Genomic DNA, 139,145 nt, shown 5'->3' with positions numbered 1-139,145 from the left:
AGACAGAAGAGGTCTGCCACGTAGAAGGAGCCGCTCCATTTGCCTGCGCACAGCAGGACGACCTGCAAGACAGGAATTTTCTGTAATGGCATGAAGAAAACACCTCCCTGCCACCAATCCACATGGCAAGCCGCTGCTGGCAAATGACACCAAAGCAGGCTAAGATGGCAAGCACAGGGAGGAACGTGGCAACTGTCCTTGGTGATTAGAGTTTTGAACCCCTCCTGTGCAAGACTGTTCTGCCTTCCCCACCCCTGACTCCTGTTTCTTACTACTTGCTTTGCCAAAAATGGATGATAATAATAATAATAAGATGGTTGACATAGATATGCATAGAAGCCTTGAAGATGAAGAGGGCTTGAAAGCAGAAAGATAAGGCAGTTTCTTAAACCCCCGAAGCCTTCATTATCATGTACAGAGAAACCTCAAGTGCGTATCACTGTGTTTGTTCTGATTTCTGCCTCGTTGACCTTGGCCTCTTCCTTCCCACAGTTGAAACTTCCAAAGATCAAGTCATCTTTTGCTGCTTGCCTTGCTTTTACAAAGCATGTCCAGCAAGGACGCTCTGCCTATCTAGGGGGAGAGGACTTCCCAGCAGTGAGATCCTAACTGACCTTGGCCCGATCGCTCTCGTGAGGGTGACAGTAGAGGGAGGAAGATAAATGATACCAGCCACCCTGAGCTCCTTGGATATTAGAGCTTCTTAGGATACTGAGCAAATAAAGAGAAACAGGGAGCGTAACCCAGGAAACAAGAAGCACACATGTCAAGAGGCTGGCCTCTGTACCTGGGAACCTGGGACTACTGTGCGTATCTAGCTCAGTGCTGGCAACACTGACTGGCAGCAGCTGTCCAGAATTTCAAGAAAGGGACATCTCCAATATAGTGGCTCTGAGAGCCCCCCTTGGTTCATTCCCGTGCCATGCACAGCTCAGTGCAAGGAGAAATAAGCCCCCCATTCCTGGCATGGGCAGCTCTCGCCAAGAGAAATCCCACGCATGAGCTCAGGCAGAGAAACTCCATCAGAACATTACAAGGCCCCCTGACGCAGACCAGTCTTCCCTCCAGACACAGCAGTCCCCATTAGGGCTGGGCGATATATCGATACATCACCCAAAACCGGTTTTGAAGTCCGTATCGTGATATCCATTTCATAACTTTTGAACTGGCAATATATCACAAAGCATGTTATGCATGTATGTGTGCTATGCAAAAAAAACACAGTGCAGGTGGAAACCGTGAAGCCAGCCAATGAGTCTCTCGATTTCTGCACCCCGTTATCTCTGCTGGCTCAACTCACAAGAATCACAAGAGCAGGCGCCGGCAAAAATCACAATGCAGGAAAAACCGTGAAGTCAGCCAATACCTCTACATCCTTATTTCAGACATCGTGAGATATCAGCATATTGTGACGTTTCGCTGGTGATACAACACGATGTTGAAAACCAGATTATCGCCCAGCTCTAGTCCCCATGGGACGCAGGTGGCGCTGTGGGTTAAAGCCTCAGCGGCTAGGACTTGCCGATCGAAAGGTCGGCGGTTCGAATCCCTGCGGCGGGGTGCGCTCCCGCTGCTCGGTCCCAGCGCCTGCCAACCTAGCAGTTCGAAAGCACCTCCGGGTGCAAGTAGATAAATAGGGACCGCTTACCAGCGGGAAGGTAAACGGCGTTTCCATGTGCGGCTCTGGCTCGCCAGAGCAGCGATGTCACGCTGGCCACATGACCCGGAAGTGTCTCCGGACAGCGCTGGCCCCTGGCCTCTTAAGTGAGATGGGCGCACAACCCCAAAGTCTGTCAAGACTGGCCCGTACGGGCAGGGGTACCTTTACCTTTACCTTTTACCTAGTCCCCATCCTGAGATCGTCGGTGTCACCATCAGCGCTTGTGGCATTTGCACTCCTGTCTCCCTGTCACCTCCATTCGCAGGTTACGCACCTGCTGAATAGACCCATCCTGGGTCTGTCAAACAATATGGCTCCAGGCGGTTCAGGGAACGCAGCAGGAAACAGCTGTATAAGTGCAACCTAAAACCTGTTCCCCCACCCCACTCCCAGGACCTCTCTGGCGCTCCCTGTGCTGCTCCTCCGGGCAAGCCCCCGGCCACCCCGGCACTCACCAACGGCTCCACGTCCGGCACACCCTCATGCAGACGCACAGCTCCCGATAGCTGAGGTATTGGAAGACGGCCAACCAAACGTCCCGCTGCATGATATGGTCGGATCCGCTGTCCAAGGGTAGGGAGTCGGGCTCGGGGCTGTCGGGCGGCGGACGCACCACGTGCCGCTCCAGCTGCAGCAGAGGCTTGGGCGGCGAGGGCACCAGGGGCCAGTTGAGGAACTGAGTCCGCGCCACCATGCGCAGGCCCGTCTGCCCGGCGGGCCGGCCCGCCTTGCGCCCGCCCGCCTGCTGCTTGGCCCGCTCGCTGCCCCGGCTGGTCGGGCGGTGATTGTTCTCTTTCTCCTGAGAGTTCCCCCGAGCTTTCGGCTGCTTGCCGTTGCGCGCCGTCTCTGAGCTGCCGTTGCGCCGCCCGCCCTCCGCCGCCTCCTCCTCTTCCTCCTCGTCCTCTTCCTCGTCGTCCTCGCTGGCGCTGAAGCCCAGGGCGGCCAGGCGCTGGGAGCGGGTGGCTGGGGAGGCGGCTCGGCTCGACACCCCCCCGCTGGAGCCGTCCGAGCCCCGAGAGTCCGTGTCGGAGTCAGAGTCCGAACTGGAGCTCGAGCTGCTGCTGTTCTTCACCCGCTCCAACATCTGGCACATCTGCTTGAAGCGCTCCAACTTTTCCCGCTGGTGGGACTTGTCCGATTGCGTGGAGGGCTCCAGGGGGCCCGGAGGACCCTTCGGCTTCTGGCGGGAAAGGAAAAACCGGCAGTCAAGAGAGTTCGTGCCCTGGGTTGCTAGCTTGGTTTGCCTTTCATCCGGATGACCTCCCTGTTTGCAGGACTACAACTCCCATCATCCCTGACCATTGGTAATGCTGGCTAGGGGTGGATGTGTTTTGGGAATCCACTCTCTGGAGGGCACCACGATCCCACCCTGCCTGGACCTTTTCATCACATGTTGTCTTGAAAAAGAAGCTGGGGTAGCTCAGCTGGTATGAGACTCTTAACCTCAGGATTAGGGGTTCAAGTCCCATGCTGGGCAAAAGATTCCTACACTGCAGGGGATTGGACTAAATGACCCTCGTGGTCCCTTCCAGTTCTACGATTCGAGGATCTCCCTTCCAGAGGGTATTTACCAGGACTGGATTAAGACCTTTAGAGGCCCTAAAGCTAAGCACTTTAAAAGATTTTGGTACCCCCACATATATCTAATTCAAAATAGAAACCGTGTAATAAATTGTTATTATTTGAAATTAAATAAAACATACAGTAAGATGGAAAATGTCTAATTTTTTTGTACACTTCCACTTTATTCCATGAAACACACAATTTAATTACTATCTTACAGCTGAATTAATGTAGATAGATTTTGTCTCGGTATTTGTGAACTGAAAAGTGAAGTTGCTGGCCCATGATAAATCCAGCAATGGAAAATTTCTGTGGTGCCCCCCCCTTCCCTTAATGTCCTAAGCATGTGCTTATTTTGCTTTACGGTCAGTCCAGACCTGCCGCTTACCAATGGTAGGGTTGACATATTCATTTCAAAACAAGAGATTCTTGCCAGGAGGGAAGATCCCAGCATCCTGCTACCCTAGATATATATGAAATGCAACTCTCAACACTCAAGAGACACAGCCTGGGCTCAGGGCTCCCACATACAGTCTGCTTGGAATTCCACAACAGAAGACAAGGCGGGATGCAAGTGGATTGAATAAAGCATTCCACCATCTCCCCAACCACCTCCCAAGATCAACGGAGAGCAAGCCCTTTAGGTCTGGCCTCTATGTCATCCGGCTGCTTTCGCAACGTCCAGATTAGATGATGGGGAATGCACCCACAAAGGTGAGTGATTAGTTAAGGTCTCTAGAGAAAACTCCAGGTCCAGCTGCTCCCCCCTTCAGACAGGAGGCTGATACCACTTTCTCCGCAAATCTAACCATGGGGATGGGCAAAGAATCTACTTTGCTGCCATAGCAGCATCTCTGACCAAGCATTTAGCAGTTTTTGACTGGACGCTGCTTTTCCGCCATGCCCTGCTTTGGAATGTTTCTGTAACGAAACTGTTTCAAACAGTTGCTTGCAGGGCACTTTGGCGAACGTTGTTGTTGGAAGACAAGACAGAAACGTGGTTGTTGTTTTTTAATCAACAAAGTTGCCTGGAGACTCACCAAAGCCCAGGTCTTCTGGACAAAGCGGGCAAGTTTGGAAAAACCAATAGCCAGAGACGTTAAGGGTCAGTAATTTTTTAAAGGAGCATTTTAGTGTTTTCAATATGACGTTACCTGCCTTGTGGCTTTGAGATGGACAGACTATAAATCAAATAGTTGTAAAGGATCAAGAAACCAGGTTGTGTTTGTGAAAATTGAAAATGCCTGTATTCGCAGCTGTATCTCAGTGCCCTTCGCTTGTGCGTATTTGACATCCTGCTAGGAGGGTGCCGGTGTCAGCTTGGGGAGCTGTCCGTTCGCAGGATACCCCCCTCCCCAAATGGTCAGGTGGGATAATATTCCCTGTCATGTGATTGCAGCCCCACCTAGTGGCCAAAGGGAACACGAGTGCAGTCCTTCTGGATCAGATCAATCACACCACAGTGTTCTGTTCTCACATTGGCCAACCAAATGACTCTCTGAGCAGGGCAACTCTCTCATTCCTGATCCCCAGCGACTGGTATTCAAAGGAGTACTGCCTCTGATTCCGGAGCCTTATCCTCCACCCATTCCACTAAACCCCTTTTAAAGCCTCCCAAGTTGGCAGCCGTTGCAGCAGTCTGTGGGATTGCTGTCAACGCACATGAAAAGGATGCCCCACTTGGGGAGCCCATGAAGCCAGCTGGACCGGCAAGAATTTGGGGGGGGGGGTGGAGTGGCCACTTAGTGACAGCATCAGACTACAGCATGAAGTCACCTGGGAAGCTCAGCATGTCCTGCTCTGGCCAGTGCCTGGATGAGAGACCAATGAAGGCAATGAATAAAATGAGAATGTGCTTAGCAGAGAACCCCAGCCCACTTTTCCTGAAGGCAGATTTTTTTTTTCTTTGCGGGACTGTAGCTCAGTGAGAACGTATTTTGTATGAAAAAAAAGAGAAAAGGGTCTCTGCTCAGCCCTGAAGCTCACTGGATGACCTTGGGAATGGTGTCGTCTCTCAGCCTAATCTACGTCAAAGAGCTGCTGCGGGGATCAAAAATGGAGACGAGCCACGTATTGCTGCCGTCTGTTTCCATGGGAAAAGGTGGGATAGAATAAACAAATAAAATTCAGCCTTGAAACAGGAGAAGGCTGCTGCTGCCCAGCTACCTCCTATCTACTGCCTCAGCCAGAACCAAGGACTTGTTCTTCTCCTTTCACCATATGAAACTGCTTCTGCCAGATGCCTCTCTCGGTACCAGGCATTGCAGAAACCCACTGTCTTCACATCCATGTTTTTCGGGCCTCCCAAAAGGCCTCCCCTACGTCTGATTGGGCAAGGCTCTTCCTACGTGAAGGCTGCCAGCCACACACAGATGCCCCAGCTAAACCCCACCTCTCACCTCTAAGTCGCTGGCGGTGATCTGATTCAAGTGGATGGAGGGGTGGGAGATGGTGCCCTTCACCTCAAAGTCCCCACTGCCCATGCGGCTCCAGGTCTGCATGGATTGCAACTTGTTCCCATCGGGCTGCTGCTCAGTGGCCTGGAAAGGAAAGGTGCAGGCAGAGGAGAGGGAGAGGGAGAGGGAGAGGGGGAGGGGGAGGGGGAGGGAGAGGGAGAGGGAGAGGGAGAGGGAGAGGGAGAGGGAGAGGGAGAGGGAGAGGGAGAGAGAGAGAGAGAGAGAGAGAGAGAGAGAGAGAGAGAGAGAGATGCGTCTTAGGACATGCAAGTGACTTGAGAAAAACGTGCACTGAATTGTGTGAACCTCCATTTGGAATCTGACAACAGCAGCCCCCTGGGTTTATATGAACAGGATCAGGGCCTGGGAGATGGCTCGGCATTCTGCCCAGTCAAAATGCAGCAGGCTCGGCCTCTGCCACTCTAGAGGACGGAGAAGGAAACGTCAGGGCAGCTGATTGTAGCTAAATGTTAGGAGAAACTTCCTCAACAGCACAAGCTATTTGACAGCAGAAAGACAACTGCCCCAGGAGGTGGGGGGTGGACTCTTCTTCGCTTGGGGGTGTTTTTGAGACCAGGTAGCGGATGAGCTAAAGCTGAGCAGTCAGACATCTGCTTAGCATGCAGAAAGTCCCAACTTCTCCTAGTAAGACTGGGAGAGACTCCCTGCCTCGAATCCTAGAAAGCACCGCTGCCAGTTAGTGCAGATTAAGACTGAACTAGGCAGGCCAATGGTCTGAGTTGGCATGAGGCAGCTTCCTGGGTTGATACTGTACGGAGGAGGATGGAATGGAGGTTCTGCGACCTGATGTTGTGCAAGAGCTATGTTGGTGGACAGAACAGGCGCACGTCTTGCTCAAATGTGCTAGAGAAATACAAGGTGCACTCACATGCTGGTAAGCAGGTCACTCCCTTTCCACTTCTCTCCGCACAGCCTCCGTGTCCTGGTTCCCCCTGCTATCCCCCTGTTATCTTATCCTGGCCTTGCTCCATAAAATCAAGCTGGGCGAGAAAACTCACAAGCACTCACCTTCTTCAAATGCTTTTCCCGCGTGCCTTTTAACTGCAAGAGAGAAGAGAAGACTGTTGGAATTCTGGGCTGCAGTGTCTCTAATTCAGAATCCAATCCAATAAGGATTTTGAGGGCAAAGGAAAGCCTTTGGGAATGAGGGCAAGCTGGGAGGCTGTCCCATCAGGTGCAGCAAGTTACTGGGTGTAAAGAAACAAAGAAAAAAGGTGCGATGGGATGTTCTGGAGGAAGCAGTTGGCTCTCCCCTCTGCCCATCCCTCTTAGTGTGGTCAGCGCAGAAGACCAAAACCATAAGCCTGATCAACAACTCAGGAAGGAGGAGTAAAAATGCCCATTTGCGGGGTCCAATGTAAACCACACTTGCAAATGGACAAAGCAGGGCCGACTGTCAGCACCAATCATTGGGTCTGAGAAGCTGCCACCCGATGCCCAGTGACTGATAGGTGGGCAGCCCCATATACCTGCCCCAAGCAGGGTGCTGAGGGCAGGCCAGTTCTTGATCTGGCTCTGGAGCTGAAACACATGCTCCATTCCTGCTCCGATGTGCCAGAAGGGAACTGGAGCTCCTGGATCTCACTCTCATAAGGAAGGAATAACAGAGCTCAACCTCATGTTAAGCAATCTCAGGCCTAATTTCAAAAAGCCTCTGCAAGCCATCAGTTCAGATCACTAGGAACAGCCGTTTGTCCCTCCTCTGGCCCCCACCCCATTGGGTCAAAAGAAAGAAGGGGTGTCAGAAAGAACCTCCCCGCTCGGAGGCAGTATGGCACAGAATCTCAGCTGCTCTGAGACAAAACGGGAAAAGGGCGTTTTGCCTTTGCACATTGCTCACGGCCTTCCTGGAAGCAGCTTTCTGCCACTGCGAGGAAATGGGATGCTTGGCCAAAATGGACCATTGGTATGATCCAGCTGGAGTCTTCTAGCGGGGTGATCCTAGGAGGCCAGGGGTCCTCCATGTTTAGTGGGCTCAGAGACACATTTGGAAATCTGAGGAACCGGCTCCATGATTTAAATCACCCTTTGACACCTTGCCAATTTAAATCACCTTGATTTGAAATCAAACCATCCCCCACCAAAAGGGGGGGGGGGAGATCCTGAAAGGCATTGTAAAAAGAAAAGGGGGCAGGAAGATAGAGGGGATTGGCTGGCACTGAAGAAGGGTCTCAGGTGATGCTGTGGTGCCCAGAACCACACTGGAGACCCCAGGAGAGGACCCTGGGTCCCTGGCCAGGCACGCAACATCCACCAGACAGAGCGGCAGCCTCTGACCTTTTTCTTGGGCCCTGTGTCTGGGGGTGGCAGCTCCTTCTCCTTCTTCCGCTTGTGGGTCCCGGCCTGAACCGGGCTTTCCTCCGTGGGTGGCGGGGGCAAAGGCGGCGCCGGCGCCAACTTCTTCTTGTTCTGAGCAGGCTCGTCCGTCAGCTTCCACCGGACGCCGTCCTCGCCGTTGTCGGAACGCCGCTTCCCCGTGCCGTCGCCCGAGTCCTGCGGGCGCAAGGAGGGGAGGGGGGCAGGGGCAGTTAGCGGGCAGCACAATTCACCTGCGTGCAAGATGGAGCAAGGGAAGGGGAAGGAGGAGGGCAAGCAGCCTGCCAGCCGCTTCCTGCTACCCGAAGAGAACAGGGGGACGGTGGGATGGGCTTCGGCAAAAGCGAGAGGACTCTCAAGAGCAGCAGGACAGGGATCACCTGCACTGGGCACAGACCAGACAGCAGCAGGATGCGGCCCCTTGCAGATGGCTCAACACACGTGGGGAGTTTTATTTTAAACACGGCAAGTTGTCCTTGAGCGTGGACGAACGTAAACATGTTTTCCAGATGGCAGACAAAGAGCCAGACACTGGTTTTGCTCAGGGACTCCAAAGGAGGATAAAAAAGGAAGGCGGAAGGAATAAGGTTCTTGCATTTCTTGCAGGGTGGATAAAAATCAATGATTTTTTTATTTAAAAGTTTTTTAAAAATCAGATTTTTTAAAATTTAAATCGGATTTTAAAAATAAAATGCTTTTGGAGGAAAAATCTTTCTAAAGGTAGTTTTATATTTAAATTACATTATAGTCATTTGTTTTAAGTTTTTCGTGTGTGCTAAAACTCGGTCTAAGTTTTTTTAAAAAAATTTTAGTTGCATCAGTTAACAAACATGTATACATATGCTATAATGTTATTGCTTTAGTTAAATAAATTGTTTAAATTATTATTAAGAAAATGATTGTTTTTTCCTTCCAATAAAGTACAGCAGAAAACATTGTCCAAATATAAACAGTTAACTTATTAAACCTCAAAATAATTTCACAATTATCTGTATAAGTGTTTCTAATACTATAACCAAATCAGTAATTTTTTATATAACTGTAAAATGTACTCTGAAAATTTATTATTCCAAAAATGAAACCTGCATCTGGTTGTAAATATTAAGATTATACCAGCAAGAATGAGTCTTTCTGTAAGAAAATGATTTAAATCAAGTCTTACTGACTAATGATTTAAATCGTGATTTAAATCAAATCCACCCTGATTTCTTATAATCTTTTTTGTGCTGAGAAAAGAACTGGTGGAAGGCAGGCAGGGGAGACATCACCACTGTCACACACAGATTCTCCCCTAAAAGCATGACAGCCTTTTCAAAATGTTGCTCCTCATGGGCAGTTTCCAAAATGGGAAATGTGCCCTTTTATATTTATCATTAGCAAAACGTCAGCCAAACATTCTTTTGCCTCGTGGAGGTACAGAGTTGGCTGGGGCACGCAGGGGAGTCTCAATTTAGGGGAGAAAACTTAACTTTTGCAGATTTCTTCAGTGAGGGGTCTTAATACATTTCTGAGCGTGAGGAATTCAAATCTGCTATTTAATTTTGTGACTGGATAACATTTAGCTTGGCGAGTCTATGTTTGGTGAAGAAGCATATAAGTTGCTTTCCGAGAATCAAATAATTTCAATTTTATCTTCTGAACATGTCAGCTAATGCTAAATAAAAACAAAAATAAATAATAATAATAGTATTGATATACAATACTAATATATAAAACATTAATATATAATACATTTACAGTATATGATTTCTATGTATTTTACACACAATTTAGTTTTGCTTGGTAAGTAAAATAAATATTGCCATATTTACGCAAATCTAACGTGCCATTAAATCTAATGCGCACCTCAATTTTCAAAACCTTGGAGCCAAAAAAGTATTTGCTGGTGAGTGTAAATGCGCCATCAAATCTAATGCACACCCTATTTTTCAAGATGTAATTTGTAATTTGACCCATTACATTTGAGTAAATACAATAATTAAACCAGAACAACTTTTGAATTTTGAAGTCATGTTGCAACTTTTTAGCGCTTTTGGAATTTGGAAGCTGAAAAAATAAAACTTGCTCCGAAATGGGACACGGCCTTTGCTGTACGTAACTTCCTCCTCAGGAGATCTGAGTGGATCTCTCCACTTTAAGCTTCAGACAAGCTGTTAGGACCCCATTTTGGGAGAATGCCATTTTATAAATACATATCTAGATACAGAAGACCCTGGTTGGGGAGGAGAGATCCGGTTGCAAACAGGTGACAATTCACTGGGGAGAAATCTGAGGGCCCAGTGGTTCAGCACCCGCTTTGCCTCATGAGGTCTGGAAGCATGACTACCAAGGCAACAAGCAGCTCCGCTCTCTTTCGAGGATGGTGGGCCAGGAGGCCTCGAGGAGAGTTTATTTCCACATGACAACAGGAAATACTGAGCAGAAGCGGATTAGCCGAGGAATGGGCGTGCGGAATTTCAGGCTGCGTATTCCCTGCGTCCAGAGCCCACAACCATCCATCACTCCCCCCCAGTGCTGGCTGGGAGGGGGCCAGGGAAAAGCACAGAAGCTGGGAGCCTAACCTGGATGTTGAAGCAGCTAATTAGGGCAAGGAGCCCAAAGGGCAAAATCAAAGTGAAAGGATGCACACCCAAACCTGGCTCCATTACGCCCACCCTCCCCAGCACATACACACAGAGCCTCCCAAAGCAAGACTGGCCTGGCAGGGCACGGATGGCCCCCCAGCCCACACTGGGCTGGCCATGCAAAGGTCTTCCGTCGCCCCCACCGCACTGCCCAGCAGACCCATCGACGTACTTTCATCGATTTGCCTTCTTTCTTGCACTTGGGGCATTCCCAACAGTTTGGAATCTCGTTGTTGATGACCCCTTCGGCTTTCCCCATCTGCAAAAGAGAAAAGGGGTGACAGCATCTGTTAGGCCCAAAGAGTGGGGTTGTTGTTGTTGTTGTTTGCAAGGGCCAGTTTCTCTCTCTCTCTCTTTCTTTCTCTCTCTCGTTCACTCACTCCCTCACCTTCAAGCAGCCCGGATGCACAATCTCGTTGCAAATGGTGCACTCCATGAGCGACAGGTTGAACTTCTCCTCTTCGCCCTCCACTGTGTCCTCTTTCCCGGCCTCCCCACACACCAGGCACACGGCCGTGTGAGGTAGAACTGGCTGCAACGAGAGAGGGGTGGGAAGTGAGGGGCAGGGGTGGAGGGTCGGGGGCAGGGATGGGGGTTCACTCGTGTGAGGCTCCTTCCCACCCCGCAGAAACAGGTTACAATGAGGAACTGCGGGAAAAGTCAACGAATCGACAGTACATTAGATGCGTGCAACGGCTCTCCTGTGCAGCTAACTGAGATCCCTGAAGAAGCTTATCTTCGGCAATTTCCCCATCCATTGCGCCATTGCTCGTGGGAACGCACTGCATTTTTTCGCCACTGAATGCAATGCCCGGTTCTAAACTTTGCATCAGAAGTATTGGTTAAAACGCGTTCTATGCGAACTGGGGTAGCTCAGTTCATAGAGCATGAGGCTCTTAATCTCAGGGTTGCAGATTCAAGCCCCACGTTGGGTAAAAGGCTGTTGCTTTGCCTCGAAGGCTCCCTCGTAGTCCCTTCCAACTCGACAATTCTATGATTCTGTAATTCTTTCACAAGGAACACACCCCCCACACACATACACAGAGCGCTCGGTTCCTGAGCTTTCATAAGGGGGCAATCACTGACATAACACTTTGAAAGACAAGACAAGCCACTCTACAGATATTTCAGGGAAACAATAGGACTCAGCAATTGCTATGGGACCTTCTATGAGACTGGGGAGAAATGATCGGATATGAGGCTCCTAGAATAACTGCGGCTTGCAGCATCTAAACAGATCAAAGATTACTTTTGCTTCGAATCAAACAAGTCTCCTGCAGCCGATAGAAAGCAGATCCAAAACATGTGAAACAAGAAAAGGAACCCAAATCATGCGATAAACTCAGTTCCCGGGCTGCACAATTCCAGGACTGGGAGACGGAGGCATCTTCGAATGCTCACATATACAAACAAACATATTCCATCCCTGCAAGCAAAAGCCGGCTTGCAAGAAGAACCTGCAGCTCTTCTGCCTGACATGGCAGCTGTTTAGATGCAGAGAGCTCCTCTGCAAAGTTCCTCACTCGCTCACATGATGTGATCTGGTTTTACATGCAACGCTCAGCTGGTTCCAACATGCAGTAAAATAGCTCGAGGGACAGTGCTGACACATCAGAGAGCACGTGAGGCAAACTGAATATGTGAAAGCCCTCTCATGTAGAAATAATAATAATAATCCTGCATGTAGAAAGTAATTAAGCCAGCATGTCAAGCAGGACACTTTCACTTTTCAAAAGTCTCCCTTCCTAACATACTAGCTTTCTATATGTAGGGAGCAGTGTGGTCTTGCACAGATGCAGATATATTTGTAAACATGGAGAATTCCTCCATGCCAAGCCCCCCACCTGCATCCTGAATTATTAAACCCCGGTTAGAACTGTACCCCACACTTTTTTTCTACACATCTGACATATCTGAGAGTCACACGCAAAGCCAGAAGAGACAGGAACATGCGGCAAGAATGAGGACTTTGAAAAGAGATGCGGCTGGCATTTTTAATGACCTGCCTCAACCCTTGAGAGAACCAGGAACGCATGAGAGTTTATGAAGACTCCCTCAATGCAGGCTTGACGGCATTTACCTTCACAATCCTAAGGACCAGAAACTTATGCCGCATTTAAAATCACGTTCAAATTTTCTTTGCTAATTTAAAATCACAGCACATCTCAAGCAATTAACCCAGAAATCACTTGTCATGTTTCTTTCATGGGCAGGCAAGTTAGAAAACGGACATAATTGGAAACACAGTTCATATTCCACGTTGGTGGTTTGCAATGAAAGGTATGGTCTTTGGCTCTTTTAGAGAAATTGACACAACAAAAGAGATGTTGTTGAGGAATCATCTAAGAGCAGTGATGGCCAAACTTGGCCCTCCAGGTGTTTTTGGGACTACAATTCCCATCATCCCTGACCACTGGTCCTGTTAGCTAGGCATGATGGGAGTTGTAGTCCCAAAACAGCTGGAGGGCCAAGTTTGGCCATCACTGATCTAAAAGGATACCTTTACTGAAGTTTAGTGTCCTCTCCTATAAGCTAACAGAGGTGTCTCTGGACTCTCATACTGCATGGCAGTCTAGTTCATTTTGGAGCAATTAGTGACACATACTTTGAATGCCCCTATTGGATATCCAGTGCCTTACCACTTTGCCGTTGGGCTTATTAGTTTTTCCGTGAAAACTTTAATAAAATCAATGGGGGTTTTTTTTACGCCTCCCTTACCAATCTGTGCCAACCTGCCCCTCTATTTGCCGCGCTGGAGTCAGGGGACCAGCAACCCCAAACCCTGGACAGAAACCCACCCTGCAAACCACCCTCCCTGCCGCTTCCCCACTCACCGCCGTGCACTGCCGCTGGAGGCAGGACTGCTTCATGCGCCCAGGCCCCCCAAACTTCTTCATGTCCTTGCAGAAGTGGCACTCCCCACACTCCGACCGCAGGCAAGCTTTGCACTTCCGGCACCGCGTCCGCCGCCGGCGAGCTCCAGCCCCCGCCCCTTTGCTGGACGACATTGGCTACGTCCCGCTTCAGCTACTCTCTGGGCTGCAAGGAGAGAGAGAGAGAGAGAGAGGCGCGCAACCGATGAGCGAGCCACCGCTTTCCAAGGCGGGCAGGCAGGGGGGCAAGGAAAGTGGCAGCCGCCAAGATGAAGAGGAGAGAGGCAAACCGAAACGCAAAAACAAGTGAACCGAGATCCTGGAATAATCGTCAAGGGGAGGAAACTGTTAAATAGGCAATGCGCTGGAAGAAGAAACTGGAGCGGTGGAAACCCTTTGCTCACAGGCCTGGCTAAGACTGCCAAGATTTCCAATGCGGCCTGCAAGGTCATGATGGACGCACCAAGGCCACCTGCCCTACATCTGATGTCATGTAAGGGCCAAGCAAAGATGTGGCTCAGATGAAAAGGAGGGTGCAGACACAGCTGATCAGCCCTGCGCAACAGGGCAGATGCAGAGAGCAGACGTCCCCATCATCAAGGTGTCATGGAATGAACAGTTCAGGTCAAGAAATATTGCACCCATTCAAAGTGAAATTGGGGCAACCCACTACACCAGGATGCCTTGCTGCCACTCCCAGTTTTGGGAAGGGTGAAGGGACAAGGGGTCCAGCGTCAATATGCACCTGCAGTTTGGCAGATTCAGGGAACTTGGGGTCTGCAGTGGGCCCACAACTCTGAGCCTGTGAAGAACCTTAGTGCCCCACAGAGGCTGGAACCACAAAGCAGTGCATCCCATCGCCGTCTAGGCTAGGACAGGTCACGCAACAAACCCGGACATCTTGCAGAACTTTCCAGTCAGGCCTGGTTCTTTGGTGCAAGGAATCAAGAGACTCATTTTGCAGCTCTCGTTTTGCCACAGACTGCATTGCTCAACTTCACCTACAGCAGCCCGTTCCTTGCTATCGCTCTGTTTGTGTGTGTGTGTGTGTGTGTGCGCATGCACGTGACACACACACACACACACACACACACACAGGATTTTCATTCTTCTCCAAGATCAGGGAAACGGTCCGGACACGCGACAGAGAGCTCTTGACATGCTTCTTATTATAAACAGGAAGCCTGTGTATATGGCCATGGCTTTAGATTTTGTCCGAAACAGAACTGGAAGGGGGGGAACACTTCACACCCCTTAGGAGCAAACCACTTTACTGGAGCAGGGAGGGAAAGGTATATGTGTCTGCAGGCCCCAACTGCCACAAAAACTAAGTTTTTAAAAATGCTCTGCTGTTGAACAAACTGCACATACACACAGACACAACACCCTACAGCTCTCTCAGAAACATCGCACAGCAGAGTAAGGAACCAAGCAAGATTACAATATCAGCACCAAAAAGGCAGAGCAAATCAGCCTTTGCTGAATATAACTGCACGGCAAAGTTCAGAAACAGAAGTTTTAAAAAGAGAAAATAAACTCATTGACGATTTTAGAACCTCTGCTTCCCAGCATTTGAAAAGTCTTAAATCTTCTACCATCCTGACCAAGCTTAATAAAACCCAATATTGATAGTTGCAAAACTACAACTCGGATCCAAAAACAAACAAAGCCAACAAGCCCGATCCTTTTCACACAAATAATTCTACGTGCTTAAAAGGGCTTTGGGACACCTGCATTTCTGGACAAAGCTCCCAATCCCACAGAAGAGCCACTTTTGAATCCTCTTTATCTTTCATTCAAAAGCAGCTGGTGCTATGGGAGAAGTCTGCTGTTTCTGTCTGTTTGCACCCTGATCTATATGAATAAATACAGAAAGAAAGCTAGGGCTCTAGTTTATTTATTTCCTTCCCTGGGTTACTTATTCCAAGACATGATCTTCAGGTACATGAAGCAGCAACCTTGCTAACGCCAAGCAGGCTGTGCAGCAACACCTTTTTATAAGCTGTCTTAAGGTCCATCATGGGAGAAAGGCAGGATATATGGGCAGTAAATTTAAGTGATAAAAGAGGTCCCCATCCAACAGAGAGTCTTCTGGTTTGCCTCAGCCTCCGGAGAGTTCTCAAGGCAGACAAACTTCCCTCCCCTGTAACAGTTATCACACAAAAATGGGTTGGGAGTCAAAATATCAGAAACCCACAACAATGTTTGGAAGGGGAAAATATTCAGCAGGGAGGGCAAAAATTGCAAGAAGCAACCTTGAGCATATTTGTGCTCCAAAACAAAAAGGTCCAGCACCAAAGTTTCCATTTTCATCCCCAATAAAAACTGAAGTGCATGACAACAGAGTAAATGACGCAAAGTTGAGCAGTTCCCCCCTCTCCACATGATTTCTTCTGTTTATGCTCATGACAGGCAGCAAATATTTCCCTAAGATTCTCTCTCTACCCCTCCACCCCATCACTGAAAATTCAGCACAGCTCCCTCATCCCCACTGAGCCGCAACCTTTCAAACCTAGAAACGCGGTCCTGATGCTGACTGCACTGTCTAAACATCAACTTTTGCACATGCCCAATACAATCACAGAAGAATATGCATGGCTCTGGATGCAATTATACAGCAATAGCCATTAAAGAAGAACAAATCTAAGAACCTTTGCAGTGGGTTTCTTTTTGTTATTGAAAGAAAAGCGCCCAATTAATTATTTTTTTACAGCGGTTGGAGGGTGCGTTTTTTAAAAAGGGTAACTCTTCTGAAATGCTTGAAAAAATGTAGTTGTCCCCAGCTGATAAAATCTACTTAGTTTATTCTGTCAGCAGAGGAGTAAGGGGCATCCAAGGAAATGCCTTGCTGATCGAGCTACTGCAATGGCAAGAAAGATGGACTCAGATCCTACCTCTGTCAGAGATTCATCATATATCCTTTGACGCATCACTTCGGCTCAACCACGGGCCTGTCTCTCTCTAAAATAAGAGCAACACTGAACCACCTCACAAAAACTCTGTGCAGGTTACAAGCCCAATATTAATGACAAAGCTGCAGCGGAGTAAAAAGAAGCTAGATTCTAATAATGTGGCTCAATGGGGACCTTTTAGGTTAAATCAAGGGATGGACTTCACTACTCTCACTCTTCTGCCTGCTTACACCAAAGTCAAAAAAGACACTGTGATTTATAGCTGCTTTAATTACAGGCGCCCATGGTGCTGGGATGCAGGTTCTCCCCCAACTACTGTTTTATAGAAAGGGCTGAAAGAAAACAGGTGAGTTTCCCCTCCTAAAGAGACAGGGAGATCAGCAAATGAGAAGCACAGCAGAAGCACCCTAGCTATGGGCAGCACCTTTAAAAAAAAGAAAAAGAAAGAGCGATTCTCTGTGTTGCTTGTTAACATGTGGCTGCCAAGGTTGCACTGCTTTAATGCAGTTTACAACAAGGAAGGGGGACCTGTGGCCCTCCAGATGCTGCTGGACTACAACTGCCATCATCCCTGGCCATTGGCCAAGTTGGAATCCAACAACATCTGGAAGGCCACAGGTTGCCCACCTCTGGTTTAGAATGAGGCATTTGCAGGTTTCATGTCGCTAACCTGAAAGGTGAGCCTTCACGAGGAAATACTGCAGGCAGGGCATGAAAAATATTTCATGCTTCTAGAAGCCAGTATCTGGTTTAGAAAAAAAGAGAAAAGAAGGAAACGCCAACAGGTCACTGATTGCGGGTAGGGGAACAAGTCAAATTCTTGGGAAGCAACATGGTATCTCAAAAGAAATTTCCCAGTTCTGTCTGGAGGCCTGCTTGCCAAGCTGGCGGCTCAGATGTGGAATTGATACAAGGGCTTAGGATAATTGAGTTCTACCTTTATAAAACAAAGGGAAGAACTACTGTAATGTACAAGGAGCTGCTTATCAATATGGATTGGAAGTTTTGTTTTTATTGGGGCTAGGATACAGAGAAGGAGAGAAATCGCACAGTAATAAACAGAAAATGAAAGCAAGGCTGTAGAAAGCTTTTCTATGGGTAGAACTTCCCAAAACATTATTAGTCCCATTGAAATAAAACTACATGCTTAATTTAAGAGCAACCATTTCCACAGGGCCTTTCTTGAAGCAGGGAAAGATGGAACAGGAGAAAGAAGGCAAAGGGGGAGGATGTTGGCTAGAGGAGGTTGGAAACTCAGAGAACAGATTTCATATCAGGAGCAGAAAGGGAAAGCCAAAAAGGAAAGGGCTACATTTGCATCATTAGCAACTGTTGCAGATGACAATTGTTAATATAACACCATCAACAGGTACATGGCACAGTAATGCAACCAAAAAAACAGCAGGTCCTTGACCTGAGGTGCTTGCAACTGAAGGACCAAACTCAGAGGCCCCATTGTCTCCTCCACCATCACTACTTAGATCCCAAGGCCTCTGAGAAAAGTTTTAAAAATCACAAAACCACAGCTGGTTCAGATATACTTCTCTGCTCTTTCTACATGATGTCCAGTTGAACTTCCCTTGCGCCATGACGTCACCACATCCCTCCATTGGCAGTGAATGATGTGACAGAGCCACTGAGTTGTTAGAGCGGAGGCAAGTTCTTCCAGGCATTACATAGAGGAGGGGGAAGGGAAGCAGAAGCAGAACTGGTGTTTTCTGAGCAAGCGCTGTTTTGCGAGTAACATCCAATTTTGCCCTAAATTCTCATGGCGGGGAAAAGCAAAGGAAACAGGGGACAAATACAATCAAGGGGAGTTAACACATATTTCAGAGAAAGGATCTGTCCCAGTTGGGGAGCAAGGCCTAAAGCATCAAACCAAAAGATCCAAGGAGGAATTAGAGAAGAGAAAGTGGTGGCACCACACTGAATGGCCTCTGCCTGCAATGAACTTAGGTATAGACAGCAGAACACTTCAGTTCCCCAAACTGGAGGGGGAAGGACAGACCTGGGCCTGTCCATAACCTTTTGATGTTCTTTGCTGCAAAACACCATCACTTCATCTTTTGATAGATATATATTTTGTAAATTAGGGAGGGGGTGCTATTAGGGATGAGCTGGTAAAGGGGGAGGAACAGGTTAGGTGGCAGAAGGCCTCGGTGAACCTGAATAAGCCACTTGATCTTGCTGCGCTCTTCTCTCCCCCCCCCCACACACATACCACAGTGCCCCCGCTTGCAAATGGTCACCAAACACATCCCACAAGCAGCACCCCCGACCTCCTAAGGCCGCCCGCCCGCCAGCCGCCCCCTCGCATGTGGGATCAGGTGGGAGGGAGGCAGGCAGGCAGGCAGTCGAGAGGGCCGTGGTGTCTATGGGAACTTGGCTGCGATACCTCATCACGCCCCAGCATGGCCTCAGAGCTGACAGGCCCGGTCCTGGCAAGGGATCCCGAACACCTCAGCCCGGCCCTGCACGGTGCCGGCTGCTGGCTCCCCTCGGCTCCTCTCCGCCATCTGCAACCTGCTTGACACATCTCCGCTCTCGCCGCCCCTTTAAAAGCCTCTAAGTCCAGGCAGCTCTCGGGGGCGAGCCTCCTCCGGCAGATCCCTCCGGATCCCGCAGCTCCTCGAGGCGGGAGAGCGGAGCCATCCCGGATCCAGGGCCCCCTGAAATCGGCAGACACGGCCCATCCCCTCCTCTCCTCCGCTTCCCTTCCCCTCCCCTCCCTCCCCCAGGGCTTAAAACATGAGAAACACAGAGAGAGAGAGAGGGAGGCAGGAGCGCTTTACGGCCGGCAATTCCTTCCCCTGGAAATCGGAGAGGAGAAACTTTGGTTCCACGCTTGCCCCCGCGCACACACATCCACACACACAGGCGCAGGACATGCGCGCGCGCCCCGGAGCCACTCCGCTCCTCTCCTCCGCTTCCCCCTGGTGCCCGTCAGATGCTGCTGCCCACCCAGGAGAGGACCCCCTCTTCCCAGTTAAAAAAAAAAGCAAGCCGGCCAAAAAAAGAGATGCACCCCAGTATCCGCTCGCTCGCTCGCACGCCTGCTTTCCTTTTGGGTACAAAATAAATAAATAAATAAATAGCGACGCCCCCCGCCCCCACTCAAAACAATCCAGCCCAAGGTGACAGCACGTAAGGGTGGGAAAGAGGGAGAATGCCCAAGAAAACAAAAACAACAAAGGAGATCCCGAAAGGAATGGGGAAACTGAGGAAAGCACAATAGTGTACCTTGCATTTGAGGGGGGGCGGGGGGGGGAGGCTTAGAAGCTCCAGATCCCACCTCCAACAGATACATTCATGCAACCCGCCTGGTAGCTTAACAGCACTCCCCCCTCCCCAATCCTCCTTCCCTGCATATGAGTTGTTGTGATGTTTTCACATGCTGTGTGCGTTCACACGACCTGCCCTGCATATACAGCTAATTTGGGGGGAAAGGGGTTATTTTGCAAAGCGACTGAGGGTCCTCCTCAAAAGCATCACGTTGGAGGTCGGAGAGGGAGAGCGAATAAATTTTGAATGGGGAGGGGGGAGGGAGAAAGTGTTGGCTTCTGGAAAAAAGGGACAAGGGTCTCTATTCCTTGAAAAGCATTCTTTCGCAAAGCCAAGAGAGATGGGGGGCGGCGGAGGGACTTACCTTTGGGAAGCGCATCCAGGCACCAAAGATTCTTCCTCATCCATCAGCAGCCTCCGAAAGAGAAAAGATGCTGTACGTCTTACAATCGCTACACACACCACACACACACATATCTACACAAACACTCACATATCACAGACAGGCACCAGCCAAATGTGCCTTAGGATGGGAGGAGATTGGAGATGGGGAGCAGACCCCCCCCCTTTAAAATCCATGAAGGGTTTGGGAGCGGGGAGCGAAGGAGAGATGGGCTACTCACCTGCTGTGTGGCCATGGGGCGGATGGCGATTCTAATGCTGGGTTTGTTGTCATGGTGGGCAGTGGAGGGGGGGGGGAGAGAGAAGAGATCCAGCCAGTTGTTGAAGGATTTGTGTGTGCGTGCGTCTCTCCCTCAGTCCCCCCCACAAAAATAGGGGGGTGGAGAAGAGTCGGAGGGGCGGGTCGATCTCCCCAAAGAGGCGATTACAGATTCATAGCAGCAGTTTCCCCCAGTCCTCTCACCCCCTCTCTCCTATTCTACCCTCCACGGTTTCCTTCCTTGCCCTTGGGAGAAAACAAGGGGATGATGTGCGAGGAGGCTTCCCTTCCCCCGAACATCTAAAAAATAACAAGGAAAGCTCCCGCTGTAGCACACATCTACTCAGGGACCCCCTGCACCCCTAATTTTGGATGGAGCCTTGGGCATTGCCTATGCGCGGTGCAACCTCCAGTAACCCCCCCTCCAACCCTCCTTGCTTCCTACTGACTCCTCCTCCTCTTCTGCCCACCACTGAGATTTTCCTTAGTTGCCAGAACACCCACCCTCCCCTTTTCAAATGTAGGCAGACCACTCCCCTCTCTAAGCCCACTCCCCACTCCTTGGGCTTACTGGAGGTGGGAGAAGAGGAGGAGAAGGGGGACTTGCCCCTTGGCTTGTTACTCCAACAACATCTCCATGCACTTTGGACAGCAGTGGGGAGGGGGGAATCAAAAGGGGGTGGGGGCTAGGTGAAAACAGTCCCCAAATGATATTGATGATGATGATGATCAGCCTTTCCCTTTAAATCAGGGACATAGCTCTGGCCTCACTCTCACACACAGAGCCCAGATGGAAAAGGCCCAGTGCCTGCCTTGGCGATCTCTCAGCCTTCTGCCCCCCTCCTAAGCAATGAAGGGGGGGGGTTGTTAACCTTGCAAAACCCTTGCTCCTGCAACGGGGTGGGGCCCTCTAGGCGCTCCCCACTGCCAGCCCCCCCGCCCTGCAATCCAAGGGGGAAGTGGGAACCTGGTGCCCCCCACCCCACCCTTTTCCTCAAGGGGGCTCTGCGCTGCCCAGCTGTCCCTCCCCCCACATAAGGAAGGGCCTTTAAACCCACCCACCCCCCTCCAAAGGGGCAGGTCGGGGAGTGGGGTTCACTCGCCCCCACAGCTCCTCGGAAGGGACAGAGCTAGGCCCCACGGTGCTGGTGGAGCCTCCTCCTCCCCCTCCCCCAGCCTCTCTCATCCTCTCCTCTTCCTCCTTCCCTTTCACATTCACTCACTCACACATACTGATACACACACCTCACTCAACGCATAACACACACAAAACCGTCATGGCGGTCTCGGGAAGGCCAAAAGGGAACACTCGGCGCGCGGGGGCTCATGGGAGAAGTAGTTTTCTCTGCCACCTCAGACGCATCCGCCTCTATGGGCACCTGGGGGAAGTTTGGACTACAATGGGGATGGCGGCCAATGCCTCCGCGCAATGCCGAGTGGGGATTGTAGTTTTATTCCCCGCCTCGACTCCTTGGCTCCGTTGGTCGCTATAGCCCCCGAAGAGGTGTTTGGACTACAGCTAAGATGGCAGCTTGCGGCGGCTTCGTCCCCAATGCCTCATGGGAAGAGTAGTTTTGCTCACTCATCGGATCAGGCCTGTGTAAGCCAAGTTCTCCGAAAGGTGTTTGGACTCCATTTAAGATGGCCGCTGAGGCGAAAGGCATCATGGGAATGTAGTTCTATCCTCCAGGCCCGTGTCTGGGTATTTCTCAGTGCCTTTATCGTTTGCTTCTAGGTCCTCAAGGAGAATGCCTGGACTACAACTAATATGGCGGAGTAGGAGGGGAGGGGGGAGAGGCATACTGCCGAACGGAATTGCGGGAGATGGTATTATATAGCTCAAAGCTAATTGAGTTCTGTTTTTCTTAAGCGAGTAATTCCCATTTGCAAACATTGCACGTTAGTGGTCTAGAAGGCGAACCAAAATGCATATTTTTTTCGTCTGCATAGGATTGCCACCATTTGAGTACTTTACCTCTGAGCATGTACAGAGTTCCTCTTCTCTCAAGGGTATTAATGTGTGGTTTGTTTTTTTACCGTCCTTAAAATGAAATAAACAAATAAAACAAATGTAGAAAACTTATGGGAGAACTCCTGCAATTAAAATGGCCTTGTTACCAAAGGTAAATATTTTATTCCAGTTTTCAGCTATAGAACTGCAAGCACAACAGATCGTGAAATGACATGATTTCACTTATGTTTCTTTGGAATAACAAAAGACCAAAAATAGAAGCTGTTGCAGTTCAGTTATGAAAGAAAAGAGGAAGAATATCAGTGGTATGGCTAGTTATATCAATCAAGTAGCTAACTGGTTAAAAGAAACAAATTCATAAATATTGCAATTTAAAGAAACTTTAATAAAAGCACCAGTCCATACCACATTTGACATTTGGTTTCAAAGTACTCAAAACAAGACTTTATAATCAGCAATTTGTTATGAATGTGGGACAAGTATGGAATCTGCCTAAGCCCACAGATCTTGCCACATAAAATTGATATTATATGACTCACAAGGTGATTCAGGTTTAAAATTTCAAATGTAGGTAGAACATGATTTTCCTCACTATGGAATTATTCTAGTTGGTAGCAGGAAGCCAACATATAGGGGAGGTCAAAAGCAAATTTAGTGATTTTAATCTGTTTGGGACTTGAATAATTTCAGATCAGTTCATATGAGAACGATAATCAGTGAAGTGGAGAAAGAACCTTCGATAAATTTATCTCACATAGCAAGAGGCATCTCTCCAAAAAGTGTAGCTTCTTAGATATGACATGATATCTGCATGATACCTCTGGGTCCCTTCCAAACCTCTGATCTTGTGTATGTGGTGTTAGAATCTATCAGGTGAAAGCAGCCAGATCTGTTCCTTTGATAAGGTAATGGCCTTGGCTGTCCAGTTAAGTACAGCACTGTCATTTACATGTCCCAAGAGGCTGCCATGGAGACAAAAAGGTGAGCTTGTTCCCACCTCCCCTTGCTAGACGAAGTTCTCCATCGAGAGAGATTTCTTGGCTGATACTGAAAACCCAAGGACATGTCTTGCTCTGTGCTGAACCTAAGGTTGGGCTTTGGAGCTTCCATGAAAACCTAATGGAGAAGCAAGATCTGTTTGAGTATTAATGCTGTGAGCGCTTTCATCCTTTGCTCAGGTTGTATATATGTGAAAATAAAACCATATATCCTAAAGACACCACAGTCTCCATGGACTTTCACTCAAAGGAAAGCAAACCCTGTGTAAGTGCAGGAACCCCTGAAGTCCCTCACTGCTCAGAGATAAGGGTGCAGGCAACAATATTTATATGTAGGGAAGTTAAAGTATTGCCCAATATTTGTATTGATTTATAAAAACATTTTTATTCTGCCTTTCTGCCCTGAACAAGGCCCCCTAAGGCGGATTACAACCATAATATCTCAATACATTTAAAAACAGAGCGTTGGGAGTCAGAATAACACAGCTAAAATTGTTGTCACATTTAATGACAAACCGCCTTTATCGTAAATCTTCAGGCGTTTTTCACACATGCAATACAAACAGCTAAAAAATGCTTTGAAAACAATGAAAACAGCAACTAACCATGTTTTCCGCCTTGCGCATCTTGGAGGAAAGGAGAGAAGAAAATGTAAGAAGAGAGTCAGGCAGAAAGAAAGAAAGAATTAAAGATGGGTTTTTAAAACAATACAAACAAATACCCGAGGCAGGGACCTAAAAATGTTCCTTTATTTATTTTTGAAAGCCACAGCTAGAGAGCGAGATTAAAATATGCCCCCTTTGCACCTTCACCTTCACTTGCACATTCATGATTTGGTAGGCAGGTGCCTCCTCTTAATTTTGGAGAGCCTCCTCATTTTGACATTTCTCAGTGATTTTTGAAGTATCAGATACTAATGACAGAAAGGCGCACTACAGTCGAGTGTTCCCGGGTGACGCATGCCATTAAATGACAAGGATGGGCCCACATGCTGCCATGCTGAGACCCTGAGCAGAGCTTGCCAAGAGAGGCCCTGCTTCTCGGCTACTGTCATCAGTACCCCACTCCCTGCCCCAAGGTGACCATCAAGCCCGGGGTCAGAATGCAGAGTCATCATTCTGCGGTAGAGCAGCTGAAGTCCCCAGTTAAATCCCTGGGATCCCCAGGTAGGGCTGGGAGAGAACTCTGCCAGACACCCCAGAGAGCTGCTGCCAGTCAGTGTAGGGAACAGTGAACAAGATGGACCCATGCTCTGGTCACTTCCTGTGGTCCTCTGCAATTTGGGGCTGTGTGCAGAAAGACCTATCACACCCAGCAGTGCATTTCTGAAATGGCGGCGGCTGAAGATCTTCCTTCTACCGGCCATGAGGGCTAGGCAACCTGTAGTCCTCCAGGTTTGACCGCAGTGCTCATCATTCCTCCTGACCACTGGCCATGCTGGCAGGAGTTGGGGTCCCATGTTCCTCAGGCTGTGGCCCCACTGCTGATGCCTGTCCAGAAATCTCAGATCATCCCCAGAGGACTGGTCTCGCTGACGTCCCACAATGTCTCTGACGTAGCTATTAAGTTGTGGGTGGACATAGCAGACGACACAGAGATTTCTCCAAGTAGTTCTTTATAAGTAAGCTGCAACTGAACTGAACAGCAAACAGCTCAGCCGGCCTGCTTTTATAGGCAGCCAGCTGTCAACATTGTAAAACAACAACCCAGGGTTTCCCGCCTAAAATAACTGACGTGGACCTGAGTGAAAACTATATACACGATACTCCTAGTGGCTAGGGTGAGAACTTCAATACATTACACCCCTCCCCACCAACATAAGGCATTAGTTACAACCATAGTGGTTCCATTACATACAGCAATACCCTTACTGGTTTCAGTAAGGCACATAAGCATATTAATTGACCCTATTCACCATACAGCTTTACACATGCAGTTTGTCCAGTGAACATAGTCTTTTAGATAAGCTGGGTGCTTGGAAACCCTGCCGGACCGCCGAGGGTCAGTACCAGAGTGGTCTGAAGCATTGTGGGAAATTTAAATGGTGGCTTGCCCCGTCACTCATTAGAACATCATTGCTGCTACCAAGACTTTCTGTCTCAAAAGGCCACAGATGGAGAATGCCAGAGGGCTGTCAGCCTTCTTATGGGCTCCCTTCTCCATCTGCGAGCCCTTGGGATGACAGACCCTCCAAGTGTCCCTATCTTCCAGGGACAGTCCTGGATTTACAGAAGCTGTGCGGATTTCTGATTTGATGCCAGAATGTCTCTCTTTACCTTTTCATCAGGGAAGTGTTGGGAGATATGGAGTTGACTCAGGGGTCAGCAAACTTTTTCAGCAGGGGGCCGGTCCACCCACTTGTGGGGGGCCAGACTATATTTTGAGGGGGGGGAAATGAGTGAATTCCTATGCCCCACAAATAACCCAGATATGCATTTTCAATAAAAGCACACATTCTACTCATGCAAAAACACACTGATACTCAGACCATTCGCGGGCCATGGAGTTATGTAACTCCCAAGCCAAGGAGATAACTATACAACATTTAGAAGACATCTGAAGGCAGCCCTGTATAGGGAAGTTTTTTAAAAATAATAATGTTTTATTAATTTTTTATACTGGTTGGAAGCCACTCAGAGTGGCTGGGACAACTCAGTCAGATGGGCAGGATATGAATAATAATAATAAAGTTATCACTATCATTATTATTATAAGGGACACGGGTGGCGCTGTGGGTAAAACCTCAGCGCCTAGGGCTTGCCGATCACATGGTCGGCAGTTCGAATCCCCGCAGCGGGGTGAGCTCCCGTCTTTCGGTCCCAGCTCCTGCCCACCTAGCAGTTCGAAAGCACCCCTAAGTGCAAGTAGATAAATAGGTACTGCTTTATAGCGGGAAGGTAAACGGCATTTCCGTGTGCTGGTGCCGGCTCACCAGAGCAGCTTCGTCACGCTGGCCACGTGACCCAGAAGTGTCTCCGGACAGCGCTGGCCCCCGGCCTCTTAAGTGAGATGGGCGCACAACCCTAGAGTCGGACACGACTGGCCCGTACGGGCAGGACTACCTTTACCTTTTTATCATTATTATGGGCTGGGACGTCCCTATTTTCATCAGAGAAGTGTTGGAGGGTATGGGATAAGTGCCATAAGATCAGAGGCAATATCCCAAACAGATACCCCTCTGGACTCATGCAGCCCCTACCTGAATGAGGATATCATAATGGATGGGCGAAACCTTTAAAATGCTAGCAGCATAATAATCCTGTAAATAAAGAACATTAGAATTTAGGGACGTAAGACGAGCCTGCTGGGTCAGGTCAGGTCAACAGGCCACCTAGTCCACCACCCTGTTCCTACAGTGGCCACCCAGATGCTTGTGAGAAACCAAAAAGGCAGGACCCAGGCTGGACAGCAGCTTTCTCCCTCCTGTGATTTCCAGGAACTGGTATTCAGAAGCCTCCTTGTCTCCAACTGTGGAGACAGAGCAGAGCAACCATGGCTAGGTTGATTAATCAAATTGTTATGTACTGAGTTGAATAGGATCCAAACTGCAGCAGTCTGATTGGTCCTAGAACAATAGGATCCAAAAGGCAGCAGTCTGATTGGTCTTAGAACAATGCAGCAGTATGATTGGTTGGCAGGAACCACCGAATCATGCTCCAGATAGAAGTGAATCCACAACCTGATTGGCTTACAGTAGAATTCCAGAATTAGCCAATCATGTGCAGCCCATTGTGTAAATAATGTATATAAAGCAGATACTTTGAGGGGACATTCATTCATTCCTCCTCACCACCATGAGCTGAATAAAGAGCATGAAATCACTTTGTGACTCTGAGTATATTTCACAAATTTAAAAACCAGAGGGACCCGGGTTCAAATCACCACCAGTAAGCCACTCAGCAGCTCCCTTGGTGCGATGAGCTTTGCCTCGTCACTCTCTCTCAGCCTGACCTTCCTCACAGAGCTCTCCTGAGGCTGAAAGGCCTTGATGATCTGATCTCCATGGAAAAAAATCTGGGGTGCGGAGGCAGGGAGATTAAACTGCTTAGTAGTAATCCTTGCAGCCTTTCCCCCCATTGGTGGATTCCTATTAAATGGCCTTGAGAGGCAGCAACACACTTCCAACAACCTTGTGGTGGGAGCAGGTGGGGAGGAAGCATATTTCTGAGAAACATTTGGCGAAAAACAAGGTTATAACTTAAAACATTTAGAAGAAATGCTTATCCGTTAAAATTTTTACCTTTATACATTTTGTTTGCTTGTTTAAAGATAGGAGGGATATGCCGCTTTATAGATTTATAAGAAATCTGGACTGTTATAGTTTTTTATTTTATTGAAGTCCGGTGAAACTTGCAATCACATATCCACGCTCTCAACCATCCCCACTTTGTTCTCAAACACGGAGGGGCTGTAAATATCCAGCAGGTGGCACCACTGAGCCAAATGACCAAAGGCAGAATGTTGTTAAAAAATTAAGCTGGGATGGATTTTTGCAACTGTTGCTGGTTCTTCATTGCCTGTTCATTTCTTCTTGCTGTCTCCTCTTCCTCTGGTGTTGCCCCCAAGCTGAACTGCAAGCCTCTCGGGGCAGAGAGCTGCCCTCCTGCACACTCTATAAGGCGCCAAGCACAGCGAGGGCGCCATGTCAATAACAGTCAAATGACCATCTTTGGACTGAGACTGTACAGCTTTTGCAGACATCAAGCCAAGTGCATTTAAGATTCTGTCAAGGTCAGATGTGGTAAAACTTCAGGGTTGAAGGATATCTTTTTTGTTGGAGTACCAAGGTCTCATCAGCCAGTGAGGTGCCGGACAGTGCCTGATTGTGTTTTGTTTTGGCAGAGTCAGCCGCAAATTGGTGATAGCTTATGGGGCTGAGTCCATTCTCTACTAGAGCCTGGGAACCTATATGCTGGAATTACCTGTCTACATAAATATAAATATGAATTTGCATTCGAGTTATGACAAACAAGTGGTCCTAACAGCCTAATTTGAGGTGGGGAGCAGGAACCTTTTGTGGAGAGGGGAGGGGAAGATAAAAAACACAAAATATGTACTTAAAAACAAGACTAATAACCCAGGTCCTGGTCTGACTCTAAGCCATGTGTAGGCAAACTAAGGCCTGGGGGCCAGCGGTCCAGGAATCAGCATGTTTTACATGAGTAGAATGTGTCCTTTTATTTAAAATGCATCTCAGGGTTATTTGTGGGGCATAGGAATTCGTTCTCCCCCCCCCTTCCAAAATATAGTCCTGCCCCTCACAAGGTCTGAGGGACGGTGGACCGGCCCCCTGCTGAAAAAGGTTGACTACCCCTGCTAAGCGCTGCACCACAATGGGTCTCATTGCTTATCTTTGCTGATCTACTGGGGAAATCTGCTGAACCACAACTCCCATCAGTCATGCTAGCAGGGGCTGATGGGACTTGAAGTCCACTGGCATCCAGAGAGATACAGGTTCTCCGCCTTTGATTTAAAGTACAGTGGTACCTCGGGTTAAGTACTTAATTCATTCCATAAGTCTGTTCTTAACCTGAAACTGTTCTTAACCTGAAGCACCACTTTAGCTAATGGGGCCTCCTGCTGCCGCTGCGCCACCGGAACATGATTTCTGTTCTCATCCTGAAGCAAAGTTCTTAACCCGAGGTACTATTTCTGGGCTAGCGGAGTCTGTAACCTGAAGCGTCTGTAACCTGAAGCGTATGTAACCCGAGGTACCACACTATGGATCTCTGGGCCCAATGATGCCTTCTTCACCCTTGAAATAGTGTGTGGAGGAACAGGTCTTTATATGTGCATGCATGCACTCTCATTAAACTTGTTGCGTAATTATGTATTAAATAATATATCTAGCAATATCCCTTTCAGTTGTTGTTGTTGTTGTTGTTGTTGTTTTAAATGCTCACAGTGTGAAATAGCTGTCCACAAAACAATAAAATTCAATGGAGAGCATAGGAAAGTAGATACGCTGAGACTAAAATGTCCAGAAATGTAAAAAAATATTAATAATCAAGCAGATTGGCCGATTAGACACTTGCTTAGAAAGGAATTTGGTCCTGCAGCAACGGAAGAGCATTCAAGAAGGATAAGGGAGCTGCCCTTAGGATGACAGTTCTACAGCTTAGGTGCAGCCACCGAGGAGACCCTCTTCCAAATCCCAAACAAATGTAATTTAGATGCTGGTGGGATGTGAAGGAAACAGTCTCCAGAAGTCCTTAATAACTTGGAAGAAGGTGTTCCTGCAGGTATGCCAATCCCAAGCTATTCAGGGCGTTGAACTGGGCCTAGTAATTACCGGTAGCTAGGAACCAACGAACATTTGTAATAAGGGATTTAGGTCTTTCCCCTGATTGGCTCTGGTCAACAGCCTAGCTGCAACATTTTGGACCAGCTGAAGTTCTAAATATCTTTCAGAGGCAGCCCAGCATAGCATGCATTGCAATAATCAGCCGTGATGTCCATTTCTCCATCTCAGATGAGACTTAGATGTTGGAGAACCATTGCGATGCTGGAGCTCATACACCCATATATCCATGGGCTTTGAATGCAGAAACCTTGGGTTGGAGCCAGACTTTAGTTGGGTGTAGCTTCAGTTAAAATCCAGGGGACGTGTTAGTCATGAGGACTTAAACGCCAACGCTTCCAATGGGAACGAGGTGCCATCAACTCAGCTTGCAATGCAGTTAGTTGGCCCACAAAGCCACACAGCACTCTGGTGGTGCTATGTTAGAACCGCAGAATCATAGAATTGTAGGGCTGGAAGGGACCCTGAGGGTCATCTAGTCCAACCCCCTGCAATGCAGGAATCTCAACTGAAGCATCTATGACAGATGGCCACCCAACCTCTGCTTAAAAACCTCCCAGGAAGGAAAGTCCACAACCTTCTTGGTAGTTACACCCTCTCTTCAGGTGTCAAGAACTACGCAACTTTTAGAAACAAAATAAAATAAATAAAATAAATAAAAATTTCATTCCCGTAGCACCTTAGAAACCAACTAAGTTTGTTATTGGTATGAGCTTTCATGTGCATGAACACTTCTTCAGATTTATTTGTTTTGTTTTGTTTCGACTGCAGCAGACCAACACGGCTACCTACCTGTAAATGTAACTTATAGAAGACATCTGAAGGCTGGATATGTTATAATGTTTTATATACTGTATGCTGTAAGCCATGCAGAGTGGCTGGGAAAACCCAGCCAGATGAGCGGGGTACAGTATTATTATTATTATTAACCTCCAGGGGCAGGCCGTTCCACTCTCGAACAGCTTATTAATATGAAAAATAAATATTTTTCATTTTTTACTTTACAAGGTTTTATTGTACTTCACCAGATCTTAATATTAACATTATGTTGAAGAATGGATTCCACATATCATTGAATTTGTCCATTGCAAGTTGTATGCACGTTGTTCATATGTTGCGAGTTTATAGAAGTCTTCAATCCAATCGTAGAAGGGAGACGAATAAACCTTAATAAAGTTAATACGAAGAATAAATCGGCAGGGTTCTCATGCAAAACGAAGCCGTAGGGAACACCCATCCCATGCAAGACTTTGGAAAGAAAGCTGAAGACTCGCAATGCTCGGCATCAGAGACAGAAGAGTTTGGGGCGGGGAAGCCGCCTGCGCGAGGAGTTAAAGGCACCGAGCTGCGATTTCCTCCGCATCCTAGAGAGAAGCGGGAGCGCAGCAAACCTGGAGAGCTGGAGGGACGGTACATGGCGGCGGCAACTTCCTGCAGGCAACCCAGACGCACACGCGCGCCGGGCTGCCACCGGCTTAGGGGGTGGAGAAAGGGGCTGGGCCCCCGAGGTCGCGCCCCCCTTCCACTCCCCGCCCCCCAGCGCACAGCCCCATCCTCCCGGGAGAAAGCGCGCAGCGGATCGGCGCCCGCCGTGCGCCCCGGAGGAGGAGCGCGCTGGGTGAGTGCGCTTCCCTGGGCGCGGAGAGGTGCGGGTGGCCAGCAGACGGGAGCAGGAAGGAGCAGGATCCTGGCCACGGGAGGGAAGAGGCGGCTGGGGAATAAACTCCACCCGGGTTTGGGGGGAGGTGAGGGGTGTGGAGAAGATCCTCAGCCGCTTATGCCCGCGTAGTCCGGCAGAGCGCAGCCTGGCACGACCACCCCGCACCGTCCCCAAGAGGGGCATCAGGGCTGGCGCAACCTGCTGTCGCGGAGACAATGGCCATCGGAGGTTGGTGCCAGTGGGGAAGGAAGGGAGCTCCTTCTCCGGCTGGTTCCCCCTCACCGCCTTTCCATATATATCTAGGTATCCCTTCAGTCTCACCCAATCCTGTCCACCTCCTGATTTCTGAAAGTCTCTGCCAGTTATCCATGGCGAATATTTCCATGAGATTGGCACGCAGACGTTGGGGTGGGTGAAACGTCGGTGTCCCCCCCCTCCACGCACACAAACTAGGCTTTCTTTGGCAGGACTCAGTTTGGCACACCCCTGGGAGCCTCGATGGTGCAGCTCTGGAGGCTCCCCCCCCGCCTCGGCATAAAACCCCCAAACTGGCTAGGCTCTCCACCCTTCCCATAGCTACGGCCCTGTCCCAAACACCCTGTTCTTAGTGGGGTTATTTTTTCACTATTCCTTTGCAGTTTTGTCTTGCCTTTCCCTCAAGACGCTCAGGGTGGCACGAGGAGCCCGTTCCCCTGCATGAACAAGCACATGCATGCACACACACATTATCATCAGAACAACAACCCTGTGAGGTAGGTTAGGCTGAAAGATTGTGGCTGGCCCCAGGCCATACGCAGTGAGCTTTCTAGCCAAGCAGGAATTTGATCCCAGATCTCCTAAGCTTCAAGTCTTATCTTTTTTCTCTTTCTCCTTCCCTGCTTTTCTGTCCGTTCCCCTCTTTCTCTTCCCATTCTGCTTTTTCTGTCTTTGACCCTTCTATCATCGATGCTTTAGCGGTGATTCCCACGTTGCAGCGGGGTTAGTCTAGATGACTCTCAGGGTCCCTCCCAACTCTTCAATTCTATGTTTCTATGAAGTGAACATTTCTATTTACATACTGTATTTATTATATTTGGGTCGTGTTTGCATACAATTTAGAACAGTGGGGATTTTGCCCTTAATTGAAACGGGGACTTGTCTTTCAAGAGAACCGCTTGTTATAAACGACTTTGCAAGTTTTATTTTGGAAGCACATTTTTAATAACATGTGTTATCATCTTGAACCACATGGGTGAAGGAGGGAAGTGTTTGATTCACTGAGCATCAATGGGCAGCAAGAAAGTATGTGAATATACGGAGCTGTCTTCTATCAAGGCAAATCACTGGTTGATCTAGCGAACTATTGTCTCTGCTGATTGGAGGTTGTACTCCAGGGTTTCAGGCAGAGAGAAGTCTTCCCCATCACCAGCTAAGACACCTGTACTAGGTGATTCTTTTCCAGCTGAAGATGCCCAGAACTGAACCTGGGATCTCTACATGCAATGCAACTCCCTCACTCCCCCCCCCACGCTTTTCTTTGTCTTTTAATAAATAGTGTTATTTGTGTTTCATAGACCAGGAATCTGTATCTGTATACCTCAGTTCTGAATGTGCGACTTTTCTTTTTGGGCATTCAGAGAAAGTAGAATAAAGAGTGTGGGGGTTTGGGAGGAGCTTAATCTCAGGGTTGTGGGTTCGAGATTAAGCTCCTAGTTGGGCAAAATGATTCCTGAATTGCACGGGGTTGAGCTAGATGACCCTTGTGGGCTTTTCCAGCTCTTAAAATTCCATGATTCTACGAGAATGAGATGGCGGAATGAATTCATTGGACCACTTCCTGGTGCAAGCAGGGGAATTGTATTTTGTGACCTGCATTTTTCCTCGCAACAACCCTATGATATAGGTTAGAGAGAGGGGGACGAGGAATGCCCCAAAAGTTACCTAATGTGCTTTATGGCCGAGTGGAGATTTCAACCTGGATTTTCCCGGGAATGAGTACTTTGTAACATTCTGTTTCATATCAAAATATACAGTGGTACCTCGTGTTATGTACTTAATCCGTTCCGGAGGTCCGTTTGTAACCGGAAACTGCTCGTAACATGAGGCGTGCTTTCACTAATGGCACCTTCCACTGCTGCTGTGCCACCGGAGTGTGACTTCCGCTAGCATCCCGGGACAAAGTTTGCAACAGGGGACATCTACTTCCGGGTTAGTGGAGCGCGTAACCCAAAGCATTCGTAAGGGGGATGGTACGTAACACGAGGTACCACTGTACAGTGGTACCTCGGGTTACATACGCTTCAGGTAACATACGCTTCAGGTTACAGACTCCGCTAACCCAGAAATAGTACCTCAGGTTAAGAACTTTGCTTCAGGATGAGAACAGAAATCGTGCGGTGGCGGCGCAGCAGCAGCAGGAGGCCCCATTAGCTAAAGTGGTGCTTCAGATTAAGAACAGTTTCAGGTTAAGAACGGACCTCCGGAATGAATTAAGTACTTAACCTGAGGTACCACTGTATGTTAAAAAGAAGAGTGGAATAACTTTCTTCTTCTTCTTCTTCTTTTTACAGACTCCAAGACCATAGGAATCATAGAATTGTAGAGTTGGAACGGACCCTACTTTTTGCCCAAAGTAGAAAGCAAACCAAAGAAAGCAAACTGTGCTCTCCTTCCATATGCCCCTTGCATCCCCACAAATTGGCTTGGTGTTTTTTTGGTGGAGGGAGAGCGTTCCCTGCCCCCCAAACACCAGGTGTGGGGAGGAGAGGGGAAATGGTTCTGTCTGACAAGCTGAAATGCTTGCCATAGTGCTTCACTGAATTCCTTTCTAAAAATCACTTTTAGGTTTTCCCTCTTAGGATGGGATAACTATCTGCCCCAAAGATTTCCAGACCTACAGTGGCCCACAGGCATCATCCAGTTGGTCCGCAGTGTGTGTGGAGAACCCTGCGGGAGCAGCGGCTATGAAATGGTGGGGCCGGCCCATGAAATATTCATACTGCTTTTTAATTGTATTTTTATTGCTGCTTTCATTTCTCTATATTGCATTTTATTATTTATTCTTGCCGTTCGCCTTGCATTCTGCGCAATCCAAATTGAAATACAGTCAGATGCAATATATGAGAAATGAAAGAGGCAATAAAAACACAATTAAAACTTTCGCAGCCTCCAGTGCAATGCATTACAATTGCTGTGAAGGGCAGGAAAATCATTAAGACCCTCAGCAATTTCCAAGCGGACCATGGGGAAAATGTTTTTGGGAGGACCATTGATCTATCCATGCTCTGCCTTCTGTTTCAATTTGAGATGCTTGGAAGAGACCCGACGGGACTGCAGTGTTCAGATTTGACAGTCTGCTGCTGTTGTTTTCTCCCACCCTGTCGTGGGCAGGATTCCCCATTGTAAAACCCAACATGATCTCCTGGATGGAGCAAAGGGACGAGCCGCGAGTCCTGAACCAGGACCTGGAGCGACGGCCAGAGGAAAGGGAAAGCGCAAGGGATGCCCACACAGGTGAGAGAAGTGGCAAAACTGTCATAGAACGAGGGAGCAAGACTAGAAGGGGCCAGAAGCCTCTGGGAAGGTTCTGCGGGGATCATGGTGTTGTGGCATCACTTGGATGTACCATATTTTCCGCTCTATAAGACACACCTGACCATAAGATGCACCTAGTTTTTACAGGCGAAAAGGGGGAAAGCCCCCTTTTTTGAGGATCAGCTCAAAGTTGTTGAGCTTACTTTGCAAAGGGGGAAATCCTGTTTTTATGGGGTTCAACTCACAGTTCTGCAGCTTCTTTAGGAAAGGAAAGGGAGCCATTTCTACAGTTTCCAGACAGAGAATCGAATCAGCCAGTCACATGTCGCTGGGGAAACAAACAACCTCCATCTGCAGAACATTCAACAATGGAGGCCTGGGCAAGGGGGCGGGGCCAGAAAGGGAGCCAGCGATCGACCACACATTCGCTCCATAAGACGCAGACATTTCCCCTTACATTTTAGGAGGAAAAAAGTGTGTCATATGGAGCGAAAAATACAGTAAGTGGTTCAGATTTGGGAAGAGCAGCAGAGTGCTCGGCTTTTGCCTTAGCATCCCGAAGCCTTGTGAGTTCAGATGCCCAGGCAGGTGAGGAAGCAGGGTAGCAGCTCAGTGGTTGAAGCACCTACTCTGCGTGCACAAAGTCCCAGGTTCATTTGCTAGGTAGGGCAGAGACAGATACCCTGCTTGAATTCCTGGAGAGCTGCTGCCAATCATTGTACTGAGCTAGGTAGACCCAATGGTCAGACAAAGGGCAAGGCAGCTCCCTATGTTCCTGGACTGGCACATATCTTCCAACGCAGTGAGGCCCAAATCCACACCTATCAGCCAATCACCCATTCCCACCACCCTTCTAAGTAATACCCCTCCCCACCCTCTCACTATATATAAGGGTTTGGTGACTTCTGTTTCAGTGTATCTGAAGAAGAGTGCATGCACATGAAAGCTCATACCAATAACTAACTTAGTTGGTCTCTAAGGTGCTACTGGAAGGAATTTTTTATTTTATTTTGTTTCAACCACGGCAGACCAACACAGCTACCTACCTGTAGCCCAAATCCAGGACATTGTCTTCCGGGTCTGCACTCCCCCGTGTGTCAAATGACCCATGTGAGATCGTGTCCCCACAAAACTACTTTTTTCAGACACACCGCCCCAAAAAATGTGCTTTCGGGGCATCGTGCTTGAAAAAAAGCTCGAAATTGCATGAAAACGCGGTGGCCATTGGATGGCAGAATGAGGAAATCCCGACAAAAGAACAGTGGCAAGAGAAACTGACAAATTATGCAGAACTGGCTAAATTGACACACAAATTGCGAGACAAGGACAACTGTGACTTCAAGGAGGAATGGAAACTTTATACAAATTACTTAAAAACACAACAAAATGAATTGGACTCCTTGGCAGGTTTTGAACAAACATACATCAATTTATTGATTGATAACATGGTAGATAGATAATGTAAGGATTTGTATAATTTTATAACATGCAGAGAATAATATGTGTTGAGAAATCAGAGAGAGACGCTGAGGGAAATCTGTGGGGGAGGGGAGGGAGGGTTTGGGAGGTGGGGAAAAAGGGAGGGAGATAATGAATATGATATGTTTTGATAAGTTGTTATGTTGAAGTTGCTAATAAAAATATTTTTAAAAAAGAAAAGAAAATGTGGCGGCCATTTTGGCCGCTGTCCTCTTGCAAGAAAAAGCAGGAAAGCCCTGTTTTTTTTCCAGGGCAGTTGATGGGTGGGGGGCTAGCAAGGTGGGGGGCCATTTTCAATTATGGTGCTGCAGTTGTTGTGGAAGACGCTCCTCACACACCCCTGGTCTTTGCCTAGCATCATCTCTTTCTGTTTCTATTGCCTGTGGCAATATAAAATGGATTTTAAAAATAAGTAAATAAATGCAGAAACCACAAATAAAAAGTTTTAAAATCACAACTCTTTTGTTCTCTTTTCTCAACTCTCTCTCTCTCTCTCTCTCTCTCTCTCGCCAGATGAGGGAACAACCAGTGAGAATGAGGACTGGGAAGAGGAAGAAACCCCGGTTGCGCCGGAGGACCCCGACTCCGAGGACCCCCCTGTGGTTTCCGCCCCAGTCCTGGGCTGGGAGGAGGCCTGCGAAGTCCTGCAGGGGGGCGGCAGCAGCGGCGGCGGGGAGGGGGGCGGCAGCACCAAGGCGAGAGGGGCCAAATCCGGCCGAGGGAGGCGGCCCTGGGGTAGCCGCCCCTGTCGCCGAAGCTACCGCCGCGTGGCGGCCCCTCCCACCCACTTCTTTGACTGCACAGACTGCGGGAAGAGCTTCACCCTGAGCTCTCACCTGATCCGCCACCAGCGGGTGCACACAGGGGAGAGGCCCTTCGGGTGCCGGTCGTGCGCCAAGAGCTTCTCTCAGCGTTCGGACTTGGTGCGCCACGAGCGCACGCACACGGGCGTCAAGCTCTACCGCTGCACGCAGTGCGACAAGTCCTTCTCTGAGAGCTCCCACCTCATCCGCCACCAGATCATCCACTCGGGCGAGAAGCCCTTCAAGTGCAACGTCTGCGGCAAGCGCTATGGCGACAGCTCCTACCTCACCGTCCACCAGAGGGCGCACACAGGGGCCCGCCCCTACCGCTGCGCCCGCTGTGGCAAGAGCTTTGGCCGCTCCTCCACGCTCATCCGCCACCAGCGCGTGCACGGCGACCCGGCGCCTGCCCCAGGAGACAAACCGCGACCCCGTGGAATCTGGACGGCCTTCGCTCGCCTGCCCAGCCCCAGCCCGAGCGACGGGGACTCGGAACAAACCCTGTCTCCTCAGAGGTCGCCAACGTTACCCGGGCCTTCCCTCACGCCCTCCATGCTGCCCCTGCCGCCTTCCCCTCGGATCGACCCGCGCTCCATGAGGATTATGGGGTGGCAGTGGGGCGTTGAATAAAGGCTGGGCGTCTGGTCCGTACGAGACACAACGATACTGGTGGCAACCGGTTTCTGGAAAGCGAGATGATTAATGCATGCGGCCACAGGATTTGATCGCCAAGAGGACATCGGTCCTTGGGAGGAAAGAACGGGTGATGGGGGGCTGGTTGCTCGGTCGCCATGGTGACCGAAGAACTGGTGATTTTACCACAGAGCGTTTATTGACCACCAGGCAAAGAGGTCGGCTGTGGGCTCTTTGCTGAGGGCAATTTGTTGTTGGGGGAGAAATGGGTTAGGGGAGGGGGGGTTCCCAACACTAATACTTTGCTTACCAGAGCCGATCCCATTCCTGGAAGGGTATTCTAGGGTGATGCATCTGTTACCAGGGCAACGGAGCTGGGTAGTTTGGTTACCATGGGCGATCAGTTGCTACGGAAAGGTGAATTGGATGGTGATTCAGGAAGTTACAATTCAGGTTCTCAAAGAAGCAGAAGGGAAGCAAAATTAGTTCTCAATGAAGTTGATTATTTTGTTCACTTATTCTGATAAAGAAAGGCTGAGAGCATGAGGAATCCTGGGTTGTTATCCAGATAATTTAAGACAGCGGAGATCTTAGTAAATCACTCGTTGTCAGAAGGGAATGGTAAAGATTGGTCAAGCCCTTGTTATAAGCGGCCAGTTTCCATGATAGCCAAAGAATGATGGATAAGTGGAATCGGAGGCCGAGAGATTTGACTAAGGAAGGGCAGCCCACAAACATGGCAGCTGGCGGAGGGAGAAGGCCCAACAGCTTCAGGGTTGGGTTAGCGAAAACACCAGCGTTTCTTTATCGGGTAAGCTGTGTGAGATAAGGAACTTCTCAAGGGAAGGGAAGTCCAATTTGAAAGAGGTACAGATGAGTTTTGCGGGGTCACATTGATCGCAGTTGGTTGCTAGGAAGTGAGGAAACGGACAGCTTGATTTCAGAAGTTTGGTTGCTAAGGAGTCAGGGACCAGCCACTCAGTTGCTAGGGCTTGTGGCTTGAAAGGGAGGAGATTGGCAGATTGGTTGCTAGGAGATGGGAGGTATCACAGGTGTGAGGAGATGGGTGGTTTGGTTGCCATCTTAGTCGTGTCCTCTGTGGTTGTCCCCCCCCCCCCCCCGATTTAGGCATCCCAAAAACCAAAACTCATTAAGGTGTCCTCAAGCCTTTTTTCATTCAGTCTGACATTTATTTTCTGGTCAGCAGGTGGACTGGCCAGACCTTCAAGCCTTGGCTCTCTGTTCCACCTCCAACTTCCTGCTGGGGCTCTTGGGAAAGGGGGAGGTTTGGAAGGCAAGGAGATTTTTGGATGGCAAAACAGACACTCCGGCCAGGAGACAAGGCGGCCATCTTGTGGGAGGAGATAGTTGAAATGTATACATTGGGGCTGGAACCCAGGCTGGCGTTAAGTCAACTTTTCTTCACTGGTAAATGTTCTTCCTGTTCCAGAGAAAGGTGTGTGTGTTTTTTTTAGGAATTTCTCAGTACTGTAAGATGACAAATGTATTTATTGGTCTTTGCCCTCCCTGCTCCCCCGTACTTGTGTCCTAGAATTGTCTAATTTAGACTCTAAGCCTGTTACAAGCAAGGGCCTTTTATTAAACAAATGATTATAATACAATGGTGATGTCTGCAAAAAGCTCATGAGGGGACTCTGTGGTGCAGTGGGAAGTATTTCTTATCAAATAATAATAATTACAATAACAATAATAATGGTGATACTTTAAGAACACCGTTGTGAGGGGACAAACCTGTGGCTCTGCAGATACTGTTGGACTCCAACTGCCATCAGCCCCAGCCAGCATGGCTAGTGGAGGGCCATAGGTACCCTACCTGTGGTCTAGATGTTGGGCTTCAGCTGCCGTCATCCTTGACCATCTAGCAAACTTAGCTGTTGTCTCCCAAGTTTCATGCCACAAATAAAATAGTTGAAGCAGCATGATCCCTTTTCAATTATTTGTCCACACATTCTGAGCCACTGTTGAGCCAGGTTCCCATTTTGCAGCTTGCTTAACCTGAGGGTTAGTATCCAGCCCTCATGACAATCTTTAAGATTGGGGGGACAACAATGACTTGTGGTCATCCAGACATCACTGGACTCCCAACTCCCATCATTTCTGACCATTAGCTGGGACCACATGTTCTCCATCCCTCATGCAAGAGGTTTGGCAGAAAGCAAAACAGATGAGGTACAAGAGCAGAATAAGAGAGAACAAATAAAATGGCATTGACTTGCACTCTGTCATTAATTGTAGGCCGTGGCCTAATTTAACATGGGAGTGGCAGAAGTGTGGGAGAAAGGGGAGCTCTTAGTTGTCCGTGGGAATGAGCATTTCAGAACAGACTTTGTCTGAATGCGAGCTAGGAATGTGTCCCTTGATATCGCCAAGTGAGGGGCAACCAAACCGGCATGTCGCAGCATGGACACAAGGTGGCAACACTGAGCCATGAAGAATGTATAAGGAGGGTTTGTTGCCAAAAACACAATCTGTGAAAGTTCCACCTCTTCTGAAAACTGTAAATACAGTGGTACCTCTGGTTAAGAACTGAACTCGTTCCGGAGGTCCGTTCTGAACCTGAAACTGTTCTTAACCTGAGGTACCACTTTAGCTAATGGGGCCTCCTGCTGACGCGCGATTTATGTTCTCATCCTGAAGCAAAGTTCTTAACCTGAGGTACTATTTCTGGGTTAGCGGAGTCTGTAACCTGAAGCGTCTGTAACCCAAGGTACCACTGTAGTATGGTTAAAGAGGAAACTTTAATTTCATCTACTTAAAGATGAAACTTCAGTGGATATTATATAGTCTGCCAACCCAATCTCCACAGCGGTGCTGAGATTCTGAGGGTTCCTGTCCCTTACACCAGTGTTTCCTTTGGAAATGAGGCACAGTGGTTTATTTCTGATATATGGCAGGGGTCAGAAACCTAAAGCCCATGGGCCATAAGCGACCCCAAACTGAGCTGCCTGCTCAGCAAGTCTCTGCACGCTGTGCTATACTGGCACAGTGCAGCGTGGGGACTTGCTTCCACGGCATCGGAAATCGCGTCTGCGCAGACACAGATGCCGGAAATCAGTGGGAGTGAACCTTACCGGTGAGGTAAACCTTGCTGACCCCTGATATATGGCTTATTTACACACACACACACACACACTTCTTCTTTGGCGATCACTTGTAGCCAAGTAAGATTGTCTTCCATAAACACTGTTTTAACAATGAGTCCATAAGTGACTGTGGAGGCCAATTCTGGATCCACACGTCCTTCCACAGTGGGGACATTGGTTTCTGGGCAGGAGTTGATGATGGTCTGGATTTGCCAAGCGTGCCTTCGTCTTAGTACGTTTCTCTCTTACATCCTGAGTTCGAGCATCTTCAAAGCCTATGACACCTTTGGTGAAGGCTGTTCTCCAACTGGAGCGCTCACAGGCCAGTGTTTCCCAGTTGTCAGTGTTTATACTACTTATTTGAGATTTGCCTTGAGACAGTCTTAAAACCTCTTGTTGACCACCAGTATTACACTTTTAAGTTCGGAATAGAGTAGTCGCTTTGGAAGACGATCATCAGGCATCCATGCAACACATAGCTGTCAACTTTCAGACTTGAAAATAAGGGATCAGCAGCCTCGAAAATAAGGGATCAGCAGCCTCACCTGTCCCGGGGACAGTCTATGGGATATCTAACAATCCGGGATAGCAGCGGGAAACGGTGCTGGGAAAAGGGAATTTCCCGCAAAAAAAGGGAAGGTTGACAGCTATGGCACAACATGACCAGTCCAACAAAGTTGATGTTGAAGAATCATTGCTTCAACACTGGAGATCTTTGCTTGTTCCAGTACACTGATACTAGTTCACCTGTCTTCCCAAGTGATGTGTAAAATTTTTCGGAGACACCGTTGATGGAATCTTTCGCCTGCAATGGAGCGAGTCAGAGCATTGCCATCCCAAAAGGGCCTTGCTTTTCCCATAGCCACAGCCGAAACATGCTTTGAAAGGTGGCTCTGGCCCTCCCTCCAGCTTGCTGATTTTTATGGACTGCAACATCATTGCAAAAGCTCTATCCTAAAACTCTCCCTTTGTCTTTCTAACTAACTGACCATGGGGGGGGGGGCACCACCTGTTCGCCCTGTGGCACAGAGCTTTGTCCCAGCTAATGGCTCCTATTTAGTAGGCCATCACCAGGCTGGCTCCTGACTTGTATTTTAACATGCTAAATTAAGTGTCTGGCACCCAAGAATTAGAAGGGGAGTCCAGGCACCCCACAAACTTCAGCTGGTGTAGAATTCAGTGGCCAAGTTGCTCACCAGGGCAAGACGGTCTGAGCATATTACACTGATCTTAGTCCAACTGCACTGGCTGCCAATCAGTTTCCAGGCCCAGTTCAAAGGACTTACAAAGCCGTAAATGGCTCAAGACTACAATACCTCAAGAACCACCTCTCCCCATATAAATTGTCTAGGATTCCACATACATCCTTTGAGGCCCTTCCTCGTCTCTCCTTCACGTGAGGTCCAGAGGGTGGCAACAGGAGAACAGGGCCTTCTCTGTAGTGGCTCCCCAGAGAGATTCATCTGGCACTTCATTATACAACTGTAAGCGCCATGCAAAATAATATTCCTCTTTAACCAGGCCTTGGGCTGATTAATATTCTACGGTCCTTTAAATGTTGGGGGGGGGGGTTGTTTTGTTTTGTTTTTCTATTTATTTGTGCTTTTGTATTTTTTTAATCTTGTGAACTGCCCTGAGATCTTTGGGTGAAAGGCAGTATATAAATTTAATAAATAATAATAATAATTGTGATCATAGCAATACAGAGCTATTGGTGCAGCTACCCTAGGAACGGTGTGTGTACCGTTCTGACCACTGAACCTCGAAAAGGATATTGTAGAGAACCTCAAAAAGGTAACTTCCTGCTGAAATCCCGTAACTTATTACACTTCAAATGTTCCTTGGTTTTTGTTTGTGTGTGTGTTTACCACTTTGGATGTGCTAAAGCAGAGCGAACGAGTGCAACAATTTAATAGCATTGGGGAGCCATCACAGAACAACTCATAAAGTGAAATAGTGTGTACATGAGCCAGTAAAAATCTCCCACTAATGCACTCTTATTGCATCAATGATAAGTTACAGAGTAGACGAGGCGGGGAACCCACCAGACTGCAGGAGTCCAAAGAGTATGTTGCCTTAGGCAAACAGAGGAAACCTGGCTCAGCATACATGCTTTCAACCGCTACATGAGTTCCGGCTCAAATGAAGCCCTGGGAAGAGAGCAGCTTTGCTTATGAATACAATTAATTCAATTTATTTATCACTTCCGACAATCAAGGAAGACTTGAAGTGACTTTATTTTTTTAAAAAGGAATATGCAAAACATACCACACATAGCAAACATTATCCATTGAAGTGATACTTTACACTCAGGCTGCTTCCGGACAAGCTATTCATTTAGTATTCATCCTGATTTGTTTGCAGGTAGATTAGACACGAGCATCCACTATCGTTTGTATGCAGGAAGGTGTGATCTTGCGTCAAAGGAAGTGTCCCACACTTTCCAGTGGGTTTCCCCACCATTTTCTTGCAAAGAGTCCAGTCTTCTAAAGAAGCAGATTCGTTGCACAAGACCTCTCAAGCCCCCCCCCTTTTTAAATATTTATTTATACAACAAGAAAAAAACACACACACAAAAACACAAATACCAAATTACACACAAATTACAAAAATAACAATAGATACATAATTTTCTTGGCAAACAATAAAATATCTATTGGTCTTAACACTAAAGACCCAACTTCCCGTCTATTCCATATTTCAAATTCATATTACGTATTGCCAATACACATTTTTTTCATAATTAAACTTATTCTCAATAAATCTAATTTCTTCTATCTACCTAGCAACTATCACTGAAGTTCCTCGAATGCTGCAACAGAATTTAAACTACTATATTTATTTTTCAGATATTCTTTGAAAACCTCCCATTTAGAAACAAATTCCTGTTTTGATTTATTCTTTATTTTTTCTGATAAACCATCTAATTCGGCATATTCTGTCAGCTTTTGGATCCAATCTTGTATAGAGGGGATTTCATTACTCTTCCATTTTGCTGCGATCAAAACCCTTGCTGCTGCCGTCGCGTATAAAAAGATACCCTTCCTCTTTTGTGGAATATCCAAATCTGTTATTCCCAGGAGGTAGGTCTCTGGTTTTTTATTGAAAGAGATCTTTAGCATTTTTTTGCAGTTCTGCATGTATACTCTCCCAGAATACCTGTATTTTCCTACATATCCACCACATATGGTAGAATGTTCCTGAGTCTCCGCATCTCCAACAATTACTTGACACATTTTTATACATTTTTGAAAGTTTCCATGGTGTTAGAAACCATCGATGTTGCATTTTTTGAAAGTTTTCTCTAATTGTGTAACAGTTTGTGAATTTCCAATTGATCTTCCATAAATTTTCCCATTGGGCCATGGTTATTGAATGGCCAAAATCCTGGGACCACCTACCTCACCATTGCCACTGTTACCTCCTCCTCCTTGACTGTCCAGTCAAGGAGGAGTCGGTAAGTTTTGGAAAGAGTTTTTCTTTTAGAGTTTACAAGATCAGATTCGAATCGGGAAATTTCTGCTGAGAACCCCTTTTGTTTGTCAGATTTAAATTTTTCAAATAACTGATGGTATCAAGCCCCCTTTTTTAAGTGCGCCGCCTGAATATGATGGTATGTGACTGAATCCCGTCCAGAAATAGTGATGGCCTAAAAAGTAAAGGTAAAGGTACCCCTGCCCATACGGGCCAGTCGTGTCCGACTCTAGGGTTGTGCGCCCATCTCACTTAAGAGGCCGGGGGCCAGCGCTGTCCGAAGACACTTCTGGGTCACGTGGCCAGCGTGACAAGCTGCATCTGGCGAGCCAGCGCAGCACACGGAAACACCATTTACCTTCCCGCTGGTAAGCGGTCCCTATTTATCTACTTGCACCCGGGGATGCTTTCGAACTGCTAGGTTGGCAGGCGCTGGGACTGAACGACTGGAGCGCACCCTGCCACGGGGATTCGAACCGCCGACCATGCGATCGGCAAGTCCTAGGCGCTGAGGTTTTACCCACAGCCCCACCCGTGTCCCTAGTGATGGCCTAGAGGTGCCTTAAAAAGTATTTTGCATTTTATACAATATATACAATATTGTATTTTATACAATAATCAGGATTGTAACTCCTAGATCGGAACAAAATTATTGCCCAAATACTTGGGAGAATTTTAAAGAACAGTTTTTGCCTGGCACTGAAAAGTTGTCAGTGCTAGCGCCAGGCAAACATCCCTAGGGGGAGAGCTTTCCAATACAGTATTGCATAAAAGGTTTTGATGTGGCTTTTACACTGAAATGAGAGAAATTCAACAAAACCCCAAAACAAAAACCAGACTGTGAAACAACAAAAACGTTCTATTGCATTTAATTGGACTCCTTTTCAAATAAACTCGACCGACCCCTCATTTCACGATGCCGTAAGTGAATCTGAAGAATTGAGTTGTAGTAATGGCAAACTTAGGAAGCATCTTAAAAAGCAGAGACATCACCTTGCCAACAAAGGTCCGTATAGTTAAAGCCATGGTTTTCGCAGTAGTGATGTAAGGAAGTGAGAGCTGAACCATAAAGAAGGCTGATCGCCAAAGAATTGATGCTTTTGAGTTATGGTCCTGGAGGAGATTCTTGAGAGTCCCATGGACTGCAAGAAGATCAAACCTCTCCATTCTTAAGGAAATCAGCCCTGAGTGCGCACTGGAAGGACAGATTGTGAAGCTGAGGCTCCAATACTTTGGCCACCTCATGAGAAGAGAAGACTCCCTGAAAAGATCCTGATGCTGGGAAAGATTGAGGGCACAACTCTGATTCAGACCAGGGCCCCATCTACACTGCACACCTTCCCCCTGAAAGAACCCTGGGAATTATAGTTTGATAACACTGCTGAGAGGTGTTAGGGGACACCTATTCCCCTCATAGGGACGCAGGTGGCGCTGTGGGTTAAAGCCTCAGCGCCTAGGACTTGCCGATCAAAAGGTTGGCGGTTCGAATCCCTGCGGCGGCGTGCGCTCCCGCTGCTCGGTCCCAGCGCCTGCCAACCTAGCAGTTCGAAAGCACCTCTGGGTGCAAGTAGATAAATAGGGACCGCTTACCAGCGGGAAGGTAAACGGCGTTTCCGTGTGCGACTCTGGCTCGCCAGAGCAGCGATATCACGCAGGCCACGTGACCCGGAAGTGTCTCCGTACAGCGCTGGCCCCCGGCCTCTTGAGTGAGATGGGCACACAACCCCAGAGTCTGTCAAGACTGGCCCGTACGGGCAGGGGTACCTTTACCTTTACTTTATTCCCCTCATAGATCTACAATTCCCAGAGCAGTTGAATCGTCAGTCTCTCTTCTCTTGGAACTGTAAGACTGTGAGGGGAGATATCTCAGTTTAAGCTGCCTTTCTGATGAGCTGTATTTATGTTTCCTTATACAAGGCCATTTCCCCCCCTCCAAAATATGTAATGATTCATTCTGGTAAAAGGAAGGACCTATTTTTAGTAGACATGCAACATTCCAGCTAAGGAGCAAGGACATTTTAGTGGCTTGTTTATCTATAAAATAGTTGAGATTATTTCCTCCTTTGAAACAATACAGAATTACTTGGAAAGCCTGCGGCTCCTGGTTATGTTATTAATCAAAACTGTTTTAATATGAGAGATGTGTGTTTTAGGAAGTGGGTTTGGGGGTTTTGCCATCTTGATTTTCTGCTCGGCACACAGTCATGATCCTGCACTCAGCTGGGCCCCGCCACCCCCACCAGCAAACACTGTTACCAGAAAAATTGCTATAATCGCCTGTACCACCATAACTGCCACCAGCTTTCCATGGAGGTGTTAAAAATCCTGGGTCTGGGCTGTACCGCTTGAGACTGTAAATGGGGTGTTTGAAATGCTTCATCTTACAAAAAAAAATCTTTGCATGCCTTCCCCCCTGAAATCTAATTTTCTGTGTGTAGGGTGTTTTCCCCTTCAAAATGGAAGAGTGTTCCAACGCCTGTAACCCCCACCTGCCGCCGTAAGGGGTACAGCCAAGCCACAAGGAATTGCTACCTCAGTGAGAACTAGGCCCTTGGCAACACCAAACTGACCATCTCCATCAATGCCCTGATCCCAAGCCTTTTTGGACCCTGGGGAACTCTTGGAAATCTAAGGCAGTGGCGTAGCGTGGGGGGTACAGGGGGGGGCTGGCCGCACCGGGCGCAACATCTGGGGGTTAGGGTTAGGGGGTGCAAATCCACGGGTTAGGGGGCGCAAAATTACTTGCCTTGCCCTGGTGCTGACAACCCACGCTACGCCACTGATCTAAGGAACTATCATGAGCCCCACAAAATACCCATTTTACAGGGGAAAAGCTGGCAGAGGAAGACAGAAACCAAATCCACATGTTAAAAAATTGTTCCAGGAAAAGATTCTTAAAAAAATAATAAAAATATTTTAACAGTTTGTATTTCATGCTGCAAAATGTAAGTTCTCCTTAATACAGTAATCATTTCTCTGCCAGTCACTTGATGGCATCTGTCATGTTCCTTTTGACTTAATAATAACAATAATAATTTATTTATACTCCGCCCATCTGGCTGGGTTTCCTCAGCCACTCTGGGCAGCTCCCAAACGAATATTAAAAACACTATACAGCATTAAACATTAAAAACATTAAAAGCTTCCCTAAACAGGGCTGCCTTCAGATGTCTTTTAAAAGTAATATAGTTGCTTATTGCCTTGACATCTGATGGGAGGGCGTTCCACAGGGCGGGTGCCACTACTGAGAAGGCCCTCTGTCTGATTTGAGGCTGGGATGGTGAAGGCCAGCTGTGGCTTTTCTGCAACAACAATTAAAACCAAAACTCCAAATAAAGTTTCCCCCCTCTCGCTATCCCAGCTAACTGCTAGTTTGAATCTTGCATGGCTGCCCGCATCCAAGGATCCCCGAGTTCGACCAGTTATTTGTTGAGGCGCTTAACCAGAGTTTGTGTTTCCTTTGGAACGAGGCACAGCGGAGACTGTGGCATCTTTATAAGATATGGTTTATGTCATGTATTGAAGTTCTCACCCTGGCCACCAGGGGTATTGTGTATATAGTTTTCACTCAGGTCCACGTCAGTTAATTTAGGCGGGAAACCCTGGGGTGTTGTTACAATGCTGACAGCCGGCTGCCTATAAAAGCAGGCTGGATGAGCTGTTTGCTGTTCAGTTCAGTTGCAGCTTACAACTTGCTACTTGGAGAAGTCTCTGTGTCGTCTGCTATGTCCACCCAATATTTAACAGTTTATTTATACACACATACAACCTGAGCCTACGATGGAGGGGTTCAAAGCATCAACACCCCGAGAGAATCTGGCTCCCTTCATGGCTGCAGCCTTGGCTGCAAGCAGAAATGAGGCATGTCTCTGTCTCACAGGCTTCAGCCTTCTTCCTCCTCCAGCTTCTAGATTACACTTTTACACAATTATCCACTTTGGCCTTTGCCTTTCTAACTACCAGTGAGTTGAGAGAAGAGGGGGGACCACCCATTTGTCCCCTGGTGCTGAACCACTTCCTTTCTTACCTTCATGGGCCATTACCTCACCCGAAAGCTAGCCTGGGTATTCCAGGAATTTGCTTAGATGTTAACACTTGCTAGATCCAAGAATTAGAAGGGGCATCAAGTCAGCACACACACACCCCAACGAAGAACAGTATAAACAAACAAGCAAATGAGAAAAATTAATTTATTTATTTGGTTTTTCGGATTAAAATTTTACAGTCACATATCGAACATACAGCATAAAAACAAGATTCCAAAGAACTTTCCCCCTCCCCTTTGTGGGCCTTATTGTTAATCATTTCCTCCTGCATCTTTTATGATAATCCAAATCTTTTACATCTCCATTGTGTCCAAAATGATTGTAACTGTTTACAATGGTTTTTTAAGATAGGTTATAATTTTCCCTCATTCCTTATTAAAATTTTAGTCTTCCACATTTCTGTCTCTTACGGTAATATTAGCCATTTTGGCATAATCCATTGATTTGATCTGCCACTCTTCTCTGGTAGGGACTTTATCTTCTTTCCATCTCTGGACCAATAACATCCACGTGGCCGTGGTTGCATACATAGTCTTTTCTGCTCCCTTGGGATTTCTGCACCTATTGCGGTAACCAGGAAGTCTAGCAACAAACGAGAAATACGGTGGGTGAAGAATTGCCCAAGAACTGTTGCCAGGTACATCATAATCTACTCTTATTCCTCCAAGGAGCTCAGGGCAGTACGCTGGGTTCTCCCCATCCACCCTCTTCATCCTCAGAACAGTTTCTGGGGTAGGCTTAGAATTGGTTTATTCTAGGTCAGACAGTTGGTCTATCTGACTGGGTTTACCATCAACACTGACTGGCTACTAGGGCATGGGTAGGCAAACTAAGGCCTGGGGGCTGGATCCGGCCCAATCGCCTTCTCAATCCGGCCCGCGGACGGGAATCAGCATGTTTTTACATGAGTAGAATGTGTCCTTTTATTTAAAATGCATCTCTGGGTTATTTGTGGTGCATAGGAATTCATTCTCTTTCCCTCCAAAAAATATAGTCCGGCCCTCCACAAGGTTTGAGGGACAGTGGAATGGCCCCCTGCTGAAAAAGTTTGCTGACCCCTGCTCTAGGGTTTCAGATGTGAGATTCCTAGTCCTACCTGGAGATAGTGAGGGGAGATTATTGGGTTGTTTTTGATTTGATTATGTATTTTGTGTTTTTATATTATGATTTTATTCTATGAACCGCCCTGAGACCTGTGCTATAGGGTGGTATACATTTTTTAACAACAACAACCTGGGACCTTTTGCATGCCAAGCATATGTCTCATACCAGTGAGCTCCTTCCCTGGGCTTGGTTCAGCCTCAGGTTTGGTGGAGATACTCAGTGGCTGACCCACGGCCATGCCATCCCTTTACCGCGCCGCTTTCTACCAGGGAAATTTTTCTAAGGTAGTCTATTTTAAAGTTTTTATGTGTTTATATGCCTATCGCACTTTTAAACTTAAAATTCATTGTTGTATATTGTTTTAAATGTTTGTTTTGCTATTGGGATTGTAGTGCCATTTGTGTTTCTCAAACTGGTCTCTGACCGTAATAAATTTCATTTCATTCTTACCAGGGAAATCTGATCTTGGCCACTGAATCAGAGCAAACGTCAATTGGGTTTTCTCCAGACTGACATTTATTGCTAAAGAGCAGGTTTTCCCTGAGAAAGTAAGGGCAAAAACCATTCAGACCCCTGCCTAGAAACCGGACAAGTGGAAAACTTGACTGATGCTTTCTAGCATACCCTCCAACATTTCTCCGATGAGAATAAGGGCATCCCAACAATTATCTGATGAAAATAAAAGGTTATCTGATGAAAATAGGGGTGTCCTATTCTATACCCTCCAACAATTTGCTGATGATAATAGGGACCTCCTACCATGTCCTCTAACAGTTCTCCAATGAAAATAGGGACATCCTAAGGAAAAACCGGGACATTCTGAGATCAAATCAGAAACCGGGACAGCTTCTGTAAATCTGGGACTGTCCCTGGAAAATAGGGACACTAGGACAAGCAGGAGTGTGGACAAGCCCTGAGCCGGGCTTCAAACCCAAGTCCAGTTCTACGCTGCAACCGCTACACTGGAAAGCCCTGCCACGTCTCTCTGCAATGTCTCTGAGTCTTTGAGGAATGCACTTGCACTTTTATTTATTTATTCCATAAAATTTATATGCTCTTAATTGTAAAAGGAAACCTCAGTGCAGCAGGGATTTGAACCCAGGTCTCCGAGTGTTCCCTGGAATCCAGCCCTCAAACTACAACTACACCATAGTGGCCAGGCAGGGGTTTTTTAAGGTAGAAATCTGCTCCTTTTCATCAAAGTGCAGAACGAAGAAAGAGAGAAAACCCAGGAATCCTGACTCCCCCAAACCCAGCCAAAATAATTCCAGTGCCAGATTCGAATAGAAGCAGCAGCAACGAAAGTCAAAACAACCATGCTTGCTGTTCATTTATTTTAAAAAGCGTTTTGCAGGGGAGAGGCAGGCAACATGAGCTTGAGCTTCTGTAAGTGGCTTCAGACAATGTCGCCTGGGGCTAAGTCCACCTGCCTTCCTAGCCAGAATGAGTCACTTTCACTGTCCCAGATTTTGCTTCCGATTCACAGACACGCTGGGGAATCTCCAGAAGAGGGGTGAAGGCGGATTTCACCACCTGACGTCAAGGTCCAGTCCAGATGAAGGGATAGGCCCAGACTTGCAGTGGAAGAAGTTGGCATGCCCAGGCATCCGACTTCATTTCCTTAGCGACAGAGAGAGAGAGAGAGAGAGAGAAATCAGTCACTGGGAAGGAGAGTGTGTTTCACTGTCTAGGGCACCTAATAATTAACTCTTGGAAAGGTTGCTAGTGAGTGAACCAAGACGAATTTTAGGTCCACCCCATAACACACACCCGAGGCCCCACGCATCAGAAACCGGAGCCCGAAACTACTTTGCAGGAACAAAATGATTAAGCGTATTCTGCTCACCCAGTAATGCTTGCAAGAACAAGAAAAAGGAAAAAGAAAGGAAGTCTTCTCGTTTAGTGCCTCTTCAACAATATTATGGATGCAGCTGGATTTATAAGGTTGTTATGTTTTGATTTGCAGCTGGAGGGGGACTGACCACCGTTGCCTTGTCATCAACAAGAGCAGTACCAGATTTACATATAAGCTAAACAAGCTATAGATTAGGGCCCCACTCTCTTGGGGCCCCCCAAAAAAGTTAAAGGAAAAATGTACCTGGATGTACATTTCCAAAATATAAGATAAAAAATAAATAAAATTAAACCTACCTACAGCAACAGTGTTTTGTGTTGTGTAGGCTCCTATGATGTAAGTAATGGGCCCCGCCTGCTAGCCTGCTCCCTAAAATTGTATTTCAGTTCAACAATTACTTTGATAAAATGCATATTTTGTTATGTGCAAATGGCTTTAGATACCTATTAGGTCCATAAACTACCATATAGCCTATATTCAACACAAAAAAGAGTGACAATTTGTTGTTGACAAAGGACAGCTCGACATATAAAGGGCCCCATTACCTTCAGTAGCTTAAAGGTAAAGGTACCCCTGCCCGTATGGGCCAGTCGTGTCCGACTCTAGGGTTGTGCGCCCATCTCACTTAAGAGGCGGGGGGCCAGCGCTGTCCGGAGAAACATCCGGGTCACGTGGCCAGTGTGACGAAGCTGCTCTGGCGAGCCGGCACCAGCGCAGCACACAGAAACGCCGTTTACCTTCCCGCTATAAAGCGGTCCCTATTTATCTACATGCACTTAGGGGTGCTTTCAAACTGCTAGGTGGGCAGGAGCTGGGACCGAAAGACGGGAGCTCACCCTGCCACAGGGATTTGAGCCGCCGACCCCTTTTCAGTAGCTTAGGGCCTCATCAAACCTGAACCAAGAGTGTTGCTTCGACTTTCTTATACTGTATATTAAAAAAAATCTATGCCTCAGGACCAGAATATTTGCCTGAACTTTGAAAGCGGGTGGGGATGGGAGCTCAAGAAAGTGGCCGGGGGCTGATGGGAGTAGTTGTTCAAAACAGCTGGACCGGAGGGCACCATGCTGGCAAAGTCTGAGCTCCATTATCCTGGCTCTAAGCATGTTTTAGGGAAGGGGCAGCAGGAAAGCAGACTGAGTAGACCGTGCAGATCTAGGCTGGGTGGGAGGCCCAAGTGGAAGATACTGGAGCCTCCCCTCCACCCTCCATTGTCCCCCCCCCCCCCGAGCGAAGGGTTGCTCAGATGTCTTTTCCGGACTTGCTGGCAGGAGGGGCCAAAGGTGTTTGGGGAAGATGAGGCTTCTGGGCCTCTGACAAAAGGAGGAACAGGCAGAGATCCAACTGGTAATGCCTCCCCCTATTGTGTGCGATAGGGAGCCACACCTGTTGATGCTCTGCCTGTCGAGCAGCCCTTAAAGGCATGGGAGGCTTGCCAGGGTGGGTGAGAAGAAGGGCAGTCGAGCTGCCAAGTCTTTATTCACGCCACCTCTAAATCCTCTTTTTCTGACCTGCGTCATGCGGCAAGCTGCACCTGCTGGACCCCCCTCTCCTGCACACCTGCTAAAATGTAAGAAGAGCCCCCAGGGCCCATCGTCGTGTTCTCCCAGTGGCCAGTCAGGCGCCTGTGGGGAGCCCACAAACAGGGCCTGAAAGCGCAACCGCTCTTCCTACGCAACTGGCATGAATGGGTGGCATGCCTGACTAAGCAGAGATCTCCCCTACTTGGCACCTCGGTTTCCCTTCCCTCCAAACGGGATATGGAGCCTGTGATGGGCCCACCAGACTCCGAACGCACCCCACCCGTCTCTGAGCTGGAAGGGGACCCAGTAGGCCTGGCTCCTTGCCCGGCGCTTTGCCCGCTGCTCCTCTTTCTTTCTCGAGCGTCTCCGGTTTCTTCGCAAACAGTAACCCGATGCCAGGACGTGCCAGGAGGCCTGTAGCAGGCAGGTGGCACGGCCCCGAGGCCTTCACTTTGTTTGTCCAACTCGATCAGAGCTCCCCGTTCCCCACTTCTGGAGCCCCACAGATTCTCCCCGAATGAAAGCTTTACTCCCGAGTAGGAAAAAACTTCACAACCTCTTTCCTCACCCCACCCTGCATTCGCCTAGTTCGGTAATGTACATAATGTACACAAACACACACATAAGCAACCCGACTCTTCCTGCTATTTAGAGGGGGGGAATGTCTGGCTCTTGGCACCATCCATGCCCATAAAACTGTGTCAGAATGTGGAGCATAATGCCAGTGTATTCGGGGCTGGGCGGGAAGAACGGATTTAGGGTAGCATGAATGGAAGGGCCTTCCTCTCTCTCTTCTACTGCCCCCAGGGCAGAGTTCCCAGTGCCTTTACCAGTTGCTTGGCAGGCAGGAATCAAACAAGGCGAGTGTTTTGCCCCCTGCCCGGAAAAAACGCCTGGGGTGGGGGAAACTTTGCCTGTTGGATTTCTGTCTGCTAAACATGCTGCCAGGAAAGACCTCGCAACTCTGAGCAACCAGAGAAAGTTGGTCAGGCTTGATTTGTTTGGAATCACAAGGTCATGGCAAGGATCCGCTTTAGGGACAGGAATGTGTGCGGCTGAGAGAGGAATGTGCTGCGTCAAGAAAGGAAGAATCTGAGCCGGGCCCCAGACAGTGGGACGAGCAGGGCTTGGCTCTCTGCCCCTTCCACACCCTTCCGATTTGGCCGCCTCAGCCCCGGGGGATCCTCCCTTCATCTCCGACTGCGGCAGGGAGACTGATGAGCAACATGTCCCACAGCTGCCGGCAAGGCCCTGCTCTTTCCCTTATCCCTAAACTGCCCCCCAAAATTGGGCAGGCCTGTTGGCAGTCGTGGGCTAGGAAGACGAGCAAGTTGAACGATGCAACCCTCCCAGACAGGCCCAGTTCTTGGTTGGACTAGATGACCCCCTACCAAAGACAAGGGACTGTCAGAGGCAGCTGCTGTTGCCCCTCCTCAGCAGTGGGGTGGTGGTCTGGGGTCGCCCATCCCACGCCACCTGGGCCTAGGCAGCTGACCAAATCGTCCAGCCCCATCTGCCAGAGCAGAGCCCCACTGGTTGAACCAGCAACCTACAGCCCTGTGCAATTCAGAAAGGAAAATGCCCTCCTGGCTTTTCTTTCATTTCTCCCTCCTTCTCTTCCCAAGTGTGCAGGAAATTGGAGAGATTTCACAATCTGCCCCTCCCCTCCCCTCCCTCCTCCCCCCCAGCCTAGTGTCTTAGGAGCAGGAAGCAGAAATGATGCTTCTCCCCCCCCCCTTCCTCTTTCTGTAGGAGGTGTTTGCCCACAGAGGGGAGGGGAGGAAGGCTGGGGAATTTCAGAAGATGGGGACAACACCTTGGCTGCATATAAAGAGCTGTCTCAGTGGGGCTCATCAACCAGCAGCAGCAGCAGGCTCAGGGCAGAGGAAACCCACAACTAGAGGGCATCTCCTGGTTCAGAAAAAGGCAGAGAGAGATCAGGACCAGACATTCAAGCATCCTCCACTTGGGGGCAGCAGAGGTGATTTGAGAAAGCAGCGGGATACCCACATCCTCCACTTGGGGGCGACAGCAGCCATTCATTGGAAGGAGCGATACCTTTGCCAACCTTTAGGGGGTGACATAGAGAACTTGGCATTTCCGCTGGGATTCAAAACCGTGAGGAAACCATGACTCTTTCTCTGGGTAAGTGCAACCTTCCTTTTTCCCCAAGGTGGTCTAATACATGCATGTGTGTGCTTGGATTTTTAAGGTGTTTTTTTTTTTAGAGGTGGCGAAAAAATATTGAGGATTCTACTTGTTACGTTATGGCTCCAGTAATCGTATCACTTTTTTTTTGTTAGTTGTGGATGCAAGCTAGCACTATTTTCTCTTAATTTATTTCATTTTATCCTTCTGGGTAGTTCTACCCAGCTCACCCTCAAAACAACCCTGTGAAGTAGGTTAGTCTGAGAAACGGTGACTAACTAAGTCACCAGGTGAGCTTCATGTCTGAAATGGATTTGGTCTCCCAAGTCGCAGTCCAAAGCATGTTATGTCTGCATTGAGACGTTTGTGTGTGTCTTTATTCGATTCATTAATGCCAAATCATGCTAAGACATGAAGTGGGTTTTTTAAAATTTTATTTATTTATTATACATTTCCATAATTTTACAGCCATTTTAACATTTCAAAACCTGACTTCCTCCCCCCTCTTTCTGTGGTTCCTAAAATTTAGTTTTAATATTTTCTGCATATCCAAATTGACTTAATTAATTCGTTTATTCATCTACTTTAAATATATACTCTTATGAAACTGCAGGTTGTTACAATAATCCTGCCAATGTTCTTATCTGTTTACAATTTGTCTGTATATATTCAACAAACCATTTCCATTCTTTTATTTAAAAAAAGTTTGTTATCTTGATTTTTTATTTTTCCGGTAAGTTTTAGCATTCCCACGTATTCCATAAATTTTTGTATCCATTCTTCTTTGGCTAGGACGTCTTCCTCTTCTTTCCATCTTTCGGCATGGACATGAAGTTGATTCTTTAATTGGCCCTTCCCTTCCCCATGGCAACACAAATTAAATATTAAATGAAATATAATTGCTACCCTTTGCTTCCATTCTTACTTATCACAGGATATTTCCATCTCACCCTTTCCTTCAAGGAGCTTAAGGTGGCATATAAATGGTTTGCGCCCCTGTCTCTTTCACATTGTATCATCACAACAATCTCGTGAGGTAGGTCAGGCTGAGAGTGATTTGAACCCTGGTCTCCCAGGTCGTAGTTCAACACTCTAACTCTGCAGCGCTCTGTCTGCCAGGGCTGGCCCACCCAAGAGGCAGGCTGAGGAAGCTGCCTCAAGTGGCAGGATCAACAGCGGCGGCATCCTCCAAGGAGAGTGCTGCCCGTCGTTGTGGTAGCCAAGGCTGCTTGCGGTGCGCTCCTTGGAGGCTGCATCTACTGCCTCCCACCACTGGCTCAATGTGCAGGCGCACCAGCACTATGGCTGCCAACCCAGAGCATCACCAATGGCAGAACACCTGCGCCATGACGAGAGTGATGGGAAAACCGGGAGTGTAAGCAAGGCGTTTCCTACAACTCTCCTCGCTGTGGTGCAGGCATATTGCCATTGGTGACACTCCAAGCCGGTTGCTGTAGTGCCAGTGTGCCTGTGAAATTGTGGTCAAGGAGGTGGCGGCAGCAGATTTCTGTAGTGGTGGCGGCAAACCGGGAGGACCGGCACTTTTAGTTTGGCCTCAGGTGACAAAACGTCCGGGGCCGGCCCTGCTGTCGGGTCCTTGGAACACAGGCCACACCCCTCTCCCTAGACACCCTCATTGGCCCTGCCTGCTTCATGTAGCGCATGCTTTTGCCTGGCTGGGATGTGTCCCTGAACCCTGCCAATGCCTCTTCTTTGTCTGACTGGAGTCTAGAGAGGGATGTGTGTCGAAATGAGCCTACTTTACATGTGTTGCTCTGCCTACATTGACCTCTGGCCCCAGGTGGCCCTTGGGAGGTGGTCCAGAAGGAAATGTGGCCCTTGGGCCCACCCCTGCTCTAATAACCCTTACAACCACCGCTGGCTCTATCCTTTATGAGTGCCCTAAAACCCTTGCATCACTTCCTAATGGCAGGACTGTGTTCCTGCTTCGGATGACTGCGCAGCGTAAACAGCGGTTGCCTTGTGTGTCCTTAAAAGCCTCAAACTGGTCGTCTTGACTCCCGAGGTTAAGAAAACGTCAACCTGATGGACATCTTCAGGCAGATGGGAATGGGCGTCTCAAGGATGCTGCCACATTTTGGGAGGGAGGCTGAACTTTGAGCGAGCTTATCTCAGGACTGAGGCAACGGGAGAGACAGGAAGCCAAAGGGAAATGGCAGTGATGGTGGTGAGGAGCCACATTCAGAGAGGTGGGCCCAATTTTAAAAAACCCCAACCCTGCGCCAATCCTGCACTGAATATTCATTTGGTTCCTTTTCAGCCAGAAGTCTCCTCGTCATTTGTGCACATTTGTGCCTGGTCCACATCGTCTCCCCTGACCGGGATTCATCTCTCAGCACCATCATTGGCCAGACCTTCAACCTGGCCCGCCTCATGAAAGCCAACAGCACCGTCCTTCTGAACACCTATGTAAGAGCTTTGCCTTTTTTTCTGGAAGAGCAGCTTCTGCCTATGCTTCGCAAAGGTTGTTTCCCTTTCCAGCTATTTCCCAATAATCCCTCTAGTTCCTCAGAAGCCTATTACCTTGTGGGCATTCCTCAGGAGGCAGCTTTCTCATGATTCCCCACTTTCCTCTGAAATCCAGTGTGTTGGGTGGGTGGGGGGTTGAGAATTTCCCGAGGGTTTTTTGTTTGTTTGTTTAACGTTACACCTTCAGTTGAAGTGCTTTGCATGAGCAGAGCATGCCACCCAGAATGTAACCCAGAATCCTCTGGATCACCCATAGCAAGGGGGTCCTTAATAGGCAAGCAGCAAGCAGCAAGTTGAAAGTCTAAACATATATATGTGTGTGTGTGTGTGTGTGTGTGTATGTTTTTAGAATAACTGCTCTGTTCCAGACCTATATTTTGCAAAAGAAAAGAAGAAATAAAGTGAGGGCAGGATTATGCAAAGTAGGCAAATGAAGCAAATACATATGCATTTCCTTATTTCTGCCAGTCCTGGCATGACAGAGAGGAAACTATGCAGGGCAGTGGCGCTGCTGACATCTGAGAATCCTGCTCAGAGCCACCATCTCTTGCAATGCTTTTAAGATTTTGCCTGCATCTTTTCCAACCTTTCCTTGCAACGTTAAGGACTAGAAGCGTCCTTTCTCATAAAAATGAAAGATTGGGATTCTGTGCCCAGGACCAGTTCCTGAATTTGGTTGCAGAACTACACAACACATTGGATATATGATCAGCGTTCTTTGGTATGTAGGACACAAGGCCCCCTTTTGAAAGTCAGGGGATATGTTTGTAGTGAAGTTATAGGAGGCTCTTTGGGTAAAAATTTCTGATGTATCCTTGGGACATTTTCATAGGTGAGGCTTAAATCTCCATTTTTGTCACCAAAGCTAAAGACTTAAGAAATGACCAGGCCAAGGTTTATCCAGTCCAGCCTTCTCCTTCCAACAGCACCCGGCCATATACCTATGGAAAATTCACAAGCAGCTCCTAAAGGTCACAGGCCCCATCTGACTTCATTGCTTGTATATGCAGTATCTATGTATTAAGATGGCCGCTTACACATAACCAACACAGAGGATATGCATAACCCAAAAAACAGAGGGTGCAGATTTGCACAAAAATTGATATGCCAATTTATAAGTGTGCATGAACCTTCAGAAAGAATTGCTATAATTTAAATTGAAGCATGACACTTCTCACTGTCACATTACAAGCTGGACTGAAGCAAAGCTTAGTTGGTTAGAGCGTGGCGCTGATAATGCCAAGGCTGCAGGTTTGATTCCCGTATGGGACAGTTGCATATTCCTGCATTGCAAGGGGTTGGATTAGATGATCCTCAGGGTCCCTTCCAACTCTACAGTTCTATAATTCTGTGAAAGGGTTTTAAACCTCACATGTGTAATCACTGAGGGTTAGGGCTTGTGGACCAAACTTGGCCCATGAAACCGTTTTCCCCAAGCCACACCCACTTGCTCCGCACCCGGTGTCAGGAGCTGTACAGGTAGAAAAATGGCTGCTGGTGCACAACCAAGAGCCTTGAAGTGCTAGTGACTTTGGGGCTTCAAAGCGCCCAATCACCTGTTATCATTAAGATAACAGGTGCCTTCCACTTGCTGAATTTGACCCGTGAGGCTGGGATGTCCTAAGGATCTGGCTCCCCACCTCTGGTGTAAATGCTCTGTGCTGGAAAGAGGGCAGGTGGTCTACTCCTTTCCCTCAAGGCAAGGCTACCAAGCTCCATGCCTTTCACCAGATCAAGCTTAGGCCCTGCAGGACTCAGAAATGCTGCAGACCGGGCTCCAGTCCTGGCAAGGTAACCAAACAAGCTGTGCCCGCCTCAGGCTACGGGCTAAAGGCACCCGCAGCCAAAGCAACACCGAGCCCTTTCCCTTCTGGCGGATCCAGAGCAAACCTGTATCGCCAGCAGGAAACAGCACGGAAAGGTTGCCCGCGGCTGCTCCATTGTTCTCGCAACACTTGTTCCTTGACTTTGCAACATGATCGAGGGAGAGAGGAGTCACTGGTCGCCCCCCCCCCCCCCCGGCCAAATCTGCAATCGAGAGCGCAAATCTCCCGCTCTCCGGTGGCTGCTCCTTCGCCTTTATTCTGATCCCTGCAGGCAGTGGCAGAGTGCCCAAAGATTTGCTGTGCCCTGCTTCCCGCAACCTGCCTGGGCACAAGATGCCAGATGTAGGGAGGTCATTGCAGCCTGGGCTCTGGCGTGCAGCCAAGCTGCCAACGGCATCCTCGTAAAAAGGGGGGGTGGAGAACTCAGGTGGAACTACGGCCGGCTGATCTGGGGAACAACGAAAGGCCTGTTTTTGTTGGCCTTCCCTGCAAGGAATTCCAAAGGGATGAAGGAACCTGGTACCGGTGGGTGCCACCCCCAGGATTTCTGAGAAGTGACGAGGGCACATTTCGCAGCAGGCACCCTCGAGCCCACATGCACGTCTGTGGCTCATAATACAGTGGTACCTCGGGTTAAGTACTTAATTTGTTCTGGAGGTCTGTTCTTAACCTGAAACTGTTCTTAACCTGAAGCCCCACTTTAGCTAATGGGGCCTCCTGCTGCTGCTGCTGCGCCGCCGCCGCTGCACGATTTATGTTCTCATCCTGAAGCAAAGTTCTTAACCCAAGGTACTATTTCTGGGTTAGCAGAGTCTGTAACCTGAAGTGTGTGTAACCTGAATCTTATGTAACCCGAGGTACCACTGTATTTAACCCCTTTGAAAATTGTCTACCCTTTTAGGTAGTGCAAGCAAAGGAAGTTGGCTTAAAATGAGCCAGGTCATAGGTCCATCTAGCTCAGAAGCGCTTCAGAATCTGAAGCAGGGGATTTTCTCAGTCTTAGACTTTCCTGGAGATGTTGGGGATTGAGCCCAGAATTGTTCGCATGCAAAACACATGTACCGCCACTGAGCTGTAGGCCTTTCCCTGAACTGCTGGTAGTTTCCCTGGAATACATTTCCCACGTCTGTTTTCCTGTCCCATGCCTTTGGCAGAGTCTCGACAGGTTTTCCTGGCATGTAAGTGCCAGGGGCCAGCAGCCCCATAAAAACGGAGCGTGTCGGGAGACAACACAACCTCTATTGACAGTTATTTCTCCAGCGCATTCCTGCGCCAGCTTTCTTCTGCTTGGAGGTTACGGGTGATTGAGTGGCGTACAAATCCTGTTAAATTGAAAAACACAACCTCTCTCTTTCTCTCTGTTCCCAGCTGAGTCACCAAGGCAGCCCATTTAGCGACTCCGGCTTCGACGCCCGGAGGCTGCGCTACGAAGGGGTGCCAACGGCCGCCATCCCGTTCCTGGAATGGCGGACTCTCAGCCACGTCAAGCGTGTGGAGAAGAATTACGAGGCCTACACCGCCTTCGCGGAGTTCCTGCAGCTGGTGCGGGACGACCAGTTTGAGCTCAACCCCACCAAAGTGGAACTTCTGGATATGCTGAAGGTGACTCGCTTGCGCATCCAAGGCCTCCTCAGCAACTTGACGGCCATCATGTCTGCCTTGGGAGCGCCGCCCGCTGCCGTCACTGACCCCCTCATGCTGGAGTCTGTGGAAGCCGACACGTTCGAAAAGAAAGTCCGGGGCTACGTGGTGTGCCACACGTACAAAGAGTGGATTGACAGGACGGTGAAAGACTTCTCTCTCCTCGCGGAGAAATTCCCAGCCTAAGGATCGCTCAAGGAGTAACTCCCAGGTTAAAGGGTTCATCTGTTCTCCTTGCCGCAGATTTCTTAGGGAAGCAGGCGTAGGGAGAAGACAGACGCAACACCCACAGACTGGTGGAGAAAGTCTGGAAGTGCCCTTGTTGCGTCCAGTCCAAACTTTATCTATTTATCTCCAGAGCTGAGCTCTGGAAAAAGCAGCAACTCACTCGTCAGGTTTTCAGTAGAAGCCTGTGGTTGTGCGTGGTGCTGATTGGGTGCCTCCCCTGGCTGTGCATGGTGTTCATTGGCTGCTGCTCTCCTGTGATGTCACCAAGGGCCTCTCCAGATCATGTACTAAAAAAAAAACACCTTTCCCATTTTAAATAATAATAATAAGGCAACAAATGATAAATGCATAAGAATGTTTATGCAACATTTTAAAAGGTGTATTTAAAAAGACAGACAACCTACCTGCAAGTGTCAGTGAGGAGGAAGGACAAGGCTGTTGGTTGGACATGATTGGCTGGCAGACTTGCCTGTCACTTCAGTTCTAAGGCCTTGGTCACCCCAAGTTCTTTAAGTCTGTCTTCACCCTATGAGGTCAACTTGTGCTCAGCAAGATCTCTTGCATTTATGCTTCCTGGTTTTGCACTTTGTCCTCCTGCTGGGGGTGGTCTATAATTTTCAGTGGCAAATAGGCAGGCATACACGTAAACTGAGATTAATATGATTTCAACTCTACTGTTACAATGCGGGGGGGGGGGGTGAGAGAGAGAACTAGATCTGTCTACTGATCTGTCCATCCATCCCAGCCTTTTCCAATTTACTGCTGTTCAGGTGTTTTGGACTGCAATTCCCATCAGCTCTAGACAGCTTGGCAGTCCTTGCAGGGGTTGATGGGAGTTGTAGTCCAAAACATTTGGAGTAGGCCACATTGGCAATTCTGATCTATATACAAGCACATGTGCGCGTGCACACACATGCATATTTATGAAATGATTGTTATTTATGTCCCAGCGAAGTTTGCATGGGTTATTTATGTACTATTTAAGGAGGGGCAATGGGATCTAATTTATTCTATTTTGAGAGGGAGAGAGAGAAATTCCACAGAGGGGGGTGGCCATTTAGAAAAGGATGGAAAATTACAAAATAGATTGTAAAACGAGGACACTAATAATGTATGTCAATACTCTGGTCCTTGCAACCCCAACACATGGCTGTCTGTGACATGTCAGTGTTTCATATCCATACTTGACACTTTCTAGTGTATGTAATTTACATATTCATCAGTACTTCCTCAAGGAGGCGGGGGCATCACACATAGACATTTGTCACCTGACAGGACTGGCCCAAAACATTTCATTGCCTGAAGCGACGACCGTTGGATCTTATGTCAACAGTGTCAACAGAACAGCGTTCTCCCTTGCATCTTAGGGCAGAAGGCTAGTTTGTGGGATGTGAGGCAGGCTGCAGGGCACATGCCGTTCTGTCCCCACAACCTTGTTGCTGCTCCATGCCCTCCAGCATTTACTACCTGAGGCAGTTGTCTCACACTACCTGATGGTCCCTTGAGCACTCAGTGGTTATGGATGATGGGAGATGTGGTCCAAAATATCTAGAGGACACCAGGCTGGGGGGGTGATGGCCAATTCCCTTGATGAATTTGGCGATGTGAGGAGATAACGGGAGTTCTATCTGAGGTAGCTGTTCACACGTGCACATTACTGCTTGGTTTGATGTCATCCTGGTTAACCACATCTGAAGAGCCCATCAGACCTGGTGGTAGTGAGGAAAAGAGTTATGGGACTGCTGTTATTTGTGCCTTAGATATTTGTAACAGCAGTGAGGTATAGCCATTTCTGGGATGGTTGGGTATGTAGGGAGTAAACTCCTGAGGATATGCAGCCATCTTGGGTAAAACGAAGTGGCTTTAAAATAAAGTCTTTTATATTCTTCATAATTTTTCTCACCTCTCGATATAAATTGTTTTTTTTAAAAAAATGATTTTATTTTGTATATTTTTAAATACTTAAAAAAAAGAATGTTGAAAATAGTATATTTTTGGTACCTCAATGATCATCCATTTTCCTTGAAGGATTTCTCTGGATGTATCCTTGCCTTTTGTACATACATGGGACCTTATTTTGTCTAATAAAATCCATGACATTGGAGGGTCCCAGGGTTTCTCTCTCTTTTTGTCTGTGAAGGTGTGGGTGTTTGGGCAACGGTAGTCTATTTTGGCAGAACTAGGTTGAAGAAGAGCTCAAATTAACATCCAAAATCAAGAGTAAAAATGGTAACACCCCTCCCTGATGTATTTGCCCTGTGATCCTTATACACTGCCTGATTGAGAGACTTTCCAAAGACAAAATGTGAGCTGTACTATGCTTCTTGCAAAAGACTGGTGCAGGTATGCAATCCCTAACAAAAGGAGCCTCTAGTCAATTGCTAGTTTGCTGTTGGGATTCAACCACATACCAGAAATTTAGGTTTCATTAACTAAAGTATGTCACCGTAGTGTGACAAACTTACTTTAAAAAACCACAAACTTTTTGCAGTTAGGAAAGTGATGAGGAAATGCACTGAAAAGTGAGGGGCATACAAATGGTTAACAAGAAAATGTCTTAGCAAATCAGCACGAAGGTTTTCACTGTTGTATAACATCCTTGCAAACAAATCAGAATGAGCGTTCAGTAACGCCTGGGGATATTCTAACTTCTGTCTAAGCTTTGTGCAAAGAAAGCAAATGGAATGGCTCAGTGAACAGGTCATTTGGAGAAGCCCCAAAATTGTGTTTGAGGAAACAGGAGACTTGCTTTCCAGACTTGCAAAATCCCTGTGCAGGTGTTATTAACACGGGAGCAAGAAGTGGCACTGGGCCACGTAACCCTGCACCTAAATATCTAGCCCTTCCGTCTGGTTCCTGTCTTGATGTCTGCAAACACAGCTTGCAGAATATCTGCACAGAGGGAGGGACAGTCGCAGTGTCTAAGTTAGGCCTTAATGTGGAGCTTAATGTGGCTTAATGTGGAGCTGGGGAATCTGCGGCCCTCAGACGTTGCCAGACTACAACTCCCATGCTGCCTGGGGCTAATTGGGTGGGAACACTTCCACCAGAAAAAGTATATACCCGTATTTTTCGCTCTATAAGACGCACCAGACCACAAGACGCACCTAGTTTTTGGAGGAGGAAAACAATAAAAAAATATTCTGAATCTCAGAAGGCAGAACAGCAAGAGGGATCACTGTGCAGTGAAAGCAGCAATCCCTCTTGCTGTTCTGGCTCCTGGGATAGCTGCGCAGCCTGCATTCACTCCATAAGACGCAGACACATTTCCCCTTACTTTTTAGGAGGGAAAAAGTGAGTCTTATAGAGCAAAAAATACGGTAGTTAAAAAGAAGTGCATCCTCAGATATGGGTCCTGCGTGCAAAAATACGGCATGAAATGTCCACAGTTAGTGGCGTAACCCTGGAGTTCCAAGCCGTCATGCTGCAAGTATCTTTTGCAGCATGGATGTGTCCGTTGTCCTGCGTCACTTCTGAGGAAACGAAAGTGACAGGACCGTGCGCTTCCTGCCTTTGAAGCTCCCTGGCACTAGAGGAGGAGGAGGAGGAGAAAGTGTGACCTTTGTTTGCTGCCTCTTGAAGGTGTGTGGGGAAGCTTGTCAGCCTCTGAGTCCAAGGTTATCTGCTCAGAGACCGGAGTGTCACTCTCCCTCAAAAAACAATTCACACCCTTTCCAACGAATTGCAGAGAAAAGAAAGCAATGGACGGGAGCCAGGAATTCTGGGTGTTGTCGCTGGGAATGTGTAGAGATTGGAACTGGCTGTTGTGTAGGCTCTCTAAGCTCACGGTGGTGTTCAGTTTCTTCCTTTGTCTCCCCTGCTTTCTTTATAATTTCTAATTCCATCCTTCCTTTACCCCCCTACCCACCAAACGCTACCCCCATCAAGACACAGCCACGGCTGCCCCCTGTTGGATGAGCGTGGGTGCATCTTATCCCTGTTTGCTTCAACCCCAAAGGAAGCAAAGAGAGGCCGAAAGAAAGACCGCACAAGCCTCCTACTATGCTTTGAATGACAGACCAAAATTCAACGGGTGCAGCTCCCCCCTGCCACTTCATGCTGGGGGATTAAAAAAAAGAAAGCCAGTTGTATTATTGGCACCTTTCATCCAGCCGCCAGAGACAAGATGGCAACCGCTGGTTTTTGTGAGAGGGAAGGGCTCTATAAGAAGGTTAAAGAAGGCTTCTGAGCATGGATGTGCACAGCCGGGTCCAGTTCCATGTTTGAAGAGTCGTGAGACAGGAAGCTCTCTAGGCATCCTTTGAATTTCTCATAATTCCTCAGAGCAGGGTGTGCCAACCTCTTTTGAGGCAGTGGGTACATGTGGAATTTTTGAGAAAGTGGTGTGGGCGCCAGTCACAAAATGGCTGCCATGGGAGTACAGTGGTACCTTGGGTTAAGAACTTAATTTGTTCTGGAGGTCCGTTCTTAACCTGAAACTGTTCTTAACCTGAGGTACCACTTTAGTTAATGGGGCCTTCTGCTGCTGCCACACGATTTCTGTTCTCATCCTGAAGCAAAGTTCTTAACCCGAGGTACTATTTCTGGGTTAGCAGAGTCTGTAACCTGAAGCGTGTGTAACCTGAAGTGTCTGTAACCCGAGGTACGGCATAATGGCCTACATTTTAAAAAAACACACACAGAAAAAGAGGCAGGCCCTCAAAATGGTGTGGAGATTCCTGCTCCCCAAGACATTTTCCAGTCACCACAAGAGGTGGTTGCAGCCATGGGCACCACGTTGGTGACCGGTGCCTCACTTGGTGCTAATCCAGCCTGACCCAGCCCACGAGGCCTACTGAATGGAGCAAAATTTATGGCATTCATGAAGCTGTTTGGCTCTTTGGAAGCTGCTTGTAAGGATTGTTGTGACAGGAGGGATAAGTCCCTGTGAGACTGGCTCCTGGAGAGATAAGGGAAACACTGTGCTTGATAAGAGGCCATGAGGAATAGTGTCAGGAAGCACAATAGCAGGAGAAACCGCAATATGTTTGCTTCTGTTTTGAGATACGATGATGAAACATGTTTATATGCCCGGTATGACTAACAGCATGCTGTGAGGATGTCATTATTTATCCTGGGAAATTCTGATCATGCACAGAGGGTGAAGAAGCCGTAGCTATCTATCTTGTGGGTGGGATTCAATTGCATACTGGCAAATTTAGGTTGCACAATTAAAGCGGATGTGGTGCACGTGTAACAAACCAACTTCCAAAACATACACACACTCCATACCTTTTGTGGCAAGTAAAGTGAGGGGGAAATACACAGGAAAGTGTGGGATCATAGCCGCTTGATGCAACATTGTATAGCCTTTCTTGCAAACAAATCAGAATGAAATAATAAATAGCAGCTGTCACCTCCCCACATAATTTGCGCAGACAATTCAGGGTGAATGCTCAAGACCCTTGTCCTCTCTCCGATCATTATAAAGAATGATACATCTAGACTTTTAGCAACTTTCCCCTATTTTGATACCCATGAGACTCAAAGGGTGTACAATCTTCATCCCTGTGTAGAAAAATAGTTGTACATGCATGAGTACTTTTCACTTGTAATGTTCGATGAGTGCAATATCTGTGTACATGATAACTGAGCTGTGCAAATAAAAAAGTCTCTACAAACATGGTGGGTGCAAAATAATAATAATAATAATAATAATAATAATAATAATAATACAAACATGGCGGGCTCTGAGGTGTAGGGAGAAGTGGGCAGGGTGTTCCAGGAAGCTGAGGAAGGCAAGGGCCAACAGGCCAGCTCTCTAGCTGGCCAGGTGAGGCTCTGGGAGGAGGTGTGTGAATCCTTGGCTGGAGTAGGCTTGGACAGGTGAGGTTCACCTGCCTCATTGAGCCCAGATGCTGCAGTCCATCAGCATGCGAAGTATTAAAGGGCAGCAGAGCCAAGATGCTGTGTCTCCTGAGCTCTCCATGTTGATGGTCCTTGACTGGAATGTTGCTGGACAACCATGGAACAGGGCTTCAGGCCTGACTCTGGACTGTTTCCTGACTGCTGGACTTTGGACTTGGCTACTTGGATTGACCCTGAACCTCATTTCCTGACCTTTGGACTTCACTTGTGTGGCTTGACCTTCAGATTTTGAACTTTGGACTTGGCCTACTAACATGCTGCCAAGTAGGCCAGGGGTTCAGGACAGGACTTAAAAGACTTTATGGCTTCTTGCAAAGACTCCTGGAAACTGCAGTTTGTCAAGGATGCTGAAAGTCGTTGGGAGTCTCCTACAGTGGTGTAGCATGGGGGGTGCAGGGGGGGCCAGCCGCACCGAGCGCAACATCTAGGGGGGCGCGCTCGCCGCCTCCGGAGTCACCCAAGAGCCTCGGGCGCAGGCTGTAGCAGAGCCCCATGTCTCGCGGAACCAACGAGCTGTGCACACGTCCGGGCTGAAGGCATCCGGCAGGCAGCAGCTCTCAGCACTCACCGCGGAGGGTGCGCCAGGCAGCCCCTCCTCACAGCCCCGCCGCCGCTGCAGCTGCTGGGCCATGTTGCATTTTCCTCGCCTCTCTGCCCTCCTCCTCCTCCTCCGGGCAAGCGGCGTCGTTTGGGCGGCAGCGCCAGCGGCAACTCGCCTCAGATCACCTGACACGGACCTGCCGCCGCCGCCGTGGCTACCTTACCGTAAATACCCCAGCCCAGGCAGCAGCAAGAAGAAGCTGGCAGCGGCGGCAGGTTAGGGGTTAGGGGCGCAAATTACTTGCCTTGCCCCGGGTGCTGACAACCCACGCTACGCCGCTGGTCTCCTATTCAACTCATGGAGCTACAATTCCCAGAGTTTCCTGTTAATTCATTGTTAAATCCCTCTAGGAACCGTAGCTTTGTGAAGGGGGGGAGGAAGGTTCATCTAGGTAGGGTTGCCATATGTCCTCTTTTTCCAGGGCACGTCCTCTTTTTCATGGGTAGCGTCGTCATAGCGATCCATAGTTAAAAGTAGAAGTTGGCAAATGTGTCCTCTTTTCTGTTCTTCAAAATAAGCTTTGGGAGTCCTTCCTATTTAAATCTCTGCTATTCTTTTATACGTCTCTCTGAATGTTTTTTGTTTTTTGCAGAGGTGATAACTCTCACTCAGATTTTTCCTCACTTGGTCATGGATTAAGAACTCATAATCCATGGTGTTTATCATAGAATAGAATTGTAGAATTGAAGGGATCCTGAGAGTCATATAGTCGAATGCAGGAATATTTTGCCCAATGTGGAATTCGAACCCATAACCCTGAGTTTAAGAGTCCCATGCTCTGCCAGCTGAGCTGTGTTGGGCTTCCTCTCCCTCTGACACCCTAGAAGGCCTTGGTCCCTTTGCCTCTATTGACCTCTGCCTGAACTGGCTGCCTTTTGGTCTCTAGTGCACATGAGCTTTCCCTCCCCATCCGCTTCTGCTCTCTGTGGTTTTCCTGTCCAGATAATGCAGATCCTCTTTTCTCCTTTCAAGTCAGTTTTTACTGAATCCAGGAATTTCTGAAGCAAGCAGAGGTTGACAAATCCTAGCTGTCTTCAGTGACCAACCAAATATCTGTGGTTACCGGAACCCTCCTTTCCCCAATGGGGCTCCACACATTTGAAATGGAAGTGCAAAGTTAGGGCAAGTTCTCTCCAGCTCTAGCTTGTACAGTAGCTGGGTAGTTCTGCTCCTTAAGGTCAGTGGTTTTTCCCCAAAAGGCAAAATGGGGAACCCTGACGTCGTTTCACAAAATGAGGTGTATGTATTGCCCTGAGCAGTCCAAACATCTTCCGAAATCCCGAGGGGCTCCCTCGGAGGCTGCCCCCCCCCCATGTGAAGAACCTTTTTGGAGATTTGTCATGGAACTAAGGACACAGAGAACTCCTTATCTGGGCTGGCATCCAACAATCGGGTTTATGCAGGAAGTGGCGGGGCTGGTGGGTGATCGGAATTCAATGCGGTGCTTTATAGCTGAAGGCATATTTCATTTACTGGTTCCACTGGGTCGTTGGACGTAGCCCAGGATCTTTGAATGACGCAAAAGGGATATTCTAAAGCAAACAAACACATTCTTTGCCAGAGCTGTGTATAAATTCCATAAGACAAAACCGGGGAGAAAAATGTTGCATCCATCCTATAAAGTTGGTGTGGTTTGCTCTGGCATAATTTATTCTTCCTGTCGTGAGGGTTGTTATTATTACTATTTTTAAGGCATGTGAAGAAGCGTTCTGTCAGGTCAGCCTGCTTGAGCTTCTAGCTTAGAATTGCCCTCTGCTATACAGACTGGCAGTAGTGGTTTTTCGGGGAGATGTGTTTTACACGGGGTTGGCACCAGATTTGGGGGGAACCCATGGCAGCATCCCAGGTCCTACTTGGACCAGAAACCTATAATATCAGAAAATTTCATATATCTGTGGGCCAGGGTCTTACATTTTGGATAACTTAAAACAACAGTCAGCCACTGTGGATGGGAGCTGAGCTACAACACCCACTGCCAAAGAGCATCCCCCAGGGGCCAGGCCAGGAGGGCACAGGTGGATCAGGCTGACTTGGGGCCCTTCCAAGATCCTGGGGCCTTGTCCTACTTGGCTGGCTGCTGGCGCTGGGCCTGCTTTTACAGCCCCTGCCATAACCTGATGCTTTAACTGAAGATGCTGCAGAAAGAATTGGGACCCGCACTCAAAAGCATATGCTCTTCAACTGAGCTATGGTCCTTCTCCAAAAGTTCCAGCCTGGCAGTGCTGGGACCTGTATCTCCTGTTCTCCTGCTTGTCTCTCTGTCCCTGTCCACTGGGATGAAGCTTGCAGGCTGCTCAAGCCACAGCAATCTGCCCTCCTGAACTTCCTCGCCTGAATTCCACCAAGTCCTGCCCAGCCACTTTCAGTCCGGCTATGCAACTTACAACCTAGTTATGTACACACCAACAGTGCCCGGTTTCTTGAAAATCATTATCCTGGGGTGTTGTGGGTTTTTTTGCCTAGGGTTAGGCGGGCAGTTTAATATGTTGTTAGTGTGAGCTACTAAACTCCTGGTCCTTTGGGATTTAGCTGCCCCTACCTCGCCACCAGTGTTTCCAGAGTGGGAAGTGGTTGCACAATCTCCCCAGTGTCCAAAAAACACTTGTGTATGTAATGCTGTATGTATGCTGCTCGTGCAGCAGATGGTGAGGCATGTTTTCCATGCTTCTGCTATATCAGAGATAAGCAACCTATCATCCCTGCCCCATCCTGGGAGTTGTAATTTACCCATTAACAGAACTATGAGTCCCAGCACCCTTAAAATGCAATTCCCAGGATTCCTTGTGTGTGTGTGGTGGTGGAGAATGTGCTTTAAATGTATGGTGTATGCAGGTGTAGTCCAGAAACTGGAGGACAACAGGATTCCCAGCCCCCTCTTGGTTTTCATATTGGTTTAGGACAGCAACCTTTAAGACAAAAAGAACCACTTGGACCCGTTTCCGAAGAAAAAAAAACTGGGAGCCGCAAAACTGGTCATTTTAAAAATAACTTTTTTGTCACTTTTTAAATTATTTCTTTGTTTGACCCCTCAGAATTACTCCTCCTCATAGAAATAAACGTTAAATTAACAAGTTACCTTTTTGTGTGTGTGTGTTCTTCACTCCCCTTCAAAACAGTGACCAGCGTACATGTCCCTTACAATGTAGCGGGCGGGCGGGTGGGAAGGTGACGTCGGGACGGTGCGTGACTAACGCACGCGCCGCCCCTATGCGACATCACAGCCAGTACAGCGCCCGCCACAGTGGGAAGTGTCGGGGCGCACAATGCACTGCCTCCCCTCACTAGTATCCGCCCCAGGTGTAAAAGAGCCACATGTGGCTCCGGAGCCGCGGGTTGCCGACCCCTGGTTTAGGACAAGCCCATTCGGCAGGCAGCATAAATCCCTCTTCATAATGCGTGCATGGCTTGGGGTCAATTATTGAACCAGAAGTTGTTTATATGCAAGTTTCTGGTTTTATCTACACACATAGAGACACTGCTGAAATGAGTTCTGTTCCCTGCCAAATACTGTATTTGCTCAGAACTGCATGTCTCCACGCACAGAGACAGCTGTTCCCTGCCAGTTTTCTACACAGGCAGCACACACTTCTGCAGTTTTGGAAACTGTTTTCACTGTATTTTGGCACTTGTTTATATAGACCCTGAAGTTGACAGTGGGCCCAAAGCTCTGTAACACAGCCACGTCGTAGTGAAATACCGCTCACTTCACTTCCACTTAAACGGCGGAGAAAGTTGTTGAAAAATGCTGAAGTGTTCTGGCTACCAGTTTGGTACACCACCGCCTAAGTCGGAATCGTTAAGTCAGTACAGTATTTAGGAAGAAGCGTCGATGCAAAAGACGCCAGACAGAGCAGCAAACTGTGTGTATTTATGAGGGGGGTCAGCTTCTAGGCCAGGGTGGTCCGTCCCGTGGGCCACATTGCCTCCTTTGGCAGCCAAGTCTACAAAAAAATACTGTGACAAAAATTGCAGACGGAAGCCTGCAAGCTGGGGGTCGCTTCTCTTCTGAGCTGCTGCTGCCGCTGTCAGGGCTGCTTCGCCTGCCTCGTGACTGTTTGCTTGCTGCCTTTTTTAGTCAGCGCCTCGCTTGCCTGCCTCAGTGGCAGCAACAGTTCCTATCACGATGGAACATGGAGGGATTTTCCACATGAAGTTAATTGTCGCACCTGCTGGATGCACTTTTCAGCAGAGATAACCGCTGTGCGTGCAGTTCTTCTCTTGCCCTTGGTCCCCTCTGTAGATGAGACTCACTTGCCAGGCTGGAGTTATCATGTTTTCTCCAAAAGGCTTCAGAGCCACAAGACTCTCTGCAAGCCCCATGCTCTGGACTTGACAGCCTCGACGCACAGGGCTATTTATTAGGCAGTGAGGGAAAGGCACCCTTGGCAGGCCCAAGAAGGCCTCTGACAGAAACAAACCTCTTTTGGGCCTAGGGGCACATTTGAAAGTCATACACCCACAGATTCTGCAACAGAGCACCTGCCCACCCACCCCCAAGCCTATCCTGTTAAATCTAATATAATGCTTCTTTCAAGCCTAATTTCAGCATCGTAAGAGGACGGTGTTGGCCACAGGGGAGGCATCTGTGCGCATGGATGCAGCCACGAGCCCTTCCTTGGCCACCCCTTCCATATACCGTTTGAATGCTTGCTTCCATAGGTTCGGGAAATAAAAGCAACCTGACAGAAGTTTATTACGTGAGCTCTATTCCCCACCGTGGCAGAGAAAAGTCACAATGACTGGGCTTCCTACTAAAAATAGTTTAATTTAACAATATTCACATAATTAGGCTGCAGCTATATAAATATATCCACATATATAATTAATATAAAAATAACACATACAGTAGAAACTAAAGGGTCAAGAGCCCTGAAGAGAACAGCTTTCTCAAAACCAGAGTTTGCACAGAAAGAGGCCTCTTCCTCCCCATAACCGGAGAAAAGGGTGGGGTCAGAAGGGCTATTAAGGGTTAACAAGATACCATGAAATAGGTAATGGTTTCTCCCTCAAGATAATTCTTTGAGAGAACTAACTCGGCACTGAGGAACCAATGGGGGAAAAAATAATCATTATTACATTTATAGCCTCCAAGGAGCTCAAGGTGGCCTATAGGGCTCTGCCCCTCCTCATTTCACCCTCACAATAACCCTGTAAGGTAGGTTACGGCCTGAGTAAGGGATTTGAACTACACACAGCCTCTTTCAATGTGTCTCACTGTCCAGTAGAAAGGTGTTCAGATTGAAAGGGAATAATGCCACAAAAGCCTTGCTCATAAGGACTCCATCTTAATCACCTTTCCCCACCTCCGCTCTGCACCTTTAACAACTGTGATGGGAATAACTGCAGTAGGTTCATGCTTCTCCCGTTAGCAATCTACAGGGCCTACAGGCTTCTTTACCTTGTTGAATTTCTAAATGCGCCACACAGAGGATAAGAAAAGGCACATAGGCTATATTGGCTTTCCACTGCCTTTGAGCATCATGTTTCTTAGTGTTCAGTGTTACAGGGAGGGGAAAAATTGGAACCAGATACCCTGGGGTGGAAGCGCCATCTCTCTTGTCTCACAATGAACAAAGGCATTAAGGCCCTGCCAAAAGGCGGAAGAGCCAATGCTGCTCCTCTGCAAACATTTTCTCCTTTCATATTCTGGATTTATTTTTTTTAAGACAAGAAGGACAAGAATGAGAATATGAAGGAGATAGGCAAGATGGAGGCAGTTCAGCGTTGCTTTGCTGGGACAGCTACATGAGAAAAGCATTCCTCACAAGGGAAGGGCGTTTCATTCCTTCAGCCTTCCCGTGGGTAGAGAGAAAAAGTTTACTACTCTCCTAACTTCCCCTCACCAACACAAAAACAGAAGCCAACCGGGATGGTACATATGACACCACATAATTTCCCCTCAGAGCGAGGGGACAGGGTATCTGTCAGCCAGGAGGGACAGGTCCTTTACACAACGGAGGACCCAATCCCGGTAGAGATGGCAAACGCGGTAGCCGGAAAATTTCATGAAAAAGGAGCTGCCAAGTCCCGGCGGCTCAGCCGGCGTCGCCGGAGCAGGTACGAGGCCCATGGAGGCCATGATGGATGCAAGGTGGTTCGAGAGACCAAGGCACTGCAGGCGCGACAACGTGAGCTGGTGGTGCAGGTCACTGGCATCGGAGTTCATCACCTCCTGTTGGCTTTTGACGGCAGACAGGAAGTCTGGCAAATTGGAGAAGGCCGTGACGTTCTGCTGCAGGCGTTCGGCGTCGCTAAGGTCCAGCCAGGCGCTGGGGGGAAGGGATGGCGACGGCAGGCCTGGGAAGGGCTCGACGGGAGGGTTGAAACCGGCGTTTGTGAAGGGTTCGTCCTGAATAGACATCTGAGAAATGAAAAGACACGCAGGACGGTCAGAGCTCTTAAGCCTTGGCGTTCGGGTTCCTGGATTCTGTACCCCACCCTTTCTCCAAGGTACTGGCTGATGAGACAATCGCATTTTGTCTTCACAAACACCCTTTTGTAACGTTGTTGTTTGGCTGAGATATTCGGAGGCTAGGCCAAGGTCACTCGCTGAGCTACAGGGAAATCGCAAACCAGGAGATGATCTAAGTAGGTGGGGATGGGGGAAGAGGAGACAATTCAAACGCAACGTGCCTCTGATCACGGGCCAAGTTACTGCAGCTAGGCTGTCCGCACCTGCGTCAGCCCCTATCCTGTGCTCAGAGTTAAGGCAAACCAGTATCATTTTACACACAAGGCTAGTCAGATCGGAGGAGAGCCAGTGCGGCCTCATGTTTAGAGCGTCAGACTAGGACCTGGGAGATCAGGTTTCAAATCCTCGCTGGGATTCAGGAAAAGGGCTGTCTGTCTTTCCATGCATAGCTGGCTTTATTGTAGCCACATTTTTGCACCAAGGGATCTCAAAGTGACTTACACAAGCTCATGGGGTGACCTGGGGCCAGCCACTGACCCTTAGCCTAACCTACCTCTCACAAGGTTGGTGAAAAACGTGAGATATAAAAGCAATCAATCAATCAATCAATCAATCAATCAATCAATCAATATTGAAGTAAAAGGACATGGCTGTCTTCGGCTCATTAATTTCAGTGCTTAGCTGAACACACACACACACCTTCCTGGCCTCCAAGAATATGTTCATTTCTCTCAGGTTCTGAGGACTCACATAGTCTGCTAGCAGCTGTTTTGCGCCATCCTGCATGTTGATGGCCAGGTTGTATGCATTTTTGATCCCGAGTGCGATTTCTTGCTGGGAGAGAGATGGTGGTGATGACGAAAGGTGGCTTGGCAAGTCCACTGTAGACAAAAAGCAAGCAGAAAGTTAAGATGGTGCGTTGGGCAAGCTCACAGCCCATAGTAAACCTCAAGGTGGGCCTCTGCAGATGCTTGTGAGGGGAGAGGGCTGGAAAAGACGAAAGAGGCAAACTGGTTTCCCCCAGAGTGTAACCCCCAACAAGCAGCCAGGGGACCTTTGGGGTTTTCTAGAAAGTAGCAATGACACCTCTCACACCTTATTTATTACCTGTACACATCCCAATTTTCCTCCAAGGATCCTTCCTCCCTTTATGCTACCTGTGAGGTAGGTTAGACCAAGAGACAGCAACTGGCCCAAAGTTACCTAGAGAGCTTCATGTCTGAGTGGGGACCTCCAGGTCTTGGAGTCCAACACTCTAAACAATGGCTCCCTATTCTATACTGGCATGCTAAATCACTTTGGGAGAGGGCAAATAGGGCAGTGTGTGTGTTCAGAGTCACAACTCCCCACCACTGGAAATCCCTGAAGTTGGCTGGGATCCAAAAAACTACAACTCCCCATATTGGAACTCCCCGCTCAGCGCTCAGGAGTCAAATGGGACTGAAAACAGTCTTAAATATAATATTTATGGGCCACCTTGGTTAGGAAGCTCTCAAGACAACTTTCAGAACCACAGAACAAAACCCAACAAAATCATAAATATATGGCTTTTGTGTTTGCCTCTAAAAGATCAGACAGAGAATGTTTTTAAAAACTCGAGTACGCCAAGCATAGTTATATGTGCAAAAAAGTGCAAAAATTCTAGAACGTTGCAATATCCCCCTTTTAAAACATTACTATGGATATGTTGTGGGCCAGATTCCCCCATGATTCCTGGATTTACAGTAAAAGAAAGAATTAATCAAGGTGCGATTAATCTTTGCCAAACACAGAAACCCCTGGATTTGGTTATGCAGAGCTAGCTGGATGGGCCATTAGCAGGAGACAAAAGCCAGTACTGTAATGACCCATCAAGGAAACCCATCAAGGAAGGCAAGACTGCAGGCAAAGGGGAGCGGGCCCCTTCTTGTTGGGTGCTTGTGGGCAGAGGCAAATGCCAGGTTTAGGGTTTCAACTTTGAATGATGGAGGTCCTTCGAGTGGGTTGGCAACAAGAAGGAGGAGAAGGAGGGGCTGGGAATGACAGGCTGGAACTAAGAGGCACAGAGGACAGACTTCTTGCTGTCCTTTGACTCCAATGCTGCCCTTAAGGGGGAGGCCAGACCCTCACAGGATGTGAATGCTCTGTAATCCCTCCATGTAGGTACAGGTTGAATATATGTGTAAATAAATCCATACATCATAAAGACATCACAGTCTCTGCCATGCCCAGTTTCTGAAAGAAACATGAGCAAGCGTCTGGAACCCTGGGAATCTCACACTGCTGGGAAATGGGGTGTGTGTATGTGTGTGGCACGTTCTTCTACTTTGGTGATCACTCCTAGCCGAGTAAGATTGTCTTCCATGAATACAGTTTTAACAGTGAGTCCTTAAGTGACTGTGGAGGCCAATTCTGGAACCACACGTAATAGGATATTGAAGAGTGAAGTAAACTGCATTTCACTTAGGCACACCAACAGTCTTCACAGCTGGTGGAATGAATGGACCTGCAGTTTTGTATTTTGGAGTCTGTACCTAAGGGCGAAACCTTTTAGCTGACCTACTTTGCAAGGGTACTTTAAGGCCAAGTGATATGCAAATGGATTTTTAAGTACTGTATACATACACACACAAATACAAATACACAAAGAAGAGACTTAAACAAAAATAGCACTCCCATATCAGATTTCTGACCCAGGTTACCAGAGGCAAAGTCCACACCACTTTCCTCTGAGTGGGAAAACCACAGCATCACCTTATCTACACACATCACAGACAGCTCAAGGGCTTACTGCCTGTCCTTATCAGGCACACTCCACCTTCTCACTGAGACAATTTGTATGCACAGATTATTAACAACACATCAGAAGCATTCTAATCCTTCTAAGAATTTCCTCAATTAAACGAGAATTTCTTCAACCAAGCAATTTGGTCTCCCCACCCTCTCATGCAGCAATCACAGACATCTTGGGTAAGGGCGGAGTAGCTCAGTGGGTAGAGCATCTGCTTTGCATACAGAAGGTCAAAGGTTCAACCTGGTATCTCCAGGTAGGGCTTGCAAAAGCTCCTGCCTGAAACCTGGGGGAAGGACAGGTGCCAGTCAGAGTAGATGAAGGAAGCAGTGCCCTGTGTTTCTATCTTGGAAGAAGCTGAGAGGTGGGGAGGACAACCCAGGAGTTATGTGTGGGGAGGAACATCAGGGAACCCCACAGAGGGGCTCCCTGGAAATAGAGGAGAGTGTGACCAATTTCTAGAAGACATTTCACAATCCACAGGAGGACGATAGCTTTTATTTCCGGACACTTTAAAATGCATTTTAATTCCTGGCATTGTGGGGCTAGTCCCAAAAGAGTGTGCAAGCTTTAGAGTTCCCCAGAGCTCTTCATCAGGCTAGGTGCTAAGCCTTGTGGGGGCAGAGAAGGAGAGAGAAGCTGACTTGGTGTCGAAGCCATAAAGTCTGAGCGTAGGAAGAGGCAGCAGACTTAATTAGTTATGAGGCTCTTTCTGGGTGCTAGTTTCAGGTTACACATAGGGATGAAGAAATGGTGGGATGGGCGATTCCCCCAGTTTTGAAAAGGGGAAAAAAATACACCGAGCAATTATTACCCAGGTCTACCTGCTGCCTTAGGCAAAGCAGCAACTTCCCAGGGTCTTGGGTTTCCAAGTTAGAAAAAGGAAACGAAGATGTCTAAAAGGCTGAAGCATAAATAGTAATAAAAAAAATAAAATACAGTAAAAGGCTGAAGCATTTTCTCTATGAGGGCAGGATGGAGAGTTTGGGGGCCTGGGGCTTGTGTGGTGTAGTGGTTAGAGCTTTGGACTACGACCTGGCAGACCAGGGTCCCAATCCCCATTCTGGGTGATCTTGGGCCAAGTCACTCGCTCTCGGCCTAAGCTACCTCACAGGGTTGTTTTGAGGATGAAACAGGCAGGATGAGAACTATGTATGTCCCTTTGAACTCCTAGGAGGATTCAAGAAACAGATGAAATGATAAAATAAAATAGCTTGGGTGAGGAGAGTTGCAGAGGCTTAAGCTTTTTAAATAAGCCTCTACTATGTCTCTCTTTTTCCCATGAACTAAATGGAACCTCTTGTGTTCAGGGATAATAATAATCAGATGCTAGGATTGTGCAAAAGAACAGGGAGGGCAAATTCTTTCCTGCTGCGCTTGGGGGCTTCCTGGGGATATTTGGTTGGCTGCTATTGCTAAATACTGTAGAATACTAGACAATATGGCATTGGGGGCTGTGCACATACCTAACATTTAAAGCACATTATTTGCACCAAAGTATCTGTAGTCCGGGACAAGGGTGGCGCTGTGGGTTAAACCACAGAGCCTAGGACTTGCTGATCAGAAGGTCGGCGGTTCGAATCCCTGCAACGGGGTGAGCTCCCGTTGCTCAGTCCCTGCTCCTGCCAACCTAGCAGTTCAAAAGCACGCCAAAGTGCAAGTAGATAAGTAGGTACCACTTCGGCAGGAAGGTAAACGGTGTTTCTGTGCGCTGCTCTGGTTTGCCAGAAGCGGCTTAGTCATGCTGGCCGCATGACCCGGAAGCTGTACGCCGGCTTCCTCGGCCAGTAAAGCGAGATGAGCGCTGCAACCCCAGAGTCAGTCACGACTGGACCTAATGGTCAGGGGTCCCTTTACCTTTTTATCTGTAGTCCACCCTCGCAGCACTACCATTCCCAGTACCCTTAACAAACTTGTCAGGTGTTTGACATGTAGCATGGCCTGTATGCAGTCTTGGAAGTCAAGAGAGATCTTTGCCATCCACAGCTGCGATCCTTCAAGGGGGGAATGCCAAGAATAGCACCCAGCCATCTTAAGTGCAAAGCACACACTGGCACTCCATGGCCAGGCATAGAAGTCCCCCAAGATGAAGAGAATTTTCCTTCTGAGTGAATGTTTAACTTTGGCCTCAGGTACTGCAGTGGGAGATATGTGCAAAGATTTATCTCCCATTCATTGCTCTCCAGGAAGGCAGGGAAGGAGAAAAGGAAATTGCTCAGGTTTTACAATTCTGGCTGGGACAGGAAAGATTAGAAAGGGAAAGTGGAGAGTGGAATCAGCTTAACCCTTTACCACCTGGTATGGAAAGAGGTGAGCAAATGGGCCGCCTGTCTCAACCACCCAGCAGCCTGCCCTCCGCAACCAACTTTTGACAGTTGACATAAGAGACACATCTGAAGTACAGTATTACTTAACCATGTTTTATGAGCTTCTTCCCCATAATGAACACCCAAGAACATGTCTGCACAGCTTGGGAAATTTGGTCAACTGAATGCAGCCACTCAGCCATCGGCCTTAACCTGGCAGAGGGGGAAACAAGCCTTTAAAATAGTGTTCGAGTTAACACCACCCTTTTTATGGTATAACTAACCGCCAGGTTGCTAGTCCACATGACCAAGTGAAATCACGTTTGGATCCAGCCTAAGTCCCCACTCTCTAGTCCCACGGCAAAACCTTCCCCCACTCCCCTTTTCAGGGCTTATGTTGGGGGGCTCAGCTGGCTGGGTCCTGCTCCACTGAGCTGAGTGGGGTTAGCATCCAGTGGGATTTCGGCTGGGGTAAACCCTGGAAAGGGGGTCTTCCAAGGGTGTGGCATGGGCAGGACCCAAAAAGAGGACTTAGGCCAGATCCTAAACCCAGCCAGCTCAATGTTTTAACTTGTGAACCTGGCATAAATTAAGCCAGCAAAAACACCATTTAAAGATTTGTGCTCCTTCTGCCGGCTAAGCCAGCAGTAGCCCCGTTCCAGAACAGAGTTTGGATTTGGCGTCCTTTACCCTGAGTTAATTTTCCACCAGCTTCTTCTGTAGAGCATTTTCCCTGCTAATGGGAAAATCTGAACCAAAGACTTGTCTTATTCATAGCATCCAGATGCTCTAGACTCATTCATGCAGATGCCAAGATGTTTGAACTTGTGTACACTGCGCAAGTTCAAACAAAAGTTGGCCCTGATGATTCTCCCCGATAAAAACTTCCTTTCTCTTACCAGCCTGGGTCAGCTGAAGCCAAGGCAGAACTACCATTCGATTATTACTTTTATTACACAAAAAGTCACAGAATTCTTAACTACATTAGATTAACTGTTTTTCAGGCAGGTTTCTTCCGCATTTAAAACCTGTGAGACAGGTAGTAGTTCATTTTCTTTCTCAAATTTCTCTCACGTTAAACAGCTGTTAAAAGGCACAGAAGACCTGGTTTTAAAAACAAGGAAAAAGCCTGCTTCACAAGAGGATAGCTGAAGTTAGGTTATAATAATAATAAAGCTCCAGACTTTTTAAAAAAATAAAAAATCAGGAGGGGGCAGTCAATTTTTCCTACCCACTCCTGCTCCTAGGAGCTCCTGCACAATTGCTTCCCTCATCCCAATTTGGGATTCCCCATTTCCTTTTTGCCAGGGCGTACAGATACCCCTAAACATTTTGCGAATCTTTGTACTTTTGCACATTTACTGCATTTATTTTTCCCAACCTGAAATATAAAATGGTGATTTCCTTGAGTCAAAATGAGAGTACCCCTAAACATTTTTTAAGAAAAAAAGAGCTCCTTTTTTTTTAACCAACTTATCCGGGCATATAGACAAACAACACCAGCCTGATCGGCAGATAAAAGCTTTAAAAAGAATATGGCAATGATCCTTGCATAACGTCTCCAAACGAAGCTGCCTTGAAGGGGGGCAGCTCTCCGCATCTCTGCCCCCATCGCCGCCTGCGAACACTGACTTCTATTTGCAGACTTTGCAAACTTCCAGAGCAAGAACTCGATCGAGCCATTCTCCTTTTTGCTGGGGGTGGGATTTACAGGACTTGCGGAAAGATTTACCTCTACACGCACCCCCCCTTTCCCAAGTTTCCTTGCAATTTCCCCCTACCTGAAAGCACCTCCATTCTTGCAGCAGCGCCTTTGGAGCCTCGGGTCACCTCCACTTGTTGCACCTTCGTCGCGGCGCGCTTCTTATAGGACTCCGGTTTCCTCCCCCCCCCCCCCCGCGCCGCCTCCCTCGTCCTATCCCGGGATCGCGGATTCCAGGAGGCTGAGATCACACATGCCTCCGTTCCCGGAACAAGGAATCTAATCTCCTCTCTCTTTTCTCCCCCCCCCCCACCTCCACGAAACTTGGCGCTGACCAGCCGCGCTCGTCCGCGGGGGTAACTGAGCGCGGGCAGATCAAGGGGCAGGCGAGAGGGCACGGCCCGCGGGCCGCATGCCTCTCTCCGCCCCCTTCTCCTTGGGGTACCGATGAATGGCCGTCCACTTGCCCCCGGGCCAAAAGTCAGCTCGTGGGACTTAAAGGGGCCGCGGTTACATTTTTTAAATTTTGGGGCTAGGGTGGGAAGATCAGAGAGAGGAAGCTGCAGACCCTATGATTTAATTCAACTCCATCCAAATATTTCTGTCTTCAAGGATTTTCCAGAGCCAATCCAAACATGAAAAGCAACCAAGTTAAAATTCCGGTGCATTAAATGATTACAAAACAGCAGGTCAGTAAAGAGAGAGAGAAAAAGACAGCAACATAGGAGAAGCTGAATTATGAAGAGTTTGGAGGAACTGGAAAGCATGGATTCAATTTATTTAGGAAAGATCCATTCAGGGGTGGAATTCAGTCCCCCCCCCCGGGATTTTTAAGTGTGGGTCGTTATTAAAATATTGGGGGTCTCAGAATTAAGTGTTATTTTTTTAAAAAAATTGTTTAAAATTAGCAGAAAACAATTTGGGAACCTATGCAATTTCTTCTGGGCCATCCCATCCCCGAGTATCCAGAGTGCTTCTTCTGACACCTGTCGAAGCTGATCCAATAATAAAAATAGATTTTTTTAAAAATAAATAAATTTGGTTTTGGAAAATATAACAGAAAAATAAACTTAAATGTGGCTGAAACCTATAGCGGTTTCAATGAATTGCCTTAAGCTGTGCAGCGTGAGCCTATTTACTTAAAAGTGAGACCCACTATGTTCCAGGGAACTGACTTCCAGGTACAGTTGAAATGGACAGCTTTTGATCACTGCATATTTTATCCTTCAGTATCTCCAAAGAGCAACTGGATATGTGACTGTAATTGCTTGATCTATGAATTAGTTAAAATATAAATGATTAGTTAAATAATTATTTATTATCAAAACTGGTTTGGGAGTATTATGCATTGGAAGGACTACAAAAAGTACTTAGACCAAACCTCGACATGCTTCACTCACCAGTTCCCGAAAGGTCAGTTTTGCCCAATTAAGAAGAATGCTGTGTAATTTAAGTAAGAAAGCTCAGACACACTGTTACAGCCCGGTTTGGCGGTAGTGGTGGAACCGGATAGCAAACTTTCAACAACAGCCTTGCTGTGTGTGCCAAAGCTTATCAGGACAGAGACTGTACAGCAGGGGATCTTTTATTTGCCAAAAAAAAAGTGGGGTGCAAGGATATCAGGATAAACAACCAGACCAAAATAGAAAAGAAAAGCAAGTTCAAAGTTTTACAATGGTACCTTGGTTCTCAAACGCCTTGGTTTTCAAGCGCTTTGGTTCTCAAACTCCAAAAGTGTTTTCGAACACTTTTTGGAAGCCGAACATCCTATGTGGCTGTCGGCTATTGTTTCTGGGGCATCTGCACCAATCAGAAGCTGTACCTTGGGTTTTGAACATTTTGGAAGTCAAATGGACTTCTTCTGGAACAGATTTAAGTTCGGCGCTTTTCTTTTTGCTATTTAATTTGTGTTTGTTTTGGAGGTATTTTCAATTAATTTGTTTTTGTGACTGTCTGGAACCCAGTTCAGCTACTGATTGATTGATTGTGTGACTGTGGAAATGGATAAAAGCACCCCATCCAAACAATGACTATCATCAGTGCAGGTAAGAAAAAAATAATACAGTAATTTTAATTTTTATCATCTACAATACTGTCTTATTTATTTTATAGTACAGTACGTTGATTATTGCTTTCATTTTGTGGATCAATGGTGTCGTTAGATAGTAAAATTCATGTTAAATTGCTGTTTTAGGGGTTTTTTTAAAAGTCTGGAACGGATTAATTCATTTTACATTAGTTTCTATGGGAAAGTGCACCTTGGTTTTGGAATGCTTTGGTTTTGGAACGGACTTCTGGAACGGATTAAATTGAGGACCAAGGTACCACTGTATTTGCTAATCAATGTTACCGCAAAGGATGTTTTCCCCCTTGTGCAGAGAAACCCTGGAAATGGGGAATAGAAGTTGGGCTGAAAAAATTATCCTATCTATGCAGACCAACCCTTGAGTCAGGACTGTCCCTGGACAATAGGGACACTTGGTGAGTCTGTAATCAAGGGGATGGGCAACTCATCTTTGACGAAATGTTAAAACATTTGGTACTTACTAGGTTAGAGGAAAGGTTGAGGTGTAAACAATTAGGCATTGTGGTGAGAAAGTCGATCGTAGCCCACTGACAGTGTTCTGTTTCCACTGTGCCAGTTGCTGGGAATGCTTTCAGGCTTGCCATGGGTTGCCTGCTGTAAGAAGAGGGTGCCATTGGCCTGGTCCAACAGGCTCTTATGCTCTTAAATGGCATGGCTGATCCACACCTTTCTATCTATTCCATATCTCATAAATTGATTTTCTTATTATGTGCTTCAGGAACCTTCTATGAACTTTGACTTTGTCATACAGTACCATAAATATGTGTGCCATCCATATCTGTTATCACATCCTTCTAAATCTAGTAAGTCTGTATTTTCCAACAATATCCAATCCCTCAGCCAGCAAAGGCAGGACGCCTCATAATATAATTTCAAGTCTGGTAGGGAGAATTCACCTCTTTCTTTTATATCTGTGAGAAGTTTATATTTAATTATTGGTTCCCCCCTGCCAGATAAATCTTGATAATGCTTTTTGCCAATCCTTAAAGTGTCCCACCCCACTGATCACTGGGTTTGTTTGAAATAAGAACAACATCTTAGGTAGCACATTCATCTTTACAGCAGATATTCTTCCCCAAAATGATAATTTCATCCTTCTCCACATGGCTGATCCACTGTGGCCCTGCCTGAGGCACCTAGGCTGACCACTGTCAGGGAGAGAATGCCAGGCCAGCAGGATTCCTTGGCGTATCACAGCATGATCATTCTTGTGTGGTTTCGTCAAAACTGTCAGTTGTTTGAGCGAGAACTCTGTGTCACCAGGAAGTTTGCCCCCACACTGACACTCACAATACACACTATGATAAAAAAAAAGTTTATAAACCTAGACACGTACATCAAAGTAGTTAATGATAATGCACACAGTCATAAAATAGTAAAAGATTATAAAATTAAAATCAATACGGAATTTACTTTTACGGAAAGTCAGGTCAAGGGCGGGGGGGAAAACCCAAAAGCCTAGATGGCTTATCGTAAAATAATACCGGAAGATTTGTTTAGAAAGGAATGTTTTCTTTTTTCCCTTTTTCTTTTTTAAAGCCGATTCTCATGGTCACCATTCTGAAAATCTCACTTTGGGGTGCTGGACACATGGGCACAGTTACCACCCATATGATGTAAGGAATGAAGTACGATGCTGACCCAGACCCTACGACCCACATCCTTTCAGGGGGCGGGATAAGGGAGCAAGAATGGATGGGTGCGGATTTTTGCAGGAACAAATGAACATAATTTGTTTAAGATGCATATGTGGTGTTGGCAAATGTAAGCTTTTGGGCTACACAGAACTCTTCGCCACAAAGATTTTTCTTTTTAAACGGAGTGTGCTATACATGCTTAAAGAGTTGACTATTCTGTCCAGGTGCAGAGTGACATTAGCCTTGTGCTTGCTAGTCTTTCTTGTTTGTCTCGCTAGAACCCCACCCACCCACCAACAAACCCTGGGATCTATAGTTTCTTAAGGGTGCTGAGAGTTGGAAGGAACCATGAGGTTCTTCTAGTCCAACCCCCTGCAATGCAGGAATCTTTTGTCCATTGTGGGGCTTGAACCCACAACCGTGAGATTAAGAATCTCATGCTGTGCCAACTGAGCTATTCAGAGCTATTTGTTAGGAGACCCTTCTTCACAGAGCTTCAATTTCCAGCAATTCCCTGAACAAACTACAGTTCCCGGGAAATTTGTTACTATTTGAAAATTGATGGGGCAATTTCCCCAGCATAATGTTATAGATCAGGGCAGGGAGAGCAACCTTTTCCACTCCGAGGGCCTCAGTCCCCTCTGGGAAAACCTCCTGAGGGCCACACCCACAGCGCTGGATGCAAATGTTCCCTTTGTATGGGCAGGGCAGTTTCTTTCTTTTTTTAATTTTTTAATTCAAAATTATAACAAGACATATTTTCCAAAAACAAATCATCCTTGTCCCCCCCCCATTTTCTCCCTCCCCCCTCCCACACATAACCCCCCCACCCCACCCCACCCCGGCTTCCCTCAGTTCCAGTCCTTGGTTTCTCTAAGAATGCTGTTCCCTGCATGTTACAAAGTAGTATAGATCCTCAAACTATTTAGCTGATTATTATCAATAAAAAGATTGTGAATGTTTATTCAAAACCTGCCAAGGAGTCCAGTTCGCTTTGTTGCGTCTTCAGATACTTTGTAAAGGGTTCCCATTCATCCTTAAAATCACAGCTATCCTCTTCCTGTAGCTTATATGTCAGTTTTGCCAGTTCTGCATAGTCCATCTATTTTTCTTGCCATGATTCTTTAGCTGGGGTTTCTTCAGTCTTCCATCCTTGTGCTACCAAAACTCTCGTGAAGATGTTTTTCAACTTTTTTGGCAGGTCTTTCCCTAAAATCCCCAACAAAAAGGGCAGGGCAGTTTCTACACACACTCCTTCTTCCCAGGTGAGCAGGAGGCATCATCATCTGAATGCAAGGACACATTCCAGCTAGGCAGAAACACACAGGATTCGAATCCAGGCCACGGAGGAGGATGTGGCCTCGGGAGAGATCTGTGGGCCAGACAGAGAAGCTTGAGGGGTTTCCTTTGTCCCTCGGGCCTCACCCCATCCATGACACAGAGGGAATTGGGGAGTAGAGAAGCCTAGCTGCAGAGCGAGGGCAACTGAGCCTTGTCTTCAGCTCTGGGAGGCCAAGAGTGATGCTGGGTTGCAACATTATGTGGTCAAGCTGCGAACGATAATCCATCTTGTTGGGCTACCCGAGGAATTTTGCTGGTTACTTTCCTTAAGGAAGCAGGCTGGCTGGCTGGGGTTTCCCCTGTCATTTTCCTAAGGAAATGACAATGTTATCTGAACTCAAGGAGACAAGGGGGTTGCAGTGGGAAAGGCGCAGAAACACGATCCACGTGTTCCCTTCCACAGTCCCTTTGCACAGAATGTGCATTTATTCTTGTTGATTGCCCTTTTCAAAACCATCTCCCTCTTCTTCCCAAGAGCTTGAGGGTAGCGTACCTTTTCACAAGCACCTCCATGATGGTAAAGAGGGGGCCTTGTTGGTAGTGGCACCCCATCTGTCCCCAAGGAGGATTTCGGGTGCTTTTTACAAAGCAAATCCTTTACATGACTGCACAGAAGGAAGCCCCATAGGACCGCAGCCCAATTCTTCCAAGGTTTTTACAGCTTTTGGGTTTTTAAAAAAAAATCCTGGATTGTGCTTTTTTTACAAAATAATTCTGTGAACTGACCAGGTTGGTGGGCGGTACAAAAGTGCAATCCATCAATCGGATTTAGAACTTTTTAGGGCTTCTAAGCCAGTCATAGTTTTTACTAGCTGTTCCTTATTTTTTATATATGTACTGTATTCAGTATGATTTATCGGTTGTTTCTTGCTGTTTCACTGGTTTTTATTGTTTGATTTATATTGGTTTTTATCCTAAGAGGATAACAAGAGGTTAAGCTGCCCTGAGAGTGCCTGTGTGCTGAAGGTTTGCAGGACACACCCTTAATATTAAGTACATCATAGAATCATAATATTGTAGAGTTGGAAGAGACCCAAGGGTCATGTAGTCCAGCCCCTGCAATGCAGGAATCTAGATCATACGTGACAGATGTTCAAAAACCTCCAAGGAAGGAGCGTCCACAACCTCCCAAGGGAGTCTGTTTGACTCTTGAACAGCTCTTACTGTCAGAAAGTTCTTCCTGATTCTGAGTCGGAATCTCCTTTCTTGTAACTTGAAGGTTCGAGTCCTACCCTCCGGAGCAGGAGAAAACAAACTTGTTCCATCTTCCATGTGATAGCTGTCTAGATATTTGAAGATGGCTATCAGATCTCCTCTATCACTTCTTTTCCAGACAAAACATACCCAGCTCCTCTCAACAGTTCTTCATAAGGCATGGTTTCTAGACCCTCGATCATCTTGGTCGCCCTCCTCTGCACACGTTCCAGCTTGTCAACATCCCTCTTCCATGGTGGTGTCCGGAATTGGACACAGTATTCCAGTTGTGGCATGGAGGCTGCCCCTCATACGTAGACTGAGTACAACAAAAGGCTTGGCTGCCCATTTCCTCCTGAGGTGAGGGGAAGTGGCATAGCCGATAAGCCTGGCAGGACAGCTTACTCTATGGCATTAACCCCTTCTTGCATTAATTAGACTCAAGAATGCTGGTTATAGGATGCTAGTTACCCTACAAATAAGATACTGCCCTAATAACCTTAGTCTGCCCAGCCGCAGAGCAAGCCAATTGGGTGCCTGGGGCAGCACGCGTGCCCTGCACCCAGAGGTGGGGCCAGCCACCCATGGGGCGGGGTGAACCGGGACAGAACGCTCCGCGGGGCTGCCAAGGAGTCTGGCTGCCTCCTCCCACTTAGCCGCCCTACAGCTGAGGGGGAGGCGGTGGGCAGACCATTTGGGGCAGCGGGGAGCCTGTGGGCGCCCAAGCCACCGCATCACTCCCAGCAGAGATGCGTGGCTCGGGTGCATTGCAGGCTCCACAGTGAGTGTCGCCCGCCATTTTGTCACCCGCCTCAGTGGTGACACCAAGGGCGGTCCTCACCCACTGCACCCCCCTTCCTCCGCTCCTGAGTCTGCCCTCAGGCAGCCCCCACTGACCTACCTATTTTGTTTTTGTTTTTTTATAAAACTTACAATCAGCCCTGTTTAGGGAAGCTTTTAATGTTTGGTGTATTACAGTATTTTAATATTTTTTTGGAAGCCGCCCAGAGTGGCTGGGGAAGGCCAGCCAGATGGGCGGGGTATAAATAAATTGTTGTTGTTGTTGTTGTTGTTGTTGTTGTCGTCAGTTGAAAGGGTGACACAGCATGTCAGCTTCCCCATCCTTAGTCTCAGTGTTTCTCTTGTACAACTCAATATGGAGGAAGAGAGGGAGGAAACTGCAATTAGTTGACTCCGCCTCTCATTGGCTCTGGCTCCACCTACCGTTGGCCTCCCGGCTTTCTGCCCCACCAGTCCCAACCACCACTGCCTGCCCTATAACCCACCCCCCAACCTAGCCTGCTGTCTTCAGATGACCCTGCCCCATTGATTCCAAAGTGAGAGCTGGCTGCCGGTGCGGTTGGCTTTTGTACACCCTGTCTGTCATCTTAGGCAGGAGAGAGTGTCTTGGGGCCAAGCTTGCCTGCAGGGCTCTTATAGAAATCTATACAGTGCTTTTTTCTGGGGGTACGCATACCCCTAAACATTCTGTGAATCTAAGTTTCACCTCATTGAGAGGCAGTATTTCAATATGAGTAGGAAAATGAGAGCACCCCTAAACTTTTTTTTTTTAGAAAAAGCACTATATACATACATACACACACACCTTTTCCAATTGCTCAAGGAACCACAGAATATGTTTAAAATGGAACCCCCGCAAATAAAATAAAAACAGCTGCCATGAAATCCAAACCCAGGGAACTCTGGGGACTGTAGCCATGGGGGGGGGGGAAATGGGGGCCTGTTCACAACTCAGAGCACCCTGGGCAAACGATGGATTTCTTTGAGCAAAGCCACGAGGGTCTAAAGTGGCATGACACTGCTTTAAATGCAGTGTAGACATGGGGGGGGGGGCTTAGTGAAAGAATGCAGGTCCTATTGAAAGAGGGGGCCTCTTTAAGAGCATTAAATCCTCCTCAGCCTAAAATTATCTAAGTGTACCACTGGGTCCCGAAGCACGTGGGCCTCCCCCCCTTGGCCTTGCAAAGGCTGGGCTGAGGAAATGGCGACCCCAAAAAACGCCTCTGACTCACCGCAAGGATCTGAGCGCCGTGTGGGAACATGGCTGAGCTTCTCAAGTCCAATCCCCAGAAAGCAGCTTTCGGAGATTAACTGGTTCTGTCTCATAGGCTTTGAAAAGCGTGGGGGGGGGGTGGTGGCATGGGAAAAGAAAATAGACAGTGGAGAAAAACACATGCTAATTGTAAAAAAATGTTTTAAAAAATAATATTGTGAAAACAGCTGCTTTTTTTGACAGAAGGTTGCCGCTTTCTTCCCTCCCTGCCCCACCCCACTGAGGAGGAAGATCTCCTGAGCATGTGCAGAGTGTTAGATTCCTCTCACGGCTGAATGACTGCTGCCAGCCCACCCTTCTGTCATAGGTTTTGGGTCGCCACACAATTTCCGGCACAGGCTCTGTAGTTCTAATAGGCATGCAACAGGTGCAGCTCCTCTTGAAGATGCAATATCTGTTCTGCATTTAGCAATCTACCTGCCTGTGTGATTTGTATGCACATTTATTCAGAAATAAGTGACAATGAATTCAATTGGGGCGTACCACTGAAAAAATGTGCCCAGGAGCGGAAGCTAGCAGTGCAGTCCTAAGTGTGCCTACTCAGAAGTAAGTCTCATTAAATTCAGTAGGACTTACTCCAAAGTAAATGTGCAGCGCTACACACACTCAACCTCATTTACTATAACAAGATGTACTTCTGAGTAACACACAGGACTGGAGAAACATTGCCAGCTTAATATGCAGCTAGGTTGTTCTTTTTCTCAATTCGGATCAAATCTGGTTTGGAAAAAACGTGCCAAAATGCAGCATTTCATAAGAAAGGACAGGATAGATACAGATTGTGGTTAAGTCGTGCGTATGCTGCTTCCCAAGGCAGTGCTAAATGGATGTAGAATAAATTGGAGTCTGTACATAGCCCTTGAAAGCTTGTCTTGTTGCATTTTAGCTGGTCCTAGTAAAAGGTGCTACCTTCCTGCCGTCCCACCTGATGTTTAAAACTTGCAGCTCTGATATAAATGATCAACCGAGCATCTCTTCTGAGCTCAAAGGAGAAGTGTACACAATTAATCGCTTGCTCTGTTTTTGCCCATCCTTAATCTGTCTTTCCACCTGCAGGCTGCTCCATCATCTGCCTCTCTGCATTTATCAAAAAGGATGCAATCCTCTGTTTCAGACTGTCAATTTCTTCGTCTTCTCCAGCTCTCCTAGTCACCAGAGGGCGCTCCCTGTGCTGCAAATCTCTACGAAAAAAGAAAAACAACCTAAAGAACTTATATTATTTTCTTCCGATGGTGAGCCGCCTTTTTTCCGTTTTCTTTTTTCTTCCCCCACCCCCCGACAAACAGAGGACAGGAAAAAGAAGACAAAGAGGAGGAAGTAGAGATTAACGTCGGACTAAGCCGAAAGGGAGAATTGTGAGTAGATGAGGGCTCAGATTAAAACCAAAAACCAAAAACCAAGAAACCGAAAGAGGAGAGAAACAGCAAAATATTGACGCAAACTGACAGAGGAGGAAGACTGACTGATGGAGAGGCAGGCTATGGCTGGATATCCGTATGGCAGAGTGATGCACAGGGAATATTTCTAGTTCCGTGCTCGGATAGTCAGCAAAAGGAGGCAGAGAGGGGCAGAGGAACAGGGAAAGAAAGGAAGGAAAAAAGAAAGAGAAAGGAAGAAAGAAATGGGATAAAGAGAGCAGAAGAACATAAGCAAAACAAAGCAATCCCAGTTGTAACGCTCTCAGTTTCTCCTCCGCATCTGCCTCCACACTCTGCTCAACTCTCCAAAGTTGCTCCCCGGTGATGTCTGGACGGGCGGTTCGAGCTGAGACACGCAGCCGGGCAAAAGATGACATCAAGAAAGTGATGGCAGCCATCGAGCATGTCCGAAGATGGTGAGGCCGATGGGCGTAGGGGCCGGAGGAACTTTTGGAGGGACCTGGCATCTCTGGCTGCATCCATTTTTAGAAGGGTTGTGAGCTGGTTGCCACGGTGCAGGTGGCGAGGGGTCAATTTGGGCTTTGGGGTGCATGCGGCACAACATCTGTCTGGTTCGGAGGGCTTGGCAGCTGTGTTTGGGGCTGCAGGGAGGGGCTGCAGCTCAGTGTTAGAGCAGAAGGCCCCAGTTTCAAACCTTGGTGTCCCTAGCTGAGGCTGGGAATGTCCCTTGTCTGAAACCTGTGTGAGCTCCTGCCAGTCCGTGTAGGCCATATTGGACTAGTTGCACCAATGATCTGACCTGCTGGAGCTGCTGTGCTCCTGTGTATTCCAGCCCAGAGTTTCACACTGGGAAGCACATGATCTGTTTCGTGCACTGTTGCGAATGTTTGCCAAATGCATTTTGGAATGGGGATTGTCAAGTTGCATTTTTTAAGGCAGTTCCCTCACTGTGAGAAGCCAACTTACAGGGAACCAGGCAGAGGGCCTTCTCGGTAGTGGCGCCTACCCTGTGGAAAGTCCTACCATCAGATGTCAAGGAAATAAACAACTATCTGACTTTTAGAAGACATCTGAAGGCAGCCCTGTTTAGGGAAGTTTTTATGTACAGTGGTACCTCGGGTTAAGTACTTAATTCGTTCTGGAGGTCCGTACTTAACCTGAAACTGTTCTTAACCTGAAGTACCACTTTAGCTAATGGGGCCTCCTGCTGCTGCCGCACCGCCGGAGCACAATTTCTGTTCTCATCCTGAAGCAAAGTTCTTAACCTGAAGCACTATTTCTGGGTTAGCGGAGTCTGTAACCTGAAGCGTATGTAACCTGAGGTACCACTGTATTTTTAAGGTATTTTTAATCTTTGTTGGAAGCCGCCCAGAGTGGCTGGGGAAACCCAGCCAGATGGGCAAGGTACAAGTATATTATTATTATTATTATTATTATTATTATTATTATTATTATTCCGTCCATTGATATTGGTGGCATGGGGTGATCCTAGATTTGCCAGCCAAGAAATTACCACATTTGCTTCCTTTCCAGGGAGGGCTTTGGAAAAGCACTGCTTCCTTTCCATTATTTCTTCCTCACAGCCCCAACGTTAGGTGGGATGAGGCAGAGTAAGCCAACCTGATGCCCTGCAGATGTTGCTGGCCTACAGTTCCCTTCATCTGTGACTATTGGCCATACTGGCTGGGGCTGATGGGAGTTGTAGTCCACAATACCTGGTACACACCGCCTTGGCTATCCTTGGCCTAAGGCTACATAGCCAAGTCATAGCAGAGGTGGAACTGGAATTGAAGGCTTCTTGATTCACAGCTCCATCCATTAGCTGATACATTACACCAGCTCAGGAATGTGTAATGATGCCTGCTCAGTGGTGGCTCCGAGGGCTGCACAGTGGTACCTCTGGTTACGAACTTACCGTAATTTGTTCTGGAGGTCCGTTCTTAAGCTGATACCGTTCTTATCCTAAGGCGCGCTTTCACTAATGGGGCCTCCTGGTATGTGCACACCTCCAGTGTGCGACTTCCATTCACATCCTGGGGCAAAGTTCGCAAGCAGGAGCAGCTACTTCCAGGGTAGCGGAGCTTGTAACCTGAAGCGTTCGTAACCAGAGGTACCACTGTACAGTATAATATTCTTCCCAAGGAAGGCTTCATCCACCTTGCTGCTTGTCTTTTGATGAGCAACTAAAATGTCTTTCTTTATTAAAACATTTGGCCCACTTTAGTTGCTGGTGGTGGTCCAGTTTCCATTAGACTCAATTTTTTCTTTTATGGCTGTTTTTAGGTTTGTTTGTTTGTTTTTTAAAAAATTCTTGTTGTTGTTATATATTTGCCATTATGAGCCACCAAAGGTTCTTTAGTGGAATAGCAGGATATTAAATGTTTCCTTATATAAATGCATGTGAAATATAATATTTAGGACCCCCTTCCTGTCAACTGGTTCTCTGTAAATGACTGCTGGAAGTTTCCTTGAGGTGAAATAGGTTGTGGGGTTCACATGGGAAGCTGCAACTTACATAATTAACAATACTAATTAATTGATTAATAACAATCACACCATTTGCTCTTCTCTGCTTCCTAGGGAAAAGCGGTGGGTGACGGTTGGGGACACATCTCTTCGGATCTACAAGTGGGTACCTATTGTGGACCCCCGAGATGAGGTATGGGGAATAGTTCCATCTCTATATTTATTTAGCTCAGTTTATATAACACTTAATTTTTAAAAAAGACGTTTACATAGGAAAGTATAAAATTTTCATTAAAAACTGTAATAAAAACAGTAAACATAATAAAAGGGGTCTAAAGATAGATAAAATCAACAGTACATAATGAAATTTTCAAGTTTATACATTTCACTGATTTTACAATCATTTTGACATTTCCAAACTTGACTTCCTCCCCCCTCTTTCTGCAGCTCCTTAAATTTATTTTTACTATCTTCTGCATATCCTAATTAACTACATTTGCTCATTTGTTCATCTTCTTTAAATATATGTTCTTATGAAACTGCAGATTATTACAATAACCCTGCCAACATTCCTATCTGTTTACAATTTATCTGTAAGTATAAACCATTTCCATTCTTTTATTAAAAAGTTTGTTATTTTGATTTCTTATTCTTCTGATTTTGCCATTTCTGCATATTCCATAAGTTTTTGTATCATTCTTCCTTTGCTGGGACTTCTTCTTCTTTCCATTTTTGGGAATGAAATTACATGTCTAGTGGGTAGGCTTTCCTAAGCAAAGAAGTGTTTAGCTGGTGTTGAAAACAGTACAACGAAGGCGCTGTTGGGGTCCGCTAATCGGGCCCAAGCTGCCTTGGTCACTGAAAAGCCAATAAATGCCATAGACAGAGGAGATTCCCATAAACACCCCTTTATTCAGCTGAGTAAAACAGAGTGGGCAAACCACACTCACCAGTGTGATAGACTCCCCCCCCCCCCCTTTTGAGGTTCCTTGCGCTGATCTGAAACAGGACACCCTGCCTGGAGACCTTGAAGGGGAGAGTTGCCTGGCAGAGGGAGGTTTTCCTGAAAATCGCCTAGCAACCTTATCTGGTCTTCACATATTTGTGGCTCACCCTCCTAAATTCTAAAGCAGGCAAACTCGGCCCTCCAGATGTTTTGGGACTACAACGCCCATGATCCCTAACAGGACCAGTAGCCAGGGATGATGGGAATTGTAGTCCCAAAACATCTGGAGGGCCTATGCCTGTTCTAAAGCAGGCAGGTTTTTTTTTTACAGAAGCAAAATGGCATCAGTTAGGCTAACCAAAAAAACAGGACAACGACAGGCCTCTGTGGCTTTTCCTGAGACCCCACAGCGCCTGACTAATATTAATAGGTAGGGAGTTCCAGAGAAGAGGCCCTGCCGTGCTAAAACATCAATTTCTCTCAAGCTCCCTTTCCTATCCTCTTCAAGGCTTCCCTTATTTCTTGGCTCCCTTTCCTTCCTCGACAGGAGAAAAGGCGGCTGGCAGGCAACAGCGAGCAGCAGCGGACCAAAGAGCGAAGAGCCCGCATGCCCAGCCCTCGGAGGAACCCAGCCCTGCTCATGCTGGACCTCAATGGTACATTGTGGAAGGTGGGGGGGGGGGCAGGAGAGGGGAAGGACAAACACTTGTCAGGCCGGGGAGACAGGATACTTCCAAGGCCACATGGCTGCTCAGGCCACTTCCACCTCACTGGTTCTCCAAAGGTTTTCCCCAAAGGTGATCTGAAATTTAACTTTGGGAAGAGATTCTGTTTGATGCTTCTGGAAATTAAGGATATGCAGGGCAATGTTTACTTCAGTGTTGTCTATGTCAGCTGTTTTGTGACTGGTGCTCTCTCAAAAATTAAAAATGTGCCCCCCTGGTCCATAAAGGTTGGCGACCCCTGCTCTTGGCTACTGTTTAGAATGAAGCATATTGAAAGAGGGAGAAATACCCAGTTTTAGAAACAAAGAGGGGCTTGTGGCAGAGGTGGAGTCTAGGATCCTACCCTCAACACCTGTGGCTTGCCTCCCCTTCTTCTGTGGCCTCTTTCCAGAGGCGCCACTCTGCCAGCCTGAGCGGTGGCATCAGAATAGGGCTCTGCAAAGCTAAAGGAAAATATTTCATATCTGCTCCTTAATTCAGGAAGATGCTTCCCTTTATTGCTTTGTGGGCCTCTCCTTACATCTCGTGTGTGACAAATTACTGATGTGAAAGAACTTCCTTCCTGTCATGCTTTTTATCATGTGTTCATTTTTTTTAAAAAAAGTATTACTTTTATTCATTAAATTTGTATACCTCCCTTCATCAGAAAATCTCAGGGCGATTCACAGCATAAAAACGCAGAATAAAACCACAAAGCACATAACAAGAACAAACCAATAACTCCTCCCCCCACATTTTAAAGGACAGAGATGGTTAACCAGGCAAAGGCTGAAGAAGAAACTTTCCCCCTGGTGCATAAAGATATACAGTGGTACCTCATGTTACAAACACCTTGGGGTTACAAACACTTCAGGTTACAGACTCCGCTAACCTGGAAGTAGTACCTCAGGTTAAGAACTTTACCTCAGGATGAGAACAGAAATTGCATGGTGGCAGTGGGAGGCCCCACTAGCTAAAGTGGTATCTCAGGTTAAGAACGGTTTCAGGTTAAGAACGGACCTCCAGAACGAATTAAGTTCGTAACCCAAGGTACCACTGTATAATGAAGGCACCAGCCGAACCTCTCTGAATTGAGCTGATGATGGCATTGGGGTGGCTATTCACAATTCCTCTCTTGATATTCTTTGCACCTGCAAAAGTTTTGGGGCAGCCATACTGCTTTGTTTGCAATCAGCGTAGGTCCTGTAACTTCCTGCTGAAATCATTTCCCTTTTTCTGCCGCAAATGTTCCAGGCTTTGTCCCGCTTTTGTTGGGCTGAAGTGCAGGAGTGCCTCTCCAGAAAGCAATAGTGTGAGAACATTGGGGAATAATAATAATAATAATAATAATAATAATAATAATAATAATAATAAATTTTTATTTATACCCCGCCCTCCCCAGCCAAGGCCGGGCTCAGAGCGGCTTACAAGCAATAATAAAAACAAGATGAATAATTACAACTTAAAAACAAAAATAAAATACAACATTAAAATAATGGAACATTAAAATATTAAAATGTAGCCTCATCGTAGGAGGAGAAGGAAAGGGAAGCAAACCAGAACCAATTACAAAGTAGAATGATGGGTAGACAGTGGTTCATCATTCCCCCCCCCCCATCATTTTTAATTTGTATACTGTCTTTCTATCTTACAATACTCCAGGCAGTTGACAAGCTGAAGAAACAAGAAATGTACATCTTATAACAATCTAACGCAATACAAAAATGTGATAATAAAACAAAACTTTAAAATAAGCAGCCTACATCAAAAAAGTAACATTCAACAATCATTAGAACAGTATAAAGTAATAATATCAACATATAAAAGTTAAACAGAAATCCTCTCAACAGTTACAGTAAGTAATTTCTAAACTATAATCAATAAAACGGCAAGCCACAGTACATAAAATACAATACAAATTGAGAAGCAGAGACTAGAGGGTAGAGCAGGGCAAGTGGACGGAGGCCTTGCCTAATGGAATCTCTCCCCTCACAGTTCTTCCTCCAGGCACAACTTCCTTATGAGGAGTCCCAGGGCCAGGGCAGGGAGGCAAGGCAGGTGGAAGGAGGCCTTGCCTGATGAAGTCTCTCCCCTCACTCTCCTTTCCCTTGTTACTAGTGACATGTTGCAGAAGACACCCCTGAAAACCACCAACCAGTCTGGAGTGGCCCTATGTGATTGGAGGGAGGAACAGCTCTGTTATTTAAGCACATAGAAATGCTGACATTATGTCTAGAATCAGTGCTATTTTTCTAGCAAAAGAGGTGCCAGAACTCACCATGAATGCCTCCCTCATTCTCTTATAATGGCAATGGTGGCCCATCTGAAAGGTGCCAGAACTGAGTTCCAGTAAGTTCCAGCTGGGGAAAAAAGCCCTGCCTAAAAATGGCACCAGGCACCCTGTGGATTCATGCAAGAAGGGTGGATGGGGAAATCAAAGAGGCGTTTGGATAATCCCCCCAACCACCAAGCTGCCCAATAACAGCAGCCACAGACAAATCCTAATGCTCCGCTTTCCGCTTTCCGCAGACGAGAACAGCAATCAGAGTTCCATTTCGGAGACCTCCTTGCTGAAAGGCGGGGACACCAGCCCCAGCTCCACCCTGGACCGCAGCCAGACTGTAACTCCCACCCCACTAGGGGAGCTCAAGGCGGAGGACTCTCAGCCTCCTTTACTGGGGCAGGAAGGAGGTAGGTGATGTTGTTGGCTGTTTGCGGTTTAGTAGCGCTGCAGAGAGCTTGCTGGGGAGACCATGCATACAAGGAACTCAAAAATAAGTTTAACAAAGGTTTTAATAACAAAAACAAAAACTCCTTTTACACTAAAGATAATAACAACAACCGACACGACACAACCACCCCATCCCCCAGGGTAATGAGAGAGCTAGGTGCTGCTCCTTATATACTATACCCAATTGCTGACACAGCTTGATTAACACAACTCAGCAGCACCTGCTATGTGTCACAGCTGTAAGACTGGGTCTCGTTATTTGCCCTGGCCCTTAAAGACATACACAACTTGTGAAGCAATAACGAACCTTCACATTTTAAAGTGACCATTCAACAGATGTAACTGTCACCCTGAAGGACCCGGTGTGTAGCCTGGGAGTCATTTTGGACTCACAGCTGTCCATGGAGGCTCAGGTCAATTCTGTGTCCAGGGCAGCTGTTTACCAGCTCCATCTGGTATGCAGGCTGAGACCCTACCTACCCACAGACTGTCTCGCCAGAGTGGTGCATGCTCTAGTTATCTCCCGCTTGGACTACTCCAATGCACTCTACGTGGGGCTACCTTTGAAGGTGACCCGGAAACTACAACTAATCCAGAATGCGGCAACTAGACTGGTGACTGGGAGCGGCCGCCAAGACCATATAACACCGGTCTTGAAAGACCTACACTGGCTCCCAGTACGTTTCCGAGCACAATTCAAAGTGTTGGTGCTGACTTTTAAAGCCTTAAATGGCCTTGTCTCAGTATACCTGAAGAGGCATCTCAACCCCCATCGTTCAGCCCGGACACAGGTCCAGCACAAGGGCCTTCTGGCGGTTCCCTCACTGCAAGAAGCAAAGCTACAGGGAACCAGGCAGAGGGCCTTCTTGGTAGTGGCACCCGCCCTGTGGAACGCCCTCCCAGCAGATGTCAAAGAGAAGAACAACTACCAGACTTTTAGAAGACATCTGAAGGCAGCCCTATTTAGGGAAACTTTTAATGTTTAACAGACCACTGTATTTTATTTTATTTTATTTTTTAGACCACTGTATTTTAATACTTTGTTGGAAGCTGCCCAGAGTGGCTGGGGAAACCCAGCCAGATGGGTGGGGTATAAATAATAAATTCTATTCTATTCTAGGACGCTGAGGTTTTAAATCCTTTTGTTTTACACTCCGTACTTGTTCAATCTCTCAATTTCTCTCCTGGGTGGCAGAGTCTGGAGTGTTGCTTCTGGAGGGGAGAGATGAACCTCCCATGCTTACCAAAGAAGAGCCGGATTCCAAGACATCAGAGACCCAGGTGAGGGTGTTGATCCTTGGAAGGGACAGAGCTCAGTGGTAGAGGCCCTGCTTTGCATGCCAAAGCTCCTAGGTTTGATGGCGACATTTCCAAGTAGACCATATTCGGCTTGATAGACCCAGTGACCTGACTCAGTCAGCTTCTTCATCTCCCTGAAATGTGTCAACGGACAGTGTTGCAGCATGTTCCACAAAGTTTCTCCTTTGTGGCTGAAGCCGTACAATAGACCTGTTTTAGTGTGGTGGCCTTTTGGGGTGAGGCTTGGGGGTTGGTCAAGGCAGAATGCTTCTTGGAGAGGGGTTGTTACTTGGTAACACCCTATTTATTTTATTTTATTTATTAAATTTATATACCACTGTTATAAGAAAAACTGCTCCCTTTTGGGGTATTCCAGAGCCCCTATAGAGTCCTTAAGTGGGTTCCCCATCAGTAGGAGAAAACAGAGGCCAACCAGAGTATATTGAGAAACAAAGTGGCTAGTAAGCCTGATCTTTATTCACTCATCACACACAGGAGGGAGGAGAACCCTGAACAATGGTGCGCAAGCCCTTATATAGACTTTTGAAATTGCCCGCCCTGTAGCCCAAGACCACCCCCCAAAACATCATACATACATCACAGAAGGAGGTGGTCTACCGCAGAAATCCTGTCTGTCTGGATACCCGATAATGGTCACTGATTGCATTACCTGGGCAGCCTGGCCAGCCTTTTGTGATGGTTCCTGAATGCACTCTTAAGACAGGATTTGTAAGCAAAAAGATAATGGGAAGCCTTTCCCCATTTGCCTCCCTTCCTGCAGAGGAATATTTGAGGTCATTGGGAGAGTCAAATTGGCTCTCCCATACTACTTCAGACACATGGTTCATATATTTAGATAGGTGTGCATTTATGAATATTTGTTCTAAACCACTGAGCCTCTTGGGCTTGCTGATCGGAAGGTTGGCGGCTCGAATCCCTGCGACGGGGTGAGCTCCCGTTGCTCGGTCCCAGCTCATGCCAACCTAGCAGTTCGAAAGCACGTCAAAGTGCAAGTAGGTAAAAAGGTACTGCTTTGGCAGGAAGGTAAACTGTGTTTCCGTGCACTGCTCTGGTTTCTCCAGAAGCGACTTAGTCATGCTGGCCACATGACCCGGAAAAACTGTCTGTGGACAAACGTCGGCTCCCTCGGCCAGTAAAGTGAGATGAGCGCTGCAACCCCAGAGTCGTTCGCGACAGGACTTAACTATCAGGGGTCCTTTACCTTTATTCTATATTTGAGACCTTAAAATTCTTATAACAACCCCCACCATCAAAAGATCTTGGGGCAGTTCACAGAATAAAATACAAAGTAACACAAGTAAATAATAAAACCAAAAACACCAAAACAAACACCCCCGCTTTCCACAGACACATTTAAAAAGCTGTAGGATATTTAAGCGGAACTCTCAAAATGCTAATCTTGCTCCTCTAACATTTACATTCATGTGCGCTTTACACCATGTATGAGGAACTTTTTTTCAGATTGAGGGCCACATTTGTTCCTGGGCAGTCTTCTGGGGGCCACATTGGAGTGGTGGGCAGGGCTAGAGGCAGAAGTGGGTGTTCTCCCCTTGCTATAGCATGGACACGATCCTTTCCCTTCTCTTCCCCGCACAGGACACAGCAGGCTCTGCGAAGCCCGCGAAAGAGGCCTTCGAAGTACCAACGCCTGAGGCAGAACAGCCGCCCGAGGCTCCACCATTGAAGCGGATGCGCAGTGAGGCACAAGAGTCGGAGTCCAGCCAACCCTCAGATGCTTAACCTCAGGCCTGCTTTTGCTCTCCCCATCTCTTTTGACAGGGGAGGGGGAGGGGACTTGCTGGGAGATATATATTAACATATTATGCTAAAATATGGTGGCCAGCCCACTTTTATGCCACCTTGCCCACCTGGGTACTGTCACCATTTCACTACGCTTGCTGCCCCCTGGTGCAGCCGCTGGGCAAACAGAAGACTGTTGTTGGTGAATAAACATGGCGGCCATCCTTGGATACCCTCAGAAGCCATGTTTGTTTACATTCAACAGCCCCTTTCCCCCCCACAGTGTGCATGCATGATTCGCAGTATTAAAAGGAAATGTGCTGGTGGGGAGCAAAGCTCAAGCAAAGGCGGGTGGGGAGATTATGGTGACGAAAGGGAACTGGGAAGGTTTCCTGAAAGGCCCGGTGGACCTAATGCATCATATAGAGATCTCTGGCACTGTGAGAGAGGAAGGGAGGCATAAGCACACTAGCCCAAAGAAAAAGGAACAAAGGCTTGATTTAGGAAAAATAAATAAATCAGGAAAGCCACAAATTCCCAGGTGGTTGTTTTTTTCTACCCCAGGTTAGAGAGTGTGAGGGCATCTGTGGGTTTCAAAGCCAAGCTGTATTTGGCTGTATTTGCCGGATGTTTCTTCCCACTTGTAAAATTTGGATTTTGGGTGGGTTTGGTGGTCCATGCAGCTTGGCTTTGAAACCCACAGATGCCCTCACACTCTCTAACCTGGGGTAGAAAAAAACAACCACCTGGGAATTTGTGGCTTTCCTGATTTATTTATTTCCATATAATTGTATTGTTTCGTTTTTTTGAAGGAGAGGATTGTGGAGGTGTTTCTGAGCTCTTCTTCAGAATTGCAAATTACATCATCTCTCACACAGTTTTCTAGGTACACAGGATACTGTGGAGCCCAGATTAAGGGAAGGATAGGCCATTAATTGCTGCAATAAGTCCTGGAGGTCAAAGCTATGTAGATGTTATGTACTCTGCCTTGAAAGCTCCTTTGCCTAATCCCAGATATGCAGGGGCTGTGTTTGGGGAAAGGAAAAGGAACTCTATATGCTTAGGAAAAAACTCCCTGCATTGTTGTTCCTGAATGTTTGTAGAGCTCAGAACCTTAGAACTGAAACAGTCTGGGGGCAGAGACCTCATCACTTCTGACTCTCAATAACTCATGGCAAGGGAGCTTGGCTTCTATTCCTGCTTCTAGAAGAAGGCAGGCTCATCTCCAGAGGTGAGAAGAGGGAGCTGGATGTGTCTGAGCCCATGCTTCTTGGACTAAATAGAGCCCAGCCTTTGCTAGAAGGGCATTGAGTGTTGTAGGTTGAAAGGTGGGTATTGGAAGCCTAGGACTCCTGGTTCTCCCCCCATATCCAGATGCAAAATTGGAAGGAATGAGGAGACAAAAAAGGTTCCAAACTAGTGGAATTGTAGAGAATCAATCGGCATTTGGGGTTTGGTGGTGTATATACACTTTCTTTTCGTTATAGTTTGCTGCTCAACAGCAAGCTGTGTCTGTACAGGAGCTTTCACATTTCCATAAAAAGGTAAAGGTACCCCTGCCCGTACGGGCCAGTCTTGACAGACTTTGGGGTTGTGCGCCCATCTCACTCAAGAGGCCGGGGGCCAGCGCTGTCCGGAGACACTTCCGGGTCACATGGCCAGCGTGACAAAGCTGCATCTGGCGAGCCAGCGCAGCACACAGAACGCCGTTTACCTTCCCGCTGGTAAGCGGTCCCTATTTATCTACTTGCACCCGGGGGTGCTTTCAAACTGCTAGGTTGGCAGGCACTGGGACCGAGCAGCGGGAGCGCACCCCGCCACAGGGATTCGAACCGCCGACCTTTCGATCGGCAAGTCCTAGGCGCTGAGGCTTTAACCCACAGCGCCACCTGCGTCCCCTCTCACATTTCCATACCTTACCCCAAAAGTTGTTAGCTTTCTCTTTGGTTGCCTGGGCTTTGCTACTCCTTTCTGTTCTTCCTCCTCTCCCCACTCCCACCCTGTTTCCCAACCACTCTGTCAAGATGGAGACATGGTGCTTTAAGAGCACCGTATCTCCTTAATGCCATCATATAATAGTTCCTGGATAACTGTGCCACTGCAGGTGATAACCAGGAGGGATGTTTTAACGTCAGAAGATTCTGGTTTTGACAGGCTCCCACAAATTGGATGTGTTCAGTCCTTCAGTACCACCCCTTGCTAGCTTTGCTCTTTGATAAAATGCCCTTCTTGTGACTTCTTCATGTAACAAGAGGACTGAGGGGTGCTGGTTGTTTGAACAACGAAACCAAATGCCTCTCTGGGTTTTGTGGGGCAGCATTGCTCATGGATAGAACTGTGTACATAAAGCACACAAATGGATGCTTCAGATCCACCCCCTCTGCTAGCTGGCTTTCCCCCCCTGGGGCAGGATGCCAACCAATCATGGCTGCTGGCATCACCCCCTACCCACCTGGGCTGTGGGCAATCTCCCCAAATTATTGGCCGTTTGTGCTGTTGTCATGCTTTAGCCCTCTGAGCACGGCTCTTTTCTGCAAACCAACAACCTGCTTGCTCCCAGTTTAGCTTTTCAAGTCCAAATCTGCACCTCAGATTTGCAAGACGCGGCTTTCAAGTGATCTCAGTAATCAGGAACTTTGAATTCAAGGTCAGCCCAAATCGACTCCGAGCAGGAGCCGAAAAGAACAGGACTCAAACCCTTATGCCTACCATTAGGCAAGGTGATAATCCCTACACCTCTCAGCTGTCAAATTTCGGGATAGCATTAAAGAACAGTAAAATAAAGTTGTTGGTTTTTTTGAAAGATAAAAAAGGGACTACAGGAACATATGGAAATGCATACTCTGTTGTTGGTCTCCCACCTTATTCCTCTTGTGGTTGGCCAAGGCTCAATACCTTTTTCGGGTTAATTCAGTGTGCTTCAAACGTGACAATTGCACAAATCCTGCATGTAGTCTGCTGCATGTAACAGACCCATGTGCATGTACTTTCTCACATGCAGCCAGCCCCAGTAAGTTACTCCAGTTGTGGGTTTGCCTTGAAAAAGACATTAGGGTCATACTGTGGGGCCATCATGTCTCATGTGGTATTTGCACAATGTCAAGCATGGAAATGATTTCCATGTGGGAGCTTTTAAATGTTCAACATAGGCCCTTAAGGCACTCATTCAGCGAAGCCCTTAGTAGCAGCGGGAGTGTGCTATTGTTTATTTCAGCAATAACGTGTTAATGTTTCTTTTGTTTTCTTACCTATTGTTTTATAAGCAATTTAACATTGTAATTCTCTTGGTCTATAAAGGAGATTCCTCATCATGATCCCGTGTGTGCCTGTTCATGTGTGAGAGAAGGTATACTTTGATATAACTCGGAATCATTACTATTAATGGCATATATTGATGTCCTGCCCTTCCTCACCAGTTGAAAGCATTCTCCCATCCAAGGATCTGGAATTGAATTATTTAGTCACCAAATGCCTGGGTAAACAGGGATGTTTTCAAATTCCTCCTGAAAGTTAATAATGATACAGACGGTCACAGTTCACTAAGCATCCTGATTGCTTTGTACATGCCTTGGGTGCATTTAATCAGGGCTGTTTCATAAATGACTTTTCTTTGCACAGAGCTAACCTCGGTTTTGGGGAGAGGAGAGAGATAATAATAATAATAATAATAATAATAATAATAATAAATTTTATTTATATCCCGCCCTCCCCAGCCTTAGCCGGGCTCAGGGCGGCTAACAACAATAAAACAGTACAAAAGTACAGCATAAACAACACTCTAAAGATAGAGAAGACACAGCTTTAATGGTAGGAAGAAGTTCAGCACCCACCAGACATCTGAGCACATAAGATTTCCAGCACCTGGAAGGAACTGTAGTTTGTCACGAGTGCTGGGAATTGTAGTTCTGTGTTGAGGAAGCTAGAACTCCCAGGATTCTTTGGGGGAACCCATGTGCTTTAATGTATGGCGTGGAACCGCTGTGAGGAGGGGGTAGCACATGCTTTTGCAAGCAGAGGACTCCAGGTTTGCTTGTCAACATCTCGAGGTGGTGGAGAAAACGCTACCCAAAGTGCTGCTGCCAGTCGATATAGACCAAGACTGGGGAAGCTCTTTTCAGCATTTTCCCTTGTGCAAGCTGTGTGTGTGTGTGTGTGTGTGTGTGTGTGTGTGTGTGTGTGTGTGATGCTGGTGGTGGGCAGGGCCAGAGTAGGTGGAGCAACAGATATGACTCTTCCCTTTGTACCCTAGGCTGCATTCCAGCCACATAACAGTCAGCGGTTTCTACAGAGCCACACACTTTCCTCCCCATACACCATCCAGACAAACAAGAGCGTTACTGGACTTCAAGGACGCAATCTAGCAAGTCAAAAGCACTCCGGTAGAATGTGGAACGTGAATGGTGAGGGGCATGACCCAGGAAGACTTCCAAGGGCTGAACAGAGAGGCCTGGAGGGCTACTTTGGCCCCTAGGACTGCAGTCCTGTCCCCCCCCCCCCGATATGTACACAACATTGAACTTCCTGCATTGCAGGGGGTTGGACTAGATGGCCCTTGGGGGTCCCTGCCAACTCTACCATTCTACAGTTAGATGGACCAATATGGTCTGACTCAGTTGTGCCATGTGAGAATAAGTAAGGCTGCAATTTTAACCGTGTGTACAGAGATGCTAATCCCATTAGAATTATACCCCTGTGGCTTGGGAATTAACAGCAGGACAACAAAAGTGGATTTTGTGAGCTCTTTTTAATCACCTGGAAGGATAAAATACCCACTATCTATTGTACAGTAGTCTGAGGACCTCACTGCCCTTGATACATTTGAATGCATTTCTTATAAATGCCAACTTTGTTTGTATATCTTAACAGAACATTCAGATGACTGTGTCTACTTATATATTTAAACCGAGATGGGCTGTATTAATGGCTATTGCACTACTAATGGGAGCTGCTGTTGTTTCTTTTTGTTAGTTATACAATATTAATTTAAAAAGAAGTTGTTCCAGTGAAATTGTGGGGCTTACTCCCCAGTAGTTGTTAGGATTGCAGCCTTTAATTCATTAAAACTGCTTACATTGCCATACAAATAAGCCATTCTAAAGAGAGAGAGAAAGAGCACACTTTCATTTGTTTTCATTTCATTTGTTTCCCCCATGTGGGCAGCAAAGCATCATCTTGGAAAAGGCCTTCCTTTACTGAGAGAGGAGAGTGTGTCTCTTGCAAGATCGCATCAGCCACATTGTTTTGCGAGTCGCTTTCTTTCTCATTCAACCCACCCCCCAATAAAATTGTTCCACACCTGAAGATCAACTTTTTAACAGACCCCCCCCCCCCAGTTCAATCGATTGTTGCAGCTGATCGTTGGCAAGTAATCTCTCTCTCTGGCTGCAAAGTGGTCTGCCCCCTTATCTTGGGAGAAATCCCTCTCGAAGGCAGTAGGCCCTCCTTCCGAGTAAACACTCCTGGCCTCAGGCCCACATTTGCACCCTCTGCAGCGCTCAGGGTTACAATGCAATGCAATGGGGGTGGGTGGGTCTTTGTAGGCAAACCAGCCCCTTATTAGATCAGGCCGGGCAAGGAATAGTTAACCTTACCCACTCTCTTCCCACTGACTCCCCCGCCCCAATATCGCGCCCGTCTCCATGTGCAGAGAGACGGAAGGGTAGGGCAGGCAGCGCCTCGTCGGGAGGGGCTCGCGGCAGCGCGGGCTGTTCGCTCATTTCCTGAGGAGTGGGGGTCTGATCGGTGCTCGGAGGGGGAGAGAGAAGGGCGGGCTTGCTCTTGCCGGCGAGAGACGCGCCCCCCAATACTCCCCACGGAAGAGTCTCGAGCTCTCAGCTGCGGAGGAGGCGCCGTGATCATCATTTAGAACAGGTAAAAAAGACGGAGGAAACGCGCAGCAGCAGGAGTTAATGGGGGGCTGCCTGGCTGGGTAGGGGGGGGCGACACTAGGGCTCTGCTCTCCCTCTCCGTGCATAGGGATTTCCGACTAGGGAGACGCAAGGTGCGGGGGGGGGGCAATTTGCTTTTTGTACATGCTTCCCCCACCCCGGGCACAGCGTGGGAGCAGAACCCAGGAGTCCCGATCCTCGCCTCCCTCTCTCCCTGCAACGCCCCCCTTGCCCCACTCCGGGCACAGCGTGGGAGGAGAACCCAGGAGTCCGGATCCTCGCCTCCCTCTCTCCCTCCCTGCAACGCCCCCCTTGCCCCACTCCAGGCACGGCGTGGGAGGAGAACCCAGGAGTCCGGATCCTCGCCTCCCTCTCTCCCTCCCTGCAACGCCCCCCTTGCCCCACTCCAGGCACGGCGTGGGAGGAGAACCCAGGAGTCCCGATCCTCGCCTCCCTTTCTCCCTCCCTGCAACGCCCCCCCTTGCCCCACTCCAGGCACGATGTAGGAGGAGAACCCAGGAGTCCGGATCCTCGCCTTCCTTTCTCCCTCCCTGCAACGCCCCCCTTGCCCCACTCCGGGCACGGCGTGGGAGGAGAAGCCAGGAGTCCAGATCCTCGCCTCCCTTCCTACAACGCCCCCCTTGCCTAGAGCTGGTTCCCAGCCTGGTGGAGACGGAGGGGAGGCACAGGCGCCGCTGCCTTTTAACCCAAACAGCAGCCCCGCCCCCTTGCTTACCTCCCACAGCTGGGGAGGGCGGAGGGAACCCAGGCGTCCTGGCGTCTCCCTCCCTCGGCTTTAACCTAGCCATCCCTCCTTCAAGAGAGAAAGCTTAGGAATCCTGCTGAGACCTCCATTCCTTCCAGCCTCGGGTCTCCTTCCTCCGACTGGGGTTGGGAGGCAATCCCGAGACCCTCCCCATTTTGGAGCCCGGCCAATTCACCTTTCACTTTCCTTTCTGACTTCCGAGCCGCTGCAACAGCCTCCCAATAAGGTGGAGTTTTACTCACTTGCCGATTGCGATGACACTGGGAGAGGATCCCGGCTGAAATCCTGGAGCTGCCAGTCCGTGTAGACAATATTGAGCTTGATGGTCTGCCTGAGTAGAAAGCAGTTTCCTGCGTTCCTTTGGTGTGTGTGTAAATTTGTTTACAGTATTTGGTTTTCAGACCAAACTTTTACAATCACATATCCAATATACAATATACAAACAAGATTCCAAAGAATCTCCTGGACTTTCCTCCTCCCCTTTGTGAATCTTGCTGTTAATAATTTCCTCCTGCATCTTTTATGATAATCCAAATCTTTTACGTCTCCATTATGTCCAAAAATCACCATTAAACTACAAGTGTTATTCCAATCCTACTTAACGGTTTTAACTTTACAATGGTTTTTAAGATAAATTATAATTCCCCCCCACCCCTTATTAAAATTTTGGTCTTCCTGATTTCTGACTCTTTGGGTCATTTTAGCCATTTTGGCATAATCCATCAACTTGATCTGCCATTCTTCTCTGCTAGGGACTTTATCTTCTTTCCATTTCTGGGCCAATAACATCCACACATCTGTGGTTGCATACATAAATAGTCTTTTCTGCTCCCTTGGGATTTCGGCACCTAAGATTCCTAAAAGAAAGGCTCCAGGTTTTTTAGAAAAAGTTATTTTAAACATTTTTTCCCAACTCATTTTTTCCCTGTTTTATACATTTTTGCAAAAAATTTTTTTGCTAATTTACTGGGAGTTAAATACCAGCAGTTTCTTGTGTTCCAAATCAGACGATGAGCAGTAAGCCCCTGCTCCTCTTTTAACAGCAAATGGAATTGGAGCTATTAGCAGGTCTCATAATACTCTTCTGTTCTTCTGCAAACAGTTTCCTAACCTTTGACAGTTGGTGACATAGCCCAGGTTCCAGGTTCTTTGCTTCTGCAGATGGAGCAGGCTGCTCAGTGATACAGATCTCCTCTTCCTAATCTGCCCCTTGCATTTGGTGTGTGCCCCTGTGCTTTCCCTGTTTCGTTTGATTGGGCAAATATTCTAGGACCCTCCAAGCTTAAGTCCCAAACTGGTTGCGTTGATGCTGGAACTAACCACGGGACAGGATTCCATCCCATATCAGTTGCCGCGTAAATAGTGCACCTGTGTAAATTCCTGTGATTTCCTGCCATTTTGGAGCTGGAGTGACCACGGAAAGCCCTTTACACATCATTATGAACTGGAAGCTTTTATTTTTATGCTGTGATTCCTACATTGCAGGGGGTTGGACTAGAGCCTTGGGGTACCTTCCAACTATACGATTCCATGATTCTAGGAATAAAAACTACATTCATCCCGAGGGCTTTCTCGGTAGTGGCGCCCGCCCTGTGGAACGCCATCACATCAGATGTCAAGGAAATAAACAACTATCTGACTTTCAGAAGACATCTGAAGGCAGCCCTGTTTAGGGAAGTTTTTAATGTTTGATGGTTTACTGCGCTTTTAATATTCTTTTGGGAGCTGCCCAGAGTGGCTGGGGAAACCCAGCCAGATGGGCGGGGTATAAGTAAAAAATTACCATATTTTTCCGTGTATAAGACGCCCCCATGTATAAGACATTTTTTGAGCCCAAAATTAAATAATTGCAACATTCCATGTATAAGACAACCCCCAGTTTTAAACTTAAAAAAAACCAGGGGGAAATATAGTCTGATACACGGAAAAATACATCATCATCATTATTTTGCAGTGGAAGTCAGACTGGGACTTTCGACCAGAAGTGCCAACAAATGCAATGATATTGTGTGTTTTTAGTCTCTATTTCTGTAGTGGCAGGTGACTTTTCTGTTTGAGTCCTCTTGTCTTCTGTCAAAGGGTGAAATGTTTAAGTACCCCCCCCCCCATACCTATGTTTTTTAACCATATAGCATTTACTTTTTCCACCTCTCAGCTGCCTGGCTTCCTTCAAACTCGCCACTGTCAGGAGATGGCTGTTCATACACCAAATATAAATTGAGGCTCCAGAACGTGGGATAACCGCCACCACCCATCCTTCTGAAGCCGGCTGAACTATGACCACCAAGCAAGGTGACTCATCAGCTACTTGGGTTCTCCGCTTCCCTTCCCCATTAGAACCAGGGGTCCAAATCAGTGTCGAAATGGAGGACACCTCGCCTCCCATTGGGACCATCAAGGAGATCCTCAAGCGCTCTCGCTCCCGCAAGGACCGGATGGATCTGCATGAAGCTATGGTGAAGCCTCAGTGTTGGGAGGTCCGGCAACAGGTGATTCTCCCCACTCCAGAAGAGGAGGCATCTAAGGCAGATGGACCTGAGGTGATGCTGGAGGATAAAATTGAGACTTGTGTGGTCTCTTTTGAAAACGCCTCTGACCCCAAAGAAGAGAGAGGGACCAAAACAGAAGTGATGGTCGGCCCAGATTGTGTGATTACTATCGAAGAGGAGGAGGTTGACCCTGAAAAGCAGGAGTCGCAAGAACCTGAGTTTGTGTCAGATGATGATGAGACCTGTGTGGTGTCTTCTGAAAAAGGTTCTCAAGAGGAAGAGGAGACCCAGCCTAAGATCATAGATGGAGGGAGCGTTGAGGACTTCGTTGAGTCACTTGAACACACAGGTCTCCCTAGAGTAGAAAAGGCCACCCAGACCGAACCGACACAGAGGGACAGTGCTGAGAGCTGCGAGGCCTCTATCCAGAAGGCAGCCAACTCCAAAGAGGAAGAGTTAATGGAATCTGAGGTGGCATCTAAGGAGGGTGGCATGGCCAGTCGGGCTTCTCCAGAGAAACCAGAGGACCCTAAAGGAGGAGGAGGAGAAACACAAGAGGCTTGCAACAGCCCAAAACGTCAGGGGGCCATCTTGGGAGATGGTGGCATCGCCATGGAGACTGCCCGTCAGGGTTTCCGGTGGTTTCGCTACCAGGAAGCTGAGGACCCGCGGAAAGCTTACGGGCAGCTGTGGGAACTTTGCCGCCTTTGGCTGAAGCCGGAGAGCCGCAGCAAGGAGCAGATTCTGGAGCTGCTGGTCCTGGAGCAATTCCTGGCCATTTTGCCTCAGGAAATTCAGAGCTGGGTGTGGCAGCAACACCCAGAGACGTGTGCGCAGGCTGTGGACCTGGTGGAAAACTTCCTGACAGGCCTTTCTCTGCTTCAGAGACATGGGGAAAAGGTGAGGCATGAAGCATGGGGTGGTTTTTTGGGGGGGGAGGGGGGTTTACAACAGGCATTTTCAAAGCTGTGATCCACTTTTCATGCACGACAAGTATAAATGGCCAATAAATGCAGCCTAGGGTTGTGTATTCAGATTCACCTCTGCTTCTCCCTTCACATAATATTAATCATGTGGGGAAAGGAATGCCTGGAGGAGGTCAGATCCCAAGTCATTTCAGGGGAGCCATGAGTACCAAAAATGGGGAAAATCAAGTGATTAAACTCACAAGTGATTAAACTCACAAATATATTTAGGTTTAGTGCAGGGGAGAGACAAAGTGATAATGCCTTTATGGAAAAAAGGAGTTGGTTTATTTCCTATTGGAATGCAGTTTCGCAAACATAAGTTGAATAATTTTGGGGGAATTTTTCTTCGTATTTATACTGCTTCTCTGGTTAAAAGTATATATTTATAGTAGTATTTTTTCCTGCTGCGTGCATATGCTTTAAAAAAAAATATTTTGCATTGTTTCAGGCACTGGTGACCTTTGAAGAGGTGGGTGTGTATTTTTTTGAGGAAGAATGGAGATTCCTGGATGAAACTCAGAGGCAAATCTACCGGGAGGTCATGCTAGAGAATTATGAGAATGTCCGGTCACTGGGTGAGAATTTAATGTCTGTAGAGTCGTTGGTGAAGGATCTCTGAATCAGCTTGGCTGCTCCATTGTTTACATTCATGGTGGGGAGGTGTTGCCAAGCCTTTGTCCTATCAAAAATGACGAAGTTGTAGCCTTCGGAGGGGCTGCTAGCTCGACTTGACTGCTAAATGTAGTGGTGCTCTCCTTTGGATTACAGTTGATTTATTAACTGCATTCTAAACCACCATCTCAGAGCCATTTACAGATGCGTCATCTGTTGAGTAGAAACAGAGTTATAAATCTTTCATCCTTAGCTGCTCTCTGCATAGATTAACATACTTTACTTCATGGCTTCCTGCTCTGGAACACCATCCAAACGTTCAGGATACAATCAAAAAGGAAAATGCAAATACAAAATTTTAACAACTTTTAATGATATTAAATGTGATTGGCTCGATTTGAAGGACCCTGCAATGACATTTAGGCGTCCCAAGGTTATCACAAGTTAACGATTCCGCACTGTGTTTCGTTATCATGGACTGGAATATTTTGTTAATGAATAAAGGTTTACGGACATAGAGGGAAAAGGGCAAGGAAGGGTTAAGTTGCGTGTGTTTGTCCTGCACCAGCAACTGGTGAAGTGAGAGTGACTCAGCAAGCGTGTTAGAGTGACTCAGCAGAATCTAAAGTGTAAATACACTTGTGTTTGAAGCAAGGTTGCCCTTGGGCCCTGCCCATTTCTTTTCATTATTATTATTAAAAAAATCTGTTCTTCTTTAAAATATTTTTTATTTTGTTTCTCTTCTCCACTTTGCAGGATTTCCAACTCACAAACCAGATCTGATCTCCCAGATGGAAAGTAGCAAGAACCCGGTTCCATGTTTCCAAGATCTCCAGGAGTCAAAAAAAGGAGTCCCACCAAGAGACGCTGGTGAGAAAACAACTGCCCTTGATGTTACTGGTTTTTATTCTGCATTCAGATTTGAAAGCTTTCGCTTCTGTTTATTTGGACACAGCTTATAGTGTTGTCCAAACTCAGTAAACCATGGTTAATCTTAACCATGGTTTGTTAGAAACAAGCTAAGCTTAAGTCATGTGTTATGACTCTGGTTTCTTTCAACAAAACACAGTTGTATTCAGAAGGTGGTGGACTCTTCTTAATTAGAGGCTAGGCTGGTTATCAGGGAAGTTGTAGCAGAGGCCAGATGGCCAACCTATCAGGGAGGTTGTAGTAGTGGCTCTCCTGCATCTGCAGGAGGTTGGGCTAGATGACATTTGAGGCCCCTCTCAACTCTAAGATTCCATGAAGCAACTCCTCTCAAGTCCTAAACATGGATTCTGAGAAAGATACAACTGCTTGAGAACTCGTTTGTCAGGAAGACATACGACTTGCCTTCATAATGGGTCCCATAAGGGGTGCACATCACAACACTGCAGTACAGACTTTGGCCAGTGTGGTGTAGTGGCTAAGAGCGGTAGACTCGTAATCTGGTGAACTGGGTTCAATTCTCCGCTCCTCCACATGCAGCTGCTGGGTGACCTTGGGCCAGTCACACTTCTCTGAAGTCTCTCAGCCCCACTCACCTCACAGAGTGTTTGTTGTGGGGGAGGAAGGGAAAGGAGAATGTTAGCCGCTTTGAGACTCCTTTGGGTAGTGATAAAGCCGGATATCAAATCCAAATTCTTCTTCTTCTTCTTCTTCTTCTTCTTCTTCTTCTTCTTCTTCTTCTTCTTCTTCTTCTTCTTCGGCTCCCCTGACCCTGGTGGAGATGCTGGAGGAGGTTTGAGAGCTGGCCAGGAGCCCACATGGCCAGTGTGCTGGCTTATGCCCTGGGGCAGGGACATTTAAATTCAATTACTCTTTAGGATCATTGGTGGTGTTGAAATCTGCTGGGGAGTAAGGGGCATTTTCCTTCTCTTCCCCCGAGGCCTCAACTTCCAGGTAGGGCTAAACCCAGACAAACATCTACCTTACAAAGACATGGGGGACACGGGGACAAATAGAAGAAGACGCCTTCACCCGGGTTTGGTTCCCCTTTATCACATACACAGCCCGACAAGAAAACAACAAGAATCCCCCGACAGCATACGAATCAATCTGGATAACCTGATTTAAAAATATAGACTCACACCCCACTCACACACAAAAACAAATCTCACTACAGCCAGCCAGAGACAACCAGCCACACCCTCAGCCACATGCAACCTCTCTCACCACCAAGGAATAGTACGAGAACCCATACAAGTAACACTGGCACAAAAACCCACACATACACTAAGTAGAAGAATAGAAGCATAACGACCCCACCCCACTTGCCACTCCCCCTCTTCCCCTCTTTTTCTTCTTCCTGATTGTTTAAACCAAGAACTTATGCATTCACCACTAATAATGAAACCTATGTTGTAGATGTTTTCCTGCATTTATTATGCTGTTTTTGTGATACACAAGTGACATGAGAAAACTTGGTATACTTATGTGTATAACAATATTCCTGCTTATAAAACCCAATTTTTGAAAAAAAAAGTCGTGGGGGAAAGAAGGCACACTCTCTTTGAACTTAGCTTTGTACTTAGTTTTTCACACATGGCGCCTCCAGTTTGGCTTTATTTTTGTTAAGTAAATCATGACACAGTGTCATGTGTCTTGTGTTGTTGTATTGACCTAATTTTAAGACCTGCTACGGAACAGGTGATTTGTTATAATGTCCTGATAAGTAAAACCACAGAATTCAAAGAGGGTTTACTTCCTTTTTCCTATGACTGCATAATCCTTCCCCATCCTTCTCTTTCTTCCCTTTTCCAGAAGATGCTGAGCTCTCGAGCAAGTCTGACTGTGAGGAGCTGTTGACCTGGAAGGAAGAGAAAGCAGCGGACAGCCCTCCGGTTGTGCCGATAACCAGAAGCGGTCTCAGAAGTGGTCTCAGAAGCGCGGACAGGGCTGTCAAAAGCAGCCCTCCCACCACGGACAGCAGCAGGCCCCGCTGGCATCGGACGGAGCCACGATTCACGTGCCCCGACTGCGGCAAGATGTTCCCTTGGCAATCCGCTTTGGCTCGGCACCAGCTCTCGCACGCTAGGGACAAGCTGTACCGGTGCTCGAGCTGCCCCAAGAGCTTCGCCCAGCGCTCAAAGCTGGCCCGCCACCGCTGCCTCCACCCCGGGGACTCCTCCTGCAAGTGCCCCGAGTGCGGGAAGCGCTTCTGTGACCGCAACAAGCTGGCCCGCCACCAGAAGAACCACTCGGGTGAGCGGCCATACCGCTGCGACGTGTGCGGGCGCGGCTTCTGCCTCAGCTCCAACCTGCAGCAGCACCGCCGCGTGCACACGGGCAAGCGCCCCCACAGCTGCCCCGAGTGCGGGAGAGGCTTCAGCCGACACTCCAACCTCATCCAACACCGCCGGGTGCACCAGCTGCAGTGGCAGCAGCAAGGAGGGACCGGCGGCGGGGAACTCCGCACGGGAGACGCTGAGCTCGGACCAGGCTCGGACCTCTGCGAGGAGGAATGGGAATACGAGTGGATCGCAGACGGGCAGGGTGGCGAGCAGGCAGATGACACGCTCCCTTCTGGAAATAGTGAGGGCAACCCACGCTTGGAGCTCCAGCAGGACAAGGAGATCCTAGAGCTCCGTGTTGGGGATTCTGAGCACGGGTGGGACGCGGAGCTCCACAGCGGCAAAATTATGGAGCACCGGCCTGGGATCGCTGGGCACCAGCGGAGCTTGGAGCTGTGTGCTGGAAACCGTGAGAGCGAGGAAATAGTAGAGCTGCGTGTAGGGGATGGTGAGGACCACAGATGGATTGAGGAGGAGGAAGATGCCGATTGTCTGTTTGTCAGCGATGGAGGGCCCCTCTGCTCTGAAAACCGGGAGAGCTATCCCTGTCTGGATTTGCAGCCCGCCAACCAAACCTCGCTGGAAGGCAGCGAGGTCCCCCAGTGCACTGACTGCGGGCGGACGTTCACCCGCAACTCCAGCCTTTCCCGCCACCAGCGGACCCATGCCACGCAGCACCACCACCCGCTGCCCAGCCTGCTGGCCCTGCACCAGCTCACGCACACCTTGGGGCAGCCCCACGCCTGCCCCGACTGCCCCAAGAGCTTCAGCCACCGATCCAAGCTGCTGCGCCACCAGATCATGCACACGGGACAGCGCTCTTTCCAGTGCGGCGAGTGCGGGAAAAACTACAGGGACCGTTCGACGCTCCGCCGGCACCAGCGCTTCCACGGGAAGCCAGAGGCCTTGGGGCTGGCTCCCGTGTGGGATGCCTCTCCTTACTCGCGTGACCCCGTGGAGATGATTTTATGAGCGGGAACACCATGCAAATTCCACTGTGGGAAGCAACCGCTTTCTGGTGGGACCCTGGGACCCTAGATTTTGATGAGCCGCATTTGCATTAGCTTGTTGAACAGTTTGTTCTGACCATGGTCTTGAGGGCGGTGATTGCTTGGAATTATTTGGAGAAAGGGTTGGGAGAAGGGGGGTGCACGCCGTTGCGGATGGGTGGCTGCGAGCCTGGAGAGCCAAATAGCCCCCGCTTGCAAATATTTGGGGTTGTAGCTTACTCCTAAAGATTTGTTCAAGCCTACATCCAGAAAGGGGACTTGGGATTTCAAGAGGGGCAACTCCAAAGCCCTTACAGTCTTTAGGTTTCTGCTTGGTGTAATAGGGCACCCCAAACAATGAGTGTTCTAAACAGAGAAAGGCTTAGACCAAGCCAAGGGAAAAGCTAGCTCTTCCCACTTGCCGGAACAAAGCTACCTTCCTGGTGCCAGTCACTTTGGAACAGGTATTCAGGAGCTAGAGCAGGCATAGGCAAACTCGGCCCTCCAGATGTTTTGGGACTACAACTCCCATCACCCCTGACCACTGGTCCTGTTAGCTAGGGATGATGGGAGTTGAAGTCCCAAAACATCTGGAGGGCCGAGTTTGCCTATGCCTGAGCTAGAGGGTTCATCTCCAGGGCCACAACAATGGTCCCCATCCTAAGGACCGATGACATAGCAAGCCTGTTTTTGGACTGTACCATATCGGCCTGCAGGATGCTTGCGTGTGTTTAAATCTTTCAACATTTGGTGGAGGCAAATCTCTTGCACACAGAAAGCCAGTGGGGGCAGGGAGCATTGTTTTAGAACCTTTCTCCCTGACATGCCAGGGAATTGTGTCAATTTTTTCTCCCTACAGGGAGCTGTGTAATCCTTCCAGCAGTCTGAAGTGGTACAGCCCAGAATCAGAACTCCCAAACTTAAGGGTTCAGGATCAACACAATGCCTCTTTTATTGGAGGCTCAACCAGTCACTTCCTGGCTGTAAATTTTCACCCTCCAGCTTACTTCAAGTCTCTCTCCTCAGTTCTCAAGCATGGTCCATTGCAGTGACTTGGTTGAGAGATGGCTAATGGCAGCTGTTTGTTTATTTGTTTCGTCTTGTACATGTTAAGATTTTTTTATCTGCTGTGAACTCTCCGTCGTGGTTTTCCATTGGGCAGGGAAGGTGGCACAATACCTACTGGGAGATTCAACATCATGGGCAGAGTTTTGGGCTGCTTGATTGTACATATGGAAAATAAAATATATTTTCCTTTTTTTGTTTCCATAGCTTTCCTGGCTTAATCCATTGAACTATTTATTATTATTTTTGGTCTGTAACACATACAACCCCCTTTCATCTGGTGCCCAAAGTGATGGAAGTGTTACTCTTCCATTTCTGGCAGCACAGAGTTCCAATAATAACCTTTAGGGCAATCGTCTGGCTTATGGGATTTGCTTTGTTTTCAACTGGTCCTGGAGCCAGGTGTGAAGCAGTGGCTCATTTGGGCAAATATCTGTGAAGAATTAAGGACCAGGGTGCCTCTGAGCATGTGCTATAAGCCCAGGAATTGCTGAACCATTCATGGAACCAATCACACACGTTCGTTTCTGGTTTTCCCCAAAGCATTCCTTTTTAACAACCCAGTTTGCTGCGAATAATAATAATAATAATAATAATAATAATAATAATAGAGGAAGGCTTTTTTGTTTTTGCTTTTTTAAAAGACAATTGGGAGACAGAATCCCTTTGCCAATGAACTGCAAGTTTCCTAGAGTTGTATGAATGGTTGAGGGTCTATGTATTATCCACCTGCTCTAGACCACATATTGGCAATTATATTTCTTGAAGGTTTATAGAAATCAATGTCACTAGCAGTCGTAGGACCTGGAGGCTGATCTAGCAGAGATGGACTAGGGGCCGCTGCTCCTAACTCTGACAGGTAAACCTTTATAAACAGGTGAAGTAGACAAAACTTGAAAGTTGAAAAAGGTGTTAGTTTGTTAGAAGTTAAAAATCCCAAAAAGTTTTTAAAAAGCTAAAACCTTCCTTGGAAACATCCAAAATATTTAAAAACGTGGGTAAGCTTTAGAGTCCAACAGAACTCTTCTTCATCAGGCTGGATTCTTGCTGCTGGCAAACAGAATAAGTAGGAAGGTGGGTCTGGGGTCTCTTCCAGAGCCTTGAAAGGGGAATTCATTCTAAATAAGGATGTACTCTGTGAGGAAATTGCTGATCTACTTTCTGCCCACTTCCTCCAGCTCCATATTTAAGGACATTTCTCTCTGCACCCTGGCAAACAGGCTTTTTATTAAAAGTTAACGTGTTTGCGGCAGTTAGGTTGGCCCTGGCCCATGAAATCCCCTTTCCGCTCCATTATTCAGATAGCATGCAAATTCAAAACTTCCAAAACCTTCCACCAGGGTGTGCCTGGTGTTTATTGTTTAATCAAGTGCTTCCATATCCTAGCAGGTAACTGATTACCAGTAACAGAGGAAGCTCTATAGTAGGGCTGCACACTTTAGAAATGCACGTTCTCTCCTGAGTCCATTTGGTCTGAAACGCATAGGGCTGGAACTGTTTGTACAGGCCCCTTCTGTGCTTTTAGCAGCAGCCTTGTGCGCAGAAACATAGCAAAGGAATCTCTTCTGGCAAGCTGTGCAATGCAGTAGAGCCAGGTTTGGTTTTTTTAAAAGGGGAGGGGAGCCCACATTGCTTTCGTGAAAGTGTTATGTGCAGAGAGGGTGGGTTGCTAAACATCTGTGTTCCTGCACCCACACCCCTGTGAGCGATAAGCGCAAATCTTGGGCGTTTGGGAGCAAAGTTCAGCATTGGATTTCTGACAGTGGCTGGGTCTAGCCAGAAGCTCCACAACTTGACAGCTTGGACCACTCGATTGCTGTCTCCTAACTCCAGCAGAGGCATCTGGGTGTTTGGCAGGTGGGCAGGGAGGAAAGACGGCTGAACAGCAGATGTTGGGGTCCTCTTCCCAGCTATAATATTGTGGGCAGGGAGGAGGGCCGAGACCTGAGTTTCTTGAAGTTCCTAGGAGTAACCTGCCTTCGCCATGGCTTCCTCCACACACTTTGAGGACCTCGTTACGGATTTCTCCTGCCCTGTATGCCTGGAGTGGTTCTGGGAGCCGGTTGCCCTCCCTTGCGGCCACCTCTACTGCCAGGCCTGCATCGAGGCAGCGTGGGGAGTCCCTGGCAGCAAGCCCACCTGTCCTCAGTGCCGGGAGCAGTTTCCAGAGAGGAGGTACACCCCGTGCAAGCTCCTGGGGACCTTGATTCACCGAATCGGCGGGATGAGAGCCGGGGAGGCCGAGGAAGGTCGACGCACCGAGCCCAGAGAATCTGCTCCGCGCCAGAATGGCACTCTGACCTCTGTCCAGGAGACCACAAAGCTGTACAAGGTGCGGGGGGAAGAGTCCCAGCAGAGCCCCCTGTGTCCTGTTCCCAGATTGCTAGTAATAGTGATGGGTGCGTGAGAGCACAGTGGGTGGGAATGGGGAGTCGGGAGAAAGGCTGGCAGCTTTTCTATGGCTGGCTGGCTGAATTAGCATTATTAAGGGATCTCAAAGTGACTTATGCAAGCTCGCTGAGTGACCTTGGGCCAGTCATGGGCTCTCAGCCTAACCTACCTCACAGGGTTGTTGTAGACAGGGGGGGGGGGAGCCATGTATGCTACCTTGAGCTCCTTGGAGGAAAAGGTAGGATGTAAATGCTATTATTATTATTATTATTATTATTATTATTATTATTATTATTATTATTAAATAATGAAGACATTCCCATGCATTTAACAGTACTCCAGCAGCTGGTTTGTTAACCATTCCCTGCTCCCTTGAATGGAGAAATGTTTTATAGCAAGGGCTGAGTTTCCTTTGGATAAGACAGCACTGGAAACCTCTATTGCCTCCCCCACCCCGAATTTGCACCTGTATTGGAATTATTTTTAAATGTTTGTTTGCTTGTGCATTTGCCATATAAATTTATAAGACAAAAAACAGACAAGCAACACCTGTCCCGATTGGCAGCAAACTAGGAAGAGCTACACAAATAGTATCATTATTCCATGCAAGGAATCTAGTTACAGCTTGACTTCTCTACTGCCTTTGTAAGAGATGTTTGCTTACAAACATACAAGCAGAGCAGAGTGGAATCAAGGCCCCCCACCAGGTTAGTAGGCAATCCACTTCCTATACAGTGGTACCTTGGGTTAAGAACTTAATTCGTTCCGGAGGTCTGTTCTTAACCTGAAACTGTTCTTAACCTGAAGCACCACTTTAGCTAATGGGGCCTCCTGCTGCTACCGCGCCGCTGCTGCGCGATTTCTGTTCTCATCCTGAAGCAAAGTTCTTAACCTGAGGTAATATGTCTGGGTTAGCGGAGTCTGTAACCTGAAGCATCTGTAACCCGAGGTACCACTGTATCGGCATCAGATGTCTTTAAAAGGGTGACTTTTTATTCAGCCAGTGAATAGTTCTTCCAGTTTGTCTGCCTAAATTAAAATGGCAAAATACCCTCCCAGTTGTCTCTATTGCTCCCCAAAGTGATACATGTTGGATTCCAAAAGCAGGAGCCATCAAAGGACACCTAGCCCTTTTGCGAAGACCTTAATTTCTCATTGGAGTTTATATCACACAGAACCATTGGAATAGGTCTATGTGATTGGAGACAGTCAAATTCATGGCAAGCAGGTGACATTTTTCCTGGTGTGGACAATTTCTGAATGGTCAGGTTACTGTTAAATGTTTACTTTGTGCTGTGTGTGTGTGTGTGTGTGTGTGTGAGAGAGAGAGAGAGAGAGAGAGAGAGAGAACTTCCTCTCCCCGGCTATTTTTAATTTCCACTCGCCATCTTGAATAGGAGAAGCTGTCTCTGGCTGTTTTGCGGATGGAATCTAACCTGACCAAACTTGTCCTGCTTATGAGGGAGGAAGAAGAGAAGCTCCAGAACCATCAGGTGAAGAAGACTGGGGCGGCGAGGAGACACTTAATAAGCTTATATATCTGGGAGGGAAATATGCTTAGCTCTCTCTCTCTGGTTGCTAGGCAGTTTTGTTGAGTCTGGATGACCACATCTCCACCGAATACAAGCATCTCCATCGCTTCCTCTATGCTCACGAGAAAGCGTGCAAGGCGAGGCTGGAGGAGGAAGGGGCACACGTTCTTCGGGAGATGGAGGAGAGATTGAGAGTGCTGAGGGAGTCTTGCCAGCTGGGCCAGGAGCTGCTGTTGGAGGCCGGGGTCCACCTGCAGCTACAAGACTCTGCAAGCTTCCTAGCGGTAAGGAGAAAACAGGCTTCCATGGAGATTCTACGGCTGGAACTGTAATAAGAAAAACTGCTCCCTTTCCCTTATGGGGTATTCCAGAGCCTGTATAGAGTCCTTAAGTGGATTCCCTATCAGTAGGAGGAAACAGGCCAACCAGAGTATACTGAGAAGCAAAGCAGCTAGTAAGCCTGATCTTTATTAAACTATTGCAACAGGGTGCCCACTCACCACACGCAGGAGGGAGGAGAACCCTGAACAATGGTGTGCAAGCCCTTATATAGACTTTTGAAATTACCCACCCTGTAGGCCAAGGCATCATACATCACAGAAGGAGGCGGTCTACAGCAGAAATCCTGTCTGCCAAGACACCTGATAATGGTCACTGATTGCATTACCTGGGCAGTCTGCTCATTCTTTTGTGATGGTTAATTCTTTAGTTCCTGAATCCAGGTAACAGGCTCACCCTATTCATACACAAATACACCCTTAAGACAGGATTTGCAAGCAAAAAGACAAAGGCCTCCCTTCCTGCAGAGGAATATTTGAGGCCATTGGGAGAGTCAAATTGGCTCTCCCATACTATTTCAGACACATTGTTCATATATTTAGATCGGTGTGCATTTATGAATACTTATCCTATATTTATAAAAGCTTATAAAATCGAAAAATCTCAGGGCAGTTCACAGAATAACTGTGCTGGTGCTTGGGGGTGATGCTGAAGTTGGTGGGGATTGCTGAAGTTGGTGGGGATTCTGTTTTGATGATGTTTGGCCTCACTGATGACCTTGTGGGTGATACTATGATTGCGAGATGGATGAGGAAGGGCGTTTAAGCAGGCAGTTTGTTGCTACTTGCAAAAAAATAGCAAAGCCAGGAACTCCCGGCTCTAGTAGGTCAAAATTATTAAAATTTCAAATCTCCCTGGTATTGTTCTAAACATATGTTTCCCCTTTGTCCTCCCCCCTCCCATGCACAGGGAATACATTCTCTCCTGAACAGGTGAGTGAACCAAAAAGAAAAGAGTAATTTCTTATTCATAAAGAAACCCCCCCATTTTTATTTTAGCTATTAACATCTACTTGTATGTGTGTGATTGTTTTCCCTCCCACCTGGCTAAGGGTGAAGCAACAACAAGCCACACCAACATTTCCACTTATGCGCCCCATGCTGCAGACCCTTGGGCAGTTCAAGGGGCCTCTACAGTGTGCCGCTTGGAGGGAAATGAAATCTGCACTCGGCATAGGTAAAGGTGATGTTTGGGAGAACTCAAAAAGCGTCCTTGTTGCCTTTTCTGAATGCACCGCATGAACAAATCTTGACTCAGACTGATTGTATTCCTTCTCCACTGGGACTACTACTACTTCTTCTTCTTCTTCTTCCCTCGTAGCCAAGTAAAATTGTCTTCCATAAACACAGTTTTAACAGTGAGTCCGTAAGTGACTGTGGAGGCCAATTCTGGATCCACACGTCCTTCCACAATGGGGACATAGGTTTCTGGATGGGAGTTGATCATGGTGAGGGTTTGCTAAGCGTGCCGCCCTCTTAGCACATTTCTCCCTTTCGTCCTGAGTTTGAGTGTCTTCAGAGCCCATGACGTCTTTGGTAAAGGCTGTTCTCTAATTGGAGCGCTCGCAGGCCAGTGTTTCCCAGTTGTCAGTGTTTATACTACATTTTTTTTTTTTTTAGATTTGCCTTGAGAGTATTTGAACCCCTGTTGTTGACCACCAGCATTACGCTTTCCATTTTTAAGTTCAGAATAGAGTAGTTGCTTTGGAAGGCGATAATCAGGCATCTGTGCAACATGACCAGTCCAATGAAGTTGATGTTGAAGAATCATTGCTTTGACACTGGTGATATACAGTACAGTGGTACCTTGGGTTACAGACGCTTCAGGTTACAGACTCTGCTAACCAAGAAATAGTACCTCAGGTTAAGAACTTTGCTTCAGGATGAGAACAGAAATCATGCTGCGGTGGCGCAGCGGCAGCAGGAGGCCCCATTAGCTAAAGTGGTACCTCAGGTTAAGAACAGTTTCAGGTTAAGAACCGACCTCTGGAACAAATTAAGTACTTAACCCGAGGTACCATTGTATTTACTTCTTTCAGTACACTGGCATTAGTTCCCTTGAGTAGGGCGGACTCTCTCAGCAGTGGATTGCTAGGTAAAGGTAAAGGTACCCCTGCCCGTACGGGCCAGTCTTGCCAGACTCTGGGGTTGTGCGCCCATCTCACTCAAGAGGCCAGGGGCCAGCGCTGTCCGGAGACACTTCCGGGTCACGTGGCCAGCGTGACATCGCTGCTCTGGCGAGCCAGAGCTGCACACGGAAACGCCGTTTACCTTCCCGCTAGAAAGCGGTCCCTATTTATCTACTTGCACCCGAGGGTGCTTTCGAACTGCTAGGTTGGCAGGCGCTGGGACTGAGCAACGGGAGCGCACCCCGCCGCGGGGATTCGAACCGCTGACCTTTCGATCGGCAAGCCCTAGGCGCTGAGGCATTTACCCACAGCGCCACCCACTAGTGGATTGCTAGCCAGTTCCTAATGTGGGACATCTAGCTGCTGCTGGTTCCTGACAATAGTGAAAACAGGAAGCTCCTTTTTACCATGGGTCAGTCTAGCTCAGTATTGTGCAATGTCTACACCAGGGGAGGGGAACCTGTGGCCCACCTGACGTTGCCAAACTACAGCTCTCGCCATCCCTGAGATTGGTCATGCTCACTGGGGCTGGGGAGTGGTCGTTCAGCAACATCTGGAAGGAGTCCCAGGTTTCTCACTCCAGGTCTACACTGGTGGACAGTGTCTTTCCAGGGGTTCAGGCAGGGATTTGTCTTTCCCTTTGTATCTGGGGATGCCAGGAATTGAATGTGGTACAGTCATACCTCATATTACGTTTGCTTCAGGTTGTGCGTTTTCAGGTTGCGTCCTGCGGCGACCCGGAAGTACCAGAAAGGGTAACTTCCGGGTTTCGCCGCTCGCACATGCGCAGATGCACAAAATGACGTCATGCGCAGAAGCGGCGAATCGTGACACGCGCAGGTGCGGGCTGCGTTCTTTTCAGGTTGCGAACGGGCTTCCGGAATGGATCCCGTTCGCAACCAGAGGTATCACTGTATTTATTTATTTTTTGCACACCAAACCTCTGCCCCACCGCCGACCGCTTCCCAAAGGATTTTTGCAGAGGTGCTGGACTACGTGGGCTTTTTGATCTTGCAAGGCACTCATCTTGTGTTCTAAACAAGAGATTGACACAGATTAGTTCTCCTTAACAGTTAAGAGATCTTGAGTACCTATGTATTTACTGTTCAGCCCACCTGTAGCAGCTGGCATCTGTGGGCTCGCTCAGCTTGGCTGGGGATTCTGTGGGTCATGCAGAAGGCGAGAGGGAATGACTAAGAGTGCTCCTCTGTGAGTCAGGGAGCAGTGAAAGGACACCCAGGTGCTGATGCTGAGAAAACAGATAATGAAGGAATCTGCATTCAACAGGATCTTTGTGATTAGGCGATGACCTGACCTAGGAAGATCTATGTATACCAAGCCAATTAAAAGATCAGGCCAGGAGCTAATAAGGCTCAGGGATGAACTAACAGAACGGTAGAGGAAAAAGATGAGTCAGGTACAGATCATGAGTAATGGATTTATGATTTATGTTAAGGCCAGGGACAGGACACCCACCTGCCACTATCCCCCGTCTGGCTCCGTCTAGCAGATTTGGAATGAAATGTCTCAACAACAGATGTTTTAAATTACTTTCCTTTGACCCCCAAGTGCTCAGAAATATCCATCAAAATCTTCAGTCACTTGAAAACAAGCAAGTGGAATAAAAAATTAACACCAGGGAGTTATCGAGTACTTTTTGCAAATTTACAAAGAACAAAACAAGCTTTCTTGGATTTGCTGAAAACCCTTTCAGCACCTCCTTCTCGAATGACCTAACAGTGATTTTCCAGTGATTATTTCCACTTTTAGTTGAATATTTTTGTGTATTTACTTGATTGAGGGGGGCAGGCCCCTCTGGTTATGCTCATGAGGAATGCGTGTTGAGCTCTTAACTCACTGAATCCAGCGATTTGGGGTGTGCCGTTTGTATTAGTACTGGCTCATGAAACGTCTAGTATTTAGAGCAAGTCTGGGAAACCACCATGTGTTGCCTAACTCTTGTCATCTCAGACTATTAAGTTTATACCTTCCTTATACATTAAGCCAGGCATCCCCAACCCTCGGCCCTCCAGATGTTTTGGACTACAGTTCCCATCATCCCAGACCACTGGTCCTGTTAGCTAGGGATCATGGGAGTTGTAGGCGAAAACATCTGGAGGGCCGCAGATTGGGGATGCCTGCATTAAGCTATAGTCCCAGAGGATCCTCGTGGTCCCTGGATAAGTCTTACTTCAGAGTAGATCTACTTAACACTGACCACTGTTCATGTTGGCTGGTGCTGAGGGAGCCAACAGCACTTAGGAGGTCACAGGTTCCCTAACTGTGATTCAGATGGTAGGAACCATTCCCAAGACTCGAAAGACCCTTCCCTACAGATCATATGGTGGCCTAAGATTGGCAGAAGGGGCCCTCTGGGTTGTCCCACCACCCTCAGAAACTCAGTAGGGTGGTGGCCAAGGAACTGGCATTCTCTGGTGCAGCTCCTAAATTGTGGAAGTCCCTCCCCACAATTGCATCTGGTACCTTCATTACACAACTTTTGGAGAATGCTGAAGCTGCACCCCATATATTATTAGCCCCCCCCCATTTCTGTGGCTTTAAGTTGTTTCAGACTGTTTTTACTAGTGTATTTTAATTGTTGTTAACTACCCTGGGTACTTAGGGTGAAAAGTGGGTAATAAATTATAGGAATAATAATCATCATCAGTTGCGAACTTGTATAAGTCTTCAGTCGCAGAAGGGAGCCACATTTTTATTTTTCCAGTTCATCAGTATCAGTCTTGCCACAGACAAATTCAGCGATATTTGGAATTCATTCTTACAAATACTGTACAAATAGTTCCTGCAGCCAACAGTTTGGTTTTCAAATGTTTTGGAAGTCGAATGGAATTCCGGAACAGATTCCGTTCGACTTCCAAGGTATGACTGTATACAGTTTGGGGTTTCCCCCCTCCCCCTTTTATTTTCCTTTCTACATGGGTTCTGTTTCTATTTTTCTTTCTTCTTCTCTTTTATTTATGTCTCATCATGTTTAGTGCACATATAATTATATACTTTTTGAACTTTCAATAAAGATGCTTATAAAATAAATAAATATAATCCTCCTCCTCCTCAGGCTGCTATGAAATGCAAGGACAATTTGATTTTAAAATTTGCTCTCTTCGTCTCTCCCCCCGTCCCCCGCCATTTTGCAGACTTCCCCCGGATAACCCTGGACCCTGAAACAGCACACCCATGTCTTGTCCTATCAGATGACTACACTTGTGTCCGGGACGGAAACCTGCGCCAGGAAGTCCCAGACACACCCATGCGGTTCAACTACTGTGTAGCCGTGTTGGGTTGCCAGAGTTTCTCCTCAGGCAAGCACTACTGGGAAGTGGAAGTTGGTGACAAGCTCTCTTGGACCTTAGGCCTGGTTAGCGTTTCTATCAACCGCAAAGGGAAAATCGCTGCCTCCCCTGGTAGTGGATACTGGGTCATCCGGCTGCGAAATGGCGTGGAGCTCATGGCCAAGGATGACCCACCACAAAGGCTGTGCCCCACATCCTTCCCCAAGAGAGTTGGGGTTTACCTGGACTATAACGGGGGCCTGGTGTCTTTCTGTGATGCTTCTACCATGGCCCACCTTTACACTTTTGCGAGTTCTAGGTTCAAAGGGAGGTTGTTCCCCTATTTTTGCCCTGGGCTGTACAATTCAGGGAAAAATGCAACCCCCTTAAAAATATGCCACCTTCCACTATGGTAGAGGGAAAAGAACATCTCCTGTTCTGTTTTTCTTTTCTCAACTCACACCTGCTTCTGCAAGGACAATGCCCTGGACATATCGTAAGCAGAAGGTTCTTTAAATGCCCATCGTACAAATAACATTTTTGTATTTATTTTAAAGGGAAAACTCCCCCCAAGGCAATTAAAATGCACACAGTGCAACAACAATAAAATAATTCAAAGCCAAAACCCCAAAATAAACCCCCAAACACCCAGCCCACAACATGCCACAGCTATAACAAGACCATAAGCAACTCAAGAAAAAGCAGACAAGAACAGATGGATCTACAAGGCATTCCTAGAGAATCTCCTTCAGTGAAAATAGTAGTGTTTCTTATTTATTCATCTGCAGAAAAGGGTAAGCCCCTGGAGATTGCTGCTATGTTTAAAGAGCTACACGGGAAAACCCAATATAGGTAAAGACTGCAGTAAAATAGAGGTTTATCCCCCAACTATCAATGCAGTCGGTAGCGGGGACTTACTGTTATGTACTGAAGTTCTCACCCTGGGCCAGCAGGGGGATACTGTAGATAGTTATGCAAATAAGGGATCGAAAGTGACGTTCAGTGATTGGATAGTTTTAGAAAGTTGTTACAGTAATGTTGTACTGGCTGACTGAACCCTTCAGTTCAGTTCTGTCCTGGCCTGTGAATAAACAAGAGCGGTTTGAAGAATCGCTGTGTCGTCTGATATGTTCACCCACAACATAACAGTCACAAAGTCCATTTGAAAGAGGCACTAGGACAAAGTTTGGAGTGGGATCACGGAGGAGAAGGCGACTTTCCCCTGAACTGTGCCCGCCACCTCTAAGGAGCAACGTGATTTTAAAATGGTACTTCTCAGACTTCATGAACTTGGGATTTGAATCCCCCTCCTCAACCCATCTGTTAGCAAGAAAGTGCATAGATGCCTCAGCAAAGGCAGTATTGATGCATGCTTGGCACCTGCTCTTTGTGTAGGAATGTGCGGGTTGAGGCAATAACCCAACACACTGGCATTAGGAAAGGACCAGAACAGGCAAGCTTGGCTCTGGGTGTGTATCATTCCAGGCAATTTGCCTTCCAGTGGCCTCTTCTAGGAAACTTACACAGTTGTTGGGGTTCTTGGGCCCCAGCAGCTGCTGAGGGATTCCATGAATTGGTCCTGGCCTTAGACTTTAAGCTGCAGTGCATTCTAAGTGCTTAATAAATAAACTTTTGCTCTGTGTAAAAGTGTCTTAGGACTGAAATCCTGTTTTGAGGCATGTGGGGGTCTATGCAGATACAAGTGTGTTATGATGGTTGGTCTGGGCATCAGATAGGGCATATTCACTCGTGTTTTGCAATTGGCTCCCCAACTGCATTTCCCTTTTTTGTGCAAGATGACTGCAAATTTTCCAGGGTAGAGCCAGTGCTTTTTTTCTAGGGACACACAGGGGGACGCATACCCCTAAACATTTTGAGAATCTTTGTACTTTTGTCCATTTACTGTATTTATTTCCCCCAAATTGAACCAAAAGATTGTGATTTTTCTTGAGTCAAAATAAGAGTACAGTGGTACCTCGGGTTACATACGCTTCAGGTTACATATGCTTCAGGTTACAGACTCCGCTATCCCAGAAATAGTACCTTGGGTTAAGAACTTTGCTTCAGGATGAGAACAGAAATCGTGCTCCAGTGGTGCAGCAGCAGCAGGAGGCCCCATTAGCTAAAGAGGTGCTTCAGGTTAAGAACAGTTTCAGGTTAAGAACGGACCTCCAGAACGAATTAAGTACTTAACCTGAGGTACCACTGTACCCCTAAACATTTTTTTAAAGAAAAAAAGCACTGGGTAGGTCCACCTGTAACATCTCTTGCCACAGCATCCTTTGGATGAGAGAGCACTGGAGACTTACAATGCCACAGTATTTTTGTTTTAATATATGAGCCAAGCATATTGGAAGAAAGGCACCTTCGGCAGAATGCTGGTCTCCAGAGTGCACCTAGGGCAGCTGGAGGAAGGCTGCCATCTTGGTTCCAGCAATAAAACACCACTAACTGTCTGTCTCTCCTTCTGTCCCTTCTACCTGCTGTCTTTCACATACATGTCTGCCAAGAAAGTGAATTGCTCAGTATGCAGTCTGAGCTCCCTTCCAGATGTTGTTTTTATTGAGTGATCGTAATGATTTGTGCTCAATATGTTATTGGTTATGCATGACCACGCTTTTAATACCATTCGCGTCTGCAAGTTTTGAGCCGGTCCTAATGCTTAGTTTAAAATATGACACCACAAATGTTTCGGGGTGTTGTGTATGCTGTTTTTTGTGTGTCCTGCTATAATGCAGGAACGTCCCTCCAGATGGGAATAATGTGGTCACATGGAGGAAGCATTGCAGAGCAGCTAATAACATGGAATGATTTAGAGGTGGTGAAGTATAAATTCACCACTAATGTGCTGTGATTGCGGTTGTGACATGCCCCATCTGCACAATACATTTAAAGTGGTATTATACCGCTTTAAACAGTCCTAGCTTAAGAATCCTGGAAGCTGCTCCTGTCTCTATCTTTTGAATGTCTATAGAGCTGGATGTGCTTATGTAGTGGCAATGGGCAGAAAGGCTCTCTCGTCTTCATTACTGCTCACTTTTTACACACTCCCAATACTGAGTTCTGGACTGAATCACAACAATTGTTTGGTTTTTTTAATTGCAAGACTCCTGCACTATTAAAAACTCATGAAAGGCAGAGATTTGGATAGCTTGGGTTTCTTTAATCAACTTATTTTCTGAATGTCTACCCAGCAAGCGTTCAGCACAGATGCTGTCTCAGGGCGCTAAGCAACAAGATTAAAAACTTGCAAACTAACCATCCCATCACCTGTTGAATCTTTGCCTGAAATGCATCTGCTAAATGCATCACACCTCTGTCAGGAAGAAACAAACGAGACAGACAGACAAGCTGTGGGCTGATTCCTGGTGCAAATGTAGCCCTCTTCTGGAGGAATGGTCAGTCACCGTTTTAAATCCGAAATGCAATCTGGGGCAGGAAGAGTTAAAGGAATCATAGAGGAACTGATTTTTGTTGCTGCCAGCTTTCTCCCGGGCGAGGAATTTGGGGGAAGGTAATAAGAGATGGACTTCTTCCTGTTTCAAGCTCGATTTCGCCCCCTCCCCTTCCCACCTAGTGACACATAAGAGGTTTGGGGGCTCAGAGGGAAGATTCCTCATGCAACAAAGGAGAGCGGACTGCAGCCACACTCGGGGGGCGCGTTGGGTGAGTCAGAGGCGCAAAAATAATTGCAGGGGGAAAAGGCAGAGGGCAAAAGTTTCGTGGGGACCGAATGCTTTGAAGAAATCAGAGATCTGGTTCATTTTCTCTTAGAGTTTTCTCCCTTTTTTGTAATTACAATGGGTTTCTGATTTCATCGTTCCTTTTCAATCCCGTCCTTTCCTTCATTCCTCATCTAATGTTTAAGGAGAGTATCAACCCTGCACGTTTTCTACAGAAAACACCTGCATTTCCCACAGGTAAAACATAATATGTGGACGTTATGTCTGTACGAACATGTATCTTTATATAAACACCTGTTGGAAGAGACTCTGGCTCCCATCATCTTCCCCAAATAGGCACCACATGGGCAATTAAATGTTATGTGGGCACTTGTACATTTTGTCCATGTTTTCACCGCAGGAAAGGGCTTCTCCCATTCTGGATTCTGCATACTGCATGTTGCATTCTGTCTCTCAAAATTCCTTTTACCACATGTTGTCATAGGTTCAATTTAGAGTGATCAAAGAGTGGCTTTCTTTTATTTTTTTAGAAAAATAAAATTCCCCTGCCCCCCTCTGCCAATCTGTGAACTGCATGAATTCTCCAGATAATTCCAAATTCATGTTAGCAATTGTAGGATACAGAGGTTGAGCATCTGTAGTGACTGTGGTGTGATTACCATGTGCTTCTGAGGTGTGAAGACTCTGTGTGCATGGAGGAGAACGATCTCTTTTCCATTAACCCTGTTTTCCATCTGCACAGAGAGCCCAAAGTTCACTGTGAGATTGCCTTTCTATATATGGTAGGAATATGCCATGCGGATCCATTGCCCTGTATAGCTGTGAGTGACAGATGCAGTGAGATTAGGCAAGGAGGACATTGCAATCTGGTAGAAGCAAGAGAAGCTGTTTTTGGTGAATTGTAACTTTTGCAGTTACAGCATCTAAGGACCGGGTGAGGTTGATAATACCTCTGCTTCCCTGACACCTCCTGCAATCTGCCACTGCAGCCAGAGGCTGTGAGAGATGTCAGCAGCTTAGTGAGGGAGTCCTGGCCTATGAGGAACTATTCTCTGATTGCTTCACCATCCATTTCCAGGTCAGGAGATTTGACAAATTCAGCAGCAGAGTAGCACTAGAAACATTTGAGAGCCAGGGGACGCTTATATGTAGCGTACACAGTTCTTATGCTTCGTTTGAAGATGTATTTCAAGACGTATTTCAAACAAGTACTAAAATAAGAAATGAGCTATATAAGAAATGCTAAAAAGAAGAGAATCATAGAATTGGAAGGAACCCTGAGGGTCATTTAGTCCAACCCCCTGCAATGCGGTAATCTTTTACCCAACATGGGGCTCCAGCCCACAAGCCTGAGTTTCACTGTCTCATGCTCTACCAACTGAACTATCCCAGCTTCTTTTTTAAAACAACGTGAGTGATTGAAGTAATTTATTTCTATTTATACCACATTTCTGTCTCCTTTTTCAGTCTGCAGTGATGGGATTTTTGGGTCCCCTCCCCCACGCCATAGGAAGTGAGCTCTAGACAACTGGAGCCACCACCAAGAAAGCCCTGCCCCAGATTTGGACCCTCAGAGGAAAGACCATAAACTGTGCTTCTGACCCAGATCTGTGACCAACTGCAAAGGTCTATTAAATGAATATTTAATATTTCAGAGGTGGGGAACCTGTGGCGGCTCTCTGGAGTCTAGGGCTGATGTCAGTTGTGGTCCAGCAACACCTGGAATGTCACAGGTTCCCCCATCCCTGATGTATATCTTTATCTGAAAGAGCACGTTTTCCTCTGGGTCACCTTGGTGCAGGAATTGAGCTGCTTGGTGCAGAATTTGCACACTAACCCTGCTCATTTACCAAGGCAAGAATGTGAGCTTAGTTTTTTGATTCCTTTCATTCTCGTTGCCTGCAGACCATGTGTGAGGGATATGCTGCTCCTTTAATGAAAGAAGAAAATGGCCACCCCAATTCCAGATTCCAGGAGATCTTCAGTGGTACTTTGTGCCTGTCTTTCAGTGATGAGGAACGTCATCCTGGAGTTTTGACTGCACACCATTACCAGCAACGTGGGCGTTTCAGTCAATATGTACGGGAGATGCTATGAGGGCAGATGTTGTGCTGAGAACAAACAGCTTATCGGTGGTTTAGAAGGTGGTGGGGATACCAGATACCAAGCTGGGTTACAAAATGTACCCAAACAAGACGTCCGTAGCAGATGTCGTGATGGCTTGGACGCTGAAGGAGAACAGAGATCCCACCCAGAGTTGGACGTTGATGAGATCAAGAAAATAATCAAGTTGCAGTCAAACACTGAGTGTAAGCAAACTTGTGGCAGCAACTGGAATGATCCTCCACAAGAGATGGGGAGAATGGTCTGCATGTCTATCTAGATGAGAAGGGTGCCCAAGATTTGTCTTCTGATGTGGACGGTGACATTAAGCAAGACACGGGTGGAAGCCCTAATCAAGCTTTCCAAACAGATGTGGAAGGAACCCGAAGTGTCTCTCCAGAGGTGGAGGGAGAAGCAGATGGAGAGTCCACTGAGGACTTCGATTCTGATGCGGACGATGCAGAGGACCGTGTTCTCTGCTTGGATGTCAGCGATGGTGGCAGAGACTTCGACATTAGTCAACGGGACGTCAACTGCGAATCGTCCCTCGTGGCCACCTTGCCTGCTTCCCCTTCTGCGCCTGACAAACCATACAGGTGCCCCGAATGTGGGAAATGCTTTGGCACCAGCTCCATCTTGGGCCAGCACCGCCGCATCCACAGCGGAGAGAAGCCCTACAAGTGCGGCGCCTGCGGCAAATGCTTCACCCGGGGCTCAAGCTTCCTCCAGCACCAGCGGACGCACACGGGTGAGAAGCCGTACAAATGCCCCGATTGCGGCAGGTGCTTCGGCCGGAGCTCCAACCTCATTCAGCACCAGCGGGTCCACACAGGGGAGAGGCCCTACAACTGCGGCACCTGCGGAAAGTCCTTTTCCCTCAGCTCCACCCTCATCCAGCACCAGATCATCCACACGGGAGAGAAACCCTACAAATGCCCCGATTGCGGCAAGTGCTTCAACCGCAACTCCAACTTGCTGAACCACCAACGGGTGCACACCGGAGAGCGCCCCTTTGCTTGCCGCGCCTGCGGCAAGACGTTTTCCGAGAGCTCCTCCCTCACCCAGCACCAGCGGACCCACACCGGGGAGCGCCCTTTCCGGTGCAAGGAGTGCGGCAAGTCCTTTTCGCTCAGCTCCACTCTGATCCAGCACCACGTCACCCACACCGGGGAGAAGCCTTACGAGTGCATGGACTGCGGCAAGTCCTTTGGCCTCAGCTCCACCCTGCTGCGCCACCAGAGGGTCCACACCGGAGAAAAGCCCTTCGAGTGTGAGGACTGCGGGAAGACCTTTGGCATCAGTTCGCACTTCTTGCAGCACCGCCGAGTCCACACGGGCGAACGCCCCTTCCGGTGCCCGGATTGTGGGCGCACCTTCAGCCAGAGGGCGCATTTGGTGCTACATCAAAAGACCCACCAAAACGGGGCAGCCCCGCATCTCCGCCACCAAACCCTCTACATCTGCAGTGACTGCGGGAAGAGCTTCCAGCAGAGCTCGCACTTGGCGCAACACCAGAGGGTCCACACTGGCGAAAGGCCGTACCGATGCGAGGACTGTGGGCATGGCTTCTCCCAGAGTTCCAAGCTGCTGGAGCACCAGCGGGTCCACACTGGTGAGAGGCCGTACGCTTGCAAGGATTGTGGGCGCCGTTTTGGGCACAGCTCGGCGCTGTCACAACACCGGCGCATCCACACCGGCGAGAGGCCGTACCAATGCCCACGCTGCGAGAAGGCTTTCTGCCAGAGCTCGGCTCTTGTGCAGCACCAGTGTATCCACACTGGGGAACTGCCGTATGCGTGCCAGGAATGCGGGAAGCGCTTCCGATACCTCCTGCAGTACACACGGCACCAAAAGGCGCATTTCAGGGCAGGGGCCTCAGCTGCTGGTCTTGCGGGAGAAGCAGCTACATTAGCAATGAAGAACAAGCTGGTACCTTCAGCAGGGGATGAGACTTGAATGGCAAATGGTTCTTCCACAGTGGAACATGGAGTGTGACTAATTTGGCATGAGGCTGAGGAGAATAGCAGGGGCTTATAAGGCGGAGGGAATTCTGAGGAAATGGTGGCGGGCAAAAATGGTACTTAGGTGGGGAGCGAATCCTGTAGCATCATTATGCTGCTTTGGAGAATGGTGTGGTAGAGGGAGTGGGGCAGCTGTTTCTTAAGTGGGGTGGCCATTTTGAATCATAGAAGGTGTGGATACGGAAATTAGGGTCCGCAGAAAGCAGGCCCATGTAGTAGAGCAAACTTTTTCAGCAGGGGGGCGGGCCACTGTCCCTCAGACCTTGTGAGGGGCCGGACTATATTTTGAAAAAAGAAGAATGAATTCCTATGCCCCACAAATAACCCAGAGATGCATTTTAAATAAAAGGACACGTTCTACTCATGTAAAAACACGCTGATTCCTGGACCGTCCGCGGGCCAGATTTAGAAGGCGATTGGGCCGGCTCCGGCTCCTGGGCCTTAGTTTGCCTACCCATGATGTAGAGGAAAAGGAAAATCCTGTGTGAGGGACATTTTAAATGGGTGGAAAGTTGAAGACAAAAATATTCTCCTCATAACCTCTTGTATGTTTGTCCTCAGGGAACATCTTTTTTCCTTAGAAATGCTCCCTAATATTAACATGTGCGTACAAGAGGCAGAAGAGAAAATGTTCCTCTTTGGAGGCACTCTTCCCTCCAATAATCCTGTGAATTTTACTGTCACTGATTTATTCATGGCCCTTCTAGAGTACTTCATCTATAAGCAGGACATGACATCTCCAATTAATTCCTGTTCCAAGATATAAAACCTCTGATTTATTTATTTTTAATCAACTTAGGAGGAAATCGCTGAGGAAAATGGAAAACTGCTGCAGTAGTTCATGGCATTCAGAGCTAAATGTAAAATGTAAATGTAAAAATACATAGGTCCCACTATCCAAATACTAGTTCGAAAATTCACTTATCCAAAAAAGAGGAATTTTTACCTAAACTCGTCATACACACTGCAGATTCAGATAACCAAACAGCCAGACCTGTGTGTAGAACTAAGTTGCCTTAAACAGATCTTACTTTTTTGTGTGTTTTGCTGGTCCGTGGTTGTTTTGCCAGAAACCATGGTGGCAGGGGAGAAAAAAAGGGGGAGAAATCAGACAAATATTTGCCTTTTGTAGGATTGATCCTGGGGAGATTTTGGTGGGCTTATTGATTTCATTTGGGCTTGGTGCAGCTAATTTCTGTATAGCAGTGGTTCCCTGTTAGTGGGCTGCAGACCCTAGGAGGTCCACGAAACCCACCCAAGGGGTCCGTGGCACCATTCACATAACAAAAAATACTATGGAAATATCAAAATTTTCAAAAGTAGGAGGTCTGTGGCTTTGCTTTTGAAAAACGGGGTCTGTGGTACTTAGCTAATTGTGAATCACTGCCGTATCAGGCTGCATGGTTGATCTTAGCTGTATTCTCTTCTGAATAAATATGTACGCTATTCAGCTGCATGTCTCTCTGGAACTGAATGGAGCTTACCTCACATTCAAACCACACACTTAAAATGTTCTGATGCCACTTTAAGCAGCCACGGCTTCCCCCAAAGAATGCTGGGAGCTGTAGTTCGTTAAGCGTCCTGAAAGTTGCTAGGTTGCCTCCCGTTCCCCTGCTTTAACAATCAAACCCTCTTCAAGGGATCTCTGAAAATTGTAGCTCTGTGAGGGGAATAGGGGGTTCCCTAACAACTTTTGGCACCTGTAACACAGCAGCTCCCAGAATTCTTTGGGGGAACCCACAACTGTTTAAAGCAGCATTACAGTGCTTGAAATGTGTTGTGCGAATGCGGTCTGAGTAGACATGTATAGGATTGGCCTGCACATTCAATGGGACGCATGTGCTACGTAACCCTTAATCCATAGCATTGATTTTAGTAGAATTTCCACTGCAATCCTCTAAATGTCATTCAGAAGTAAATCCCATTGAGTTCAGTATCCTATACTCCCAGATAGGTGGGGAAGCCTAGTAACTGGATTTGGGCCAATATGTACTGTGGACTCAGTACATATATTTTAAGGACATACTGGTAATCACTCCAGTGATTTCTTTTGTTTGAAATACCGGTTTAAATGATATGTTGTTTTTTTAGTTATAATTGGTGCTTGGAAGAGTTTCAACGACTGATCTTCAGCTTTCCAAAGGTAATTACATTTAATTGCTGCCTTCTAAACATTCTTTCACCCTTCGCTTTTAGGAGGGAAAAATCCCCAGCACTTGTCTCTGAATTTTTCGCTTTAGTTATTTTATTCTCTGCCAAATAGTTTCTTTCTGGCAAGCAAATCTTCCACATGCCCTGCACCTGTTAAAACTACCCCTGTGCCCACCTTCTCTTGCCAAAGAGATAAACATAATTCTTTCTGGTTGAGAAGAGGGGCCTTTATTCTTCACTCTGCCCTTGAGGCGAGGACAAAACGTTGTGAGGAAGCATTGTTCTTTACTTCCAGCTTTGTCCGGAGGGCATACACCAGGAGGAAAGGGAACCTCTGATAGAATAGGCTCTTAAGAGAAAAGCCTGGCATTTTTGATTCCTTCCCCAAGTCTGAGGAAGGCAATGAACCCTACTAGTTAGAGTGGGGGGGGGAACGTTTGGAAATCTAAGAAACTGTTGCTGGTTCCACAAAATGCCCATTTCACAGAAGAAAAATCGGCAATCCTCACAATGACACCCTCTCCAGACAAAAGGTAGAACACCTGCACACACCTGTAAACAAATAAAACACAAAAGCAGGTGATGGTCTGCAAAGACCCAACAACTTCCAACAAACCAAATCTCAAGAAAAAAAATGAAATCATTGAGAACTGGGAGCAGCAGGGAGCTGGGAGCAGCAAGGATGTTGTTTGAGAGTGCTGTGGTGCCCACAGGCACCATGTTGGGAACTGCAGAGGTAGCCTGATTCTCCTGTGTTTTGTCACTGGTTCCAGAACAGGGAACTGAGAGCCAACTGGATTAGAGAGGGCAGCGCTGTGAGCCCATCAATGCCTCATTTTCTCTCAGAGAGGTAGAAATTAGCTTTTCAGTATTCTGGGTAAGGTAGGTTGGCATCCCTTTCTAGAGGAAAACACCTCTCTTGTGAACAGCAGGAGAGCTACAGCAGCTGAAACACGCCTTCACAGATTCTTGAGCAATCAAGCTGTTTTCAAGATGTTGATGCAAAAACCCTGAGAAGAAACAGAATGGACATCTGCTTGCTGTTCCCCAAGGATGAGAGACATCCCTCGATTAAGAATGTAGCATAACTGAGTTATCTCATTCACCGGTTTGTGCCTCTTTCACTTGCTTGTAATAAAGACTTATGGGCACACCTGGGTGTACATCTCTTATTTACTGAACTTCAGGATTGCCATCTCTGCACGGTTTGAGTCTTGGGGCTCTCCTATTCCATAAACTTTGGGTCTGTTCTCTACTGTTACATACAGTGCAAGGTTTCTCTGCAGTTATCCGCCCTCCCTCAGGTATTTCCATGAATTCGTAATGGGTAGCCCTACAGATTTTGTGGACTACAGCTCCCATCATTCCTGATCATTAGCCACACAGCTTGTGGCGATGGAAGTTGGAGTTCAACATCTGGAGGGCACCAAGGTCGCTACCCTTATATGAACATGCAAAAAGGGTTTTCTTAACAGGGACCAATACGTCTTTCCATGCTTCGTTGTTCTTAATTATATGCAATTAGATTTTAATAATCGGCCAAGATGTATGCATGCACACCCTTCAGCTAGGATGCAGCTACAAAAGCAATACTGATGAAGGAACTGATGAAGTCTGATGAAGGGACGTCCTAAGGAAAAGCCGGACATTCCAGGATAAAATCAGAAACTGGGACGGCTTCTGTGAATCCTGGACTGTCCCCACATACCTAAAAGCCCACCTTCTTGGTGGTTCTGCCACCCTCAGAAGCTCAGGCTGGTGGGCCTGGAGAGGGCCTTCTCTGTGGCAGTCCCTAAATTGTGGAACTCCCTCCCCACAGAGGTGCAGCCATCTGGCAACTTCTTTATACAGTTTGGGGCAAATGCTGAAGTTGCATCTCTTTTTACCCTGGCCTTTGCTACGAGAGGTGTCTATTTTCAGGTCCCACCCTATGTTATGTGGTTGTATTTTTTAATAATAAGTCTTTAGATTGCTGTTAATGTTGTGTTTTAACCCCCTGAGGAACCTGAGGACGAAGGGTGGGTAAGAAATTAAAATTATAATTGATAGCAGTAGCCATAACGATAACTGTAAACTAAACAGATGTAACAAGAATAAAATGGTCAAATTAAAATATGATTAGAACACACAGGACCAACAATAGCAGATTAGTGGCAATATCATCACCCAACTCCAGGAGGTTAATCATAATCATCTTAAGAAATGTATTACTTATACCCCTCCCATTTGGGTTGCCCCAGCCACTCTGGGCAGGCTTCCAACAGAATATAAAAACACAATGAAACACCAGACATTAAAAGCTTCTCAAATCTTGGGGGCAACTGCAATAAAGACCCTGCTTTGCGCATGTGACCTCTTCATTTTGCACATAGAACAGGGCGAAGGGATATTAAAGGAAATCTGTGGATTTTGTCTTTTGGTCTGGGAAATCCCAGCTGTCATCGCTTTCCTTAAATCAACCTGCCTGACTACAGTGAGCAAGCAAGGCTGCCTACCGGCTAATTAAACAATTAAACGCACTCAAGGAGCGCTTGTGTTGGTCTAATTGCTTGATTAAAAAATAATTTCTTCATTAGCCTGGGGAAACACCGTGTTAATTCCAAGAAGAACCACAAACTGCTTCCACACCCTTAGGAGTCTCTCTCTCTCTCTCTTTCTCTGGTGCTGACCAGCTTTCAACCTCTTGCCCTTTCCCACAATACAGCTTCCACCTTCCACCCTCCCAAATTCCCCACGGCAGCCAGAAATCCAACAGGAGCAGCTTTCTCCAGCCAGATGGAAAAGAAGGACCACAGATTAAATATCTCGGCCGAGGAGGTAGTAAAGCTTTGTAAACGAGTCCTTTGCAACTGTAAAAAGAAGAAGAGAGAAATATGCACAACTTACAGACTTAACACATAGAATAAGAGAATCAGAAGAACATACGTTCAAAGAAGATTGGATAACGTTTATTGAATATATGGGAAATAATTGTCTATAGCCGAAAACGCTGGCAGCATTAAGATAAATTCAACA

At 47.4% G+C, this 139,145-nt stretch overlaps 8 protein-coding genes and 1 long non-coding RNA gene across 26 annotated transcripts in view; 6 read left to right on the top strand and 3 right to left on the bottom strand.

The window, feature by feature from the left end:
- FBXL19 (F-box and leucine rich repeat protein 19) overlaps positions 1-21,759 on the bottom strand; it is a 33,816-nt gene extending 12,057 nt beyond the window's left edge. The window contains exons 1-9 of one of the 3 annotated variants that reach the window (XM_083707377.1): positions 20,331-21,758; positions 20,072-20,122; positions 13,475-13,679; positions 11,029-11,172; positions 10,813-10,899; positions 7,978-8,193; positions 6,709-6,741; positions 5,623-5,763; positions 2,116-2,840 (exon numbers count right to left, since the gene is read on the bottom strand). In XM_083707377.1, the coding sequence (XP_083563503.1) occupies positions 2,116-2,840; positions 5,623-5,763; positions 6,709-6,741; positions 7,978-8,193; positions 10,813-10,899; positions 11,029-11,172; positions 13,475-13,648 (1,520 nt within the window). In that variant the 5' untranslated portion in view covers positions 13,649-13,679; positions 20,072-20,122; positions 20,331-21,758. Of the gene's footprint in view, positions 1-2,115; positions 2,841-5,622; positions 5,764-6,708; positions 6,742-7,977; positions 8,194-10,812; positions 10,900-11,028; positions 11,173-13,474; positions 13,680-18,820; positions 19,202-20,071; positions 20,123-20,330 lie in introns of those variants that run through there. The other 2 variants (XM_083707379.1, XM_083707378.1) reach the window with 2 other exon arrangements.
- A 9,187-nt stretch (positions 21,760-30,946) lies between these two features.
- Positions 30,947-39,670, top strand: LOC310829228 (uncharacterized protein). 5 transcript variants are annotated; one of them, XM_083707479.1, is made up of 3 exons: positions 30,947-31,257; positions 34,669-34,791; positions 36,805-39,670. In XM_083707479.1, exons 2-3 carry the CDS (start codon positions 34,692-34,694, stop codon positions 37,722-37,724), a joined length of 1,020 nt encoding a protein of 339 aa, XP_083563605.1. In that variant the 5' UTR covers positions 30,947-31,257; positions 34,669-34,691; the 3' UTR covers positions 37,725-39,670. The 5 variants fall into 5 exon arrangements, with proteins under 5 accessions (XP_083563605.1, XP_083563604.1, XP_083563603.1 ...); XM_083707478.1 differs by having other exon boundaries at positions 30,949-31,257; positions 34,585-34,791; XM_083707477.1 differs by having other exon boundaries at positions 30,949-33,541; positions 33,786-34,791.
- An 11,063-nt stretch (positions 39,671-50,733) lies between these two features.
- On the bottom strand, positions 50,734-54,147 carry LOC310829329. Of its 2 annotated transcripts, none has more exons than XR_014557230.1 (2): positions 52,871-54,147; positions 50,734-51,075 (listed from the first exon to the last, which is right to left on the bottom strand). It is a non-coding gene; the product is annotated as an uncharacterized lncRNA (long non-coding RNA). The 2 variants fall into 2 exon arrangements; XR_014557231.1 differs by lacking the exon at positions 52,871-54,147 and adding an exon at positions 51,302-51,549.
- A 523-nt stretch (positions 54,148-54,670) lies between these two features.
- Positions 54,671-61,866, top strand: LOC310829276 (cardiotrophin-2-like). Its single transcript, XM_083707570.1, has 3 exons — positions 54,671-54,978; positions 57,263-57,411; positions 60,666-61,866. The coding sequence occupies exons 1-3, from the start codon at positions 54,963-54,965 to the stop codon at positions 61,122-61,124; spliced, it is 624 nt and encodes a 207-aa protein (XP_083563696.1). The 5' UTR covers positions 54,671-54,962; the 3' UTR covers positions 61,125-61,866.
- Positions 61,867-72,380: 10,514 nt separating this feature from the next.
- On the bottom strand, positions 72,381-81,028 carry CTF1 (cardiotrophin 1). 3 transcript variants are annotated; one of them, XM_083707566.1, is made up of 4 exons: positions 80,905-80,956; positions 76,967-77,246; positions 74,747-74,928; positions 72,381-73,996 (listed from the first exon to the last, which is right to left on the bottom strand). In XM_083707566.1, the coding sequence occupies exons 3-4, from the start codon at positions 74,831-74,833 to the stop codon at positions 73,535-73,537; spliced, it is 549 nt and encodes a 182-aa protein (XP_083563692.1). In that variant the 5' UTR covers positions 74,834-74,928; positions 76,967-77,246; positions 80,905-80,956; the 3' UTR covers positions 72,381-73,534. The 3 variants fall into 3 exon arrangements, with proteins under 3 accessions (XP_083563692.1, XP_083563690.1, XP_083563691.1); XM_083707564.1 differs by lacking the exon at positions 76,967-77,246 and having other exon boundaries at positions 80,905-81,028; XM_083707565.1 differs by lacking the exon at positions 76,967-77,246 and having other exon boundaries at positions 74,798-74,928; positions 80,905-81,028.
- Positions 81,029-81,166: 138 nt separating this feature from the next.
- BCL7C (BAF chromatin remodeling complex subunit BCL7C) lies at positions 81,167-103,757 on the top strand. Of its 2 annotated transcripts, XM_083707563.1 has the most exons (12): positions 81,167-81,514; positions 82,748-82,870; positions 87,223-87,372; positions 90,214-90,389; positions 90,887-90,991; positions 93,117-93,195; positions 94,496-94,604; positions 97,182-97,343; positions 98,579-98,664; positions 100,300-101,049; positions 101,127-101,973; positions 102,349-103,757. In XM_083707563.1, the coding sequence occupies exons 5-10, from the start codon at positions 90,900-90,902 to the stop codon at positions 100,441-100,443; spliced, it is 672 nt and encodes a 223-aa protein (XP_083563689.1). In that variant the 5' UTR covers positions 81,167-81,514; positions 82,748-82,870; positions 87,223-87,372; positions 90,214-90,389; positions 90,887-90,899; the 3' UTR covers positions 100,444-101,049; positions 101,127-101,973; positions 102,349-103,757. The 2 variants fall into 2 exon arrangements, with proteins under 2 accessions (XP_083563689.1, XP_083563688.1); XM_083707562.1 differs by lacking the exons at positions 81,167-81,514; positions 82,748-82,870; positions 87,223-87,372; positions 90,214-90,389 and adding an exon at positions 90,396-90,512.
- Positions 103,758-105,923: 2,166 nt separating this feature from the next.
- LOC310830669 (uncharacterized protein) lies at positions 105,924-116,686 on the top strand. 3 transcript variants are annotated; one of them, XR_014557674.1, is made up of 6 exons: positions 105,924-106,314; positions 109,253-110,486; positions 111,003-111,129; positions 111,923-112,036; positions 113,909-115,911; positions 116,024-116,686. XR_014557674.1 is itself a non-coding variant. In XM_083710481.1 (5 exons), the coding sequence occupies exons 2-5, from the start codon at positions 109,374-109,376 to the stop codon at positions 115,408-115,410; spliced, it is 2,856 nt and encodes a 951-aa protein (XP_083566607.1). In that variant the 5' UTR covers positions 106,072-106,314; positions 109,253-109,373; the 3' UTR covers positions 115,411-116,686. The 3 variants fall into 3 exon arrangements, 2 of the variants coding, with proteins under 2 accessions (XP_083566607.1, XP_083566606.1); XM_083710481.1 differs by having other exon boundaries at positions 106,072-106,314; positions 113,909-116,686; XM_083710480.1 differs by lacking the exon at positions 105,924-106,314 and adding an exon at positions 108,244-108,316 and having other exon boundaries at positions 113,909-116,686.
- Positions 116,687-116,695: 9 nt separating this feature from the next.
- Positions 116,696-127,819, top strand: LOC310830670 (nuclear factor 7, brain-like). Of its 3 annotated transcripts, none has more exons than XM_083710483.1 (7): positions 116,696-118,824; positions 120,281-120,376; positions 120,466-120,699; positions 121,664-121,686; positions 121,806-121,930; positions 126,038-127,091; positions 127,322-127,819. In XM_083710483.1, exons 1-6 carry the CDS (start codon positions 118,477-118,479, stop codon positions 126,586-126,588), a joined length of 1,377 nt encoding a protein of 458 aa, XP_083566609.1. In that variant the 5' UTR covers positions 116,696-118,476; the 3' UTR covers positions 126,589-127,091; positions 127,322-127,819. The 3 variants fall into 3 exon arrangements, with proteins under 3 accessions (XP_083566609.1, XP_083566608.1, XP_083566610.1); XM_083710482.1 differs by having other exon boundaries at positions 118,284-118,824; positions 126,038-127,096; positions 127,330-127,819; XM_083710484.1 differs by lacking the exon at positions 120,466-120,699 and having other exon boundaries at positions 118,284-118,824; positions 126,038-127,096; positions 127,330-127,819.
- Positions 127,820-129,529: 1,710 nt separating this feature from the next.
- On the top strand, positions 129,530-137,283 carry LOC310829269 (uncharacterized protein). 4 transcript variants are annotated; one of them, XR_014557202.1, is made up of 3 exons: positions 129,539-129,838; positions 131,323-131,481; positions 131,761-132,301. XR_014557202.1 is itself a non-coding variant. In XM_083707556.1 (2 exons), the coding sequence occupies exon 2, from the start codon at positions 133,147-133,149 to the stop codon at positions 133,912-133,914; it is 768 nt and encodes a 255-aa protein (XP_083563682.1). In that variant the 5' UTR covers positions 129,544-129,838; positions 131,761-133,146; the 3' UTR covers positions 133,915-137,283. The 4 variants fall into 4 exon arrangements, 1 of the variants encoding a protein (XP_083563682.1); XR_014557200.1 differs by having other exon boundaries at positions 129,530-129,838; positions 131,330-132,301; XR_014557201.1 differs by having other exon boundaries at positions 129,530-129,838; positions 131,323-132,301.
- The last annotated feature ends 1,862 nt before the right edge of the window (positions 137,284-139,145 follow it).

The sequence above is a fragment of the Podarcis gaigeae genome, assembly GCF_964106915.1.
Source record: "Podarcis gaigeae genome assembly, chromosome: 13".
Classification (NCBI taxonomy): Eukaryota; Metazoa; Chordata; class Lepidosauria; order Squamata; family Lacertidae; genus Podarcis; species Podarcis gaigeae.
Note: the sequence above shows the minus strand (reverse complement) of the source record. Positions and strands in the feature narration are given on the sequence as shown.

Coding starts and splice junctions, on each gene's coding strand:
- LOC310829228 (XM_083707475.1), top strand. CDS start 31,515: ATGGCCATCGGAGGTTGGTGCCAGTGGGGAAGGAAGGGAGCTCCTTCT. Junction 31,603..34,584: donor GCCTTTCCATATATATCTAG/GTATCCCTTCAG, acceptor TTTCAATTTGAG/ATGCTTGGAAGAGACCCGAC. Junction 34,792..36,804: donor CGCAAGGGATGCCCACACAG/GTGAGAGAAGTG, acceptor CTCTCTCGCCAG/ATGAGGGAACAACCAGTGAG.
- LOC310829276 (XM_083707570.1), top strand. Junction 57,412..60,665: donor CCGTCCTTCTGAACACCTAT/GTAAGAGCTTTG, acceptor CTCTGTTCCCAG/CTGAGTCACCAAGGCAGCCC.
- CTF1 (XM_083707564.1), bottom strand. Junction 73,997..74,746: donor TATTCTTGGAGGCCAGGAAG/GTGTGTGTGTGT, acceptor TTCATTTCTCAG/ATGTCTATTCAGGACGAACC.
- BCL7C (XM_083707563.1), top strand. CDS start 90,900: ATGTCTGGACGGGCGGTTCGAGCTGAGACACGCAGCCGGGCAAAAGAT. Junction 90,992..93,116: donor ATCGAGCATGTCCGAAGATG/GTGAGGCCGATG, acceptor TCTGCTTCCTAG/GGAAAAGCGGTGGGTGACGG. Junction 94,605..97,181: donor GCTCATGCTGGACCTCAATG/GTACATTGTGGA, acceptor CGCTTTCCGCAG/ACGAGAACAGCAATCAGAGT.
- LOC310830669 (XM_083710481.1), top strand. CDS start 109,374: ATGACCACCAAGCAAGGTGACTCATCAGCTACTTGGGTTCTCCGCTTC. Junction 110,487..111,002: donor TTCAGAGACATGGGGAAAAG/GTGAGGCATGAA, acceptor GCATTGTTTCAG/GCACTGGTGACCTTTGAAGA. Junction 111,130..111,922: donor TGAGAATGTCCGGTCACTGG/GTGAGAATTTAA, acceptor TCCACTTTGCAG/GATTTCCAACTCACAAACCA.
- LOC310830670 (XM_083710483.1), top strand. CDS start 118,477: ATGGCTTCCTCCACACACTTTGAGGACCTCGTTACGGATTTCTCCTGC. Junction 121,687..121,805: donor ATACATTCTCTCCTGAACAG/GTGAGTGAACCA, acceptor CACCTGGCTAAG/GGTGAAGCAACAACAAGCCA. Junction 121,931..126,037: donor GAAATCTGCACTCGGCATAG/GTAAAGGTGATG, acceptor GCCATTTTGCAG/ACTTCCCCCGGATAACCCTG.
- LOC310829269 (XM_083707556.1), top strand. CDS start 133,147: ATGGACTGCGGCAAGTCCTTTGGCCTCAGCTCCACCCTGCTGCGCCAC.